The 144179-nt window shown below is 38.5% G+C and overlaps 6 protein-coding genes across 14 annotated transcripts; 2 read left to right on the plus strand and 4 right to left on the minus strand.

Annotated features, from left to right (window-relative positions):
- Positions 1–2944: 2944 nt before the first annotated feature.
- On the plus strand, positions 2945–17127 carry LOC122988504 (cartilage oligomeric matrix protein). The gene is made up of 19 exons (XM_044360846.1): positions 2945–3067; positions 6008–6081; positions 6459–6510; positions 6913–7061; positions 8387–8524; positions 9424–9501; positions 10391–10543; positions 10831–10935; positions 11282–11389; positions 11520–11676; positions 11867–11985; positions 13165–13217; positions 13305–13498; positions 14208–14386; positions 14877–14925; positions 15370–15566; positions 15735–15907; positions 16091–16230; positions 16714–17127. The coding sequence occupies exons 1-19, from the start codon at positions 3001–3003 to the stop codon at positions 16770–16772; spliced, it is 2244 nt and encodes a 747-aa protein (XP_044216781.1). The 5' UTR covers positions 2945–3000; the 3' UTR covers positions 16773–17127.
- Positions 17128–22325: 5198 nt separating this feature from the next.
- On the minus strand, positions 22326–41149 carry crtc1b (CREB regulated transcription coactivator 1b). Of its 4 annotated transcripts, XR_006404816.1 has the most exons (15): positions 39372–41149; positions 35250–35366; positions 34605–34730; positions 33032–33093; positions 32663–32757; positions 32039–32124; positions 31904–31947; positions 31394–31617; positions 29686–29837; positions 29253–29486; positions 28473–28559; positions 26510–26596; positions 26246–26420; positions 25859–26108; positions 24699–24785 (listed from the first exon to the last, which is right to left on the minus strand). XR_006404816.1 is itself a non-coding variant. In XM_044360848.1 (14 exons), the coding sequence occupies exons 1-14, from the start codon at positions 39495–39497 to the stop codon at positions 24574–24576; spliced, it is 1812 nt and encodes a 603-aa protein (XP_044216783.1). In that variant the 5' UTR covers positions 39498–41149; the 3' UTR covers positions 22326–24573. The 4 variants fall into 4 exon arrangements, 3 of the variants coding, with proteins under 3 accessions (XP_044216783.1, XP_044216782.1, XP_044216784.1); XM_044360848.1 differs by lacking the exon at positions 25859–26108 and having other exon boundaries at positions 22326–24785; positions 32039–32109; XM_044360847.1 differs by lacking the exon at positions 25859–26108 and having other exon boundaries at positions 22326–24785.
- A 2117-nt stretch (positions 41150–43266) lies between these two features.
- Positions 43267–49665, minus strand: klhl26 (kelch-like family member 26). Of its 2 annotated transcripts, XM_044361853.1 has the most exons (3): positions 49578–49665; positions 46284–46466; positions 43267–45753 (listed from the first exon to the last, which is right to left on the minus strand). In XM_044361853.1, exons 1-3 carry the CDS (start codon positions 49625–49627, stop codon positions 44172–44174), a joined length of 1815 nt encoding a protein of 604 aa, XP_044217788.1. In that variant the 5' UTR covers positions 49628–49665; the 3' UTR covers positions 43267–44171. The 2 variants fall into 2 exon arrangements, with proteins under 2 accessions (XP_044217788.1, XP_044217789.1); XM_044361854.1 differs by lacking the exon at positions 46284–46466.
- A 5904-nt stretch (positions 49666–55569) lies between these two features.
- Positions 55570–70850, minus strand: il12rb1 (interleukin 12 receptor subunit beta 1). Of its 3 annotated transcripts, XR_006405121.1 has the most exons (16): positions 70483–70850; positions 69663–69786; positions 69328–69476; positions 69059–69201; positions 68908–68944; positions 67387–67515; positions 66642–66718; positions 64262–64496; positions 64022–64168; positions 63494–63592; positions 62332–62487; positions 61953–62108; positions 61733–61802; positions 59762–59803; positions 59581–59656; positions 57659–57673 (listed from the first exon to the last, which is right to left on the minus strand). XR_006405121.1 is itself a non-coding variant. In XM_044362630.1 (15 exons), the coding sequence occupies exons 1-15, from the start codon at positions 70589–70591 to the stop codon at positions 57350–57352; spliced, it is 2031 nt and encodes a 676-aa protein (XP_044218565.1). In that variant the 5' UTR covers positions 70592–70845; the 3' UTR covers positions 55570–57349. The 3 variants fall into 3 exon arrangements, 1 of the variants encoding a protein (XP_044218565.1); XM_044362630.1 differs by lacking the exon at positions 59762–59803 and having other exon boundaries at positions 55570–57673; positions 70483–70845; XR_006405120.1 differs by having other exon boundaries at positions 57650–57673; positions 59581–59803.
- A 14269-nt stretch (positions 70851–85119) lies between these two features.
- Positions 85120–93890, minus strand: LOC122989684. 2 transcript variants are annotated; one of them, XM_044362719.1, is made up of 6 exons: positions 93625–93890; positions 91727–92050; positions 89612–89764; positions 88084–88090; positions 87141–87184; positions 85120–87051 (listed from the first exon to the last, which is right to left on the minus strand). In XM_044362719.1, the coding sequence occupies exons 1-6, from the start codon at positions 93692–93694 to the stop codon at positions 86948–86950; spliced, it is 702 nt and encodes a 233-aa protein (XP_044218654.1). In that variant the 5' UTR covers positions 93695–93890; the 3' UTR covers positions 85120–86947. The 2 variants fall into 2 exon arrangements, with proteins under 2 accessions (XP_044218654.1, XP_044218653.1); XM_044362718.1 differs by lacking the exon at positions 88084–88090 and having other exon boundaries at positions 93625–93888.
- Positions 93891–104164: 10274 nt separating this feature from the next.
- Positions 104165–143626, plus strand: mast3b (microtubule associated serine/threonine kinase 3b). 2 transcript variants are annotated; one of them, XM_044361474.1, is made up of 27 exons: positions 104165–104512; positions 107137–107226; positions 115991–116079; positions 118539–118611; positions 121958–122036; positions 123811–123971; positions 125613–125688; positions 126523–126732; positions 129186–129287; positions 129641–129773; positions 130750–130817; positions 131788–131879; positions 132607–132815; positions 133085–133223; positions 133609–133741; positions 133841–134006; positions 134457–134558; positions 134845–134967; positions 135653–135765; positions 136134–136300; positions 136514–136635; positions 136783–136983; positions 137383–137609; positions 137757–137879; positions 137993–138129; positions 138444–138628; positions 138753–143626. In XM_044361474.1, the coding sequence occupies exons 1-27, from the start codon at positions 104466–104468 to the stop codon at positions 139841–139843; spliced, it is 4458 nt and encodes a 1485-aa protein (XP_044217409.1). In that variant the 5' UTR covers positions 104165–104465; the 3' UTR covers positions 139844–143626. The 2 variants fall into 2 exon arrangements, with proteins under 2 accessions (XP_044217409.1, XP_044217410.1); XM_044361475.1 differs by lacking the exons at positions 104165–104512; positions 107137–107226 and adding an exon at positions 111920–112346.
- Positions 143627–144179: the final 553 nt, after the last annotated feature.

Genomic DNA, 144179 nt, shown 5'->3' on the forward strand with positions numbered 1-144179 from the left:
TGTTATGTAACGCTGAGGCTGCTGGGAGGTGACAGGAAAGGTCTGAGGTCAGCCTGAGGTCATGCACTGAGAAGGTCGGAAGGCCCCTGCAGTGTTTACAAACTCTTGTAGCTCCGGCAATAAAGCATCACTAATGAACTTTGCAGGAGGTTGTTACACTCGACCTTTAACCTCAACATTCCTCACAGCAACACAGAAGATCACGGAGGGAAAAGGATGGTTCCCTGCGTGTTCAGGTTATGTTTGTACCACTGTTGGCATTCAATAACAGCATGAAATTTATAATGTGTATTCAAAAGGTACTATAATTGCAAAAGATGACATAATGATAGTCATGAGAAAGTTTCCTGAGCAGCATTTTAAGCAACATGTTGCTAAAATAATACAGTGAGTAAATAAATAAGATTTAGATTCAGTATTTTTAAAAGAATAGTTTTGGGAAATGTGTTTATTTGTTTTCTTTCCAAAAGAGTTAGCAGAGTCCAAATAATGGGAAACAGTTAGCCTGGCTATGTTCAAAGGTAATAATTAATCTGTACAAAAGCAGAAATATCAAAACAACTATCTGTGGTTTAAAATTTTAAACAGTTATGTGCATGTAGAGGGTTCAATATGCATCAGGGTACTAGCTCGTACAGTGTCCTTTGAACACGTCTAAACCAAGCGGCAACTACCAGCGGCTTAAGGCTGAAGCTGATCCAGAAGTACAATAAAGTTCAATGCCACCGATATAGATGCTGGCTCCAACTGACTCCCATTCAAAAAGTGCCAACCTCTCTCTAGAAATACGAAGTCAATAATTTATTTCAATGAGTCATTATGATGGTCTCAATCAATTTGGGCCCTCTATAAGTGTGCTGGTGGTTATTTTGGGGATTATTTCTCTGTTAGTAAGATTTGAAGACTTAATATAGCTCTGATGTCTGCCTTGTATGTAGGTGTTGATTGACAGCTGTGATTGACAATTGGCTCGTTTGCTGCTCTCCCCTGCTCCAGGACTCACACTGAGTTGTTAACATTCAGTACTTCTCATTTGGAAGGTCCTGGCTCCAAACGGAAAAGATGGCGCTGACCATAAGCAGCAACTCTGGGCTTTAAACCAGCTCCAATGCAAACCAATCTACGTTCATCTTTATATACAAACTATGGTCTAAACACAAAAATGTTTATAGCTGTTTCAAATGGCTGCACAGAAAAGTCTTTGTCTACAATCATAGAGAGTTGTGACATTGATGAATTGTACAAAAAAAAAGCTTGAGAGAGAAGTTCAAGTCCTGCCTACTTTTGCCCTTAAACACACCAGTGCAACAGCTGCATGAAGTGGGCGTGAACGTCAGATTGTCGGTTTCAGTAAGTTACAAAAAAATGGTCAGACACATGCCTCCCAAAAACAGTCTGAAAGGATAAAAGCAAATAAGTGTTTTTCATAAGAAATGTTGTACTAAAAATGTTCCTTTAATTAACACATTTACATGTTGATACAGCTGCGGAAGTGTGAATCATAAAGCTCAGAGAGTCGTTCTTAAAGTGTCTTTACATCTTTACATCGGTGCAATACTTAGAAATATGTATGATGCAGCAACATGGTGACCACGTTCGTTTGATTGTTTTATACTGTTCCTCATTTAACTCATAGAAGACTTCTTTTACCCTTTAATAAAAGCCACTATTGAAACCAGTTGAGAACAAATTAATTCATTAACTTCACAGCCTGATCCACTCATTTTCCTGCAGGAAACTAAACTAAATAAGAAACATCAGACATGTTGTGTAATTTCTCCCACGTCTGAGTAAAGTGTCCAGGTCTCCAGCATGACAACAGGGATGAGCTGCTGTGTTTGTTTTTCCTGCAGAGGCGCAGAGTAAAGCTTCCCTGCTCCTTTGGGCAAGGCAGCGAGGCGGGGGATAGAGAGAGAGAGAGAGAGAGAGAGGAGGTGGTGAGAGGTTGACAAGGTGATCAACAGCAAAACCTCCACTGCAAGGAATGTTACCAACATCTGCTGATCCCATTACTGACACACACACACACACACACACACACACACACACACACACACACACACACACACACACACACACACACACACACACACACACAAATGCAACTGTAATACTGTAACAGGGGTTTGCTATAAAGCCTGTTATCTGATGTTATGTACTATGTATGTATTTTATGACCTTTTCTGTTTCTGAAAGTGTTACTTTCATTTTTTCTCATTCAGATGTATTTTTATATCTTCAATCTTCTGTAAAGCCATATCATCATCATTAATATGACTATGTGAATAATGTTCATACAGCAGCATGTCAAATACAAAGTTTACAGTGTGTTATAAAACACACATGGATACATCATAAATTGATTAAAAAAAATAAAATCGGTTTAATATTCATTTAAAAACTGAACGAATCTAGAAAAATTTACCTTTTCCTGTGAGGGACACGGTGTGTAAATCTCCCTCAGGTGAGGGATGATCATACAACTAAAGTGCAAAAAGTGAGTTTTCATTTCAAGTTAACAACAAAATGATGCTGAGCAGGTTCAGCATATTCATTAATTTTGGTAAGATGTTAAAATTAGAACAGATTATAGTTTCCAGTTAAAAGGTACCAACTAACCAACGAACCATAAACCTCTCAGTATCTCATAAACCATTTTGACATATGCACAGTTCTTGTTTAATGAGGCATCATGATTTTATTCAGTTGTTCCATTTTGACATGATATATGCAGAAAAGACAGATTGATGCATGTATTATATATACATACATACATACATACATACAGTGTTATGCAATCAAACCTGGACTTCCCAAAAACAGTGGTTTGCTGAGGGGAGCACTGTGGATGTGGATGTAAGCTGAGGAAGGGGCGGTTGGTGGTGTTGGGGGTATAAAAACCAAAGCAAGGGAGGAAAGACTCAAACTTTGCTGGAACCAGGTTCGCAGGAGGAGCACTGATACCGAGCTGCAGACCTGAACAGCAACACAGATTAAACCATGCTGCCGTTTCTGGTGCTGACCTGTGTGCTCTGCTTTGGAGGTCACACTGCTGCAGGACAGAGAGGTGAGACAAATGTTTCTGTTTTTATGTTTTATTGTGATATTTTTGCTGTGCAGCTGGGAAACAATATGATGAAACTTGACTGACTGGAAATTTCCTATTTATTTAAAGTTAGCACTAACATACTCTACAGTTTGCATGAATTTATATTAATTATGATAAATATTTAGTGTATTATGTGTGTAAATGTACTACCATACTCCATATAGTATAAAATTTGTGAAAATGGAGAAACTGCAGGTGTAAAATGTCATATGGATGAGAAAATGAATATGCTGACGTATGGAATATCATTGAATTAAGCTTTATTTTTGTAGAAACATATTTTATTAGAAACTATAAATTGTTATTTCTTGTTTTTTTACAACCTAAATGAGTATTTGACTTGTCGAGGGATAATAAAAGTTAAAGAGGACAGAGTTGGACTTCAGAGAGCAAAAACTTAACTTGCTCACAACAAGGAAAAACCATCATTGTGAGTGTTTTGCTGTAGAAAAAAAACGGCAGGTCTCATTTACCTTTCTATTAGCAGCGACAGTGATTTATTTCCAGTATCTTTCCTCTGCTGTGGAATTCATTCAGTAAATAGAGTTGCTACTAATGAGAAGAACACATTTCCTGCGCTTCACGCTCAGGAGACTCCTGCCCTTTTACGGCTCCTCTGGGGGAAGGGGAAGTGGTCAAAGTGGCTTTAGGGGGGATGTTGGAGGGTCTTTGGGTCAAGTGGTACAAGCAGCGATGACCACACCTGATCTCTGTTCTGCTCAGAGATAAGCCTCATCTGGAGGATCTGTAAACTGACACTGTATCTGCAGTTTCTTTTTGACTGAACTGAAAATAAAAAAATTTACGTAAAATTTGAGTTAAAGTTGTTGCGTTTTGGGGGTAAATCCATTTAAATCCACAATGTCTGATTAAGAGTCAAACCAGGACCAAACCAGGTTCAAAAATAAATTTGTTGCGTTTTCATTAAGACTTTTGCTCACCAGCTATCTACCTGCTATCTATCTGCCTCTCTCTTGAATTAGTTGGAGTTTCTTCATTTTAATGTGTCAAAGTGAGTCACATTGGAGTCTGATAATTAGAGGACAAAGACATTTTTCAGTTTGTTACAATTTGGTGCCACCAGAGTTCAAATGGCATCTTTCTCCATACCAAGCCAAAACTACAACAACCAAACTGAAGTCAGCCACTCAAGAGTCAGTTGCTCGTTATACCGCCATAATAAAATCATTGAAATGTGTCTGTAATATGTTAAAACGTCAGATGGTCCTCCCAAGAAAAATGGCCCAATAGGTGTCATAATGTCAATCAGCCAAAAACAATTTACAGTTACACTTGAGTGACAGATGCCATCTAGTGGTCATAGTAATTATTAACTGGAGCAGTGACGCAGTTCATATGTAGACAAACTTCCTTAACAGTGGACTTTGCAACAAGAGACCGCTGTTCGTTTCCCATTTTCAACCGTGAATCTTGCCAGTTTTTTAAAAATTGTAACTATGATCGTTCCCTAACCTTAACCCTGTGGTTGTTATTGTAGCCATGACGACAAAGGTCACCTTTAACCCACAGCATGTTTCTCTACCCTAACGAACTGATCATTTTAACCCAAACCATCTTTCCCTAATCCTAACTGAGCGGTTTTTGAGCCTAAACCTAACCAGACCTGACCATTGTCACATCATAAAACGTCATATTCTTTAACAGTGATTTGTAACGGTCATCCCGCCGACTGGAGCGCCAGATTAGAAAATGTGCCCGTGTGTCGTTCTGGAGCCACACAGTCAAACAAGCTATTTGGTCGTTTAATTTGAAGGACTTGTAGTGTAACATTAGCACAAGAGAAGAGTTACACAATAATTAAAGTTAGCTAACATTGGCTGCCATAAGCTAACGGTCATACAAGACCAAGTAAGGCTGTAGCAGCAAAACCCCTTCTTCATTGTTGGATAGTTGACAGATGGTTGAAACAGGATAATCTGTATCGAAAATCCAGATCATTTTTCAAAGCTGGGATACTATTACACAGTAGCATCACCAGGACGCCCATGGAGTTGAGTTCCTGCAAGCTTGATAAATGTTTCTTCCAGTAAATCTTGTATCATTCCATATCTGGAAAATGTATCTCACATCTCTGACTCAAATGTCTGTCTCTGCTCAAGACCAGTGAATGCGTGGGTAGAGGATACAAATGTGGCCTGCGGTGCGTGAGAAATGTTAGGTATTAGACTTTGGTATTATACAGGCAGTGGATCATGTTGTATGGGAGGACATGTGTGCTTTAATCCCCCGCCCCCGCCCCCCCCACACACACAGCAGATTGTTTTAGGCGTTGGATCAAACCTTACAGATGTATTTGCTGACAGTTGTACCCTCTGCATATTGTACACACACACATTCAACACACCTCCCCCTCTGTCATCTGTATTTGTGTTGTTTTTGTTCTGTTTGTAACGATTGTTGGACCTTTTAAATTGTGTTCAGATCGAGTCAATTTCTTTCCCTGTTATCACTGTTTTTGCCATTTGAGTAAAACACCTACAAGTACATCAATAATAGTGTTCAGATTTTTTCACCTGGGACAAAAAATGGAATATTTTTCTTGAGCTATTCTAAAATGTGTTTAACTGGTTTGTTGGTTTTCCACATTGAAACTACTACGTGATATCCAGCAGTTAACAATTAAATCTTTAAACCAAATACAGCAAAACTAAAATATCAGCTTTAGTTTGCGAAATGTGAATATAAAAACTTTTCCTCAAAGTCTTGCAAAGAGCAATAAAAGTATGACCTTCAGTATTTTATTGATTTGAACAATTCAAACTGCATTAGAGTCATCGGCTACAATTTGTGTGCATCAGCTGATTACAGTACATATGGTTTTATAATGTATCTCCGTCCTGTTCTAGTGGTGATGATTGTTTTTCTTTTTAAATCCAGATGGTGAAATTATCAGTCAGATTAAAATGACGAACCTCGCCCTGGCTGAGATTAAAGAGCTTCTGAAACAGCAGGTAAACTTCCTTCATTTAGACAATGACGTCAATATGTGTCTCTTCACAACTGTGTGTGCAGGTGTATTTGTTTGCACATGAAGATGAGACTAAGCTGGAAGTAAAACAAGCAACTGATCTTTATACAGTTTATTATTTTTAAGACATTTGCTGATAAAACTGCAACAACTTTACATTAAAATCAGATGCATTTTAAGTATGATGAGATAAAACTCTTCAAACATATTTTCAATATGGATAGAAAGCATTTTAAATCAAATACTATATTATTTTGTTTATATTATTATTATTATTATTATTATTATTATTATTATTATTATTACATTCTGTATTATTTAATATATATATTTATATTAATCGATTACTTGCTTTTCTAGATAAAAGAGATAGTATTCCTGAAGAACACAGTGATGGAGTGTGAAGCCTGTGGTGAGTTCACAGTACTTACAATACATCTCTTTTTTTCTACCTGAAAATACACAATTTTGAAATTTCAATCTTTCCCAACACTTAAATCTTGAAAATGAATATATGTTGATGATGAAAATACTGTTTTGAACAGCCTCTAAATTCTGATGCTACTCTTTTCCTCTAGTTTTTTAGACCTTTACAACTTCCACAGGGACACTCATACAAAAAACTAATGAGAAACAATGGGATCATATTTATAGCTGTTAAAGCAAGTTTCATAACATCATGAAAATCTACCATAATACAAAACCCATCAGAACAAACGGAATAACAAGATATGATATGATGACATAAATCATCAAAACAAACAGACATTTCACTGCATTGAAACAGAAGATGACTGATCTTCTCTCTCTTCAGGGATGGGAGGAGCACAGCCTCGTCCCTCCTGTGTGCCCAACCCCTGCCACCCAGGGGTGAAGTGTATGGTGACACCCCAGGGTATAAAGTGCGGCCCCTGTCCTGACGGCATGGTGGGCAACGGTACCCACTGCACTGACGTGGACGAGGTACGCAGAGATGTGATACGATACAAGAACTTAAATTAAAACTCTTCCCATAGAGGCTTTAAGATGAATCATATGCTATAATACATTAATATATACAGTAATATAACACACTGATGCTGTGTGAAGTCAAGTCAAGTTAATTTATTTATAGAGCACATTTTAAAACAATAACACAGACATCATGATGAGGATCAATAAGTAAATTCATGAAAGTTTAGAATTTAAAAATTGGATGAAATCATAAAAACACAACAGCGAAGAAATAAATAATAAAAACAAGGTCAACTTTCATTTTTAAACAATTATTACACTTATACAATATGTTGTGATACATCATTGTAGGATACTTTTTTCCCTGTTAAAGATTATGTGGGGGCATTTGTCCGTATCTGGTATAAGAATAGAGGATGTTGTATGCTGTACACTTTGTAAAGTTCTTTATGATTTGTGATATTTGACTATATATATATATATATTTAAAATTGACTAGGATACATTACGTTACATTAAGATATAGTACAATGTGACACAACATGATATGTCATATAATATACAAAACATTATATGATACAAAACAACACAATATTACACTAGCATATATAATTTGATGATATCAATATGATCAAGTGACACAACAATACAAGTTGCAAACCAAAACAATGAGCTAAAAGCAGCTAAAAGTGCAAAAAGCTGCAGAGCGTGATGTTGCAACACTAGTGACCTTTTTGTTTGACAGGAGGTCACTTGTTTTAAAGGTTTACACAACTACAGTAAGATCCACCCACACAGGTGTTTTCACTTATTGCCTAATTAGACGTTTTCTGAGGTCTGTGTGGGAGAGTCCTCAGATTCATTAGATCAGAGTAAAATCTGACAAATGATCTTAGTTCATTATTTATACTATAGGGACAGACAAGAGAGTCTTAGTTATGTTGCATACTTGCCTGAAAATGTTAGAAAGGGAGCATTTGGTTGTTATTTTTTGGCAGAATTGCATATACATATACATTATATATGGAACCTAATGTCTTTATTTGATCATGTTAAGTTATTTTGTATATTTGTATTGTGATATTTAAGTCAGTAAAGTAACTCTCTCTGACCCTCTGATTAGTTTTGTTGCACCTGTTTAAGTGGGATAGTTACACCTCTGTTTTTGTTTGTGGTTCATGTTTAATCAGCCAAAGTGAGTGTGCAGAGCCTTTATTATCAATACTTCTACATTTGTTGAACCAAAGGTCAAATCTCAAAGACTCATGAAGTAAACTGGTGTAAAAAAGCCTTAAAAACGTCCTGATGTGTGTTTGTATTTTCCTTGTCGGCAGTGTACTGTGATGCCGTGTCACATGGGTGTGCGCTGCATCAACACCTCCCCAGGTTTCCGCTGTGGTTCTTGTCCTGCTGGATACACCGGCCCCCAGGTCCAGGGCGTTGGTCTCGCCTACGCCACCGCCAACAAACAGGTCAGCACCACTAAATACTAACACTTAAGACTATTGCTACTACTTCTACTACTACAAAAGAAGAAAAGGTGGTCTTCCCAAGTTCAGTATTTTCCAGATGGGTAACTATAGTTTAACAGTCCTTAGATCTGGTCTGGTGAGCAGTGGTTTTGAATTTAGCATGGGAAGTGATAAATTATGTAAGAAAATTAATTTTGGTAAATTAATCAGGCTCCAGGAACATTAAGACTTAAAAAACGAGTCTTAAGTTTTGTTTAGCTACTACTGATATGATCATTTGTTCATCATCATCATTTTTTCTACTTTGAACCTCATAAATGTCATGAATTACAGGGAATTTTAAAGCTTGAAGGTCTCATCCCACTGGCTGATTTCAAACTTTAAATTATTACTATTTAGTGATGTCTATGATTGTTTCTGATGCTGTTTGTCTGGTTATGCTTGTTTTCGTTCTCTCTGATGTACTTAAGTCTCTCTTGCAAAAGAGATCTTGGAAATAAAGTTAAAGATATGTAACTTATGGAATTAAAAATTGTGCGAAAAATATCAGCATGCTAAATTCATAAAAAGAATTCAACCCTTAAATTATCTTCCCACCTTTTTTTATGAGATTGTGTGTTTTTAAAAAAAATAAAATTCTCCCTCCTTGCTCCTCCTTTTGCTTCTCACCTGTTTTACTCCGCATCCATCAGCAACACCTCCTCCCTCTGTCCTTTACATACAATACGTTGAACAATGTGCACTGGACTGTTTCAGCACCACCTTAATCATCCATCCAGGACTGACTTCACTCCACTGCACGTCTTTTTCACCTGTCGTCCTATCACAATCTTGATGTGAAAATCTTGTAAACCCACTGAAGTGTTCGGTTGTTCTTCCTGATTGTTTGTCCCATCAAGGTGTGCAAGGATATCAACGAGTGTGAACGCCCCAACAACGGAGGCTGCGTGGAGAACTCACTCTGTATGAACACCCCTGTGAGTAAAAATGCTGTGAATTTACAACAATCAAATGAAAAACCTGCTGCTCATACAATAACTATACTACTGTGTAACCTATAAAAAATGATTTCATACAAGGTTTTATTTTAGAGTTTTGCAAGATCAAACCACAGAAAAAGATTCAGATAACACTAAAGTGTTATTGAGGGACCCCAACATGTCAGGCATTCAGTGGTATTTGAGGTCCTTAACATAACAAAGAAGGGAAGGTTTTATATTATTTATGATTATTTAACTCTTGTGGTACTTGTTTTTTCTCTTACTTTGTATATTTGAATTGTTTTCACCACAACAGCGAAGCAAATTCCTTGTATGTGTAAACTATTTGGCAATAAACCTGTTTCTGACTCTGATTTTCAGTCATGTTAGCTTCTGCAACAAATGTCTGGAAAATCGCAGCGCTAAAAGGATATGCAAGCAGAGAAAAGTCATCAACTCTCATTCATTCATCTGTGCTGTGCTCATGTTTTGAAAATGCAGAAAGACAAAACACAAGCATAGAAGTATTTTGATTAGTTGGTTTGTAGACATGATTCATTACAGCAGGAACACTGTGATTTTGGTCTCATTGTGATTTTGGTCACATTGTGATCTAGAACCATTGTTTTGGATTGACGACCAAAGATTTCATTGTGTTTCTCTTACAATTGTCAACTTTCCTTTGGAACAACCCAATTTGCTCCGTGTACAGGGGCCTTTTTACAATGACATCCTTGTGAAATACATTAAAGTCATGGAGCCAATGGAAAATCCCAAATCCTGCTGCTCAGTGCTGCCTTATGAAGCTCTTTTACAGTAATATTAATGTAGGAACATAGATTGATGCTCACCCTTAACACTAATGATGGATTTGATGCCTTGTCAGGGCTCTTTCAGGTGTGGTCCCTGTAAGACGGGCTATATTGGTGATCAGAGACGTGGCTGTAAGCCTGAGAGAGCATGTGGGAACGGCCAACCCAACCCCTGCCACGCCAGTGCAGAGTGCATTGTCCATCGAGAAGGGACGATCGAATGTCAAGTGAGCAAATTCTACTTCCTGTCTTTAATCAGATTTCTTCAAATTTTCACTTTATAGTAAATTTTTCTATGTTTGAGAATCAGGTAGAGCTTTATGGGTGAGGCTGTACAAACCTTTTAGACATATCATGAAGCTGTTTAAACATTTTTGACCATGCTCGTGCCAGATGTTGTGAAGTCAAAGGTCTGTTTGAGCACTTAAGCTCATCTTATACTGTATGCAGAACATGACAGGGCCAACAAAAACAGTCCTTATGTACAGTACATAAAACATTTCCATCCCCCCAGTGCGGAGTTGGCTGGGCTGGAAACGGCTACCTCTGCGGCCCTGACATTGACATCGATGGTTTCCCCGATGACAAACTGAACTGTCCTGAGAGGAACTGTGCCAAGGTGAGTCTCCTTTCTATCCATGGGAAGCCTTTGAAAATTAATGACACAGAAAAATAAAAAGAAGTAGTCATCTGCAAAGAATAACATAGATATTTTATAGACATGGTGATATACTGTACACTTACTTGGTGAGACTCAGTCAGGAATTGTACTTTAAGTCAAATTTTGTTGCGACTTTTTATGCTGTTTGTAAGAAACAGCAATTAGACTATCAAGGAACACTGAACTTCAAAACTGAATCCAAGATTGATGAAAGACTTTTAAGTTTCAGCCATTAATCTCTTTATATTAACTCTGGCTGTCCCTTCTTGTAGTCTACTTTAATAGCGAGTGCTTTTCTTTTCAGGATAATTGTCTCACTGTGCCCAACTCTGGTCAAGAAGATGCCGACAGTGATGGAATTGGAGACGCCTGTGATGAAGATGCAGATGGGGATGGGATACCCAACACACAGGTTCATGCGCAAAAGAATTTAACATGAAAATAATGGATAAAACTGAATGCATGTATGAATAAAAAGCCTACGAGCATGTATTTTTCACTTCAGTAGACCTGCAGACACTAAAACTAAAACTTCTCTACAGGATAACTGTGTGCTGGTGCCCAATGTGGACCAGAGGAACATCGATGAAGACGACTTTGGTGACGCCTGTGACAACTGCCGCGCCGTCAAAAACGACCAAAAGGACACAGATGTGGACCAATTTGGTGATGAGTGTGATGAAGATATTGATGGGGATGGTTAGTATTCTACAAAATTTAGTTATTAGAGTTATTCATGCATACTAAAAAACCAAATCAGTAATGGCAACACTGAGTTAAAAGCAGCATGTCACTTAAGTTATGATTGAAAAGGTTTTGATGCATTCATACAGATATAAATCTATGCCTGAATAAAAACAGAATTGGATTTTAAACATTGATGCCTCAGGAATCCTCAATCACCTGGATAACTGCAAAAGGGTTCCCAATGCTGACCAGAAAGATCGCGATGGAGACCAAGTGGGAGATGCCTGCGACAGCTGTCCATATATTCCCAACCCCGACCAGGTCAGAAATCTTTTAATAAGAATAACAGGTATAAGTTGCCTCTAAGTATGTAAAGCTTGTTAGTAAGGTTGAGGTTAAACATGTTGAACTCTTTAGACATAATGCTGAAAACTACAGATGGTACAAATATGATATGGAGAGTAAAGTTGGATGGCAACGGATGGAGTTGCAACTTCTTTCTGTCAAAGATAAAGAAGAATTAGGAGCGAAACTTCAAGAATGTCCATGTGACATTTCCAAGGTATTTATCACTAAGAATGTTGACCAAAGACATCTGCACAAAAAGCCACAAGAGCAATTTAAAACCAGTTGTTTTTACTGACCTCCAGTGGTTTAATAGTAAAACTCCATTCATTTTTCCTATTATGTGACTCACAGTTGGAGCTCTTGTGCGGCTTGGATCAAGATGAAACTCTCCCGGTTAAATCATCAGTCCAAAAGATGAACTGTGTTGGAAAATATCTGGTTCTTTGATAAAAACAGTGACCCACGGGTGTATTTCAGCAGGAACTATCAAATCACTGACCTTAAACTTTTATGTGTGCAGCTAATGGCTAAAGATTACACTGAGATCACAAATAATCATACACTGTACACTGAGAAAACTGAAAAGACAACCTGCAGCTTAAAGCAGTTCTTTTAAATGTTGTGTCAATTGTTGGTAAATTCAGAAACTATGACACTGTGTGTTGTTCTGCAAAGTGCAGCAATGAAGTATTTTGAATTTTCTAGTGCTCTGACTCGTGCCTTACTGGCTTCTTCTCCAGCAGCTCCTCCCACTTTGTGACTCTATTTGTCAAATTCCTTCAGTGATGTAGAAGTGTACTTCAGGGTGTGTCAGTACACTGTGACATCACTGTTGAGTGTGGCTACAGGTGAAACTTTCATCCAGCGAGGGCGGTGAAACACACTGCTTTTCAGCCTGGTGTTAAGTTACTCTTTGGAAAAGTTTAAGTCCCCAAATACTACATTGCTCATGCTGCTAGTGGAAAATAATAATAAATAAGAACATAGATAATAAGAAGAACATGGTGGTAGTCAATAAAACTAATGTATAATTCTTAAAGACTTTCAACTAGCTTAATCCACACTGTCTTGTCAACCAAATGTATCATATAATCATGGCTGGTTTACTGTTGGGTTTAACTATATGCTAACAATGACTGTCATGTCTCTCAGATGGATGCGGACAATGACTTGATAGGAGACCCTTGTGACACCAACAAGGACAGGTATTGTGAGACCTAATCACTCACATCACGTATCATTTGTATCTGTGTAATTAGTGTAGTGTAGTGATCAAAATCTCTCTTGCTCAGTGATGGCGATGGTCACCAAGACTCTCGAGACAACTGCCCAGCCGTGATCAACAGCTCCCAGCTGGACACCGACAAGGATGGCAAAGGAGACGAGTGTGATGATGACGATGATAATGATGGCATCCCAGACCTGCTGCCACCTGGACCTGATAACTGCCGTCTGATCCCCAACCCTCTGCAGGAGGACTCTGACAGTGAGTAATGCTCCAGGTCAGAAAGCCAAGAACAGCTAGGCTTGCAATTGCTTTTTTTTAATGCTGTTATCTTGAGATCACAAGTTAATTATTTCGTTATCTTGAGAAAATGAGCTTTGTTATCTCGAGATAAGATAATCAACCCGTTATCACGAGAAAACCAAAGGTCATTTCCTCTTCTTACTTATAATGTTTATCAGAGATCAGGAGTGCCATGCCAGCATGCATAGATGGCATCTTGATGACTGTAGCAACTAATTTAAGGTGAAAATGTCATAACAGCACCTTTATTAATGACACCTGGGTCACAGCCAAATGGCAGGTTAATTAACTCCTGATAGGATGTTTCATGTAGGAGAAGTACCAAACAATACCTTTCAAGCATTTTCATTTTATTAGACTTAATGAGAGAAGGGAAAGTAAGGTGGAGAGAGGGAATAAGAACCAACATATGACACATTTGAACCCTTCAGAGCCACCTGAAGGCTTCTTGCGCTTGATCTAAATAGTTGTGCCATCCACGTGAGGGAGATATGGAGAAAAGACAAGAATGAACAAATAAGAATGAGCCTCTTGTCTTGTTATTTCAAGAAATCGGCCTTTTGTTTTCTCAAGATAAATTAACTCGTCTCAAGATAACACCATTAATGAATAGCAGCAAATAATGAATAGTGAACACTTACATCTATCCATCTATCTGTCCTCCCAGGCGATGGTGTGGGTGATGTTTGTGAGAGGGATTTCGACAATGACACTATCATTGACACCATTGACGCTTGTCCCGAAAATGCTGAGGTCACCCTCACCGACTTCAGGGAGTATCAGACCGTTGTTTTAGATCCGGAGGGAGACGCACAGATCGACCCCAACTGGGTGGTGCTGAACCAGGTCGAGTGACTTATTTTTTCCTTCTTTTTTTCCTGCTATTTTGTTGTTTCATAAAGTATTTCATAAATGTAAAGGAATACATCTTTATTTAAACTTTTTCTAAATTTTGGGAAATACACTGATTTGCTTTCTTGCTGATTTGCTTCCTGTTGAAGTCACGGCCAAAAAATGGTTTGGCATAAACCCCTTCCGTAACACCACAACATGTACTCAACAAATGAGAAATAACGTCAATTTATGGAAGGTAATTTGAGGCCATTTGAGCAAATAACGTCTTAGAAACATTATTTGCTCAAATGGCCTTCCATACTTCCATACAGGAGCTTTAATGGTTCTAGTAGACAACTTTTCTTTTTAAAAAAAGCATACTTCCCAAACATACAACTGTATAATGAATTAATGAAAGAGTCCCAAAATGCACAACTACTTCTCAGTCTGATAAAATGTCCTATAAATCAACAATTTAAAAAAAAAAAAAATTTTTCTGCAGGGAAGAGAGATTGTCCAGACGATGAATAGTGATCCTGGGTTGGCTGTTGGTAAGAACATCTGCTATTCAAACCTTAAAGAACATCTCTTAAAAATGAATGACATTTATATAACACAGTTACATCATTTGTAACTGATATGTAGAAAATAATGCTGGGTAAATGCTAACATAGCATCTAATGTTGGCAACTTGTTGTTAGACCAATATGTCAGAGTTTTCAATGTTGATATTTACAGAAATGTATGTTTGAGATAAGTTATAAAACGGTCACTTGTAGGAAAAAAAAAGTTGTAAGATCATTATTGTTAAATCCTTTGTTGAGCTTTAGGGGAGTCCACTTTCCCCACTAAACAGTCCACACATTAAACTAAACACAAAATATCAGTGGGGCAAATTTTCATGTAGCTCAGTTTCCATAATTTCGACATTAAAACAGAGCTTCCAGTTTCTTTCTGCATCCGGTGACACCTGTGTGCTACATCTTCTCCATCAGGTTACACTGCTTTCAGCGGCGTGGATTTTGAAGGGACGTTTCATGTGAACACGGTAACAGACGACGACTACGCAGGATTCATCTTCGGGTACCAGGACAGCTCCAGTTTCTACGTGGTGATGTGGAAGCAAGTGGAACAGATCTACTGGCAGGCAAACCCATTCAGAGCCGTAGCAGAACCCGGCATCCAGCTGAAGGTAATCTACTGGTCCATTAGTATTTTAGATTATACAATATTCTGTTTTTCCTTAAGTGTTAAATTGTTTTTGACGATATGCACAAACATTCAGAAGTTGCCATGACTTATGTTAAGACTTCAAATGTTGTGCAGACTCAGATTTCTTGTCATTTGTGGTTGTGAAAAGGCTGTCAAGTCAAACACGGGTCCAGGTGAGAACCTGAGGAACGCCTTGTGGCACACCGGCGACACGAGTGACCAGGTGAAGCTGCTGTGGAAAGATGCTCGCAATGTTGGCTGGAAGGACAAGACGTCTTATCGCTGGTTCCTGCAGCACCGACCTGCTGATGGCTACATCAGGTACTGACTCAGTTAAAGGAATATTCTGCCACTTGCTTGCTGTCTTGTCGGGAGTAGAATTGAACTGTTGAGTAGAATGACGTAGAAGTAGCTGCTCCACATTTGTCTTGTTCACAAATTTTCCTATAAAATGTTGAATCCACTCTTTGCGGTGTGATGTCACTACTCTCTGTCGGTGTGCAGGGTTCGTTTCTACGAGGGTCCTCAGATGGTGGCGGACACAGGCGTCATCATAGACGCCACAATGAGAGGAGGCCGACTGGGAGTCTTCTGCTTCTCCCAGGAGAACATCATCTGGGCCAACCTGCGTTACCGCTGCAACGGTGAGTGTTACGTCTGCTATAACTTCCTTCAAACACATTTTTTATTACCTTTTACATGTGAACAGACTTACTTTATTTAACTGTGACATTCTGCTTTACATCTACATGTCTTTGTTTTTTCCTATTTAATTGACCCTATTATTAATCTCTTCTAAGTTCTAAATAAAATAAGATTTTAACTAAGCATTAGTGGATCTTTCAACATTTTACAACAGATTATTGACAGTTGAGGGACATCAACTTCAAGTACTACTAAGGCACATAATTGTAAATTGCCCAATATGAGGCCAGAAATGTTTTTTTTTTAACTGATTGACTGAGACACATCTTAACAACGTACTAAAAGAATACAATTAAAAGAGGATTTTTATCAATTTGGATGACATTTATTTTTGTACTCATTGGAAATAGAGTATAAATGTAAGATAAATGCTCTTCCTTGATTGCTCAAACTGTAAACTACACTGATCTGTCTCTCTCCAGACACTATTCCCGAGGACTTTGACACCTACAGAGCGCAGCAAGTCCAACTGGTGGCCTGATGAGAATAAACGAGCCCAGGGAATTCTGGGAACACTTTCCAACGCACAACTTGGTGTCAGAAAGATCATCACTATGTAAACGTTCAATGAAAAGCCCAGCAGAGGTCTCTGAAACATCTCCTGTAAAATCCTGACAAAAGAGAAAACTCCACAGCTGTAAAACTTTTCAAAGGGAACCATTTCTAGAACAAGAATAGTTTGAATTGTTTAGCTGTTCCCAAACAGAAAAATATGTCTTAAATAATATTATAATGCTCCAAAATACTGTCCACTCTGTGTCAATTTATACTTTCTGAAAGAGGAATTATTGCAAAGATTCAACTTTTACTTATGAATAAATGTGGATTTTGGTAAATTATGTGTGGATGAATTTCGGCTCTGCTAAGTTTTATCGTGCATATTCACAAATGCTGAATATTACCTTATCAGCAATGATGAAATGTTTAAGAGGTAGCTTTAACTTGCAAACATGTCAGATGCATCAACTGCAGTGATATAATAATCTAAACTTATCAATGATTATTGATAATGCAAGGTATTTTGATAATATTATGATAATGGTTAAGCTCTATCATAAACTAACTACACTACAAAAAAGGTCAAACATTTGACGTTAAGTAACAGACATGTTTTTTTTTTTTTTTTTTGAAACTCAACAGCTTTTAGTGGAAATCAACATTCTGAACATTTCACAAGCATGCACATATCCAAAATAATCTTTTAAATTTGCATTTGGAAATACAGATTACAAAATAGAAACAATAGCAAAGACAATATACAACAGGATTGAAACATCATGCATGTCCACAGCAACACGCTGCGATGTTGTAAAATGACACTGGACAGTTTTGAATCAGCATATTCTGCAAATCAAGACTATGTGCAGAGAAAAAATCTGTCTTCCACATTCAATTTAATTGACATTTTTCTTTCATCTTATAAACAAATGGTCACATAAGGAGAATCACATGGCAACAAATAAATAACTACAGATCTTTTACTACAACTTACAGGACAACAGTGATATAATGCTATTCTCACTATAAGCTTTAAGTGTAACTTAAACTGTGTTTTCCAGAGCCTTTTACATGTTTCAATGAGTTGTAGAGTCATTTAGAAAACCCCATGTTATTAAAGGGACATTTTATTCAGACCTAAAACACTCTGGGAACAAGCAGTAAAGACAGAGCAACAACTCTCTCCATTTATTCTGGGACTGAGGAATACACTTTTAAACACAGGACGCCTGTTTGAGATTCACTCGTCAGCTTTTTCAGTTTGAGACAGAATTTTGCTTTATTGCTTTTTAAAACACAAGATAAATGTTGGCTGTGCTAAAAAGTAATGCAAGAAAGTGGTGTCTCAAACTAAAAACATGCAGATGAGTCAGAATAAAGGTTTACAAGACGTAGTACTTTGAGCTGATCTGTCCATCTCATCTGTTTGGTAAACGGACTTCTAACTGTTCAATCGCCAGAAACGTTTCCTATAATCAGTGTTTAGCCTCAGCTCATCAAATTTAGTGAAATTAGCGTGATGCCCTACGTGTGAGAAGTAATAATTGTTTTCCGACCAATAAAGGAATCTGGTAAAGGCATTTAGTTTCAACTCTGGCGAACAAAGTTTACTTTTTAAAAATATCCTATTAACTGCCTTTTTTAAAAAAATATTCGTAACTTTAATCGAAGTTGTATTAGCTGCCTAACTTTAACTCTAACCTCTACCAATGTTAGTTTCTGTGAGCAAACTTTATGTGACAAATGAAAATGGCATCTTCTACCCTTGTCATACATTAAAGGGAACCAATTATGCTCATTTCCAGCTCTATATTTTTATTCTTGGACTCCACTAGAGTAGCTTTGCATGATTCACAGTTCAAAAAACTCCTTATTTATCTTATACTGGCCCTTTATGTAGCCCCTCAGTTCAGCCTCTGTCTCTTAACGGGCAGTCTTAGCTCCTGTCTCTTTAAATCACCCGTCCCGATGAGCCCACTCTATTCTGATTGATCGGCTTTCCAGAAGCCAGCCGAGGGGCAGCTGAGTCAATTCTGTTAAGTTACCGCTGATGCAAACCCAACATTTCCTGCTTAACTGCTTCATATTAAAAGCATTTAAATGACTAAATAACTGGAGACTTCTATTATTGAAGAATTTACAGGAAATTAAACATGTTCCCCACCGAATTAGCAGGGCTTCCGTAGTGGCGCTAGCAATTGGGCGACACGACAACATATGGAGATATTTGGAGCTCTTTGTTCAGCGGATCAGTTAGAAATAATGCAGGGGGGGAATAGTACAAGCAGAAACAGCCACAGTGATGATGATGTTTGATGAAGAGCTGCAGATGACCAGCACACCTCCACCAGGTAAACTACTTAATTTACTTTGCCGTGTTGTGTAATGGAAAAACACTCAGCGTGCCAGCTCAGCTCAGCATGACTACCCAAAACAATGGAAAAATGCCATAATGTTAGCAGAGTGGAACAGGGCTGAAAGTAGAAAAGAACGCTGGAAACCGAGCAGTCAGAGCAGTCAATGCTTTTTGCTCACAGGGATTACTTCTACATACGTTTACCTCATTATTTGACACTTTGGCCATGTTTAATATGAATATCCAACATTGCAACATTATATATATGACTGAAAAAAGGAAAAGCATAATAGGTCCCCTTTAATTTCTAACTTTGAGAATGCTCACCCAGCAAGAGCAGTGTGAGCTTTAATGCACATCCATTAAAATTAAGACATGTCGAACAACTCTACTCCAGTACACCAAACATTTTATGCAGCCAGAAACATTTGGTAGATAAAATAAGGTGTACTGGAGAAGAGTTGTGTGACATGTTTTCATTCTGGTGGATGATCGTGTAACCTTCATTTCAGAGTTTGAGCTAATTTCATAAAGTGAGCACTGTACAGTATTCTGGTAGTGGCAGTAGGTGAAGTCAAAGTCAAGATGCAAACTGCTTCACACAAAACTTTTTAAGGTTGTGACAAACTACTAAGGTCAACCTAGTGTCATTCCTCGGGTGTATTGACCCTGACACACTCAAACTCGATGCTTTTTTCATGTAGGGGGGAAACTGACCAACAAAGAAATACATTCGGAGCGCCGTTCCTTTCCAACACAAGAGCGCAAGCTGCACTGAAGTAAGCCCTTTCTAGTTTTGCATCCCCTAAAATCTTCACAGATAAAAAACAAGACAAGCCAAAATATAGTTTACAAAGGAAAATAGAGAATTCATCTTTTCTTTGACATGAAAATATTTCCGGAGTATACATCTGGTGTGAAACAGTCAGCATTCCAATCGGGCAAAACAGTCCCTGTTCAAAAGCCAGGAAGTCACAAATAAAGTGCGAAGCAACTAGTGGACTAAACATTGCACGAAAACAGGGAAAACAACAACAACAAAAAAAACCAACACACACACACACAAAAAAAAAACAGGATTACACTTTACCCAGTCCAAAACCTGACATGATAGGCAACAACAAAAAAAAAAACAATCATATCTGATGTCTTAAAACACACTCCACTTCAGCATAGCTAGATCAAAGTCCTATACATAACATGGGATAATAATCTGCCCAGTCTGTCTATCATGTCATGCAGTTGACTGTGTAATGCAGAAGCGTCAGAAGATTCAAGTCCACATATGCAAACGATCAGTGCACGTGCCAATCTGCCATCTTTGCAAGACAGAGCGCAGGGGCTGTGGGTTCTTTTCGTACGAGAATCGATTGTTTGAACTCGTATGCTGTGAGATGCTACAGTAGGAAGAGAAAAAGTGGAACAAGCAACAGTCTAATTCCTCAGGAGGGGGGGGGGGGGGGGGGTGAGAAGGGACGACTGAAGCGCAGAGAGAGAGAAGAGTCTGGTTCGGCACCAAAAACTCCAACCGTCAGGTCATTTGGCAACTGCCACACTGCCGCAGAAAATACATTCTTTTATCATTCGTGAAGTAGCATTATACAGAGATGGAGGTAACAGAGTCACTTAACAGGAAACTGTCGCACAGGAGAAACCCAGACATGCATCCCTTTAGACTTTGTGGTAGCGTTATGTTACACAAATCAAACCTGCGGAGCTATAGAAGGCCTTCGTTTAGAGGTTTTGACTGTCAGTTTAGTCATGCATTTTGTTTCAGCTATAGCGTATGTACAAGGTCAGTGTGAACGACTAGTATTCAGCATGATGACGGAAGAAAAGGAAACTACAGGAAAGCTCAAATCACTGGCGTTATTGGCTACGCAACAGTGAAGTTTGGCTCAAACACATAAGTGTATATTTTTAGGAATGAAAACCTTTGGAAACATGTAATCTGCAAAGAATGTTTTCTATACATTTGTTTCAGTGACTTAAAAGGAAAAATCCAACTTAAGAGGAACAAAAACACTAGTATCTCACATTTCTCAAATGTTTCAATGATCTAAAAAAAAAAAACATTCAAAGTAAATCATGTTTGACTTCAAATCCCTCAGAATTTGAGGAAAAGGGCTTATTTCTAAAGCAGCAGTTTTGTTCAACAGTCACACAGGAAGAGAAATGTGTCATGGTGGAGAGGAATTCTGTAAAAATTTACAAAATCACCAACTGAAGCACAGGACAACAAGGCAGGGGGAGTGTTGCACGAAAAACAAAACAAAACAAAAACAAAACAGAAAAGATAAAGAAAATGACACTTTTATGACAAGTGAAGCTGGATTTATGCTTCTCCATTGACGTGTTCTCTCTGATCTTTAGTTAAGCGTACGATTTCACTCGTTGATTGTCAAAGCACCACTGCAACACTAGATTGGACACTACAAGTATGTATTATTCACTCAAAGTAATATAGAGATTACACTCTTAAGCTAAAACAATTTCTCGATTTATCAATTGACAGAAAATTAATCAGCAACTATAATAATAATGATAATTCTATTTCAGTCATTTTTAGAGCAAAAATGCCAAACACTCTGGTTTCAGCTTCTCAAATTTGAGAATTTGCTGCTTTTCTTTGCCATGATATATGATAGTAAACTGATATATCTCTGGGTTGACTGTTGGTCAAATAAAGTAAGAAACTTGATGACATCCTTTGGGCTCTGGGAAATTAAAATTGGCATGTTTCTCCATCTTCTGACATATAGAAAATAATTCAAGTTTAAAATGGAAATGTGAGCAGATTACAGAATACAAACATGCCCAGCTACTGAAACAGGATGATAGCTGAGCTTAGCATTCATTATTTAGTCAAATAATTTACATTTTTTGATAGAGAGCGGCGAGGAGGAAGTTTTCAACTGAAATGGTTTCTCTAGATGACAATATAAATTTAATTTACTTATTGAAAAGGAGATTACTGATCTTTTCTTCAAATTACTCAAAGAGGAGAAAACACAAGCTGATGTGTATTTACAGTTTTGAGGAGATGCATGTCAGACTCGGCTGTAAAAAACTTCCACAACAATAAACACGCTGCTGCAGAAGTATAAATCCAACTCCTGAAATGTGTTGAACAGCGTAAAAGGATACAAAGGTGGATTTTTCCTTTAAGTGTTTTGTTAGTTTTTGTCTCATTTGCATAGGAATCACAGATCTGTTGAAGGCAAACAAAACCTTAGATGGAGATGTGCAGCAGACGATAAATGGAAACAAATTGTACAACTGTAGAGGTGTGCAGTAAACCAAACGTGATTCCTTTTTCGTGGGGGTCGGGACCTCTTCCCAACAGCGCTTTAGTCGAGTAAATGATGTCTGTACACAAACATTACAATATACCAAACATGATCCCACAGACTGACACACAACTCTCAGGGAAACTCTGACAAAAGGCCATGGCAGAAGTCTCTGTGTGTTTTAACAGTTTAAACATTTGACCCAATTTGTTCTACACATTTTGGCAAAATAGTTCCAACAGATCAGCAGGATCATTGTGTCATGGATGTAGTGCGAGATGATATCAATGTAGAAATTTTCAGATAAAACTTTTGTAAACACTTTTCGGTTGAAAAGGTGGCGTAAACAATTTTAGTCTCTACTACATCCCTGATTGTTTTTGTGACTATTTTTGTTGTTTACAACACTGAATGAATGGGGCAGATCTTGGTTCTGTCAAAAAAACAATACTTTAAACATATAAATATACTCATATTCTTTCTTAAATATAACCTTTATATGCTTCATCTAGTTAAATAAATGAAGTCAGAAATTCTATAATAAAGTCTCAATATATTCATGAAGTAATGCAAATTTGCATCAAGCATTTAGAGGCTTTGCTACCGTTCAATATGCAATGATCAACCATTAATCATTGAGGACTCCTGTGGCGAAAGTCAACAGCGTTTTTGTTAGAGCTTCCCTGTCAAGGAGCAAAAAGCCTCCCCATATTTGCACTCCTTCTCGAATACTTTAAACCCATCCTTTGAAGTTTTTTTGTAGTTTTTTGACGCACTTTATAAAACATCAACAATTTGGCTATAAACTGTACCGCTACAAAATACAGTACATTGATTTGTCAAACCTTACACAACATAACCACAAATATCACTGACCAAAAGTTCCTCTCAAATACAAGAAAATGTCACAATAAGTTACGAAAATACGTTGTCACATTAGACACTTAAGTAGAACAGTAGAATACTCATGTAAGGCAAAATCAGGTGATTTCACAGTGACGACTTAAAAAGATTTAAGATTTTAGTGTTCTCTGGTTTAAAAACAGACAGCTTCCTTCCCTGAAAGAAAGACCAGTCTGGAGATATTGGCTTTTCAGAGCAGAAAATCAATTTGGACGCGTTTTTCTTGCTTTCTAGTTAAATAGAAATACCTGATGATTTTCTCAGAAAAAGTTAATTCAACTGGCGTAAAACCAACCCATTTCTGGAGCACGCAGCATTTTCTGGACCAGTGCTAAAAACTATGATATTTTGATTTGACCGTCTGCAGCATGGCAACACCTACCACGTCCTGTATCAGAGAATGGCACATCGAACACCAAAGAGCAACTATGGGGAGGTTTTGCACTCCTTCATTAACCAAGTAGCTTAATAAACACATATATAAATATGTTAGTAATTAATAAATAGACACAAATTACATCAGTGCAATTTTACACTATGCCTACAGAGAGCATTTTGGCATCAAATTGAAATTACGAAATGGAATATAAAATCTTTAACCAAATAAATAAATAGAACATATAAATACATAAAGCATCAAAACATACAGTACATGATGAAAATAACATTTGGTTGTCAAAAATAAAGCTTTGAGTGTGAAATAGAAAGCCGTTACGGCATGATGGGAAAACCGATTCATTTGATTACAGGGTACAAGCAAACTGGCTGTGGTGGTTTTTTCCTTGTTTTTTTTTTTTCCCCCAAACACAGCCGTTTTATCGGGTACGGTTTAGCCCAATGTCCTAGCAGCTTCCTGCTACAAGCAAATATGAACAGAAACAAATATTAAAGTGGATATGAAAAGAAAAAAAAAAGTCAAATGTGCGTTTTTTTTGGAATATATGTGGCATGTAATGGTACACTGTAAACACAGTAGGCTAGCGAAAGCGCTGAGCGACCAATCTCATTCAAAACGACAGCGAGGCCATTCCCTGGCAAGCCACTGGATGTCTTTTTCCCTGTTGTCTTTTGGTGGCGCATCATTTCAAAGGGCTTCACGGAGTCGAGGGCGAGGTCGGACAGCTGGACGGCCATGCAACGAGGGAGAGGGTTCATCCTGCCCTTTGTTTCTCTCCATTCACAAGTTAGTGTGTTTTTTTTTTCTTCTTGTTCTCGGCCACAGTCAGCATCTCACATTACAGCCTGTCCATCCTGAACGTGTCCTCGGTGGCAGGGTCGGCGAGCACCATGTCGGGGTCATTGAGCATGTGCAGTCCGTCCAGGGTGAGGGGGTCGATCTTCAGCTCGTCAAGTGGGAACTGAGAGTCTGTGTCGAAGCTGACGTCGCCGACGCCCGCCAGCGAGTTGGTCAGCTCTTTGGAGAGGCTCGGCGGAGACTCACCTGTGACTGAAATACGTAACATCAAAGAAAGAATTGGAGGTGGACATAGAAGGATGGGGCAGGTTTGACAGGCTCCATGTGCAAACAACATTTACAGATTCCCTCCAGACATGTTTTAGAACATATAAAAATCCTCTTCTTTGAATAATAGATGGTGTCTGACATGTTTTGTCCACAAAAAAATGTTCAGTTATCATGATAAAAATCCTTACATTGACATCTACTCCTTCATACCTCCTTAAAAATCCAGAATCTATGAATATGCAAATTAGTTTCATTTCAAAAGTTAGACTGCTGGACACAAGATGTCTCCTTGTTCACTGTGTATGTGCACTAGAGGCTTCAGGTTTCCACATCACACTTGTGTAAGTTGTTTACTGGCTCCAATCTAGTAGTGATATAACAAATCATGCTTGTAGGTACACCCTCAGGTTTAAGGTGGACTCAGAGAAACTTTCCACTTTCAGCAGATGAATGAGAAAAAAGCCTTCTAGTGTCGAATACATCATTCTGCACAGTGAAGCTCAAACATCCAACTGTTTTGACCGGAGAGGGACTTTGAAGTTAAAGGTAACATGGTTTTTGCCAGTTTTAACTAGTATTGCGTGGTATATTAGCTAAGTCTGGAAAGTTAATATATATAGAAAAAAACATCCAACATTATTATATTTTAAAGGCTTTCATCAACCTTAAATGTATTTAACAAACCAGTGGTTCCTGTGGTTGTAATTTGCCGGACCAGGCTGACAAAGAATTAATGATATGTAGATACAAGACGTCTGGAAAAATCTCCTTAAAATAATTTTTCACTAAAAGAACTATTAAATGCAGCCATGTTGTGTCTTAAGCAGACATTATTACATGTCCAAACAAACAGTGTGGTGTTGTGGCCCAGTGGTGGACCTAGAAAATTTTACATGGGGTGGCAAGAGGTTTTGGCAGTGTGGCATTAGAGGGCAGTGGGTGAGGGTGAGAAAATACACTACTTCTGCAGCTAAATAGCAACAGAAAATCTCCAATAACTATTTTACCGAGTGTGTTATTGTACTGGAATTTATATAAACATAGAGAAAACATACCACGAGGTCCAGCTGAAACTGAGGCAGGAGTTTGTCATGTGTCCCCCCAGTCTTAATCCCTCCCCATCTGTTTCTGTCCCTCTCTCATGCTTCTTCTTCTCTCTCATCTTTCTCATTCAGTTATTCATCCCTCCCTCAATTCTTCTCCATATCACTCCTTCTCTTTCTCTCAGTTCCTGATCTCCTCCCCTTTGTGAGTTTGTCATCCTCCGTCTCTCCCACCTGTCACTCTGCTCTGCCTGAAAACACACTGCAGCCAAAAATAGATGACGGATAGTTTGTGCGACCGAACAACTAAAACCTTCTGAGGAAAGACACGGCTGTGTTGGTGAGTCACGCGTATACAATAAGCTACAGGGGTAAAAGTGCGTCTGGTGGCGTGGCTACCTGTTAGGATGATGTTGGGGATGTTGCCATGGCTACTGTAGCCGAGCTGCTGAGAATCTTGTAAGCTGCTCCCAGTAAGACCCATCATGGCCGCCTGCGTGTAGTTGAGGGTGGAGCACTGATTGTAAAGGCTGGTGGAGCTGATGGGGTTCTCGATCATGTTGAACTGCTCCAGCTGGAAAGCAGAGAAACGGAGCTCAGAGTAAAATCAGGAACAATCTGAAGTAAACATTTCTTTTGTTGCTGCTTATTTTTTTGTGTCACCTGGTGAGAAAGAGCGTTGGTCTGCCTTGATGCCAACTGCTGATCGTAGAAGGAGTCGCCGAATATACTGCCCACCACAGGAATATGCTGTAAGGAAGATTGTGAGCCACAAAAAAAAAAAAAAAAGATTCAGACCAAATTTAAAGAAAAGCAGCAAAAATTAAAACACAAAAACAAAAATCAGCCAGAAGAGCAAGTTATACGGGCCGAGAAGCAGACATTTCAGCGATGGAGTGACAGAAAACACAAGCAAAACACACAACTGAGCAGTGACTAAAGCGAATGATTTTCATGAGGAGGGCTGTCATGGTTCAGATTTTCCAAAAGGATAAAAAAAACGTGGCTAATAAAATGAAAACGTGGTGCTGTTTAATGATTTTTTGATTATTCAAATTTCACACACACACACACACACACACACACACACACACACACACACACACACACACACACACACACACACATAATAACTTTAACATGATAAAGTAAAACTGAGACATTGGAGTAATATGATAGTGATAATGTGAGCATGATGAGTGATGACAGTGATGTGATGACTGCGGCAGCCCTGTTCACGATGACACAAACACAAGTCGACTTAAAGGGAAATTCTAGTATCTGTCAACCTGACTGTTATATTGTTGACCATTGTCAGTCAGGAGAATTTACTCACTGCCTTTGTTGCAGAGATTTGAGGAACTTCACAAAGTTAATCAGAAAAAGGAGCATGAGCCTCCAAAGCTTCAGAAATCGTCATTTGTCTTTGAGTAGCTGTAGCTCAGGCTGTTTGCTACATCGGCTCCTGGGATTTCTCGGGACCTGCTTTGTGTGTTTTCTTTCGCTCGAACTCAGACAAATGATTGCTGTTGAATTTTAATTATTTGGAAAGCTGAAGGAGAAACTTTCTCACATCTCTACAGCAGGGGTGATGAGTAAAATGGCATGACTAATCAGTCAGATAAGAGACTAATGGATAAAAAAAATGAGACTACCACCCCGGTTGATAAATACTGGAATTTCCCCTCTAAAATATCTTCGCAATGAGAAAAGCACCAATGAACATATAGAGTCATCACGGTGTGATTGGCTTTCTTTCAGTGGTAGAGTCCAAGGCGAACCATTTTTCAACATTTGTTCACTGATAACTGATAACTTAGAGGTTGATCAGCACATGAAAGCCTAGTCTTTAGGTTTATGTTTGACCTCACATTCTTAAGTTTACAAGTTCTCAACTAAATAAAATTATCTCTTCTTTCGTTTCTAATTTTTTTCTTTTTGTCATGGTAACTGCTTTTCTTGATGTGGCCTTTTGCCATCAACTGGCCCTGCACCTTGAAAAACACTAAACACATGAAGTGTATTATTAAAACACATGCAGCTGCCTTTGCCTTTCTGCCAAATGTTTTACTGAAGATGGAATAAGGCTCTGATGACTCTTTCCCCAACAGAGGGAAAGACATGATGTGTTTATGTGTATGTGTATACCAGCTGTAAACTGAGGCTCTGTGCTCAAACTAGCTGCTAAAAAACTTCGGACTGGCAATAATCAAGTGTATTAGTGACCCAAAATATAAGCAAGAATTACTTTGAAAGAAGGCTGTTTATGGGTAAGAAAAAAGTTAATATACTTCCTGTCCTGTGAAACTACTTAGAAATCCCTACAGCTCACTACATGAAAATATTGTTTCAATCATACTAACAACTTATGAGTTTTGCTACATTAACATATTTAGAGTATCAAATGATCAGGGCCTCCATCGACAAACTATTGCCATGTTTTCATGCACACAGTGAACAGAGTTGACAGTGGTGATGAGGAAATGAGTTATGCAGCTGTCGACACCATGGTTGGTTAACTGCTGATACAAAGAATGAAAAGCAGCCTAACTCATCTACAATTAGCTTTCCCCCAGGCGCAAAGCCCTTCCCCAAAAAGCAGCTAGCTCGGTGGGTGGGCCCTTACTTGAGGCGAACCGCCGGGGGAGAAGCCTTGATTGGAGACTGGGGAGGTTGGAGACTGAGTGGCTGGTGAGCCAGTCTGATTGCGGTACTGTTGGAGGGAAGAGGGTTAGCTAAGCACTAAGCTCTATGCCTGTCACACACAATTCTCAAAGGACAGGATGTGAGATGGCGTCAGCTAATGATCTACTCATTATATACAGAGGGTGGGAAAAATGAACACTCACCACCAAACTTTCCAACTGCCCAGTTTGTCTGCATGTGACTGTACAATAGCAATGTCTATTCATCCTTCTCTTGTGTGAATATATGTAGTTCAAAAGTAAAGTTGAATTAGCTAGTGTGTTTTAAAAGGATGGTCAAAAGTGTGCAGTATTTTGATGTGGTTATAGACATACATCTTCAACCAACTACATCTGAAAAGCTACAAAAGCTGAGAAAACGGTAGAAAATGAATTTGTCCTGCAAGCAGCTTCCTTAGAAAAATGTGAGCATCAGACAACTAATAAAATGTTCTGCTTTGAAGGTAACTGGACATAATTTCCGGGCAGCTGTCATTAGTCACTCTACAAAATGACAAATCAATGTCAAAGCTCAGTAGAATAAGACGGATGTGAACATGTTTACCAGGATGTAGTCTAGACTGTCTGAAAACTTTCACGGAATTAGGGTGGAAAATGTAAAAACGCTCAAGAATAAGCAATAGAATCCCAGACATTTAATCAGATTCATAGTTATCCGTGTTTCTACTTGATGTTTCTGACAAGATCTCCGGGTGTCTTACCGAGCTGATGCTCATGCTGGCGGTGGTCTGGCTGTCTGGGGAGGGGCTGCTGGCAGTGGCCGAACCAGTGGAGACCGAAGTTGGCAAGGCGATGAGCTGGATGCCCTGGGGCAAGGCCTGCTGCTGTTTCTGCAGGTCGCTGATCAGCTGAGCCTGGGCCTGAGCCGTCAGCTGGTTGAACAGGGGGTACTGGGAGAGCTGCTGCTCCAGGGTCAACGACTCAGTTGGCAAAGCCTGCGGAAAGACGCACACAGACTCTCTTTAGGCCAGGCTCATGTGATGTGATGTGATGATTGGTGGTTTATTTGAGTATAAGTTTAGTTATAAGTCCAGTGCGGCAAAAATGTATTTAGTTTGGAATACACAGCTGGTTTTAACACAACTGTAAAACTGTCAACTACAACTTTAAGTTAAGCTGCCAGTAAAACATTACCTGTGTGATGTTTACGGGCGAGGACAGGGTGGATGAGAGCTGCTGTGGGGACTGTTGAAGATGGAGGTCAGAGGTGAGGGTGAGCGGCACCACAGGAGGTTGGCGGCGCTGTGCTGTTACAGTCATGGTGGGCTGAGAGGAGGTGGGGATCCCTGGCAAGGAAGAAAGTAACAGTACACTTGAGACCAAATCCAACAACAACACTATGCCATTTCAATATGACGACTTGCACGACTGACTCTTATTTAAAGACCTTCAAAAACACAAAACAAAATATATATATTATATATAATATTTTTACATCTAGAGACTCCACCTACAGCTAAATTCTATGATAATGAAATGTAGAATCTAAAGTCATAATAAATTAACTGTGCATATGACTTGTACATTTTGATATCTGTATGTGTGGGATGCATAACAGTCTGAATGTAAAATTAAAATTTATGTGACAATGAAAGCAGTCTCTGTATTTTACAACTCTTACATGGCAATTTTGTTTTTTCCACATTAGCTTTTCAACTGAGAGGCAGTGACTAATTGATGCTGTTGAGCCAAATTGATCATCAGCTCAGATGAGGCCAAACCATCAGAAATGATAAAAAAGCAGCCAGCAGCCTGCTGATCCAGACTGCACACTCATGCCAACGCTGCATGTGCTACACTAAAGGTGGCAGATAAGGAAAAAGATTTTGTACCCTGCTATTTTTTAAAAGGTATTTTGAGAATGATGTTGGCAACATTTTTCTGATTTTATAAATATATCCATATCTCTCTCTCTCTATATATATATATATCATATATATATCATTGTCGTGTCCAACTTTAGTAGAGTGGAGCACCAAACTCCAGTACTAAACATACGACACCAGCTGACCAACACCCACTGCAACACAACAAAACTTAAACCACTGAAGAAAATAACTGGGTTGGTAATCTGTTCTGTTTCAAAAGCACTGCGCCCCCGTCCAGCGTTTTGGATAACGACTGGTTTTCCTGATACTAATGATGCAACAAAGAGGCTGTTTGTCCACTGCAGGAGATTTAACTAATATATACAATGATGATGTTACGGTGATGTTAATCAATAACACTTAAATTTAGTTTTTCTTATACAGGAAGAAGAAAAATGCAGTTAACTTTTTTTTAAATCAAAAAGCACAAACTTTTATCTGCTTCAGCTGTTTGCCAGACAGTGACCTTCATCAAGCCCAGTGAGCCTGACTGCCAGCTATATTACATATTGCAGTTCAGTCGACAAAGGACATGATTGAATGGTTTAGGACACAGTGCAGTGGAGCAAGAGCTTTTCTATTTATAGAATCAAGAATAGGTTTTGAATCAAGAATTGATTCTGAATCAAATCATGACACGAAGATTTGAAATTGATTGGTGAGATTCCCAAAGATCGTTGTTTCTCTTTATCTTTTAATTTGATAAACTAAACCAGGTACTTCATTTACATGACTATGCAGAAAGTACAGCAGAAATCTAATGCATACTATCTGCTTCAACAAAACACATCTGAATATATCAGGAACTTTTCTCCCACACAATGTTATGAATGTCTTTGTTAAACAATGTTCATAACAAAATGTATTCAGCTGCAGATGAAGTAGACAGTATACAGCACTTTTCCTTTGCGCTGTGAAATTTACACCATCTGTTTTCCCTCCCCACCTTACAAAGATCAAACAGCGGTTGTTACCATGGCTGGCAGCGCTGATGCCCAGGTGGGTGAGGTTGGTGGTCAGGCTGCCTGTGCTGTTGGCCGAGCTGAGGGAGGGGAAGGCCACGGTGTCCTCAGGGTCCAGCGGGGTGGACAGCGGAGGAGGGAACTGGATGTTGGTTAGATCAGGCAGCGAACCGCCGGTGTTGTGCGCAGCTGGGAGCACGGATGGGTTCAATTCCTGGTCTGGTGATGGGAATATACTAAAAGACACAAGTTCTATCAGGCATGAGAAAAATCACTCTGATATCACTGTGCTTTGTTTTCCTACGACACTGTACAAGCTCTAAGCTCCGACTGACCAACACAACTATAGAAACGTTCCAACTAAAGACAAAGATACTCTACGCCATAATGCAACTCTTTAATTTTTGCCTTTTTTCAAATCAAAAATGTTTTTGTCATCATATTCTTCAGGATTAAAAAGCCTCTGAAATAGCATTTAAACCATCATAGGACACAATATCTTACACAATATCATATACTCACTTGATTCCTGGAACATCACATGTGTTGGGCTTTGATGAATCATCCTGAGGACAAAACATAAACATGAGCAACCAATCTGAAGTGGTTTACATGTATCATAACAAGTGTGCAGCCCTTTCTTTTCCCCATCAGTACCTTCTTGTCATCCCACAACTGTTTCTGCGCGTCCTTGTCTGCATTTGACTCTGAATTCTCCGTCCCAGGCACTGTTAGCAGCAGTACTAATTAGTGAAACAGTAAGACACAGTTGCTTGCTATGACAAAATACATAATTCAAATCAGTGCAAGAAATGAGTCATCAATATCCCAGCCAGTCAAGCAGAATAGAGTGCTATGCACAAGATTCCTTACTGTCTAAAAATAGCAAGGTGACCATTAGACAGACTGAGTGGATGCCAGCCAATCTTGGTTTCATTATATCAGAGCCTCACACAGAAAAAGACATAATCCATGTATAACAGTGAATTATTGATCCTCCTCTGTAGATCACCCAGAGTCAGCTCCATTCAGAGATTTTGCTCCTCTACAGCCATCTAAGTACTGAAACAGCATACTGAAGCAGTTCTCTGCCAGAGATCAGTATCCATTTACTTCATACATATTTCACTGAGAGTCTAGATCTGCAATTGCACACCAGGAGCATAACTTCTTTGCAACATCAACTCTTTCATGTCATTTAAAGTTTGCCGCTTGCATTAGCGCACTGCGCATTAATAAATAAAAGCAGCTCTGTGTCTTTGTAACTGGATCTTCCATTACCTCGTTTAGGCTGCAACTCCTGTGATCCCCCAGCAAACACCTCTTGGGGCTTAGGATTCATGGCACTCTGATGTAAGGCGGAGTCTGAATTTGTCCTGTAGGTGTTAGAAAGATGAGATGTCAGCAAAATCCAAACCAAATCCCTGATGAAGGCACACTGCCAGTTCTTCTGTCAATTCTCTTTGTGATATAGTAGATATATATAAAGATATAGTTGCCATAATACAGCCCATGTACGGCTGCCTTCATGTCGTCTGAGTTTGGACATTTTGTAGCTACGAAGCTGTACAGTGTCATGTAATTTCATTTTTGGGAGCTGTGTTTGTCCTGGGTATCATTTTGGCAAATGGATAAGGGGAGATGGCTTACCTTCTCCAGCTAGTGTCTGGCGGTGGGGAGAGGTAAACTGAGCTGTAAGGACAGCTGTCAATGTGAATTTAGTTAAGGGTAATAAAGTTAGAGGGGATGAAAAATGGATCTGAGCTAATCCATACTTTCATGCCTCTTGGCTGATTAAAGCTAATAGACCTGACACATAATAGATTACCACACACAAGTGTTATTTGGATCCCGTTACATTGAATAAGGCTTCAGTCTCTTGTTATTCTAATGGTGGAACACATTTCTAAGAACAATACTAACAAAAGGAGTTTAACAATGCACCGTCTCGTATTGTATCATTCAGTATCTCTCTGTAAATGTGAAACAAACAGTTCACCTCATTCTTTGGCCCCATTTACACCTGGTATTCACATGTGATCTGTATCTGGATACATTATCTGGATAATGACATCTGATTAATGGGTCTTTGCATTTACACTTGGTATTTAAATATATTCTTGTTTTCACAGCTGTGATCGGATCTCAATATCCAAATTAGCCAGGCGGAGCTGGCAGACTTGTCAACAAACGTATTGTGTCCCAGGTCAAGGAAACTGTTGCCACGTATGGATAACACTCACTTTTTTGTGAGGGGAGACATCTAGTTACCACAATTACTTGTAGCTTTTACGGAGCTTTCTTTAGCTAGCAGGAAGAGATGGAGCGAGGTGACCTTTCAACTTGCGGGGACGATTTTTTTCTTATGAATGTGACCACACTGTACAGATTGCATTTACACCTGTCTGAGATCTGATTACAATGCCACCTGACCATTTCCAGATGTGGTCTGGCCGATCCGATCGCATTCTCACCACAATGCGTTCTGATTGCTTTTACATCTTGCATGAACATATGTTTTTCTATATCCGGATAACGTATCCAGATACAGATCACATGTTAATGCCAGGTGTAAATGGAGTATTTGTTTGAAATCCTGATGAGCAGGTTGGCACCCTGCATGGCAGCCTCTGCCATTAGTGTATGAATGGATGAATGTGTTGTAAAGTGCTTTGAGTGGTTGGTAGACTAGAAAAGCGTTATATAAATATGGTCTATAAATGCAGTCCAAATCTGTTGAACTATGCAGCGCTGTGGAGGTTGAGCAGACATGATTTCTCCTTTTTCTATCATGACATCTGGTGTTTTTTTATGTGTTGAGAAACCACCGTTAATTAATCTGCTTCCCTGAGGTCTCAAATGATAATTGTTTTTTATGTATTCTTCACAACCCACAGGTGCACACCTTGTTTAGGGTTAGTACGCCTATGAATAAAAAAAAATCACAGTCTTATTAGTCTAATAAACATGTATTCCACCTGGAGAGGTTTAGCACTTTGTCAATTGTTGACTATTGGCTCAACACGACTGTTATGTCTCTGGAAATATCTAAATCATTCAAGATAACTGACTTAAAACAACATAACCTAAGTGTGTCTATTACTGAAGGTAGGCTAAACAGACCGAGGTTCAAGTATTTCCAAATGACTGTCAAGATACCCAAAGAAATAACATATATAGTCAACACATCCTCAGCAACATGCGTTTAAAAAAAAAAGGATATCTGACGTCCATGTTTGTCGACCGACAGCGGCCGGCGGTGAGGAGACGTGATGCGGTTCCGGTCACGGTAAACACGCTCCACCAGCCCGTGGTGCCTGGTTGTCCGACTGGTATCCAGCACTGAGTTCTAGAGTGAACACACTCACAGGTCAATGAGTCCAGCCACACAGCTTACTTACACAAAAAATTGTGCCAAAAATGTCTTAGGATCAATGGTGCAAATGTGTTCATTTCAAAATGAGTCAAGCCATGGGCCCCCCATATTGATGCTTGAGTTGGCAAATGTATTTAAAGATGGAAAGCCATGACAAGCAATGATATACTTTAAAATTTAGGAACCAAATTACACTGCAGGGCAGAACTGGTGACCTTGTAGTAAACTTCTGGCTTCCTTTCGCTCCTGAACCATAAGACAACCTGGTCTGACTACACAACTGTGATGGTGTACTGCCATTGTAGCTTAAGCTAATCCTGCACTTTCCTAAATGGCTTTATTGGTAACTCTGTTTTAAGCCAATCTTTCACCAACACTAGAGATGCACCTGCAACCTTTTTATATCCAATATTTTCACCAACAGCTAACAAAAAGGTACACTGAACGAGAATAAACCATTGATTTACCAGCCGAGAGAGGCTAAGGGCTCACCTGAAAAGGCAGGTCAATGTTGCCATTTCCAATCTGATTGACATTGGGCAGTGAGCCTCCATAGTACTGTCCACGATTCTGCCCTAGTTGCAAATACTGGGTCTTCTGTAACTGCAACTGTGCAAAGTAAAATTGCATGAAAGCATGAGTGAATGATTGATCTGATACACAAAAAAAGTGATGCTGAAAATGAGTGATGCCTGCCAGTCCACGGTGGTGAAAGTGAAAGATTAAGGAATCAATTTTGACAGATGAAACATGATGAGACAGGCACATGTGGCTGTTTCATGAACAATCAACATAGACAAAAGCAAATAAAAAATCACATCAGCTGATGAAAGTGACACCTGACTGACAGCTGGTGTTATTACAATCAGACTCAACGTGTAACACACCTGGCCCATTTCATTAGCCACATGTCTTGATGCAAAGCCAGTCACAAAAGTCATGTGTGTTTTTACAAAAACAGTGTGATGGAAGTCCTCTCATGGATTGCAGTTATGACCAACAATGATATGAACAAATGATATGAACAAATGAAGTGGATTGATGTTTGGATGGAAACACAAAAGAAATCTGGCAGAGGCCACAAAACTAACTTGTTCATTTAATTGTTTTCCCTGCAGTAACTGGCAGTTCAGCTCAGGTTAACACTGATGCAGCGTGTGGTAAATGGACATCATTTCCAGCAATAGGGCCAACAATTAGCCCAAACGTTTCCTGGCAACAAGAGTTTTATTCTTTTGTGGTTAACAAAGCTGAGACAATTAGTCAGTTAATCCATAAGTTGGTCCACTGAAACTTTATTTGCAACAATGTTAATAATCGATTAGTCATTTAAGTCATTTTTCAAATAAGTCTTGTTCCTGCTTATAAACTCTGAAGATGCTTTTTTCTATTTTATATTATTGTAAACTCAATATCTTTCAGTTTGTGAGTGTTGGTTGGACAGAACAGATCATTCCACTATTTCAATCGAGGAAAATTAGATTTGAGTAAACTAGGGCATCAGTTAACCATTATTGTCATTATAGATTATTCTATTCATCTTCTAATTGATTTAATGTATAAATGCTAATCATTTCATCTATAAAATGCCCATCACAGCTTCCCAGATGTCAACGTGATGTTATCAATAAAATAATAAGCAGATTAATCAGCAACTATTTACAGAAAGTTGCCAAACTTACCCTGACTTAAGTCAACAGATGTAGAGTTTAACAGTTAAATCTATGGTAGGTTTTAAGGGCTGAAACTAAATACATAAATACTTAAATAATCATGTAATTAAATGCTTAAATAAATGAATAAATAATTACATAATTTAATGCTTAGTTGTCACCATAAATAAATAAATTGCAAATTAAATAAGACATTAAATATGTAAATGTTAAATGTATTCATTTATATATATATATATATATATATATATATATATCTATATACATAACACATATACACTTCTATATTTATTTATTTATTCGTATAGTCATTTATTTATTCACATATTTATCTATTTATGATTTATTTTAAGTGAAATGAATAAATGCGTCAACTTCATCCATCAAAAGTCAGGGGTAGGACTCTGCCCTGTGATTGGTGGTTGAACTTGAATCTACTACTTTTGCCTAATTCAAGATGGCAGCACCCGGTCAGGACCTTGATGAAATCTTTCATGCTACCATGGTAGATATGTGGGCTGTAGCTGAGCAAATGGAGGCAAATGCCAATTCCTATGCTTTTTTAGATCAGATTGGGGGCTTCGCTGAATGAATTGGAATAATATCGACCCTGACTGACATAGAAATTAATGAACCTGTATTCACGATCCCAGATCCTGTTGGGTCTGTAACACTGTTCATTGTTTGACTTTTGATGGATGAAGTTCACACATATATTTATTTTGCTGCAGCAAGTTACACAATATGTAATATGTACAAATATGTAAATATATATATATTTTATATAAATAAAAATGACTCAATACACAAATAGATTTAACATTTATATTTTTAATGTCTGTTTTATTTAATTTGTGATTTATTTATTTATGGTGACAATTAGGCATTACATTACATGATTAATCATTCATTTATTCAAGAATTTAATCATAAAATTATTTATGTATTTATATATAGACCCTAACCCTCAGCCCTTAAAACTCTCCATAAAAAGCTATGAAACAGAGCTAGTAAAACAGAAGCATGTGGGTTGTTTAAAGCTGGCTAATTGTTTATTATTTACCAGAACAAAACAAATCAACACAAATATCCTCTGCAAGACTGCACAAGCACTAACAAAAACAAGACAAAACAAAACAACAAAGTTGAAGAAAACAATTATTTCAAGATTCTATGGAGCACTGCAACATGATTTTAACAATAAAGATTTGGATAGTAAAAAAATTTTAAAAAATTGAAGAAGGGAACTGGAACTGAACACTGTAATTTCTGAAAACAAATGGGATGAAACATGCCTGTCTGTTCATAAACTAACAAATAGTCCAAATTTGAGGGAGTTTGACTGGAAGGTCAAAAACAGGTATTTCAGAACTCTGGTCATAATGGCGAAATATGGAAACTCTTCTTGATTATGTTGGAGGGGTCATGGCCACCAGACATTTGACATGTATTATGGGCCTGTCCAAAACTGCAGGGATAAGGAAAAGGAAATAGAACAGATTTTGGATACACAACTAAACTTCGAACCAAAGCTATTTATCTGATGAAAAGGAAAATGAATTTATTAAGGACCTTACTTTTAAAAGCTAAAAGAATGATTATAATCTTACAGTTGCAGCCACAACCCTCAAACATAAAACAATGGCAAAAAAAAGGTGAATGGAGGTGTTTATTATGGAAAAGGTCACAGCGGAAATACAGCTGAAAATGGACAGTCTTATGGATGGTCACCATGGATGGATATTGGCTATGCCAAAAACAAAGAGCTAGCTAGCTCTTGTGTATTTTTATTTTTCATTTATTTATTTAAAAATAAGTATTTTTTCAGTTATACCATGTTTGTTGTCTCTTTTCCCCCCTCTACATGCTGTCTCTATACTATGAAGTTTATATGTGAAGATATATAAGAGAATGTGGAGATGTTTATGTATTAAATGATAGAATGTTTGAACTGTATGGCACAAATAAAAAGTTTTTAAAACAACGACAACAACAAAAATAAAAAAAACACCAACAATGACAAACAAAATATACAAACATTGTTCTGGTAAATAATAAAAAATCTAAAAATAGATATAATTAAAGCTGACTATTTCTTTTTTATTATTATTTACCAGAACAAACAAATCAATACAAACATCTTACACAAGACTGCACAAACAAAAACAAACAAACAAAAATATACAAACATTTTTCTGGTAAATTAAAAAAAAAATCTAAGCTGACTATTATTTTATTACTTACCAGAACAAAACAAATCAACACAAACATAAACAAACAAACAAAAAAATGCAGAAAAAAAACATACAAACATGATTCTGGTAAATAATTTTAAAAAATCTAAGAAAAAGAATATACATATAACTAAAACCGGCTAATCTTATTAACAAAAAACTCTGATGTTTGCTTGTTGTTAAAATAAAAACGTGGTTAATATGCTACCGACGGCCAACGTTGAGTCAGTAGTGGATGGTTCACGGGGGGGTGGGGGGAAATCACAGCTGGGAAGGTTGGTTAACATAACTAATGCCAACAAAACCTCTCAGACATCTCAGCCAGCTCTGCTCCAGTTTCCAGTTTCGTGTCTTTCAGCTGACCTGCCTAACACGTTGTTAAACAGTGATACAGCTACATGTCAGACGGTTTGTTTGCTAATGAAACATCAGCAGTGACTGTTCATAATCAGCCACAGACACATCATTCACAATCCCAGCAAGCTAGCTGAGCTACTTAACGCAAAGCGGCTTGTTGTATTTGAATTAATTGTGTGTTTTTCTGCAGGCTGAGTGAAATCATAATTGAGTGGTGATGCGCTGAAGCAGCTGAGGACGTTAATATTAACTTTAGCTACACTAACGGTCAGATTTATCTCCGCAGCGGTCGCTAGCTGCCAAAACAGCGATGCAACAAAATGTAAATATCCGGGGTGTGAAAGTCTTACCCGTGCAGCTCTGGTGATGTTCAAGTCTTTCATCACTTCTTCAAATGCAGCCGTCTCCTCCGCCTGTTTCTGGTTATGCAAAGCGATTTTTTCGCTAAATTTGCGAGGATTGTTCGAGGACGCCATCTTTCTCCTCTTCTTCTGAATGGAATGTTACGCTACACACCACGCTAGGGCCTTCTGGTGTCGTCATCACGCACTGTCAGCGGCACGAAAGTGGTGTGTCGCTTTTCACAGAAACTCGAGACAGGCATTGATGTGAGTTGTACCTTTGGTGGGGAGCTCACAGAAACGCTGATACGTTTATTTCGGTCTTGCCCCCATATAAAACAACTGTGGAGTAAATGGTCACGATTTATTGCTGATCATGTCTCCCCTCACTTAGTATTACTTTAGAAAAATGTATTGTTTGGATTCACTTAATATGGCAGGAATCTGATTAAAAATTAATTTGATTAATTTGCTTACTATTTTGACCAAATTTTATATTCACATACCAAATTCTTAAGCAAAAATCCAAACTTTTCAGAGCTGACTGTCCATATAACAGAATAATTTCTTCAATATCTGAATGTACAAACAAAAAAGCTGTTTAAAAATATGACCACTGTAGCTTACAAGATATTTATTTAACTTTATTTTTACATTACAAGCTTTCCCCTGGTGTTTTTGTAGTTGTATACACAAGGTACTGTAAACTTGTTGTATATTTGTTTCAATAAAGCTGATTTGTGGGAATCGATAACAAAAGTGATTTATGTAAAATAAAACAAAAGAAGACACAACTAAACATCTACTTTATGAATGTCAGTATACATCAGGATTCTGGAAAAAAAATTGAGGATTATTTTGACACTCAAACCAACCATTCAATTAAACTGGAATCCAAGGATGTAATACTAAACTATGAAAGCAAAAACGAGAAAGTTCTGTCAACTTATTAATTTTACTGGGAAAATTTCACATCCATAAATCTGAGTTCTCAAGATCTTGCCCATCGTTTGAACTTTTCATGATTGAATTTAGAAAGTATTTTGAGTCTATCCAACTGATAAACAATGAGAAATGTGCACATACAGTTAGTTACTCCAAGATTTATTTTAAGAAATCTGATTTTGTTGCCTACTTTTTGTTATTTTCTATTTATTTATTTATTATTACTTTTATCTTTTGTCCTGTTACCATCTTGACCGTATCAACAAAATGAAAGTGAAGTCCTTTATGTTATCTTTATTTCATTATGATGCCTATTTGTTTTCTGTTATTGTATTAATGTTGCACATGTTGTGATGCTTTCTATAAATAAAGCGATGGGGAAAAAGTGTTGTTTGCTCAAGCTGTTGGCAGGTGTGTACGATCTGATACGATGATACAAAACAATATTCACTATGAACAGTGGTGGAAAAGTTCTCAGATCCTTTACTTCAGTAAAAGTAGCAATACCACAATGTAAAATTACTCCATTACAAGTAAAAGTCCTGCATTTAGTACAGAAGTATTATCAGTTAAATTTACTTGAAGTATTTAAAGTAAAAGGTAAAGGAAAGAAGAAAAAACTAAATTCTGCCACACAAAGTTTGATTCGTTTTTCAGATTTTTCTCTACACTGCATTACTGTGAAATATTGGAAAGTTTTATCTCTTTGGGCCTCGAACAATTACTAATTTGGTGGAACTGATAACAACTCAAACATCTGTTACATAACATGGACCCACAACTACACATGGGGCTTACATGCCAAAAAGTTTGGGAACTAATGGTTTAATCTTTAACTTTCATTTTCTTTGTATTTTATAAGCTTATCATATATTATTTAATGTAAACATTTAATCTGAAAAGTAACTACAGCTGTCAAATAATTGTAGTGGAGTAAAAAGTACAAAGTAGCATAAAATGGAAGTACTCAAGTACAAGTACCTCAAAACTGTACTTAAGTACTGTACTTGAGTAAATGTACTTAGTTACTTTACACCACTGACAATGAAGGAATTTTTTGTGCTCAAGATGCTCGACATAATTTGTGAGCTAAATATAGAGTCTAAATATAGTAAATATCTTGTAAATAGTAAAATAAATGATACATGTTTATTAAAATAAAAATGTCCACCAGAAAATGAAGTTCTACCTAGAGCAAGTTAACTACTATTTTTCTTAAGAGCCAGGAAGTCAATCAATATTAATACATTTTTTGAGACAGTGATGGGTGTCATGGGGTCATATTGGTTTCATCCCACTTCCCATGCCTTTGAGTTTTGGTGAAAAATGTTAGAGCTGCATTAAAACTGCTCTGATTTATGTGCTTAAAAAAAACAACAACAAAAAAAACTTACAAAATGTACAAAACACTGGTCAAGAGACAGTAATCTGGGAAATGTTATACACTGTAAATACTTAATATTGCCTTTTGAAAAACAGCGTATTGCAACTTTATGCACTGATCAACTTCTGCAGACTCAGAAGTTGGTAAAACTGCACAGTACATCCAAACCCTACAATCTGTATAAAACATGTATCTGAATCTGTTTTATTATGAAACATTAGGACATACAAAAACTTAAGAACATGTTTCAGTGATGAAACATAGTAATACCTTCCTTAAACATTGCCAGAATCAGGAAATGGATACAGTATTGGCATGTTTTAGAGTAATGCTTCTGCAGCATTGCTTTCACTAGAGATAGCGACTGGCAGATGGGACAGAAAACTATATTAGTCAAGTATGCAAATATTCTTTGTTGACTGAGAATCAAAATAATATAGACACAAGTCTGAATAATGTAGTATAGGTTTAAGGCTAATTTAGAATAGAAAAGCTTGATTGGTGCTTTAAGATGCATACCATGTATCTGTGATGTCAACACCAACTAAAATGCTCCGTCATCTCTGCTGTGCATGTACTTGAACATGAGAAAAAAAATACAGATTACAGCTATAATCAGAACTGGAAGCCTTTTTTCTTTAAATTATTGCATCATCTTCATTTATTATTTGAAAACTAAAACCTAAATATCACTACGAGTCCTAAGAGGTTGCTTCAGTTTGCAACACAACTGGCATAAAAAGTAAATATAAACGTTCTTTTTAATATAAAGCTGTTTTCTCTTTAAGCGTCTGTGTGAGGGGATTGATACAGTTTATAATGTGAGGCAGCACTTCAGTAAATTTGATATAGAAATACATCAACCCATTAAAAAACAGCATCTGAAGGGTGTTTTTAAAAAATGACACACCTTTAATAAAGGATGCACATAAAGCTACACAAATGTCTACATTCCCCGTTGACTAATTATATTGCACTTCATCAATATAATGTGCTTTTACTGGTACAGGTAAAACAGGACAAAGACTCACTAAGGCAGACAGGAAACAATTTTAAAACAGACATCCCCACCATCATGTTAATGGTCACATAGATAGTCAGGAAAACAAGAATTTTAAGCTTGATTTAATTTCAGCGGCCAAATCAGATATCTGATGTATACTGCTTTGAAAAGTGCAGCAATGCAGTCGAAATGAACAACTGGAGACAGTATCAACCATGACAAATTGGTAGTTTGAGTACTTTTTGGTGAATCACAGATTTGTAAGGGTTTGAACTATGGCTCAGAAGTTAAATCTTCACTTTTTTAAAGACTGTTATCCCATGCAAGGATAAATGTTACTGTGTTGGTTTTTTATGCAAGATGCAGCACTTGTTTAACACAAAGAGCAGCACACACTGACACCCCCATGGACACACACACACACACACATTAATGATTTATGTAGCTGCCGTAAGAGGACCACACTGGTTTGTTATGTTGACTGAGAGGACAATTAGTGTGTCAGTGGGGGTTTCAGCTCAGGAAACACAAGGGCAGTGACAATTTAAAAAAAACGAGTAACTGATTCAAAGTTAAAAACATCCACTACTCGTGTTTATTTGTGCAATCATTACTGTGCATTGACAGGTAGATTTGAGGACACACACACATAAAACGAAGAGATTTTTTAGTTAGTTGTGTTCTTGATTGTTTGAATAATAAAATTATGACAAAGAAAATATTACAAGAATTAAAAGAACAAAAAAAAAATTTTAAAAAAAGGATAACAGCTAAAATCCTGCACAATAAAAATGTACAACATTTTAACAGTTGAGCCAGTTAATACCTTTGCACAGCAAAAAGCCACTTTTTGTAACAGGTGCCACCTATGCTGATAAAGGATAAAATCAAAAAAAGGCTATTTGTACAGTCTGTAACTTAAGCCCTTGACTGGTAATAACATAACACAGATTGAATCATATTAAGTATGTAATATAAACTGCTATTAATGTTGGTAATACTAATATGGAAGAGAAGTCTGGTATCATTTAAGTTAGTTTGCCAGTAATCTTAAAATTTCCAAATGGGCAAGTGTACGATAATCACAAAGACAGAAGATATCATAGCAGGACTTTTCTGATTTCTCATTTTTGGCTTTTAAATTGTGTTGGTCAAATACTGACACAAAACTGTCGAAAGTTTCTTAACATAAGACCCTTAAGAGTTTTTGGACAAAATGTTAGTTCCAAATCCAAATTTAATCATTTTCATGAAGGTCTGTTGGGTGATTAAACGTACCTTACCCAATGTGAGGACAGAAAATAATACATCATTCAAAGTAATGCTGCTTAGTAGCTTTTCAGGTCATTCTCTCACATGAGCACACACACACATGCACACACACACACCAGTAGCTTACATGATGTTTACACCTTGACCTAATAGTCGGCACAAAGAGCACATGGAATCAGATCTTCACAGTCGCTGGGTCAGATGGTTAACGTTGTGTGGTGTTTTGTGGAAGTATAATTGGTGTACAAGCAATGCCAGCAAAGGACTCTGGGAAGTGCAAATCCCTCTCCCACTCATCTGTCTCTGTGTTGTACACCTGAACGATGCTTGTGACGTTGTTCAGATGCCAGTTGTAGCCTCCGACGATGTAGATCTTCCTGTCCAGTAAGCAGCAGCCAGCCTCAGACTGCCCTGCTCTCATTGGACTGACGGTCGTCCACTGGTCGTTCTCTGGATTGTAATACTCGACTGCCAGCACATCAAAACAACGGTCCACATGGTCCATGCGACCGCCAAGAGCATAAACCCGATCCCTGCTACTGATCATGGCATGCAGCACTCTGGGTTCATTCATGGGAGCTCTGAAGTCCCACTGGTCGGATACTGGGTCGTAGCAGTGAAGAGTTTTCTTGTCATCCAATGAGACACCATAACCTCCTGAGATATAAAGCTTTTCTCCACAGGGAGTCCCAGCATGACCCCATATCCTACGTTTTAATGGTTCTACATATGTCCACTCATTCCTCTTTGGGCAGTAACACTCTACGGATGACAGACTGCCAGATCGATTGCGCCCTCCGGTGGCGTAGAGCTGTCCATGCAGCACATTGAGCTGAAACTGGATTCGTGCCTCCTGCAAGGATTGGATGCGCAGCCACTGGCTCAGGTGTGGATCATAGCGGAAACAGCTGTCTACTGCTCCTTCACCACTGCGGTACTGTAAGTGCTGTCCACCGACAATGTACACAAAGTTATCAAGCACGGCAACACAAGCATGGCTGCACCCTGTCTCCATCTCTGTCAGCTCTTTGAACTGGCGGGAGGCGATGTCAGGGAGATAGTACACCTTGGTGCTCACGGTGCGATCATTGTCAGTGTAGGGCGTTCCCCCAAAGGTGATGAGTGACATGACGTCAGAACGAATGAGTGTCCGTGAGGATTGCATCTCATGCTGTCGGAAGGGAAGAATCTGGTAATTGAAGGCCTCGAGGAGATACTGGCGGCACAGCACATCCTCCACCATGATTTCCACCGTCTGAACACTGTCCACCAGTTCAGACGAGTGCATGAGTGGGAAACGCACATGGCAGAGGACACTGCTGGCTTGAGCCCGCCGAGACTCATCATACTGGAGCCATCTGATGGCGGCATGGAAGAGGTCGATCTCGCTACAGTTCTTCAGTTTGTTGCTTTGCAGGAAGAAGACGAGGCGCTCCATGGGAATGTGCAGAAAGTCCTCCTCCTCTGCAATTTGGAGGAAGTGGCGAAATGTGAAGGCGTCTACTGACTCCTTGAGGGAAGACAGGCTGAAAGTGGTGGCCATCTGGCCGATGTGCAGGCAGGTCTCCACGCTCATCGCGGACTTGAGGAACTCTTCGCAGAGCTCCACAACAGGAACCATCTGGAGAAAGACAGCTGCTCCGAGGACATCTTGAATGCAGTCCAGGTCTAAAGTGACTTCTGCACTGTAGGCAAAGTCAATGATATGCTTTAGTCCTCGGGCAGACAAACCCCTCAGCTCAATGGTATCTTGATTTGACTCCCTCATGCCTCCGGTAAACATTGCTCTGCAACACAAGAACAAGTCAGTAAACTACATGACATTTTCATAATTTAATCTCTTCTAAATGCAGGTTTTCCTCTTTATGGTGTCAATGGCAGTTGAGTGGAAAACCACCATTTAATGAAAACAAAATGATGAGAAATTGTGTAGTACTAGTGGCTACAGTTTTATACCGTAACAGTGTATATACTGTACAAATCCCTAATTTACAGTATGGATCATCATTTGTCTTTACCAAACTTCCCGACTCTCTCTGTCAGGAATGCATCTTTTTAGTCTGTCAAAGTTTTCATGATCAGCAGGAACATTATACTGTAAATATATGTAAGTTGCATCAATTTGTAATTTGTTGTGTGTTGCACATTTCTCCCTTCTTTACCTTCCTCTTCCAACTTAATTGCTTTCAATACAATTGATCTATAACCTACAGCTTACTCTGCACTCAGTGTAAATGCCTCTGAACAAGAGCATCAGCTAAGTGCTTTGAATTTAAAATGTAAATGCTTAATGAGAAGTCTTGTGATTCAGACTAACCTGAAGTAATCACTACAGGCGGCCAGCACTGCTTTGTGGACCTGGAAGCGCTCCTCATTGATGGCCAGCACGACGTCAAGTAGTTGACCCTGAGCCCGCAAGACCGACAAGCCCTGGAGGAGGGTGGCACTGTGGCTCGGGGCTGAGAATGTACAGCGCAGGGTGCTATTCTTGTTAGCCATACTGGAAGAAAAAAAGGCCTTGTCACACTGAGTGAATCAAGGGATCCTACACTCTTCTTAAATTAAGCTTTCTTCAGATCCAGATTAATATTTGAAGTGAATGTATGCTGATAGAAGCTGTTATATTCCAGTCAGGCAGGCTGTATATCTCAAGAGTATTAAAATGTGATTTGTGCGTGGATATGTACTGTCTGGTGTTAACTCAAGAAATCTCTAATGGAAATTTAATCTAATCTGCTACAGTAAACCAAGGGTAAATTCAATCAGTTGTCTACAGTGCATTTACATTAGTGAGAACATATCAGCACAGTGAGTAAACACAACAGTGCTATGAGTAGAAATGTTGTTTCTGCCTTTAGAGATGTCTTGCTGTCTACATAGAAAGATTATTATAGCAAACAGAAACATGATACTGTAAGAAGCAGGGCTTTGACTAACAATTATTTACAATAATGATAATATGCAGATTATTTGATTGTTTTATCAATAAAATGTCTGATAAAGGTGAAAATGCCCCTTTAAAAAGTCCAAAAACTCAAGTTGATGTCTTAAAATAGCTTGTTTTGTCCAATCAACAGTCTAAAACCCAAGAATTATCGATTTTCTAGGACATAAAAGAAAGAAGAACAGCAAGTCCTCACAACTGACTGCCAACTGGCATCATCTAAAGTCAAAACATTTCCAAAACTAAACCCAATGTGGAAGCACAAATGTCATCAGACAAGTGGGACTGGCAGAGAAGTCCCAGTTGTACTGTGACAGCTGCCACGTTGGTTTGTGTTAGCACTTCCTCTACTGACCTGCTTTGTTTAACAAGAGCCAAAAATGGCATCCAATCAAATATCAGACAACCAAAACGCATCTACACACCACATGTGTATGAAAGGGATGATCCCATTGTTCAAACCCAACAACCTCACCAGGGGGAAAACTAGGTCATGAAATATTAAAGTTACTACAAGGAACTTTTAACTGGTTATGAAACAGTCTCATGATACCTCTGATGCCTCCATATGACCTACATAAGCAAACAAGACCATCAGGAGAAGATTGGCTATTTCGATATAGGCTAGTTATTCAAAATGCGTGCCACTGGGTCCGATTCCCTGCAAAATCAGTCAAAACGATTTACAGCACATAGACCGGAAAAGCCTATGCTTACATTATATGTAGCATTGTAGCATGAGAGAGCACAAAGACGGGGGAGGACATTTCTCTTCGTTTGATAACGTTAAAAGTAAAGTTAGACTTGTTGTCAGGTTCCTGACTCATTTTAAAGAAGACGAGAGCACAAGCAAGTAAATGAAGAGAGTGAGCGGCAGTGTAGCAAGAACAAAGGAGTGAATCTGAGAAATAAAATGTTATTTTGTACAAATAAACACGCCCACATGTCCACACAACCCTGTGGGAAGGTGCTGCATTGCCGAATTTGGTGGTGAATGCAGCCTTACATGTGACCGAGGTGTATGAACGGTACTAAAACAAAGTTTACTTGGCTTCACTATCGACATATTATAATTATTAGGCTAATCTTACATAGCCACAAATAGATACATTACCTCATTGCTATGCATCCTGCAAACAGCTGTGTTTAAAAAGGAAAAACAGTACTATAAATAAGTAGTGTCTTTCTTTCACTCGCTTCCAAAACAAATGCACATGCTAGCCAAGATCTTTGCGACACGAAGCGGCGGTGCTCATGGGAAATGCAGTCTTTATTCCGGGCAAACATGACCGTTTTTGTCCACAGGGGCCTCTAAAATCGACACAACTCAAAGTTCCTTGTAGTAACTTTAAATCAAAATGGACTGACGGCTGAAGCAATGAAGCATTTAGGACTGTGCATCGATGAATCAATGCAACCATTTTTCTGTTCAACTGTTTACAGATGAAGACAGTTTTCATACTTTTCAGGACTTTCCAAAGGACAGTCTTCAAGGATGTGATGAAAATAACGCTTCCTCTTCTCTCATCTTAATTTTTATATTGGTCGTTACCTCATTAGGAACTATTCTATTAGCTAAATTTGATGATCTGAGTAAGCCAAGGACATCTGGTGTCAGTCTGGTGTCTCAGGAACACATAAAGTAATATCCAAGAGAACAAAATCTTGACTGAACTTTACATTTAGAAAGTAATAGAGCTTGATCAATAAATGCAAATATTAGCTTATCACAGGTCATATTTTGGCTGATAAGTGACAAGACACTGCGGCACAGAAAAGCCAAAGATGTGTTTGCAGAAATTTAGAAACAGGGTCTCCACCAGAGAGCAAGTTTATTTTTAAACTGTAAAATGTCCCAAGTCAGTACATACAGTACCGGTCAAAAGTCTGGACTCACTTGACTGGTACTGAATATTGGTCACACTATTTTAATAACCAAATTTTAGGAATCCTCAACATCCTCAAAATGTTTTATGTTTTAAGTGCAAAGTAGCTGATCAGCACATTTTTTTCAGATATTTTCTTTCTCTTTGATTTTTTTGTCCTTACCATTGGCCTTAAAAAGGTGTTGCATCAAATTTAAATCAATGATATAAATTTGATAGATCAGAGCATGAAACTTTACTAATACTTTTCACATCTTTTAAGTTTGTTTAGCAAACTGTAGTCTTTTAATCCCTTTTAAAAAACAGTTGTATTGCTGTGTGCAACTGACTATAATGTGTTTTGTTGGTTTACTGTTGCAGTTCATCATGACTGCTGACAGTTTTGACCCCATATTGCGAACAAATTATTGTTTATATTATGTAAGTACTGACCATGTATTGAGCCATGATACTATTTACCAAATCGTCAACAACATGTGTTGAAGTTGAGCTACAACAACACAGCAGGCTGCATTTGGCGTGTTTACTTCTCTAACTGGACTCATGTTACGTCCTTACTTAATTTCTTCTGCAGATCATGGATAGAAAGCGCAAGCAGAGTGGATGCCAGGAGGCCCCGTGCAAATCCACGGTGTTTCCTGGACTCAGGCTGGGAAGCCGGGTCCCGGGCCGGGATTGGGCTGCAGACCCGGAGCCTCAGATGCTCCGTTGAGGAAGACACTGAGGGACCAGCCCGACCCCCGTGGACCCACCACAGCCTCATCCCGGCTCACTCACTCACCTGTTCTGCAGCTGTTTCGAAGCAAAATCCCCACCATCCGACTCCGCCATCTTCTAGCACAGAGAAACACGCATGGGGCATTTTCAGGAATATTACCAGAAGGTCAGCGGCACAATTGGCCTGCTCATGGCGTTATAAAAGTACTGACACAGCCTGTTATCCAGGCGTGAACTGACAACAACCGCCTCTTCCCAGGGATTGTGGTGAACGGTGATGACCTCTCCTACCGGCTGTTGCCTACCCGTCCTCCCTCTGCAATGACTGCTTCTAACCACTGGGCGGCGCCACAGTGACATGTCCACAGGTATATAGGTTCCCATGGATGCTGGGAGGCTGACCAGTTGGTCCAAATGGGTCGCCAACCATTGTTAAAAAGAAGTATTCATTCAGCCTACTTAAAAATCCCCTCCAGACATGTATTAAAACACTCTGCTTGGAACAATAATATGTGTCTAATGTGTTTTTTCACATCATCATTTTTTTCCACACAAAAAGTACAATTACTACTTTAAAATCCTTAAAATGGCATCTCTGCTTCAGTTTTCAGTTTTATTAGTCAGATGTAGGTTAACACAGGGTCAATGGTCCAATGAAATGTGTTGGACCTGGAAACAGGTCAACTCAGCAGTAAGAGCACTGGTCATAAAATATAGAATATAAGATATAAAAAATGATATATAAATAAAATATAATACTATATATATACAGTAGGGTCCAAAAGTATGAGACCACTTTCCCATGGGAAAGTTTTCTACATAAAATGAGAATTTATTTTTAAAAGTAAAAGTGACAGGTGTATACAATAGTATTGCACATTGGATATGTAGCAGTCCTGGTTTAATAGCAGCAGTCACGGTTGATAGTGCATTTTTTATGTAAGCAGTGCAGTAAACAGTAGACAGTGCAGACAAGCAGGTAAGCAAATATGCTATGCGGAATATTTAGATATGTGAGTTAAAAAAAAGCCCGATGACCTGTTGGTGGTATGTGCGGCTGTGATCCTGTATCGTCTACTAGACAGTAACAAGGACAGTCTGCGTGCTGGATGATGAAGCTCTGTGCATCTCATCCTTCTCCCTCATTAAAAACTGCAGAATCTATGAATATGTTAATATTTTTAATTTCAAAAGTTTAACTACTCCCACATATGTGCACTGGAGGCTTCAAGTTTCCACATCACACTTGTATAAGTTGAATATTGGACCAGGATGGGCTCCAGACTAGTTGTGATGACACAAATCCTGCTCATAGGCCTTAAAATCTGATTTTCAATGACCACAGAGAAACTTTCTACTTTCATCAGACGAATGTGAAAACTTCTGGTTTCAAATTCTGCACATACATCAATCTGCACATGAAGCTCAAACACCCAGTGAAAAGAAAACCACATTTTGAGTGGAGTGAGGCTTTAAGTTAAAGTTGCGATACTGCAGTGTCAAAATCCTGCTTTCAAAAATCTTACTGGAGTAAAATATAGAAGTATGCTATTTTCTACAAAATGTACTGAAAGTCTTAAAAGTAACTGCCTCCCAATATACTTTTTTAAAAATGGTGAGTGTATTGGTTCATATTATATAATAAGTTTATTGTTACTGATGCATTGATTAGAATTTTTCTGTTGTAGCCAAAATTATTATGACTTGGCTCAAGTGGCCACAACAAAGAGGAGACACACCATGTTAACAAAAGATAATTTATTAAATCAAATTAAATGAATTCACTAAATATTAACAATATGGGGTGTGGATGACAGTATAATCAGTAGTGCTAGTGTGCGTGGTTGGTAAATGTGTGTATGTGTGTGTGTTGTAAGGCGCATGAAAGCAAAAACCAAGAACTAAAGCAACAGCCGCAGCAGCAGCAACAGCCGCAGCAGCAGCAGCAGCCGCAGCAGCAGCCGCAGCAGCAAGCAGTCAGAGGAAGGAGAGAGACTGCTGCAGCTGCAACCCTGTGGGCCCTAAGGTGTTGCCAGTTGCCTTAATGAACACCTGCAGAGACACAGCAGACAGGTAAACCACAAGGCCAAACAAAGATGACACCAGACGTCATCACAAAGTGAAGCTACCTACTTTATATTGTTGAGTAGTCTTATCTATAACAGTACACCATATTTCACAAATTCAACACGTTTCCTTCTATCTGCACAGTAGGGGAAGAGGGGGGAAGATGCCCCCCTTAAGAACATTGTCTATTTACTGAAAAGTCACAAGGTGTTTGAATGTGGTTTCAGTGTTTACAGTATCATTATGCATAAACCAACACAGTTTGTGGGGTTATGTGTTGGTAGAGTATTAAATGGAGTTCTTATAGCAAATACCAAAAAAAAGCCCCACTATCTGGGGTAAGATGCTCCCAGGAGTATTTTGATTTTTGTTAGGTATTATTCATGTATTAATTAATAGGTAATTAATATTAATGCCCCAAACCACTAGGGGGCATCTTCCTCAGAAGTGATTTTTTTTTTAAACATTTTTATAATTATCATAAAAATCTATTATATATTTTGCTCCAAACTAATGAAGGATTCCTCACATGAATCTATTAACTGGGCTACCAAACTGGTCTTCTGTGTTTGCCTTTGTTAAAACACACAGATCCTTAAAGACCACAATGAGAAAAAAATTAGATCAAGTCAAGTTTTGAAATCTGTTGATGTGCAGAATTTCAAAACAAAAGAGGGCAAGATGGATTTTTACAAATGGAGGCTTTTACTGAATGTAGGCAACACAGAGACATCAACTTTACTGGTATTTGTTGTGTACAGAAGGAACAAACCATTTCTTTAATGCCTGGCATGTTGGTAAAAAAATGTATCCTGATGTTTGTAGTTTAGTTTAAGTTGGCTGTTTGTTTTTGTTTGTCTAACATTTTCTTTTCAACATATTGTTTGTGTTCTGAAACAGGTCCAGGGAGGCTTTAAATGCAGGCATAAAGAAGAAGGAGTGGGGTACCTGAAGCTGTGGAGGCCAGCCATCATCAACCAGTTAGCAATCTCAGTCAGTCATTTAATCTAATTTGAGTCATCAAATCATTTGAGTCAGTGCATGTAGTAAATATTATATAATTGAATGTGATGTAATATTTTTATCTCCCCCAGCATATGCATGAGCCCTGATGGAGTCCCTGACAGAGGACTAATCCATTTTACCAAGGACTCTACAAGAGAGCAGTGCTGCCCTGTCCTCCACTGCACCCTTTGCAGGTTATGCCAGCAGATCACCAAATACAGGGCAGTTGGCCTGTAAGCTGCATAGCCTTGACAGTTTAACACAGGACTTAAGTGTGAAACTGAGCACGGATGTTGTGGCTCTCAGTTTTCAGTTTGACATTATAACAAGTCAGCTTAATTCCACAATTCATACTCATATTTACCAAGAATTTACCTTTTCAGTTTCAGACTGACTAATTAGCTTTGTTGCTTATTTATTTATAATTGAAACCTAGTAAGAGATTTACATTGCTGCTTGAAAGTTTGTTGGAATTTGCTCTATTTCAGCATAAATATGACTTAAAATGTGATCAGATTTCCATGCAAGTCCTAAAACTGGATAAAGAGACATCAATTAAACAAATGAGACAAAAACCTTACACTTGTTTGTTTATTTATTGAGGTAAATGATCCAATGTAACATATTTGTGTGTGGCAAAAGTATGTGAACCTCTAGGATTATCGATTTATTTGAAGAGGAAATTAGAGTTGGGTGTTTCAATCAATGGGATGACAATCAAGTGTGAATCTGGGAGGCCCTGTCTTATTTTAAGAAGAGAAATCTGGGTCTTCACTCACAACGCAGGTTTGTGGAATAAAGGATATTTCTGAGGACCTTAGAAGAAGAGTTATTGATGCTCACCAAGCTGGAAAGGGTTATAAAACCATTTCTAAAGAGTTTGGAATCCACCAGTCGACTGTCAGGCAGATCATGTTCAAATTGAAGACGTCCAACACCATTGTTACCCTCCTCAGGAGTGGTCGAACAACAAAGATCACACCAAGAGCAGGTGTGTAAAAGTCCAGGAGGCCACAAGGGACTCCAGGGTAACATCTAGGACACTAAGGGCCTCTCATGCAGTGGCAACAGTCAATGTTTATGAGTCTACCATCAGGAGAACATTGAACATCAATGGTGTGCACGGCAGAGTTGCAAGGAAAATTGCCACTTCTCTCCAAAAAGAACATAGCTGTCAAATGCGGTTCGCTCAAGACCACGTGGATAAGCCAGAGGGTGATTAGAAAAATGTTCTGTGGATGGATGACACCAAAGTTGAACTTTTTGGCTTGAAAGAGAAGCATTATATTTGGTGATGAGCAAACACTGCATTCCAGCATAAGCAGCATATCATGGTTTGGACTGCTTTGCTGCCTCTGAATCAGGACAGCTTTCAATCATTGAAGGAGCTATGAGTTTTTAGCTATACCAGCACATTTACCGGAAAATGTCAAGGTGTCCGTCTGTGAACTGAAGCTCAACAGAAAGTGGGTCATACAGTAAGACAACAACCCTAAACACACAAGTCGTTCAACCAAAAAATGGTTAGAGCAGAAGAAAGATAATGTTTTGGAATGGCCGAGTCAAAGCCCTGACCTTAATCCTATAGAAATGCTGTGGAAGGACCTGAAGCAGGCAGTTAGTGCAAAGACGCCCACCATCATCTCCAAGTTGAGACTATTTTGTAAGGAGGAATGGGCTAAAATTCCTCCAAGCTGATGTGCACGGTGGATAAACAGTTACCGAAAACATTTTCTGCAAAAGAGGGTCACACCAGTTACTGAAAGCAGGGGTTCACATACTTTTGCTTCAAACAAATATGTAAGATTGCATAATTTTCCTCAATAAATAAATGAATAACTTTAATGTTTTTGTCTCATTTGTTTAATTGGGTTCCCTTTATCTAGTTTTAGGACTTGTGTAAATATCTGATGACCTTTTAGGTAATATTAATGCAGAAATAGAGAAAATTCTAAAGGGTTCACAAACTTTCAGGCAGAACTGTATATGAAATTTGGGGAAAAATTTAGATCATGAATGATTGAGTGATGGGGCACATTTGAATATTTTCACTATTAACTCATGATTATTATATAAAAAAAACTGTCTAATGATTGTCTATCTTTGTGAGTATTTTCCAAGTTAGTGTTTTGAAATTTGGTGGTGGGATTAAACCTTGGTTTACATTTGTAAACCTCAAGCCGGGGTCTGCTTGAGGTTTCTACCCGTTAAAGGGGAGTTTTTCCTTACCGCTGTCGCCAAGTGCTTGCTCATGGGGGAATTGTTGGGTCTCTGTAAATTAAAGAGTACGGTCTTGACCTGCTCTATGTGAAAAGTGCCTTGAAATGACTTCTGTTGTGATATGGCGCTATATAAATAAAGATTGATTGATTGATTGATTGATTGATTTGTAGTACATAATGTGCTTTATTTTACTCAATGCAGTTGGAGAATATTAGAATGCACTAATAGTTTTTATTTATATAGGTCTGTGATTAATATTAGCTGCTGATGCCTGCAGGCCCAGCCATTGATGCAATATCTGATAATTACAAAGCTCCTCTTAACAACATAAAACGTTTTGATGCATCCAAACACTTGGTTGTTATTGTGATAACTTTTATTAGTCATCACCTAAATGAGGACATTGAAGCCCTTTGTAACTTCCTCTGTTGTCCTACTAAAAACCTAGATTGACCAAGTGCGAGATAAGACTGATACAAGCTGATATTTGTGCATTAGTTTCTGTTATGGGTAAGTATAAGTATAAATACTCCTGCTGATATTTGATGACCAACACTAGTTTTGTTAAAGCCTGATACATAATAGCAAACTATGAGACTCATAAGCAGAGAATGAATAATGTTTGAGGGGATTCCAGGGGGTCCCCAGCAAGAAGGGGAATCAAGTATTTTCATAATAACTCAATCTATGAATGTATGGATGTATTTTGGTCATGGGTTTCATACACTTTCTGAAATAAAACATCTAAAAGCAAAAATTTTATCAGATGGGGGTCTGTGGTCTAATTTGTGTCAGTTTAGGGATCCTTGATGTGATGAGAACCACTGCTGTAGTAGACAAAAAAAGTTCAAGTTCAGCTGGATTTTAATATACACACAGATCATAGCACTGTGGTGTCTGTTGATAGTATTTACTTCACCACACATCACATTTGTTAGGTGTCCGCCTGCCGTCTGTGGCCAGAACACGTGATCTTAATCTCGATGTGGTGAGAGATAAAACATGTAGCACAAAGTGATAGTGATGTGAGTGATATTCTTGCTGATTTCAGTCTTCTCAACCAAGCTACAACCAAACAGTGCAGGAACCAAGAAAAATACTTTTTTTTCTGCTGAGAAATAAAAGTGCAGTGTTGTGGAAAATAATATATGTCTGTCATCATTTCTAACAAATCAGCATGACACGTTTTTGTTTGAACAGGGGAGCTCGAAACGCCACAGGAGTGTTTTTGGTTATGAGTAATCTAGCATTTCACTTGCATGTGAACCTTTTTTAAGGTCATTGTTTTTGTGACCACTTCCTGTCACATGCTCACCTTTTGACATGTTCACATTTGCGCTACTCAGCCGTCACATCCACCGCTTCTTTTCTTTGTAGTTTCCTACAGGTTTTGTTTTAACAACACTTGGTCAAGACTCTTTCAATGTATTTTTTTAGTTGCATATTGCAGAAAAATAACACATAATAGGAGCCATTGCTAGCAGCTCTGATGAGGCTGTAATGGTTATTGTAGAACCTTGAGGTCTTAAATTTGTTTTTTGATCTTTTGTAGTTGCAGTGAAGTGGATGTAATAACTGTTCAGAGAGTTGTGTTGAAAAAGTCAAAAGGTTTTTTCTGCCAATATAAATTATTTAGGTCATATGCTCCTGCATCTGAATAATTGATATACCTTTTTAAAACTTAAAATGCAGTCCTTGTCCTTTTAATATATTTTAGTATTATTTTTACATGAGAAATCAATAGGTTTATTGTTCAAGTATTATTTATCCTTTAATTGGTTTTTCAGTTTAGTGTGTTAGCACTTGCTAACATGCAAAGTAGCACCTTACACAAAGTACAGCTGTGGTTGATGGAAATGTTATTAGTTTTGAAGGTGCTTGATCACAAAGCAAAACTATTGATGAAAAGTTATGGGATCACCAAAGTTCACAAAGAAAAAGAATGGCACCAAATTCATTAATTAATCCATCACACAGTTATTGGGACATACAAGCCACAAATGTCAGCCTTATGGTGACACTAGAGGAAAAGTCCGGGGAGCACCAAAGACAGTAGGCTTCATCCTCTGAGGACCATGAATGTCTGTACAAAATCAAGCTCATGTCAGTCCATCAGATGTTGTTGAGATATTTCAGTCTGGACCAAAGTGGTGGGCCGTCATGACGCTGACATGGCTAAAAAGCAGGTCTGTGCAACAAAATTTGTCAATATGTAAGAATCTTTTTTGTCTGGACAAACCTAAAGATTGTAAGAATCATAAAAGTCTGAACCAAAATTTACTATCTACTTAGGTTTATTGACAATGTGCACTGACAAAGCCTGTGAGTGCTTGCTTTCATAAACTGGCCTCCCTATGTAATGTGATGTAATGTCACTGTGTTTAGTCATACAGACATGAACGTCAAACAAGAATTACATATTTTCCTTATTACAAGATGCTCTTTAGACATCTATATAAAAAGACTACATTGAGTCATCCAGTCTTTAGTATTAGTCAACAAACATATCAACCCTGTTACATTTATGCAGTGGAAAAACCTTCAGTTAAGTCCATTTTCAGGGGAGTCTGTCTTCACATCGAACACCAGTCCTTTCCTGTATATCAGCATGGTGAGCTCATCCATCTGTTCGATGTCTTCTTTAGAGCACCTCAGCACCTGTTCTGTAGAGCCAGGACTCAAACACTCATCACTGGTCCCCTCTGACATCTGTGAATCTCCCTTCTCATTCTCCGGGTCCTCGTCAGTACTGTCATCCCGCTCCTGGACAGCGCTCTCCTCGAGGTCCTCGAGGAGAGTCTTGTGCTCTGGAGGCAGCTGGTGCAACGTCAGCTCATGCACCTTCTCTTCCTTCTCCATTGTCTCCTGTTGTACAGTAGGTCGCATTAGCAGAGAACAGTGACATTCAAGATTCATGTTTTATTAACATATGCACAGAGAGCAAACAATGAAACTCTTAGCTTGCTGTCCTCTCTGACTGCCATATACATATATAATAAAAATAATTGAAGGAATAGTTTGAAACTTTGAGAAATATGCTTACTCTTATATCTGTAAGGTTAGTATGAAGCTAGTCTCATAATCACCCTGAGGTTGCTAGGCAACCAGCTGAGACTTATGACATTTACTGCACATGGCCAAAAACTGTGTGCATGTTTTAACAATTTGTATGGATTAAACAAACAAGATATAACTTGTTAATTAGTTTGAGAAGTGCAAAAACAGAATGAGGGAAAGGAAAATGGTTTTGTTAAATATAAAAAGAAATAGTATAAAAATGAAAAATCTGCTGTACAAATACTGTAAGAGTCTGTTGTTGCTATGCATCTAAGTATTAAATGTATGTAAATTTGAGGCTAAAATCCATTATCATTTCTCTTTATAATAGCTTAGAAGGAACCAAAGAATCACAATTAAAATACAATTGTAACTTTATGTAAGTTGAAACACATAAGTTGTAATTGACTTGGCTTAGATGAACTAGATTGCTTAGATGTAAACATTTCAAGAACTAAAAAACATGTTTTGTCTTGTCAACCATGTTTTTTTTACATTTACCCTATGATATAGAGGTATGGTTTTATTAGAAATACAACCACAAAAAGTTTGAGTTGCATGTTTTTTCACAGGAGAACAGAGGTGAGCTCTTTTTTTAAATCACAAAGACGGTTGACACTTCCTTAGAATAGACATGAACTGACTGTACTGATTTACTGTACACCCTGTTTACCAAGTCTGAGAGTTCTTCTTTCTGGTCAAATCAACGGTTTGTGGCTATCTCACATCATATTTCAGCAACTTCATTAGGGACTTTCCTTCATTTCATTTACTTCCCTGGAAAAAGTAATATGTAATACATCCACTCACATCAACTGCCTCCATTTGTCTTTGTCTTACTTTTCTAATTACTGTACTTCAGCCTCCACACACTCAACACAACCTTATTAACACATATACATAGAGTACATACACAACTCATTTGCTACCACTCATTCACAACATGTGCAAACTCAGGATGACGTTGTTGATTGTTGATTGTTGTTTTGCTCTGCCTCTTGTTGTGTTCCACTTCTATCATTTTTCGGGTGTTAAAGATGCAGTATGAGTTATTTCAACATAAATAAATCATTGCCATAATAACAGCAAGATATTAGCACAATTACCTCAAATTAACAATGCCAGAAGAAAAAATACTGTCAGCTGTGGGCCCTAGACTTTTATTGGAGATAAATCTGCTGAATGCTTCATGATACAAAATAGTGAGAAAATGCAAATCTTCCCGAGCAAACAGTGTTTCTGATGAGATTGTGGAACACTCACACAGTCTCTATACATACTATAATCATGCACACATACTACGATTTGTTCGTTGATATTCTGACAATGAAATGGTGCATTTTCATATAAAATATGTTTGACAAAATGTTATTAACGCAACTGGAATATTAAGCCTGCTTTGATGTTTTATGTTGTTTGCAATGTTTTATGCTTGAACTTTTTTGAACTGACAAGCTCTGGTGGGAGTCAATTGAAAAATTCCACTGTCTTCAAAAATGTTGTACCGTTACATTGTACAGAAGTGTGAAAAGAGTGCACGTCATTGTCAAAAAGGTTAAAACCCCAAACGTGTCCCAAGGCATTTGTGACTCGATAGCAAACTTCTATAGTACATAAATGACTAAAAGCCCAAAAACTACTCAGAAAGCACAAAAACTACCCACATGTGACACAGTTTCAAACCCAGGTAAAGTGCAATCCTTAATGAGATTTACCTGATTCTGTGGCTGATGATTGGTGAAATCTAAAATGACAGGTGTCGGCACAGGAGGGAACATCAAGTTTTTGATTCTAAGTATTAGAAAAGAACAGAAACTGTTAAAACGTGCCAGCCAGGAGGAACAAATAGATGCTTTAAAGATTGCAAATGAACAGTTGTTCAGAAAATCCACATACTTTAAAGCCTCTTCAGTATATGTGGCCATTTATTCTGTGAAACTGAGTGGATAGAGAGTAAAAGCAGCGAATGGACTACACACATTTTCATCAAGGGTGTTTCATTTTTCTACCAACAAAAATCTAATGCCATCAGAATAATTTTAAAGCTGATATGACTGTAAATAAAATCCCCTACTCATTGTAGTGGCTTTGAACTGAGACTGTGTAACTTTTGAAGAAAGAAATGACACAAATTGCACCCTTACTCAAATTAAATACACTCAGGGGTTTTGCTGCTACAGCCTTACTTATTCTGGTATGACCACTATGGTGGTTAATGTTCGCTAACTTCAGATATTGTTGTCTAACTGACGTTACTAAGTTAGTCTGCTGACTTCATGACTCATCTCTTGTGCTATTACATTTCAACATGTGACAGACAAACATTTCAATGGTTTATCGCAAAAGTAAAACGAGCAGCTGACTCCAGAGAATCTTGGAAAATAAAGGGAAATTTGGTGTGTCATTAAAGGGGACATGTCATGCTTTTTGTTACTTCTGGTTATTCTTATATTGTTATAATGTCAGATGTCTATGTTAAACATGGTCAGAGTTCCAAAACTTCAGGTGAACGTAAATAATGTAATGTAAAATGCTCTCTGAAAGTCAAAAACCAGGACTTTAACCTGCTCAGAGTCACCTCTACTTCCTCCTCGTGATGACATCAGATTGTTACAACATGCCCATAAACGGCCGTCCGTTGGTAGCCTTATGCTTGGTACACACTAGAGGATTTTCAAATCTTAACAGGTTTTAAAAATGTGGGAGACCACAGACATAACAACAGATTTAACCTATTTTTAATATTTTAATCATAAGAATGCATACACCAGATGATTCATTCAAGACATAAGACCACACACACACGATTCCAGGGACTTAGGATCTCACAGAAACTTGCATGATCATACATGACTTTAGAAAAAAAATAAACATGGAGGCGAACTATTGTCGTCAGCTGGTTGCAATTGTGTGTGCTATGTTTTGAACCGAAAAGCAAAAAAAAGAGAAGAAAACTGTGGATGTACTTATGGCTGAAAAGACGGAATCAGCAAAAGCCTAAGCTGGAGGTGAGTTGGAAATACATTGTTTTAGTGTTAGACTCAAACGGGGCTAGTGCAAGCTACTGCTACATGCTAATGTTATTGTAATTTGTACACAGGTGGAGTGGAGAGTGAAATTTGTGATCATTTGAAATGTAGTCATTTTTATACATTCTCTGGCTTGGGAGACAAAAGTCCTATTTGTGCTGTTGGCAGCCATGTTTCTGTTCTACACAAGTACGCAACATCCGGTTGGTGACACTTCCTGACCAGCTCGCTCTCATTGGCTATTGTGGGTTTCTGCTCAATATTCTATCGCTGTTCCTTTTACACTACAGGATTTCAAGTCATAAACATCAAACTTTTTGCTACAGATGTATTTGAGACGTTTCCATTTCAAGTAAAGATTAAGAAAAAGCAGCAAAATCATACTGTAGTTTGTTCATGTAGCCTCCTGAATCGAGGATAGTCTGCAGAGATGAAGCTTCCTGAAACTAACTAATCAGAACAGAGTGGGCTCATCAGGAGGGGGGTGTTAAAGAGACAGGAGCAAAAACGGCCTGTTTCTGACAGAGGCTGATCTAAGGGGCTGCATAAAAGGCCAGTATAAGATAAACAAGGAGTTTTTTGAACTGTAAATAATGCAAGATATTCCAGTAGAGCCCCAGAACAAAAATATACACCTGAAAATTTGCAGTATACCTCCCCTTTAAGCTTTATTTGCCACAGTTACCAATGTTCAGCAAAAGTTACATAGTCTTGCTTTAAAGAACATCAATTGTTAAAATCTCCACATCTCTCTACAAAGAGGGTACATACTGTAGTTTGTAGGCTTATTATTACTTTTATCCAAAATTATAGAATGCTTAAAGTCGGGCTCACTCACCTCTTCAAGATGAAGGTGAACATTATTGACATTAAAAAGAACACAAACAGCAATCCGAGACTTAACCACACTAATTTGGGGAAAAAAGGAAGATAGGAAAAAATTAGTTAGCAGCAACGTGTGGAAAAACTGCTCCATTGATTTGCATATACTATAACTTCATGACAAACCACAAAGATGCTTCAACACAAGAGTCCATTTTGTAAGTCTGATACAGTACCATTCACAGGCTTCTCTGGCAGCGTTTTGATAGTTACATTGGCTTGAAGCCCTTCTCCCGCTCGTGTCACACCGGCAAGGGTGACATCGTATCTCGTTCCTGGTGTCAAGTTTTCTAGATAGTATTTTGTCAGTGAGGCTGATATGTTATGGCACTCTGAAATTAAATGGAATATGGAAAAAAAAATCTAATGTATATTGAAAGTTACTGTCATTTATAAATTGAGTATCAAAAGTCAAAAGTTGGGATATTGTACATTTGAAATAATACATGAAGCTATACATGAGAAAATATGCACTCTTCCCTTCAGGTCTACAAAGCTTTGTGAAATAAACAAAAGGCTACAGATGAGTCAAAAAAAAAAAAGTGATGTTCACACCTTTCTGCTTGTCCTGTGAGCTGATTTTCACACTGCAAAGCCTGTAGTGTGTGAGGAAACCTTGCTGGTCCACAAAGGGAATTGCTTTCCACAACAGGTTAGCAGAACTGTGTGTTTCGCTAAACGCAGTGAAGTCCTGGGGTTCTCTGCGTGGAACTGAAGAGGAAAATACAAATTTAGGGTTCTTTTACAGTATGTGGAGACAAACTTGGCTTAGATTTATCACCTTGATGCACCAATCTGCACTGGATCAGTGTAAGCACCATACAGTAACCCATCTTATTGAAAACACTGGGTACTGAAAAATGTGTCTCACAGAACTAGCCAGCATACTAACACGCTCACAGTGATACAATGATAACATGCTCATATTTATCAGGTATAATGTTTATCTTGTTTACCATCTTAGTTTATTGTATTAGCCTGCTAACATTTGCTAATATGCACTAAACACAGTACAGCTCAGGCTGATGGGAATGTCATTAGCTTTGGAGGTATTTTTGCCATAAACAAAAGTATTGATCAAATTGAAATTAATTTTGACCTAATGATGACAATGACAATTTGTCCTTAAAGGCCATAATAATCTGTACCAAATTTCCTGGCAATCCATCCAACAGTTTTTGAGACATTTCACTCAACCCACAACCTCATGGTGGCGCTAGAGGAAGAGTCGTGAGATCACCAAAGTGAGTAGGTTTCATCCTCTGAGGACGAATGTCTGCACAAAACTTCATGGCTGTCCATTCAGTTGTTAAGATATTTCAGTCTGGACCACAATGGTGGACTGACAGACTGACAGAGCTGCATCTGCTTCCGTGGCCTAAAAGAGGAGCTAATTATTTGCCAAATTTAAGTTTTTGGAATTGGTACTGGGACAGAGAAAGCAGAAGAAAATTGCACCTCCTAACTTATGTGTATTTGTCTATACTCCTATGCTGTTGAGATGTACTGTATTCCATTTTTGTTTTACTTGACACCAGCTGAGCAACAAAAAGAAAAATGCAGAAACAAGAAAGATAAAGACAGAATTTTTCTACCAAATGACATTCTACTCCGTTAAGCAATATCCCCTGCACAATTGCATTTACGTGAATGTCCTTCAAAGAAAAACAACAGAATCAGTCATTTTGTAGAGCCACCTAATTAAAAAGACACTTACCACCCTCTTTTTGATAAAAAAGGCACATTTTAACTGTCCGTGGTTTCCCTCTGATACATCTGTGTTCGAAGTAAAGGTAGCGCACATAGTCTTTTATGTCTGTAACAGAAACAGAAAGAAAGTCAAACTGATATACAGTTTACCTTATAGAGAAAATATTTCTTTTACAAGGTTTTATAACATTAAATGAACAATGTAAGATGTAACGATACAAACAAGTGATGAACAACAGAAAAGGCTGAACAACAGATGTGTTTCCACCACGTGTTTGGTATTTTCCCTGCATTTGGTTTTGGTTTGCAGTGTGACCTATTTTATTATTTTCACCATGGTGGTAATAAAAATGAAATAATTGTAAGAACAATGTTTTTTGTACCCATTTGTCTCAAAACCATCAATGAAATTTGGTGTAAAGTTAGACCAAGGATAAGATTTGACATATAAACAACCCTGTCTTGTTTTTGTTTTTATCTTCTCCTTTGTTTTTGTTCTCTGTAGAACAAAGGTGATAAAGTTGTGTGACCTTACTTTTTCTTATTTGCATCTTTTCTTTTTTTTTCTTCCTTCCCGACAAAGTTAGAATATTTTCTGGTCTTGGATCACCATCTTGAAACTCGTACCACTCAAGGCAAGTTGTCTTATTTATTTTTACATTCAGTAATGTTTCATCACAAGCTGCAAGGGAAAAAGAATTAACAGTATTTAAGGTCTACTTAAGGATAAATTTGCATATGTGACACACTCAAGCACAAACACACTTTAGCCTACTTTTTAAATCCGCAGCACTTTCAGCTGGCACTTGTACGATTGCTGGAGGAGAAGACCCTGCTGCATTTCTAGCAATAACAGAGATGTTGACAGCTGAGTATGACACATAAGTAGTGTAACTAGTCGTGCTGATGGGATCTCTGTTCTTCACAGGAGGACAAGGACATCCATGAGAAGACTGAGTGTCGTTTAGGCTGTAAGTCACTCCTCTGACTGCTGCTGCATGTTGCACTGGCTGAGGAGCAGAATGGATAACAATTCAGACAAACACAGCAAACTCAAGTAAGTGAACAAAGAAATATACATATAATCAACCACAATTGGATCAGGCCTGCACTGGGGCGAACAATAAAACAATGAAAATGAAAAGCATAAAGTGGTAGAAACTTCAGTATGAGAGACACTGATTGCCCTGAACAAGACTACAGAGTCTACAGCTATGCTAGCAAGTCTGTGAGGCGTTACTTGGCCACAGCAGTGCTTGAAGCTAAAAGCTAATGTCATCAGGATAACATGCCCACAATCATGCTGTAACATTTACTGTGTGTGCCACGCTAGTTTAGCATTTTAGGATGCTAATATTTGCTAAGTAACACTAAAGACAAAATACATACGCCAAAAGACAAATTGAAATTTCTGCCAGATGAAGGTGTATGAAAGAAAGTTAAAGGTCTGATTGTTTTTGTTTGTGTGCTCAAAGTCGGTTTCAGGTCTTGGTAAGCATATGTAAGAAAATGTTTTATGAAGTCATTTCTGACTCCAGAGAGAGCTGTGTGAAATCTGATAAACATCGGTTGAGACTGAAGACTTGAAAATGAAAACAATGTACCGGACTCAAAGATGGCGCCCAATCACTTGAATGAAATTTTCTCGCCTGGTGCATAAGCCAGAAAAGTTTTCTAGCTTCCGGCTAACTTCTGTTTTCTAGCCCCGCCCATGCATTCCCACCATAGACTGTATATAAAGATGGTTCCCACTCAGCCCATAGACTTTACATTGGAATGACGTCACAAACTCTAAAAGCACTTTTCTAGGCTCGGAGAAACTTTTATAAACATCAAACCTTCATGGATTAAAGATTCATAATAAAAAGTACCAATTGACCTTGTTTGCAGTTTGAGGTGTCTTTTCAACAGTTTTACAGATGTCCCTTTTATAATGGCGGTCTATTGGGAAAATGTTTTTACATCTGCAGGGGATTTTTGGCTGCACTACTACAAGTGGCTATCTGGCAAATGTAAGTCTAGTATTCACTCATTTTTAGTCGTTTTTGGTCTCCAAAAACTCCTGAGGGAAATATCTTGCTCTTTAGCTGCTAAATGCTCTACTATGTTCACCAGCTAGTCGCTAACTATGTCTGGTTTGGTGGTCAGCAGGTAGTGTACAATAGGAGTTAAGAGCTTCTTTGCTGAAAACAGCTGACTACTGTGGCCAAAATTGAGAGAGGTGAGGGTGAACCAAAACAATAAAGCTGCAGGCCAGACTGCTAAACAATGAGGTGAAACTTGATGTGAAGCTCTTACAAAGCCGAGGGGAGCTGCAGAGTCAGGGGTAAATTCTCTGTAGGTTCATGCTATGAGCGACTCCTCTCATATTACACTTAACTCATTTGTTTCTGTCGTAAAAATATTGATTATAGCTGCTTTAAAAATAAAAGAATTCAAAAAGTGGTGGACCAACAGACCAACATTGCCGACCTTAGAGCCACACTGTTTGCATGGCTAAAACTTTAGAGTAAGAAGAGTAATGTACATGTCCCAGATTACTTGATCACTTGGACGAGTGATGCTGAAGGTTAGAATTAAACTTCCTTTTGACTCTCGTGACTTTTTGATAATGCTGAAAGTTGAATACTGCTAAAATGGGCACATGCTGCTTCCAATGCAATTCAACATTTCCCATGAATTGTCTGAATTAAAGTATCAAATTGACATACTGATTGTGCAACTGGACAAATGTGAATGTATCATTTCTTAACACTCCTCAGGTAGCTTTTGGTTGGTTTCTTAAATGGTATATTTTAATCATGATTTTGGTCGTACCCTAGCCATAAACCAATTATTATTATAGTGATTATGACAACAAAAGTTCCCTAATTTCTTAAACCTAACCAAATTATTTTAGTGCCTAAAACTAACCAAACCTTAACTATAGCATTGTCAAGATCATAAATCGGTTTGGATCAAAAAACGCTTATATTTGTTGGTCTGGAGGGCATGGGCCAATTATGTATTTTCTTGTTTCATTTGGAGTACTTGTTGCACATTGTGGGACAATGTCAATATATGCTGGTGGAAAGAAACAGTTTTAAATGTGTGTCACTCTAATCTAGATCCACAGGTTTGTATGTTTTGGTGTAGTTTTCCCTTTACTGGTTTACCTTCCAAGTTAGTGTCACTCTTCGGCCGTTATTTACAAGCGTCTTGGTCATGGTGACTTCGGGTTTATGTTCAAGCTCTGCAGTAAAAACACAAATATTAGTGACAAGGCTATTTCTGTTTTCATTTGGGGAAAATAGTTTCTATTGCAAAAAGGGATTTTGCATCTAGTTTGAACTTTTAAATCTCCATTATACAAAAGTGTTTTTTAGAGTGGAACTAATCTTACACATTTTACAGCTTGTCATCGGCAAAGGCAGGAAAGAGGCAACTGTATAAATATCAAGGAATCAAAACCTCAGAAATGTAATACAGTGCAAGGCAATGTGGTGGGAAAGGTGAGGACACATATTGCTACCGTTCAAAACAAGATATATATTACATTTTGAGTTCAGATTCATGACTTCCAGTGTACACAGATCATTTCAGGGCAGTAATCATACCTGACACCACAGTTCAGAGAAGAGAGAATCTACAGTTACATATTGGATCAGTCATTGGGGATTTTGATGCTCTTCTCTTTTGTTGTGTCATTTTGTGATTCAGGTTTGTGAACCAATTGGATGTTTACATTACGTCTAGTGCAGCTATAAGATGATTTAACGCTCACTTTTTTTGTCTAACGATGTAAATGATCCAAAAAAAATTATTTAATGATGGATAATAACGTCTAAAGTGCCACCCACAAAAACATGAACGTTATAATCCAGTCATTCATTTATACAGACAACATGATGATGACTTCACCTCCAGGAACAATCACAACTTGAGACCAGTCACTCCACAGTGGATTAAGGGCCCGGGCCAGTGTGGGCTGATGTCTGATCTGAACCTGGTAAGCCTTATAGTTCAAGAGATTTGCAACAATGACCTGGCCTGTTTAAAAAGAGAGAGTAAGACATTTCATAAATTAGACATTTTAGATTTGTGTTATTTTTCCTCTTTTAATAGTAGCTTAATGTCAGACTGAAAAGCCATGTTTCACTGCCCTCCTGGGTTGAATGTTTCAACTCAGTTGTAACAACGCCCAACAGTGATGTACTGACACTGGCTCTAGAGAGAGCCTTGCGTGTTTTTTGCAAGTTTCGTGGCCACTGTGGGTTCTCCTATACACTTGGAAGGGGAAGGGGAGGTGTGTTCAGTTGGTTGCAATCTGTAACCTCACAGTTAGATGCCACTAAATCCTACACACTGGTCCTTTAAACCAATGGACAACAGCAAAAACATACTTTTCAGCTGTTAAAGAGGACCTATTGTGCTCATCTTAGCTCTAAATTTTTATTTTTGGACTCCATTAGAGTAGCTCTGCATGATTCACAGTTCAAAAAAACAGAAAAACTTATTTATCTTATACTGGCTCTTTATGCAGCCCTTTAATATAAACAGTTTCTCTTACACTCCGTTTTAGCTCCTGTCTCTTTAAGGCCCCCCTCCCCATGGGTAACTTTACCGTCAATGCAAACCAAACATTTCCTGCTTTACTGCTTCAAATTAAAAGCTTATCAATGACTAACTAATGGGAGACTTTTATTGTGAAGAATCTACAGGAAGTAAAAACGTGTTCCTCACTGACTTAGTGAGCATTGAACAACAACATATGGGCCTATTTGGAGCTATTTGTTCAGCAGATCAGTGAGAAATAATGCAGGGAGGAATATTACAAGCAGAAACAGCCACAGTGAGATGTTTTATGAAGAGCTGCAGACAACCAGCACACCTTCAACAGGTAAACTACTTATTTTACTTTGCTGTGCTGTGTAATGACATTGTGGCTTGGCATAACTACTCCTAGAGCGGAGCAGCGACCTCGCGCGCTGTGCACGTCACTGTACTAAAGATATCCGTCACAAACTGACATCAGCTCGGGCCGAAAGTAGAAAAAACTGTTGGAAACCAAGCGTTCAGAGTAGTCTGAAGCTGCTGCTTTTTGCTCACAGGGATTACTACTACATATGTTTACCTTGTTATTTGACACATCGGCCACTTTTAACATGAACATCCGACATTGTGACATTATATGTATGTCTGAAATTAAGGAAAAGCATAATACGTCCCCTTTCATCAAATCACAAGAAAAGACCAAAGCCAACAATGAATTGATTCTACTAACCAGTATTTCCTTTGTAAAAACATACAAAACCGCTGATGTAATCATTCACTGTGTCTCAGAAATAATTCCACAAGAAGCAGAGAACAAACCGATCACCCACAACAATATGAAATAATGCTAAATGAACATTTCATCATACAAGACATGAAAGTACTCACACATAGAGGTCTGACTGATAGTGGTTGTCATTTTTCTCTGTAACAGCAATGTGGATAAAGGGTTAAAATGATTATATAAGATAACAAACATTTTCTTCAGACACAATAGACTTTTAGATAGATTTGATAGCAAATCACAATTATGCCTCACTTTTTCCCATGATTCTATGGGGTGTTTATCTCGTCGAAACCACACCTCGGCTAAAGCTGGATACTTCTCTGCAGCTCTCCATACCAAGCTGAGGTTGTTTTTTAACCAGGAAACTGAAATATTTCCTGGTGCTTCATACTTAACTGTTGAAGAAAAGCAGAACATTTTGTGTGTAATGTTTTATTATGATTTTATATGCTAAATATACGTTTGTGTTAATGTGTTTAATCTCCTATGTTGTTGTGTAAAATCAGAGGAGCATCTAGTACCTGTGTCCACAAGTTTAACAGACGTCTTAAGTGACCTGCAGCTGGAGTTTCCTACGTGAGCTTCCACCCGAATATGAACAAGCCGATGTTTAATCAGCTGTTCCTCAGGGATCTCATGCCAGGTCTTCTTAATGTTAAATTTTGTTTCACTATGGATGAATATGTAGAGCTATGATTGCAGTGAAAACAACAAACAGAAAGCATCTCACAATCCTAAGACTAGTAGATTGAAGGTGTGTATTCATTTTGGAGATAACCTCAAGTATTTAACCAGTACTTTGATTTTAGATGAAAAGCTAATTCCAACAGTTACACACATCCCGAACGATACTCACTTAAAGTAAAGATCAAATGTCACATCGCTCTCAGTCATGTTCATGCTCCATTCACACATGTAAACTGACTCATCAGCGTTTCTTCTGAAGCACTGAGGACGTGAAGGAGCCTCACATGTTGACCCTTTGGAGGAACACATTTCAAAATAATTTCATTTATTAACCTGTTCTAACATTTATTTTACCGGGTTGCTCCAAAAATAAACAAAGACCTCTTCTTCAGAGAAAACAGCTTCAGCAAAAAAAGGGACGAATAGAAAAACCTACAAAGCTGTGCCACCTCAGTTTTCTTATTTTATTTAACCTTTTATATTGTCAATACGGTTTTAAATGTCGTATTTTATATTGTGAAGCACTTAATAATGCACTCTACACTGTCTCAAACATGTACTCTGACAAGGTTAGAGGTTTGGGGCTTGGTCCGTCAGTCTAAGTACTGAATCCCTCTGTCCCATCGTCCTGAGAAAACTCAAGCTCCAACATGAGAAAACAGACATCCTATTTGTAAAAAACTGACCTGATAATGTGTAAAATATTGGTTTAAAACTAAACAAAACTATAAAGGCTGGCATTTCAATAAGGCTGCACAGAGCAATGCAGAGCGGATGCCAACCCTTAGTGGAAACCACATGATGCTGATAAGCTAACCAACATTTTGTGGCTGATGTTGCACTTTTACAGCAGAAACTTTGTTATTTTCATATGTCTGATTAGTATCCGGTACTGTATTGTGATATGATCAGATAGAAATTGAAAGTAAACCGACAGGTAGATAAAGGCTGGATAACAAAGATTTTTAAGGGTTTCCATATTTATTTACCTTTGCTGACCGTCGTGAGGAACATAAACACAGCAACGTATCCATATATTGAACTCCAGCGCTTCAAACTTTCCATGAGGTATAGTGGAAAGTCTAGATAGAACATCATGTCTCAGAGTGTGTGAGAGTCCATGTATTCAATCTGCCTTCATGTAACTCAGTTGTCTTTCTCAGAAATGTCAGAGAAGTTTCATGTCAGGTTATTCAGGTTGTATGAGCTGCAGCAAAACCACAATGTCAGGGCAGGGGCGGGGGGAGGTTGCGTTTGACACACTGCCAGACAGACACAACAGCAATTCTGAAAGCAACGATTCTTTGAATTTCTATTGTCAGTTTTTTTGTTTTTTTTTTTTTTTTTGGTGTTAATTTCCCAACTATTGTTTTTGTTCAATTCCAGCTGGCCATTGAAGAAAAACTAGAGGAAACACTGGAAACTACTGCAATAGAGTAACATAAGTGTGTATGTGAGCTGCATCACACAAGAAGTTGGAGCGGGAGAGTAAAATTTTGAATTTAAAGAGTACTTGAAGTACTTATACTTCAATTATGATTATTGGGTAAGATGATTTTGAAATAAGGTGATTTTTGTTGGAACTCTGGACTAATTATTGAACTTTTTGTGTATATGTTGATCAGTATTTGGAAGTAAGGCATCACTAAAGCGTTACAGTAATGTAATCAATTTTTCCATCTTAAGTAGTGTAATTTAAGGGATTACATTTTGAAATTCAGTACGTACATTACAGTAACTAATCTAGTGCTTGGTTACTTCAAGTTTGGAGGTGGACATGTTTGCCGTCTTACCAGTAGTTTAATATCTGGTATATGCTAGCTTGTTTCGTGGGCTGGAGGTGTGGCGACACAGTTGGCTGCCACCAAAAGAGGAGAAATGCGACTGCAGGTGACTCCAAAGTTGTTTTATTTGCATGTTGTGTCTTCTTAGTTGGCTAATGTTACTCATTGACCAAGGCAAAATTTGTGAATCACCTCGTTTGGACAGTCACTGGGGCTAACATTCAAGCTTCTGGAAATTTGGCTTGAGTAGTAATAGTAAAAATGCATCTATGGATGTCTTATTAAGCATCCACAGAAATCTGAGTTAAAATAAACGTCCATAACTAATAGAAAACCTAGTTTAAAAAAACAGTTCATTTTGCTGTTTCTCAAGACTGTGTAGGTGTGGCAGAACAGGTTTTGATTGACCCCCGCACCACCTACTGGGGGTTGGCTAACTACTAGCTAACAACTGGGTTTCCATGGTGCAGAGCAACGCTTCTAACCCACTGAGCCTTGCCTCCAACATGGTAAATAAACAACATTTATTACATGTCCCATTATCACTACAGGAGGCAGGGGAATAGCTAAACATAAGACACACTGAGCAAGAGAGAGCAAGAGGAAGAGAGGGAAGTCAATGCTAGCTGCTAAGCTAAAGTAACTAGCAGATCTGAAAAGCGTGTAAACAGCTGTGTGATTAGCAAGAAAGTCATTAGAAGGAGAGCTAAGAGTGAGCAGAACTAGTGTACGTTTAAATGTGCAGTGGGTAATTTGCCGTAATATTAAAAGAATATAGCAGAAACGCTGCCAATAACACAGAAACTCAGTAAATGAGATAATATGCTTACTGCAGCATGTCACATCATTTATGATTGGTTCGTGGAATTATTTGCGTAATTCTTGTAATAAATGTCCAAGCATAACCACGCCCAATTCAAACCCAATATCAGGAAAGTTTACGTGCATGTGTAAGCATGTACATAAGACCCTATGTCTTATGTACGTGCTTACTACCATGTACATAAGACATTGTTAGAAGGTTGTTGTGGATTTGGGTTTCCAGTGGCTTTAAACTAGCTGTTGGTCCATGAAGCTGCAGTTTCCCATCTTTCCTCAGATAATAACCTTATAATGAAAGGTTTTGTGCAACTCTGTACAAGTTAATTACTTGTAATACAATATGTTACAAATTGGTATATAAACGATGTTCAACTATTTAAAATTGTAACACCTAATAACCAACATTACTTCCAGCTTGTGCTGGAGCTCCTGTTGTATTACTGCATAGAGATTGTCACCGGCACCTCAAACTTACATCCTCATTCTGTTCCTCATTCCCCATTTATACATGACACAGTTTCACACCAAATCACTTCCACTTTCACTTTGAAAAGGTGACTCCTGAAGCTGTTTCACTGACTCTTTTGAAAAAACACCCAAACATCACTTTAATCTGTCCAAGTATCCAGTTTGAATGCTTATTTTTCATATTTTGGTTGGTTTTATCAAATAGGCCTATATCATTTTGTTTAGAGCGCTCTTCCTCCTCGATATAATATGATCAGATGTGTATTTTTTCAGTTGGATCCCTTTTAAAACCTTACTTTATATTTTAAAAACTTTTGTGTATCAAGAGTAAAATTCACACCTCAAGCTCTCATTGTTTCTCAGTAAACTTACACAATTGCGACTACAGAGCGGCCCTTTACATGTATTTAAGAAGCGAAGTGGATAAACTACAGTAAGGGCCGGGTTTATGCTTGAAAATAATTAGTTTAGCATCTAACTCAGCAGGGAAAAGTCTTTATAGCTGTTCAGAACAGCCAAACTTGGAAGCAGGTGGAGAAACCAGCTGTCATGAAGAGGATTGAAACAACCTACAAAATAACTTGGTCATGATTGTCATATCAATGAGGTTAATGTCATATCACATATAACAGCAGCCTGGATATGTGTGTTTATCTGTCAATGTCTGTTAAGCTTTGCAGCAATGTTACTCACAGTGGCACAAACCTATCTGGATAACAACTAACTACTGAACATATTGTACACCTAGAAGGAAATTAAATCAGAATAAATAAAATGTCTTTGCAACAACATCACTTACTTACATTTACTGTATATTTGTGAAAATAGTTGCTCTGAAGGTATTTGTAGTTTAACATCAGTATGCGGCTCATTTAGCAGTGCTAAAATAGGGATATGTAAGATAAAAGACAGTATTTATACAGGTCTATCTATACAGGTAACCTGGACAGGACACCAATCTATCACAGAGTTGACAAATATAGACAAAAAATAGGGTTGGGGTTGAGGCAGGGGGAATTTGGGAGTTGGGGGATGGTGTTTTTGTTGGTGGACGGATGGAGTTTAACTTTACAGACTGTTAGAGTCAGCCTCCTCTCCTTTAGCGTACTCCACCTTCCAGTCGGCCTTAAATTTTCTCATGTCGTCACTGCTGTGAAGGAAATCCTTTGACACTAAATGAAATCATAATTGCTGCAAATAAAGGCCAGAAAGTGCAAAAATGTGGTCTTATTTTTTTTTTTTTTCAGTGCTCAGAGCACACATTGTTTGACAAGTATCATCTACATCAACTCAGACTGAGTTTTATGTTTTTCTCCTTTTTTGTCTTTTTGTCTTAATGCACAGTTGATTGTTTGTCTCTAACATTATTTCCTTTATGTTAGCTGGTGTTAAATATCATTTCTATTTTCAGTGTGTATACATCATTGTACACTAACAGACACATGACTTACTTTTGTGTGACAGTGACACATGTTGGCATACGCCATAGGTGAGTCTGGTCTCAACATGCCTTTCTCAAAAATGAGTTCAACCTTTCATCTGTGTCTACTGTCACATCTTGCAGCTGTTTCATGAGGTCTTGAAAAGTTTTCGGAGTCAATTTGTCCAAGACAGTCTTCACACAGCTGATCACTTTTGATGTTTTAATCTGCTTGTTCCTCTCCGCTCCACAAGGCAGGGATTCTTCAGAAGGAGCTTCTCTTTATGTTCCCTCTGTTTGGGCCCTTTCCTCATCTCTCTGGTTGGTGGGTTGTTGAGAGGCAGCCTTTGCTTCTAGTTCTTTGGAGGCTGAACACTCTCCTGGAACAACAGGCAACTTCTGTTTTGTTATCCTCCTCTGGGTGGATGGAGAAGCAACCTTTGCTTCCTCTTTTTTGGAGGCTGAATGCTCCACTGAAAGAACAGGTTCCTTTTGTTTCTTTATCCTCCTCTGGGTGGATGGAGAAGCAACCTTTGCTTCCTCTTTTTGGAGGCTGACCGCTCCACTGAAAGAACAGACACCTTCTGTTTTGTTATCCTCCTGTGGGTGGATGGAGAAGCAATCTTTGCTTCCTCTTTTTTGGAGGCTGAACACTCCACTGAAAGAAAAGGTGCCTTCTGTTTCATTATCCTCTTCTGGGTGGATGGAGGTGCAGCCTTTGCTTCCTCTTTTTTGGAGGCTGAACGCTTCACTGAAACAAAAGGCTCCTTTTGTTTCTTTATCTTCTGCTGGGTGGATGGACCTCCAAAGGTAAAGTTCACTTCTGGTGTTTGGGTGGAGGCCAATTTGTCCAGAAAAATAATCATCTCTTTTGGATTGAGTCCTTTGTTTTTCCTTTCAGTTGAGACTTGTTCAGAAGTAGCTTTTGCTTCTGGTTGTTTCCTTGTGGAGACTGAAGGCTCTACAAAAACGAAAGGCTGTCCTCTGCTGACCCTCCTTATAATTTTACTCCTCCCTACTGCATTCAGAGGAACTAGCATGAATGTTACATTCATGTTCTTCTACAACTGTTTCAATATTTTCTTTGCATACAAAATCAAAATCGTCTCACAGGAGATAACTTGTTAATGTTGGCACAAAGTAAACCAAAAACAAAAAAACCCCAATAAAAACCAATGGAATTTAACATAAGCAACAAACTCTCAGTAAACAAACAGGAGGAAGGTTATATGTATAATTTCCTGCCCCCTCTCTAACGCCCAATTCATAAACCTACATTATATACTTGATGTTTATCACACATCCGAATACATTTATCTGGTGATCAACAACAACAATAACAACATCTACCACAAGTGTCACAGTCATGAGAGAAGCAACGCCTCCTCCTCATCCCTGTACCTCTCAAAAATGATTTTGTATACCTCCTTTTTAATTGATTTATACTTCTGCTTTCCTTAAAGTTGCAATACATGACATTCAGCCACTAGATGACGCACTAAAGTACCAACATCATCTCAGACCAAAACAAATGTGTATGTTGTTTACTCAATAAAGTTGGGGGGGAGGATCAAACTGTCAAACTAAGCGGTACTGATCAAATATGGATCAAGATTCTGTTACTGCATTGCCTATTTCTCGCCTCTGCTGTAATTTGAGAAAAATGTAGGATGTAGGGTACTTTTGTAGGTGTTTCCCCATATCTTCACACAGTAATTTAAATATGGCAATACAGAATGTACAATGCTTTATGATCCAGAATGTGTCTTGCCTTTCCCAGAACTCCAACAGTTCTTTTCAACTGTGTTCTCATTTATCTTATATGAGGTTTCCAGCAGATTTTGTGGTCAAGTATCATACCCAGAAATCTATTTTCATATACTCTTTCAATGTTGATATTGTTTATCATTACTTGTAGTTGTGTGTCTATTTTACGATTTCTGGATACCATAAGTTTTGTTTTGTTCAGATTTAATGTTAATTTCTATCTGTCAAACCACATTTCTAGCTTTTTCATTTCTGCTGTGATCAACTCCAAAAGCTGCTGTAAATTCTCCCTTGAACAAAAAATATTTGTGTCATCCACCAATAAAATGAATATCACTACTTACAGGGCTGCTTGAAAGTTTGTGAAGCCTTTAGAATTTCCTCTATTTCTGCATAAATATGACCTAAAACCAGATGATAGGGAATCCAATTAAACAAATGAGAAAAAAAACATTAAACTTATCCAATCTTACATTTTGTGTGAGGCAAAAGTATGTGAACCCTTGCTTTCAGTAACTGGTGTTACTAACATTTGCAGCAATAACTTCAACCAAATAATTCTAGTAACTGTTTATCAGCCCTGCACATCGGCTTGGAGGAATTTTAGCCCCATTCCTCCTTACAGAACAGTCTCAACTCCAGGATTTTGGTTGACTTCTTTGTATGAACTACCCGCTTCAGGTCGTTCCACAGCATTTCAATAGTATTAAGGTCAGGACTTTGACTCGGCCATCCCAAAACATTAACTTTCTTTTTCTCTAACCATTCTTTGGTAGAGCAACCTGTTTGTTTAGGGTCATTGTACTACTGCATGACCCACACTCTGTTGAGCTTCAGTTCTGATACTGGTACAACTTGGAACTCATAGCTCCATCAATGATTGCAAGCCGTCCTAGTCCACAGGCAGCAAAGCAGGCCCAAACCGTGATAATGCCACCAACATGTTTCACAGATGGTATAAGGAAATGGTGTTGTAACCCTTTCCAGCCTAGTGAGCATCAGTAACTCTTCTTCTAAGGTCCTCAGAAATCTCCTTTGTTAGAGCCATGACACACTTCCACAAACCTGTGTTGTGAAGCTCAGACTTTGATAGTGAAGACCCAGATTTCTCTTCTTTAAAAAAGTTAGGGACTCTCAGACTCACACTTGATTGTCATCCCATTGATTGAAAAACCTGACTCTATCCCTTCAAATGAACTGATAATCCTAGAGGTTCACATACTTTTGCCATACACACATATGTAACATTGGAGTGTAAGATTTTTGTCTCATTTGTTTAATTGATGTCTCTTTATCTAGTTTTAGGACTTACATGGAAATATGATCACGTTAGATCATATTAATGCAGAAATAGAGCAAATTCTAAAGGGTTCACAAACTTTCAAGCAGCACTGTATATGTGTTAGTAATATACAGAACAAACGATTTAGGGCCTAATACTGACCCCTGTGGGACTCCACAAGTAATGTCCAAGGATGTTGATTTGTTGTCACCAATCTGCACAAATTGTTGTCTGTTTCCCATATAACTTTCAATATAACCAACCCATTCCCACCCCTCTAATACCATACCTTTCCATTTCATGAAGTAGTATTTCATAATCAATAAAACACAAGAAGATACTGTATTACAGCTAAAAGCTAATACTGTAGGTGAAAGAAACTGTTATACAGACAGTAAAATGAAATAAGAGAGAAAGTAGAATGAATGAGGTGAAATAATAAGACAAATTTAATTAAATAAAATACATAAATAAATGAAATATCTCCAGCTTCAGCCCTTTTGACTCAGTCAAGTTATATATTCCAGAGTTAAAGGACATACTGTAGCTGTCAGTGCACTTTTGAGTTGGAAAAAAGTGCAGCACAGTCTAGCTCAATATGCATGAATAAATAAATAAATAATAAATATATAAATAAATATGGAGCCAGAGTGTTTGACACTTTTTTCTGCTCTCAAGTCTACTTCCAGTGATCAGCACCTCACTACAACCCTTGGTGTGCCTTACTTTTCCATTATATGCCAGTGCACTTTTGTCACCTTGTGTCTCTTTTAGCAGTAGTTTGGTTGTGGGGTCAGCGAGAAGTCCTTGTCAGAAAAATGAGGACACCTTTAAGCGTAGTAAGGCTTCACATCAATGGTATGTGATGAGGATTTGTCTTTAAAAAGATTGTAAAGCATATTGGGAGCCAGTTAATGAGGCTAGAACAAGAATGATTTAGGTCGAACATTTAGTGTTGTTGGCTGCTGCATTAAACTGAAGATAATTTAAAGATGACTGAATCGCAAATATAAAAAGAGTATTTTCCTGGTCTAAGTAAGAACATTTTGAATAACTTTTTTAGTATCCATGAAGGTCAAATGATGTCATACAGCTCTGACAACATGATCTGGGCCAATGATTATTACTTTGTCTTTGTCAGTATTTAATTCCAGGAAGTTTTCAGATCAGTTGGATTGAAGAAGATCTAGAGTTGTGTTTCATCAGTATTAGATGTGTAAAATGAGACATTTCCAGATATAAAGGTATTTGGTATAGGCTTTTTATTAGGTATAGCCTATACCCTATATATATAGTATAGGCCTATATATTTGGGGCGTTATATTATTGTCTTTTGGGACTTCACAGTTCATCGTGGAGGTGAGCTTTTCCCTCTCAAATTAATTTAAAGGTTCACTTCACCCAAATTACCCCCCAAAATTTAATAAATTAAAAATGAAAATGTTCTTGTTTCTCCCTAGTGGTAAATGATTCACTCCATGTTACATGTTTTAACACAATTGTCCAACAGATGGCAGGAAAGATGTTTCTGTGGGTTTGTTTTATTTGGGAGTATCTGAGTTACAATTATTCACATTTAATGTTTCTAAAGAAATGACTCATAATCAGCAAGATCAATATAATATTGGATTGTAAATCAGGGGCTTAGAAAAACATGTCATACTGTATGTCTGTTTATTTATATTTCTAAAATAATGAACATTGTTGAACACACTCTGAAATACAGAATTCACATCTCCTCATACTATCTGTCCATATATTTCTACAAATTTCAAATTCTTTACAAATAAATATTCGTATTTATATCATCCTACCAGTGTTTCACCTCTAAAAACAAATTTATTCTCATGAGTTTGCAGCAATAACTTCAACCAAATTCAGATCAGTGCTGCGGCTCTCTGTCACCAGAGGGCAGTGTCACATACAGTTTAAGAGGAAGCGTCTTACGACCATTTCATTTCAGAAATGAGACCAAATCACAACATTTCAAAAAGATGCACATACAGGAGGATATTTATGGTTTTGGGCTGCTGTCTTGAACCTCACATGACTTTCGGATTCACAAAAAAATGCTTTTGTTCTGCATCAGGAAAGTTGGAGAAATGGTGTAGTTACATTTCAACCTTTCTGTTATTGTAATAAATTTGATATAATAATGTAATAATAACCTCAGGAGAAATCAACGTATTACAATTAATTCTGGTTGAAAACACATTCAAATTAAGCAGTGGTTCTCAAAGTGGGGTCCGGGGACCAACAGGTGTCCTTGAGGGGGTTCCAGAGGGTCACCAGAAAAAAATAATTCATAATGTGGAATGGAGTAATTCATTTTCAGTATAATTCAATCCATAAGTAACACAATGACAGAATATATGACTATTTTAGTCATGGGTTTCATACACTTTCTGTAATAAAAAATCTAAAAGCAAAAATCTTATCAGATGGGGGACCCTGGGACAAAATCTTATCAAATGTAATTTTTGCTGACTGTGTTTAAGAGGAAACAGTGTTAGTTCCCTAAAACAAATGTGGGAAGATAGTCAAAAAAGTGAAAGTGTTGCAAAAAATGTTGCAAGTTTGGGGATTTTTTTTTTTAAACATGATTTTTGACAAAACCAAAATCATGGTTTCAAAGAAAAAATGTCTTGAGGCAAAATTGCAACATTCACTTTTTTACTATCTTCCCACATTTGTTTTAGGGAACTAACACTGTTTCCTCTTAAACACAGTCAGCATTATTAGAAATACAATGGTATCATTTCAGCATTTACTAGTGTATGATGTTTATTGGCTTCTTTTGTTCATCAAAGAATTAACAGAATAATTTGAGCCACATAAAGCAATTGTCACAGAGAGGAGTAACCTCACTCAGCTGGAGGGTCCATGTTGAAAGTCTCTGCTGTAGATTTCAACAACAGATGTATTTTTTATTTAGACTTAGGTTCTATGGAGTTGAGGAGAAGTTTTTTTTTACCATGCAATATTAGAGAGTATTATAAGATATGGTATTACAGCCTGGTACAGTAACTTGATGGTATTTGAAATCACAGATCGCTCATCTGGTACAGTCTGCTATGTAAATTAGGGGGGTTAAAAAACACTTATTCCTCCAAACAATTCATGAGCAGTCTATTATCAGACAGACACATACCCACCACATCCACCCAGAGCTGCAGCTCTTACCCTCTGGTAGAAGATTCAGGGTTCCCAAGAGCAGGCTGAACCGTTAAAAACATTCATTCCTGCCTATGACCATTAAGCTCAACACTAACATGCAAAGTAGATGTTGGCCATGAGGGTTGTGCAATATGTTGCCATTTTCTGGAGGTGTGTATGTGTACAGGCAAACTATTGCAAACGGTGTATGTGTATGGAAGCCATTTGCTGTTAAGATGTTGACGTTTTTTCTTTTACTGTTTTGTATGTATGATTTTATCTTCTGCGGAACTGCAGGATGGAGTCCAGAACAAATTTCCCGTATATCTCCTTTAACTCCATGTTAAAAGAGATATACTTTAACTCCTTTAACATGGAGTTAAAGTATATCTTATCTTATCTTATCTTACTTATCAGAGCAGAGATCCCACAGAAGCATCTAGTGAAGAGGTTATATCATCGTGCTGCACGCTGGGATAATAAAACAGGGTATTTTGCCTTTAATTTCCTTTTTTTGGGGGGGGTATTATTACTTTTTAATTTTTTGAGAGGTACAAGGTTTTTTAAACTTTGTTGCTGAAATGTATTGCCACTTGTCCAGAAGCCAGAAATTCAGGCATCAGATTCAAGGACTTGGCATTTGTGAACTATCTCTTCACAAATCTCTATCTCTTTTTGACTCTACAGATCCAGGATGTTATCACAAAGATCAGTTGCTCATACATTCATAAGTGTCCATGTGAGCTCTCTCTAAAGGTGCAAAACCACAAATAATGCATATTTCCCCTGCTAACTTCTGAAACCTTCCCATTATTAGATTCAGAGCAGAGTTAGTTGCTTTTTCTGCTGATGTCAAGTGGAAAACAGGAGCTCTGGGTTGGCAGTGCTGCGGTCTGTGATTGTTCAGGTTACACGTAAACAAGTGTTATTTACAGAACACAAAATGTTTTGAGGAAACATGGTTTGTTTCAGTATAATAATTTACTATTGATATATTAGCAGTTGGCAGCTAATGGGCATGCAACAATCTACCTTTTGCAAAATAAGTTATCAATAATAGTAATAATAATAATAATAATGATAATGAAAAATCTTTATGTGATATTAGACAAAGACTCTCCACACAAATTGTCAGCTATAAACAAATGTAGTTATTATTTATCAAGTAGAGAGAGATGGACGTGTAATGGCTCACTGAAAGAGGTTGGGGACTCAAACAGACAACACAGTTAAAGGTTAAAGCAAAGTTGTGTAATAATTCAAAGCAAGTTTGACAACAGGCAGGAAGTCAGAACAGGAAATCAAGTCCGAAGGGGCAAAGCAGCAGAAAAAAAGGCACTGAGTGGGTTATAACAGAGCAGGCAGAAACAAGAAGGCTGGGATCCCACCATGGGCTCCATAGATAAATCTAAGAGGCCACAATATGATTACATTGATGACAATATGATCAAATGTATGACAGAGAAAAAAATATTTAACTTTCATCAGACAAATCAGCGTTTTTTTTCTTTATTGTTTTCTTTTTTTGGCAAAATACCTCCTCAGGCCACTAAAAATTCTAAAGCAAAAGTTACCGTTTTGTTGAACTACTCACAACTAAGGCCATAACCTGTGATGAGGAGTCACAATAAGAGTCACAAGTAGACATTGATTCATTTTAAAGTACAGGTTACAAGACAAAATAGAACACAACCTAGCAGGAAAATGTGGCTAGTGGTGTGGTGAGTGTGGTCATGTGATGCTTGAAAGTGGAGCTGTTACAGGACAGAAAGGAAATGACTAACAACAAGACAAAATGTCACAAACTGTGTCTGTAATCATTGCAAGTTAGTTACATACATTTCAACCTTTCTGTTATTGTAATAAATTTGATATAATAATGTAATAATAACTTCAGGAGAAATCAACGTACTACAATTAATTCTGGTTGAAAACACACTAAAATTAAGACATACACAGAGATATTAAACCATTAATAAGAACCTGCATATTGTTGTCATGTAAACAGCCTGTCATTGTTTGCATTCATAGATGCAAGATGCAGCACAGTTTTGGAAAAGCGAGGTCTGGTTTGTTTATGAGAAACCTCGGTACAGTAGAGGTGGGTGTTATGATGTGCAAAGTGCAGCCACATTAGTGCTTGTGACAGTGCAACAGTCAATGCACACCAGCAAATAAAACAAATTTTCACCTCAAAGAAGTGGGAGGCAAGAGCTGTGCAGCAACTCTCAAGGGTTCCTCTCACTTTATTTGGTTTCTTATCAGTTAAGGCCTCTGCTCCTACAAAAACTGAGCAGACCCATGAAATATTTCAGGTGTCACAGGAGTTAAAGTACTCCTCCACTCAAAAATGTGTTTTCTTTTTACTTCATTTAGATGTTTGAGCTTCACTGTGCAGAATGATGTATGTGCAGAGTTTTACACTAGAAGGCTGTTTTCACATTCATCTGCTGAAGGAAGAAAGTTTCTCTGTGCTGGCCTTAAATCTGGGTTGGAAGCCAATCCTGGTCCAGTATGCCACTTACACAAGAATAATGAAAACACTTGAAATCTTGAGTGTACATGACTGAGAATGAACATTCCAGTGAAGTAGGAGACATCTTGTGTGTCTGTAGTGATTATGAATCAATGTGACATCGGGTCGCATCCTCGTTATTTTGTTGGGTAAGACAACTGCTGCTTGTTCACATGCAGCAGTTTCTTCCTTTGACAGCACTGAGGAAGTTTGTAAAGGCAAACAATCATAGTAAAATTTTAAATTTGGAATAACTCAAATGTGATGTGTCACTTGTAAGCAAGGTCTCATATGCATTGTTTTCACAAGGCTATGTAATGTTTGTTTAATGCCCTTACAGAGAGAATCTCTGGGACTGTAGTCGTTTGATGACAGAGAAGGTAAATCTGGGTGTCATTGTGATAGTTGATGTCAATCAACAATAATTTGGCCTGTAATTTGGCTGTTACATGTAACTGTTAAAAAACAGAGGACCAAGGACTGAACCATGGGGAACTCAAAACCTCGTGTTTGTCTTCTTGGAAATATAACTGAAACAAAATAGTTCCTGTCCTGAAAATAGGACTTGAACCACAGTAGTACTGCAGCCAAGAGCCCAACACAGTGGTTCAGTCCGTCCAGTAGTGTTGTATGGAAACCCTGTCTCCTAGATATTATACAAACATATACATAATTACATAAATAACTAAATTGTTTTCTCGATTATGTTAATGAATGAATTTGAGGTTAAAAAAAAGTTGATGGTATATTCCGTTTCCAATTATCTTGCTTACAAAGGGAAGATATATTGATTTGTAATTTGTTATGTAATTCGTATTCAGACAATTATTTTCAGGAGAGGCTTTATGACAGCCTTTATGGCAGTTTTCAAGGCGAAAATTACTTGACTCTCTGCAGCAAATCTGTCTGCAAACCTCTGAAAAAGAAGCTTTTGGTTGAGAATCAAGACAGCAGGTGGACAGCTTAAGGTGATGCACAGTTTGTCCAGAGTTCTGTAGTCAATAGCATCAAATCCTACCCTTTGCGATTGTAGATGAGAATTTATTTTTTTGCATGACATTGAACTTTTAATGGCTGATCTAATAGTGTGAATTTTATTACTGAAGATGTCAGCAAACTCATTGCATTTATCAGCCTCACTACAGTACATCCAATATCTCAGACCTCAATAACAGAGCCATTTATTATGGGTCTATTTCTGGAATATATGTAGGAGCATGAAAGTATGACCAATATGCACAGTATTCAGTGTATTCATGTGAGACACGTGCATAGTTAGGGTTTGAATACAAATTTTCTTCCTGGTACAAGAAAGACTATCTATCTATGTAGAAATCTGTCATTAACATACACGACCATATAATTAATGAAGTGAAGGAGATTAAAGGAATTTACCCTCAGGGATTTACCCTCTTCTACCTGAATGAGAGATAATGGCTGGCCACTCATAGCATGTCTCTTTTTTTCCTTATGTGGGTTGTCTATCCAGTTTTACTTGAAAATGAAACTGTTTTGCAGCACTGGCTGAAACCTTAACCAATAAAGTAAAGCAAAGCACCCCATTCAAGCTACTGTCAACCACACTGCAACGCGGTTGACTTCAGCTTTTTTGGGGGCTCTAGGCAAAATCGAAAGTACTTCAGGCTTTGTAGTGTTCATATCTAGGTTACATTGTATTAAATGGTGAACTAGCATCTGCATCTGGGACCCTGTATGCAACCTCAGAAAGACAACACCATGTAGATTACATGGGGGGAAAAAATGCTTGGGTTATAGGTGATTTACGTTCTTGAGTCAGCCCCACTGATGTTCTAAGTGAGCTTCTGGGTGAGAACCCTGTAAGCATGGAGATCAGTGCTGCATGATTTTATAAACCGAAGTGAGACCAGCCCAGGTTGGCATTACCTGTGCCACAGTAGTATTTTTGAGGTTTAACTATTGTTTTTGCCTGCAGTGCTGCTCTTCTTCAGAGAAATATTTGAATAACTATGACATGGAGAAATAAAAGAGGAGCAGAGACCCAGGCACATATGCAGACAACAGCAAAAGTGGACATCAGCAACTATAATTGTGAGACATTTTATCCTTGATTTAACAAGCTGACATGCAACTTTAACTTTTTTTTTTTTACAACTAATACGCACTGTGAAGCATGCACAATGCATTTCGTTGCATTTTATACTCTACCTTAAACATGCACTACTGCAGTCAAAACAAACAAGTATTTTCTCTTAGTTGCAGGACACTCAAAGTTCCAACATTGAAGAACAAAGGGCATTATTAGCATAAAAGAATTAAGTCAATTTTGACATTTATCCCTAAAATAATGTGTGCAATTCAAAAATAAACAGGTCAGTGGTATGTGACATAATGACTGACAGGACAAAAGACACCCATTGCCACACTGCTTGGTAGTTTTCAGAATGAGGGTTTATTTCTTTCACAACAAGTTTTTAGAGCAGAGAAGAACTTTCGGTCTGTGTTTGATTGCGTGCCACTGTGGCCAGCTATTTTAAAAACCACATTTACGTAATATATTGACCTTTTTCGGTTATTTTCCTTCCTGAGTAAAAGCTGACATAGTTGAATAATCAACCTGTTTGTCATGCCACCGATGAACAGATGTGTTTGGTGAGTTTCACAACATAATACATGAATAACACATTGAGAACTAAATTTGTCTGATAAATCTATCAAAACATCAATAAGCACCTGCCAAAAGAGAACTTCAGAGACCAAGTAATATATAATGGCAGTGAGATAGTGTCAGGAAGTCATTGTTATTTGAAAAATCGGTATGAATCAGTCAAACTGTCACCATGCAGTAAATGGAAAAATCACACTGGTGACCTGTGACTATACAGTACTGTTGAGCTGTGAGAAGATCTCTATCTATAAATAAAGTATCAACTTGTTCCAAAGACTGTTTCATTTCACTGATGGTTCTCAGCTTTGAGATAATAATAGAGAAAATGTCAATCGAAACTGTGATAGATAGCAACAAAAACAAAAACACCGAAAGAAAAGATGTTGGTAAAGATACCTCACTTCCTCGGAGAAAACCCCAAAAGACAAAAACAGAAATAATTACCAAGTCATATGTCACTACAGAAAAGTGCATTATTGGAGTCCAAATTTAATCCAGAGAACAAAGTTAAAGCAAGTGGCCAGAACTTTGGGGAATAAATGTCAGTGAGCTTTCAAGAACATGTTTGAAAATCAAACTGAACAATTAAACAATGTATTGTCAGTAATCTGCCATCTTTTTACATTCTCTACAGGAGTGTAGTTATACATTTGGTGACAATGTTAAAGGAACTTAAGCTTTTCTGTGGATTAAGGGATAAGACCGACATTATTCAATATTTCTTCTTCTAGCTATGTCTTAATAAAGACATAAATCTTAAAAGAAGGCTAATCAATTTATAGTTTGTAGATATTAGATTAAAAAAAGCTTAGCTACTTTCTAAAATATCACCATTTTCAGTGGCAGATTATTGCACATTTGGTGCTCTAATGAGTATTTACGACAGCAGGATGGTGGAAGTGGGATTGACTCAAAATACTGTGTTCATCTTCATAAAAATAAACAATTCTATGCAATGTCAGCATTCATAACTTATTTTACTGTGATGTTTGTACTGTTTTTACTTAGTTAAAGGAATATGTCACCCTGTGCACCAGAATGGCGCATTGATGACAACAATGGAGGTCAATGGCACAGACAAATAAACTACACTAGGCTTTGGATACATGGACAATTCTTAGTAGGATCCACTCATTGCTGGTTTTTCACAATAAAAAATATATAGAATATCACCAGATTTATCCTGTAAGGTTTTAATGGACAGATGACCCCTGATGAAGAGCGAACAAAAACTGAACCAAATCAAAAAGTTGGTTTGTCACTGTAACATTTTATGTGTTGGGATATGGTTTGCCATAGCAGCTGTCAACATCACAATCTCGCAACCACTAGAAAACAAGTGATGCCCATATACTTCAGACCCCAGTGTTGCTGACATCACGTCATTATGTTTCTTTCCTCTCCACACTCCTTTGTTTATAATTTATTGCAAGGAACTTACAGGCTTGGAGGGAACATTTATTACACTTAGCGGAAATATATTTTTAGGTTATAAGTCATCTTGCAGACCAAGAAAGACCAGCTAGTTTACATTCAGCCATACATCACACTCGTTTCTGTTCTGGTAGATAGCTGACAGCAGCATATTCTGTATCATTTGGATTCATCTCTAAAACTGCTGGAGGTCTTTTGGGAAAGTCCAGGATGCTGTAGACCACCGAGGGTGCAGGTACAATATTGGACGCCTGAACTGTTTCCTGCAAAGATAATTAAAGTCAAGCTGAGGAATTTATCATGACGTTTTGAATGATGACTTTGACATTTACCTCTTTAAATGAGTTCTCACCTGTACTGTGGGATAAGAGCTCTGTCGTTGTTGCTGTTGTTTGTCTGTATAGAAAGCAACACAGGTGAAATATTGAGTCAATCAGTTCATTAACTTTCACTGTAAGTCATGTGCACAGTGTATGCATTGCTAAAACTGAAGGACTTTTTTGTGGATCTTAAGCTAAAAAGAAACCAAAACGAACTAAACAGCAACCACCAGTGTTCACAATAATATGCTGAGAGAGCTAACACACACCACATAACGTTGCATCAATTTTTCAGTAATCACTATTTCTTTATGAATAATGGCTCAAAAGACAAGGTCTAATAAAAAAGGGGTCTAATATGAAAGGGGTCACTCATTGTGACAAACCCACACAGAATTATCACCCAACTCTGCACAGTTTCTCTCAGCTCTACAAAGCTATACTAGTGTCTTTCAGCTCTTTGTTTTGGTTTTTACAGGCCCAACTTTACTGTTTGATTCACTCTTACTGCTGACAGTGAGAGCTCTAATAAACTCCACTGTACACTAGATGCTCAGCTCCAAACGGCAGACAAAGTTAGTGATTAGTTTGTGAACATAGTATTTAGCAGCTAGAGAGCCAGATATTTTCTTCGGGAGTTGGTAAATACCAGAATAGAATTATGTCTCCTTAAAGAAATTCAGTTCAACATTTGGAGAAATAATCGTTTTCTCTTTCTTGCTGAGAGTTACATGAGCAGATCGACTTATAGATCTGATGTATTAAGTATGGAGCTAAAGCCAGGAGATTATTAGCTTAGCTCAACATAACAACAGCTAGCTTGGCTCTGTTCAAAATTAAAAATCCACCTACCAGCACCTCTAAAGATCACTAATTAACACGTATCTCATTTGTTAAATTTGTACACAAACATAAATGTAAATATTAGTTTGTTGTTCTTTCAATCCACTCAGTATGTCTGTGCAACATCTCAGCTGTTTGTCTGTCAACTGTAACAACAGTGACGGGAAGTCACTGTTGTCGTTTGCCAACAACATTTATGGTTTTTCTCCTTGTGAAACAACAAATTATCATGACATTAATGTTTGTGTATGGATTAATCAAACAAGATTACTATGTTTTAATGAGTCAGTTTTAGATTTGCTGGTTGGCTGATTTTGTTACCTTTGGACAAAGCCAGGCTAGCTGTTTCCCCCTGTTTTCATTCTTTATGCTAAGCTAGGCTAATCACCTCCTGACTCCAGCTACATTCTTATGCACAGACATGAGAGTGCTATCTATGTTCTTATCTAGCTAACAGCAAGAAAGTGAACACTAGTAAGCATATTAGTACATTAATCAGTGCTCAGTTTGAATTATAAACAGCTGTAGTGGTACAAATGCTGAACAATAAACATTTTTCGATAAATTATATATATCAAGCCTATTTTCTATCAAATAGTGGTCAAAATAAGATATAATTGAAGTACAACTTTATATTTTTGTCACAATTTTATTAAGTCTGACTTAATCATTGATTTTCTTTTACTTTTAGCCCTCATGCACATCTGCACCACTGGTAAAAAAGCAAACAAACATGTCCTTGTATGAGCTGGCAGTGCAAATAGGCCAAACGAGGTGCAGAGGAGTACGGTTTATCACCAACATCTGTCGGTTTGCTGAGTTGTGTTATTTCCTCTGTTTGGGTGTTAACTGTGGACAACGGATGGACTCGGTTATCATGACAGATGCAGGAGCGCACAGTCAGCAAAAGCCTACGTTTATATAGACTGACGGGAAATGATCAAATGTGGTTTCTGAGGTCACAGGGGCTGTCAAAATATTTCGGAGACAATGTTCCTACTCAAAGTAGAGCAGAGGGGTTTATGTCTGAAGTGAAAGTGCATTCGTAATAGTGAACAAATAATGCAAGCTTTTTTTTTTCCACCCAGCCCTCAGTGATAGTAGGCACATTCACATTTGCATGCATTGAAAGGAGCACTTCTTTTCAGAAGCTGTGAATCATCACATGTATCAAAAGGATGTGAAACTGCAATCTGGTTTGCATTTTTGAGCGTCTAACCACACAACTGCACATTTTTTCCACAGAATAACAATTATTCTCCTCATCTTGACTTTGTTCACTTGAAACATTTTAGAAAATGCTATGGACTGCAGCCCTTAAAAGGTAATTTAACACTGGAAAATGAAAAAGAAAAAGAAAAGAGTTGGAAAAGAGTTCCAGTAACGTATATCCAGTTTTCTAGTGTGTCAGCTCAAAGATTAGCATTATATTTTAGATTTTATGAGGTCAGCTGATACTTCTGTGCAGACTGAGTACATTAATATGAGCTTTATTTTCTATATCAGCTACATTACAAGCAACCAACAGTCTGTTTATGTCAAACTTAGGAGGCCATAGCCTGACAACAGCCAGAGTATAATATCCCTGTGGACTTTCACTTATCAAAAGTAAAACAAATACAGTGGTGAAGATTATTTTTGAATCATAATTTTTCCTTACCTTTGGTTCTCACGAGACACCAGATTAACCAAGAAAGCACTGCAGCCAACAGCACGACACACAAAACCACAAGGACAGTGACGATGTAAAAGACAAACAAATTGGAAGTTCCACGATGCTCGGGTATTGTGCTGTAAGTCGGCATCGGAGAATCTGTAGGAGTTAAAAGGAAAATATGAAATTAAGGACTCCTGTTTCTGCAGCAAAATAATAACTTTCTCACCAACATTTTACTACTATACAGTACCTTCTTTGCCATGGTGATAACTGTTCAAAAGGACCTTAATGATTTGTGTTGTTTGGCTGCACTTTTATTCTGTACAATTAGAGACCGATATACACATTTGTATATTAAAAACTAAAGAGTAAGTTAAGACACTTTCACTCCCTTGACTGACCATTTCAGACACTCAGGATACATATAAGCATTCCCCCAGCACTGTCACTAATATACTGTTTAGCAAATAGCATCTAAAATGTGAGACAAAGAGAAGGCTTAGCAGCTCTTAGAGTAAAAAATGAGTAATCATAAAGGATGAGGTTGTCATTATTCTGTACTTTTCTTATAACAAATCCCATGTAAAGACCAAAACCAACAACTCTCACTCCTTTTTTTAGACGAAGAGGTAAATCTTTTCAAACAGTCACAAAAATATATATTGATATAGGCTCAGTTATTTTACATAACAGAGTAAACGTTGCTCAAACAGGAGTAAACGGTGCATTTGTTGGGGACTATTTTCAGGTGTGGATGAATACACAATAGGTCAGCTGGTGAGTAACAGCAGAAGAACGGTCTATGTGGGATTAACGCAAAATAGACTGTAATGCCCATTAGAGACGGGCAATATGAAGATACATGAGACAATTAAAATGTTTCTACTGGAAATCTAGCCATACAGTTTATACTTAACATTTCTAGCTGTATTAGACCTTTGTGGTCAATGTTGCAAATCAGTGAGCAGGACTACTTTATGGCTATATTGTTATTTTAATATCATTTTTGCATGAATAAGGCACCTTTTTCATTTTTGATTTATTCCTCTACGTATGTTGAAATATGTCTGCTGAAATTGCACCTATATTTTCTGGTATTGTGTTTTGTGAAGCATCTTGTAACTCGTAAGGCACTGTAGAAATAAAGTTACTTTAAAGTTAAAGTTACTTACTAACTTACTTTGTCAGGCATTAATAAACAGACACTCCCACCTATGTTATACATAAACAGTTTTTCAACAGAAACGTTATTCGGGGCTCAGGATGTAGAGTGGGTCATTCATTAAACACAGGGACGGGGGTTTGATCCCCAGTTCCTCCTGTCTACATATCAAATGTCCTTGCAGAGGGTGTGTGAATGTGTGTGAGTGGGTATGAATGAGGGGCAATGCAAAGCGCTTTGTCCTGCTTAAATGCTTTAAGTAAAGTCCATTTACTGTATTATAATATATATCAATATTAAAATTACATACATGGTGATAAAGGATTATATCACCAATCTTTAGTGTCCATGTTATCATAATTTAGGAACATGTCACCCAGTGCAACATTGATCTGTTTTCAGTAGTTTTTGGGCAACAATGGAGCTCTATGGCACAGAGGAATAAGCTATCGGGCTTTGGCTATACAGACGACACTTATTAGAGCGATGACTTCACTGTGTCTTTTGGATTTCTCATGTGATTTGTTGACAATAAGATAAATTATAAAATATTGCCAACCTTATCATTTAAAAAAATATTTGGTGTGGTCTAGTAATTTATTGTACAGTAGGACTGGTGAATATTTACTTGGCCAATGAGACAAACTGTACTGTTGTGAAGGACTCTCTGTTTGCATCGGAAGTGAGGGTACTGTAGTGAATAAGTACAAAGTTGTTCATCTGAAATAGTTTTAAAAAATACACACCCGAATAAATCAGCTAAATTTAGTTCACTTCATTTTTAATGTGTACAAATCTACCAACCATATAATAAAAGATTTCTTTACGGTATGAAAAGGCTAGTTTTGTTATTCTGCTCACTCCACAGACTGACAAAGTGTTTCCATTTAAAATACATCTATATTGGTGTCATTTCCTGGAAGTTTAGCCTATAATTAATTAGAGTCTGATCTTACCTGTGCTGCTTCTGTTGTCCTCTCGAACGCTCAGCTTTACTTTATCACTTTCTTTAGGGAGATTCATGTCCATAAACAAACTGGCCCAGTAAATATCACTGTGATTTCGTTTTAGATTTGAAATATTGCAAAATACAGAAACTTTTCCACGGTAAACATCATACTCATGACTTTCTGAGCAATAACTGTCTGGTCGACACTCAGCAATCTTGTGTGGGCCTGATCTGTAAACTGCAATATGACTGTTTTTTGTGATAGTGGCGTTTAATATGAATTCGAGGGTGATGTTGTTGCCGAGGATTCCCGTGACCTCTTTGCTGTGACCTGTGTAGAGACACAACAATAGATGTGTATGAGTGAGAAGATGCAATGATTATTTTGTTTTACAAAGGCAAAATGCATTATTCTACAATAGAGTTGTATATTCTGTAAGAAAACAGCATGTAAAATCTGCAGCAACAAAACTGCTCTCTTGCAGTGAAATCAATGCTTTCTGAATTTGTATTTCTGCCCAGTCAAAGTGCTGGACTCTGGTTTGCTCATCTTTGAGCTCCAAAACCCTTCATCACACTTAGTGCACTCTCTGCCACAGAGAAACTAGACGGCTGAAGCAAGAATGCTGTTGTTGAAAGTGAAAACTGGCTGGTGAGCTAGCCTCTACTAGCTTTAGCTGAAGCTAAAACGTATTGGTATTTCCCAATCTGTTATCCATAACTGAAAAATACACATTTTCAGGAACACCGTGAAACTAAATAAGGAAGTAAGTAAATTCAGTAGTAAGGAGATTAAAACCCATGTTAAACTCCTGTTAAGTTGAATTCATGTGATTTGGTGTAATTAAACTACCTTTAAATCACACATTTTAATGTATGTAATGTAATGTAAGTTATTTGATGTACAGACACTTAGCAAATTAAGAAAGCTAAAAGAATGTGAAGAGGTTCCAAAGTTATTTTTGTGTATTATGAAGGCTCTGTGGCAATTTTTTAGTCATAATAATCACCCTAAAAGCCTGAAATTAAGGCTTTACAACATTTCTTTTACATATTTTGCCATCCAGCCAGAAAACCTTAAACTCTTTATTCTAAACTTTTTTTCACTCTCCCTTGCAAGGACATACGTCATGGCAGCTACACTATATTTGTTAGTATACAAAACAAACTCCTGACCCTGATTAAAACATTTAGGATATGTTCTGTTTCTAATGACAACTGTCACTTAGGCTGTGTTACCTAAAGTACCAATCACACTAACCATGTCAGGTCTGTCTTTACAGCATTCAAATTATATACCAGAATTAGTTTTACTTAAAAAGGAAGAATTTAAGGACATAAGTGAACTGTGTTGTCATCTGGTGTTGGTGTTTCAAACATTTAGAAAAAGGTAAATGTATTTGATTAATCCGTATTTCACACACAATGTCTCAGTGAGCTTTACTGGAGATATTTTATAACATTTCACAAGATTACAAAGCTTTTTTAAGGCCAAGCTCTTACGCAAGCATCCAGTAGTTCTATGAGAAAGATGTCAGGCTGCAAATTAGTGTATTTGATATTTATTAAGCACATTGTCCACATTATAATGTCCCTTTGTGGTGACAAAACATCAGCAGACAAGTCAAACTGAGGACACAACACCTGGTTATATGGGGAAAAACTTTGGTACACTAACACTCAGGAAATTCAGGACATTCAGGTCTTAATTGATCCGAGTGGGGAAACTGAGGTATCATTAGCAGCATAATATTATATGTTTATAAAGCAGATAGACATTTTCGGCCTAACAAACATTCTAAAAGTCTAAAATAAGCAGTAAAAATGAACCTCTAACGGCTGAAAACCCACAAACCCTTTCAGATATCAGTATAAGACATCAGAAACCAAAAGGAGACTGCTTACCGTTGAATACCATGTGAGCTGTGACGATCAAAACTATCCCGAGAGGCTTTGTGACAATGTTGTCAACCATGATAGATCAAATCTGTTACTCGCACACCTGGCGAGATGGCCCTTGAGTCTTTCTGAGATGACTGATTTTTATGAGCTGCCTTGTTGTGTGGAATCTTTTGGCCCTTATGTTTCTAGTTGAGCTGCAGTCTGACATGAGGAAACTGTAGACAGGAACTTGCACGAATACCGATTTATCTGCCTACAGCATCACAAGCACCTCCTGTAACGGAAGACTTCAAAGAGGTTCATGGACATGTGGTGCAGACTGTGATGAAGTAAGCAGAAGAGGTTGTCACTCACATGATGTGTGTAAATTCAGGAGGGGAAAATAGTTTCCTTTATATTCTGAGGCAAAATGTGCACAAATTTTACAAACACAAGTAAAACTTGGCATGCGATGGATTTAATATGGAATTTCATTTGATATAAAGTAAACCCTCATTTTGCCTAAAATGCAAGTTGTGAAGTAAGAGTTTAAGCTGTTCTTTGGTTTACCCATACAGTCAGTGGTTCTACCTTGTTTTTCTTAAAGGTTTGTTTCATCTGAATTACAAAGAAACCCATATTTTCCACCAGTGCCTAGAGATATAAATAGTTTCAGTTTTGTCTGCTGCGGTTTAAAGATGTCAATCTTTGAGATTTTGGTGCCACCCCGGTATAAAGTGGGTAAAAAGAACTTTATTATTGCTGCTTTAAGTCAAGTCAGATTTTTCTTTTTTGTCATTCGGAAAGGAAATTTACCCTGTCAGGCTTGCACACACTACACAAAGACTATACAACAATACACTAAAAAAACATTAAAGAGCAAAAATGACATTTGAGAACTGGATAATCTGCAGATGTCACTCTGGACACTGCACATTGGCACTAACCAAAGAAATGGTCCTCATAAAAGCTGTTGATAGCGAGCTTTAATTCAAGTTTGACTTCACTTGCCCCCATTGATTCTCATTGGCTGTCTGATGTAAAGCAGAATGAAAGATGATATTCTGTCATTTTTACTATCAGAATAAACATTAATGTATCAATAATGATGTATTATTTTAATTAGCAAGACTATTGCCAAGATAACAGGAAAATATGCTGAACTGCTTTCCAGGATAAAAAAAAAAAGGCCACTATTTACCCGGCTCTGAAAGTTTAAGCATGTTTCTGCAGGTTTTTCGTCTCAGTTTATTATATTACTCTATATTGTTTGCCAGAGGACACTGTTCAATGCAACTTAAAGTAAATGCAGTCCCTTACCTTCAAATGTTTGTTTGCAGATAGTGAGGAGGAGAAAAATGTAGAGAAAACATAAAAAACCTGCAGATTAGTCCCCCCCAAAAGGAACGGTATGTGTTTGATACAAAAAAAAAAACATAATCTACACATATTTAGAACACTGATATTCTTAAAATTGCTATGCTGTTGCTTATATCTATCAAAATCTGTTACTCACACACTAACACATATACACAGACACACAGTAACACTTAAACCACAGCGTAGGAAGTTGGGGGCTTTGAAGTCACAATTGACTTAAAGTCACTGTATAGGGGTATTTTGTTGGTTGGATACTTGGTTTCAGTGGTTGATGGAGGTGGTCATTTCCTTTCTGCTCCTGCTTTCAATCATCTCACAACATCAGCACTGCAAACTCACATGTTGGACGACTTCAGCGTACAGTGTTTTGAGATGAAACCCACAGCTTTGCCATCTTAACAGCTTAACAGCCATCTACCTTGACAGCAACAATAACAACAAAGACAATAATAGAAATATGACTAATAATAATAGTGGTTACAGTGGGAAAACATGACTGATGGAGTGTAGTGAAAGTTCAGTCAGGAGGACTATCTTTTGCATGCTCAGGTCTGTAGTTTTTTTTCTCAAACCATGTGTCATTCCCATCCCTCATGCATGCTCACTGATAATTTCCTTGCTGTCATTCCCCTGTCAGTTAAGAGGTCAGCTGTTCATATATCAGCATGTCACATCTAACCAATGGCACAGTGACTCACCTTCATTGTCAGCTTATCATACTGTCATTTAAATATGTGTTCTCCCTCTCTGCCTTAGTGCTTTCATGGTGCTGTTTTGTGTGCCACCGCCACCACCTCCTTATCACCTACCAGTCTTCTCAAATTAATCATTGCATCACTTCATCAACCTCTTCAGCCTTATCAGTCTCAGCAGAAGTCATCAGCCGCCACCACCAGTGTCTAGACTCCATGGGGGGATTTATCTTGCTGCTGCTCATGACTGATGTCCCTCGATTCAAAATCTCCCTGTATAGTCTAAGCACCAAAGACTTTTGACAACACTTAGTCATCAATATCATCTGTATAATAAACAATTCTTTTTGCTTCATTCACTTGTCTCTCCTGATTGAAATAATAATCATAGTAGCAGTGGGCATCAAGCTGGACTAAGGGGACAGCAGACAGTCCACAACCGAAGGTCACCTGTGAGATGAGAAAGCACAGAACTCTGGGGAAGAAGCCAAGTTAGTAACATGCATTAATGGCACATGAATGCGTACAGATGGTGAGAGAGGAGCTCAGTGCATCATGGGAAGTCTAGAGTTATAGCTGCATAACTAGGGGCTGGTCCAAGGCTGGCCCTACCTATAAGCTTTATCAAAAAGAAAAGTTTTAAGCCTACTCTAAAACATAGAGAGGGTGTCTGCCTTCTGGATCGAAACTAGAGGATGGTTCCACAGGGGAGGGGCCTGATGGTTGACAGCTCTGCCTCCTGTTCTACTTTTGGAGACTCTAGGAACCACAAGTAACCACAAGTGGCCTAGCAGGATAATAGGGTACTATGAGATCTTTAAGATATGACCACCATATATCACCATGATACCATGGTTTACAGGAAGCCAGTGCAGAGAAGCTAAAATGGGAGAAATAAGATCTCTTAATCTGATCTCTTAAACCACTTTGTGGTTTCTTACATGACTAGCAGGAATCAGGAAAAGGAAATATCTTATATAGAAATCTTGAACGTAGACCTGTTACATGCCAGTAAAGAAAGTAAAAGATGTTGCTTACCTGAGATGCTTGCCCGGTGACATGTTTGAGGGGCTGAAAGTGCCTGTTGGCTGCAGCTCTTCATCTAACCAGTTCAGTTTTACCATTTTACTGCTCATACCTTGCAATAATCAGAACCAGTTTGACGACAAAAAGCACCAAAATGTCCTTGTCAAAATTTTTCTTGCTGTGTAGACTACTTTTTTTCAAAAACAGAATTAGCAGTTGGTAGTTGACATCTGTGCCAAATAGGGCTTCATTTCCTGTTGCTGCTTCACAATAAAAGCCTCCCACTGGTTTTCCGGTTGAGAGCTTTTCAGATCAAGCAGCATCAGCAGAAAACGTTTGGTCTGTGTTAGCTAAAGATAGAATCATAGGTCTGGTAGTGCAGCAAAGCATAGGCAGGGCTTCTATATGTTTGATCTATGTGAGAATGTACAAAAAGCAAGCACCAGTTGCCTGCATGGTAACACATTTTCAGTTGTAGTTCAGTTCAGTGTAAAGCTTGCTCGAAGGCCAGTTTAGTTGAGTTTTGTGGTTCAAGGGTCCATTTGGCTGTGCAGTGCTACAGTGTGATTAGCTGTGGTCAGTGGATAAGAAGCATTGTTTTCTTCAAGCACACCTCTCTCTGCTCTGCCTACAAGACCCATCTTTCATGGACTAAACTGAAATCTAGCTGTCCTCCGCAACATGAAGACAGTAGAAGGAACATTGCTTTTTCTTTCCTGCCTTGAGATTGTTGTGTGCCTGTTTAATTTAGTTTAGCAGTAGGTGCTGCCTTTGTAGTGTTTTAGGTGGGTATGAATTTCCGGGGTGAGTTTTGTTCCACTTATGTTCTTTTTCTTTGGCACTACCTTTTTCTCCTGCTTCCCCCATTTGTTTGGTACAGTTTGTTTTATAGAAGTGGCTTTTGGTACAGATTCCTTCATATCAATAGTCCATTTATTGTTGGTATGGAATTATTATGCATATGCTTTGGTAATGATTGCGCAAGATCACATGATCAAATTCAAATTGTTTCAAAATAGTGGAACTTTTTTGCTTGCAGGTGATATGTCAATCTTTCCAATGGTTTGGGTTGAAATGGTTAGGTTTAGGCATTAAAACCACTTGGTTAGCATTAGGCAAAGATCATGGTTTGGGTTAAAACAGTAAAATGCAGTAAAAATGTTCTGTTTAACAGCACTAAAATGCCCAACGTGACAGTCAAAAATGTCCAGTTAGTGGTCTACAAGAGGTCCGGCAATAAAGTCAGCCTGTAGATTACTGGCATGGAATTCTGTTCCGTGTCAATAGTAGGTTAATTGTTGCACCAGTTCTGTAGCCATAGCCGGTGCCTTGTTTTATAGTCCAACTGAAAGTACAATACATTTTTTTGTCTGCAACAGCATACACATTTGCTCTGTAAATCACATGTCCTGTGTTCTCCTCTCAGCAAAAATCAGAAACCAAGAGGGAAAAATGTATTGTATTTTTTGCTTTCATGGTGGCAGCCCCTATTTCTGGATGAATTTGATGGACCAAGTACCATACCAAGTACATAATTGGAGAACTTGTTTCCATAATCAAATTGTTTTATTTCAAATTACATCAGTGTCCTATCATTTGCTGACAGTCACATCGAGCCTGACAGCATCCTGCTACGCAACACAAGAGCCACAGATTCTGAACAACTCAAATTAGTTTTTCTAATGTCTCCTTCTTATCTAACTTACTAATATTAACACACGTCTTGTCCTGCACCTTAGCTTGATGACTTGATGAACGAGTCCCCAAACAAACTATTACCAGGGGAAAGTGCAATGCTGGTGTTGTTGCAGCTGAAATATCAGCTTGTCTAGTTATGTGACAAAGGTAATTAAATACCAGAGACACAGTATTCTTTTGAAGTCCAACTGCATTTGATGAATCACTAAGGCATATGCATATGGGCTCCCCGAACAGTCACACTTCACTGTCTGCAGACACCTGACTCCTGCAAGATAATCAATAATAATTCCATATATGGAGTCATGCCCGTCTTGTACAGTTTCCAGTTCTTGCATTTAATTCCCCTTTTCCAACAATCACTTCTTAGAATCAGGGTCACATACACTTCAGATAAGCTTTCTATTTGTTCTTTCCTAACAGACAAGACATTCATTTCGCCTACACAAATAAGATGTGAGACATTTTCGTGAGACATTTTGCTAAAAACAGAACAATATGATTACACCATATAGGGTCAATAGACAGGGTGCATCATATTCTTTAAAGACAAAACTTATCAGTTGAACCCACTTCTACACTGGATTAATGATCATCAAATTATTAATATAGTAATACAGTATTTCCTCCAACAGTACACTTCTAATTATCTTTTTTCCCCTCCACAGCTAGCGTCAGTTAGCATGCTAGATAGCTAATTGGCTGTTCAGCTGCAATGCACTAAACAGCATGTAAACATACATACAAATGTCATTTCAGCCCAGTTAGAGTCTGATGGAGTCCTTACTCTTCAACACCACTGCTAACAACACACTGTCTGCCCATGACATGTAGCCATAGCACAAGTTTGTAACTACTGTTACTCTGTTACTGTTACTGTCAGCTGCTGCCAATCAAACACAGACACCGAAATGCCCCTCCAGCCGACCAAATCCTTCTTTTCTTGCTTTTAATGATAAGAATTATTAACAATACATTTAAAAAACACTGACAACGTTTTTTTGCAGCAAAAAGGATGACCAAATGTGATTTTAAATCAGGACTTTATATTTTGTAAGTGAAAATCACATTATAAATAATCACCTCATGCTTCTAATTTGCTTAACACTCTTTTCCTTGTGTCCTATTCTTACCAGTTTGTTGACATCCTATTGTTCCTGATCCCTGAAGACCATTTTTGGGAATGTAACATACCAGATAAATCCTAATTACCCACTTTCTTATTTTCAATAGCAATAGGTTTGGCACATTTTTATTAGTCATTTATGATACAAATTCATTTAATATATCATAGGAAGTATAAAACTGATGCAGCAATATGAGGAATTTAGTTAAAAGTATGAACTGATGCTCCTGTAAAGGTATAGGTGGATGTGTGATAACCCAACTGTTCATCAGAAGTCCTGCCACAGCGCTCATGAGCAAGAAGAGCAGTTTCTGCCAGCTCGGATACAGTGTTATGTTTAATAGAAATGTGACAAGAGACAGCATAGATAGATTTAGGTACTGATGTAATTACTTCATTGATATTATTGAATGTCTACGCCATCTGGTGGACTGAACTGAATGATGCAAATGACTTGTTAAGTCTCAGACACGTGATCATACGCCTCCTTTTTTCTCTCTCTCTAACAGACTCATACAGACGCATGCAAACACATGTGTTCATACTTACTGCCACTCACTTCCCCAGTGATGTTATTTCTTCATTTCCTGCATCACACCTTATTGATTATTTCCCCTTGTGCATCTTTTATATGTTATGTCAACATGCTGTCATTTCTGCAGCAATAAGAGGAATATAATTATCCTTAAGATTTTTTTGTTAAATTTACAATAATGTTTCAATTCCTTGCTTTGCTTGTCACCTTGATTTACTGTTTACCATTTTTGTCAAATGAGGTGTCTGCACAAGTTCCTTTCATCAGCTTTAAATCTACCCATCCCTTCTTTCTGCTTTTCTTCTTTACTAATTTTTGTCACAGCATCTATTTACTTCTATGTTGTATTACACATGATGTTAACACCGCATTTAAAGCAAATAAACAACAGTCTGGTTTTGTAACAGAGTCAGTGAAGAAATAAATCAAGGCTTCGGGTTATGCGTTCCAAATGCCTCAGCTGAAAGCTGGAGCTGTTATTATGTCATCAGGGGAGGCATCTTCACATTCACAGGTGTGTGTGTGTCCAGCATAACTGAGACATTTACTCATGTGAAGCCCTTGATTTTATTGGAAGAACAGAACACTTGACAGATTATTAGAGAGCAAGGTTTGCAAGTTTTGTGTATGTGTGAAAAATATGATATGACAATGTACTTGGGCTGTTATTATATATTATATATTAATAAGAATAAAGTAACTCACTCTCTAGTTGCATCTATACACAATGTCTCTTTTACTCTTCTTAAACAATGCCTCACCTCACTCTTCTCAGCTTTTGGTGCACCATGAATCATGCCTGGGTGCTCTACTTTGTTATTGAAGCCTTTAGTACAGTATATGTGGTTGATTTTGGATATGTGTGAGCCTCAAACTGCAAGCTACAGTCAGCCAGAAATCCCTAATGAGTCTCTATCTACAGACATTTACATGTATTTTTACAGAAACAAACACAGCCCTGTTTACCAGTAAACAAACATCAGCTCACTGTATTTTAATGCATGGCTCAACAGCTATTTCTGCTGTATCATAAATATCTAACATGTAGTATTAATTTGAAGTATGCAATCATTTGCTGTGCTATCTGTTTTTTCTACCAATAGTTTTCTCTATGTGTTTTTATATGGGTGGTTCTGCAGAGCAGAGCAGACAAAACAAAACATGATGTAACGTTAAAAACAGTCCAGTTGACTGGTGGTGGATTAAAGCATATTCAAGCCAAAATCAGACTTGGCTGGCATTTACTGATGGACATTTGTTGAAACAGTGTTTAGCTAAGCTTCATGTCACACAGCAGAGATGGGGGAAAGCACACAGACTGATGGGTAGGGAAGAGCAGGAAAGCCCTTATTGCCATGGTAACTGTGAAACCGACTCTCCTATTAAATGCTGCTCTAACAAAACAATTACCCAGCAGTCAGGAATGGGAACCCCTTCACTGCCACTCACTGAACCTCCACCCAAACCCAACACATACACATATACATGCATGCAAGCAAACAAACACAGACACATCAGGGGTTTTTTTTGGATATTGGGTTCAACAAGTGGGTTGAGGTAGACTTTTAAAAACATCCCACAATTTTCCCTTTTCTCATGTGGTCTGGCAATGCTTTGTTTTAAACCAACATATTTCAAGTTGGCAGTTCTCGGTTTCACTCAGACATCAACCGATGCCTTCCTGAGTTCAGCTCTTTCTGTGCTGTCACTGGTCCTCCCTTTAGATTTTCAAGGAGGTATTTCAGGGCAGCTGTTAGCTCCAAAAGTGCCATTCATCAGCAATTATCAGCAATGTAAAAAAACATCAGAGGAGCATAATATTTACCTGGTGAAGAAATTAGTTCCTCATTTTTGTGTCATTGTATGTTGTTGGGGACAGGTATAAGTTCACATTGTCTGACTTTTTCACAATTCACCTAAATAACTTTACGGAGTGAAAAAGACCATGCAGTCGCAGAATCATACTTTTATTTACAATGCCTAAATTAAATAGTTGTCAAGGTTTGGAAGATGCTAAAGATGAAAAGTTACTTCTATCATTGAAATGTTTGCTGATTGGTCTGTACATAAGTAGCTATTTTTTAGTTTTAATCCTTTTCTTTTAAAAAAAAAAAAAAATACAAATCATCACACAAAATCTGATCAAGATATATTCTCTTCAGGAAAAGTGGCTTAAAAAAGTATGCGAGTAATGGGATACTGAAACTCCCCATTTAAGGGATAAAGCTGGCATTTTCCTACTGTCAACAAATCTCATGTGCAGAGCCAAACCAACAATGAATTGATTGTACGTATTGTATGTGTATCCAAAGCTTGATATATCGTATTCTTCTTTGCCTCAAATTATTAAAAACCTATTTACAGTCCTTTGCTAGCTCATTGTGCTACATATCACAACCACTTTATTTACAAAGTAGCACAACAAGCTAGTGAGGCTGTAAACATAATCGTGTATGTGCAGTGGTGCCTGCCGTACAAGGAACTACTCTCCTGAGACTGAAAATATGATCCCTGTTATTAGTCTTTGGGTCCAACAAACTACCAGACCCAAAACTCTTCATGGTGAAGAAACATGTCACCCAGTGCAACAGTGTGGTTCACTGACATGTTTTTAATAGTTTTGGGACAGCAACGGAGGACTACAGCACAGAGGAATAAGATATATCAGGCTTTTGATACATGCACAATACTTGTAAGAAGGATCAATTCATTGTTGGTTTGGCTCTGAATATGAGGTTTGTTGACAATAAGAAAAGAAAATCTCCAGCCATATCGTTTAAACTCAACTATATTACTGCTACCAACAATAATAGGAATGAGAATAGCATGGCATATAATGTAAAAATCATAATATTACATTAGAGCCATTAAAGGTTTAAATCTTCCCACAATAAATCAGCCTGCTGGTCATGTAAACAAGTATCAGTCAAGCTGCATCATATCAGTCATGCTGGAGGTAGACAACAATAACTCTGTATGTGAGTGTGTGTTTGTGTGTTTGTGTGTGTGTGTGTGTCTGTTTCTGTTGGGTCAAGCTCATGTCCTAGCAACCAGGCAAACCATCACCAGCTCCCTAGCAACCAGGAAGACACTGGTGTCATGGCAGTCACCGGTTGCCATTGGAGATGCAGCATTCCATGGAAACCAAGCCGAGGTGCAAATAGTGACAACCCCCTACACACACACACACACACACACACACACACACACACACACACACACACACACACGGCATACAGGTTGGATGCTCAGAAAATCGACTTTCAAGTTTGCAATTATTAGATATCACACACACTAACACACCCACCTGCAGTACAAGAGAATTGACTTTCAAGTATGCACTTGCACACACACACACACACACACTCACACACACACACACACACACACACACACAAAATCTGTAAAAAAACAAAACAAAAAAACCCCATCATGCTGTAAAAACGTGTATAGAGCTCATGTCCGCACGTGCGCGCAGCCTCGAGGAACCCTGGGATGCTTAGAAATGTGATTTACTCTCTCTCTCTCTCTCTCTCTCTCTCTCTCACACACACACACACACACACACGCACACACGTGCACAGCGCGCGCGTGGCACAGTGAGAAACGCATCCTGTGTGGCAGCTGTCAAGGTTCCCAGTGGAGGTATTCCCCAGCCTCATCACGACCAGCAGCCCGCCGCTGTTCACGGCTCTGCTTCATTTTGTTTCAGTGCACACAGAGAAAGATTGTCTCATCAAAATATAGCGGAAATTTTTCATTTGGCGTCGTGTCATTGTGCTATTACGCGGATAAACTGCGGGTAAAGCAGACTGCATGACAGAAACACATAGAAGTAGACATATATGATGAAATATACTGATTATGATTATAGCCTATGAGTTAATCAGTCCCCAGTGTCTTCCTCTTTTGTTCATGTAAACCAGAATCATCAGGTTTGTGAATTACATCAACGCCAACTTTTCCCCGTCCTCACCCAACCTCGGCTCTGACTGTCACCCATCGCCCAAATTGATTTAACCACCCTCCTCCAATAGACTCCCCCTTTTCCTCCCTCCCTTCCTCCCTTCCTTTCCTCCCTCCCCACCAGTCACATGGAGGTTAGGGTGACCCGTCGCTCCCTCGGTTGTGTGGCAGTCGCTCTCCGGTGCGCCTTGGAGACGGACGGGAAACAAAACGCGCAAAACTGCCGGGGGCACCTCACGTGTTTTCGGCTATAACTGCGTTTTATTGTATCTACTTCCACGGAAAATCTCCCAGGAATCCGCTGAAGCCGCTGGTAAACGATACTCAGTTAAACGGGTTATTTATAGTCACCCGCCGCAGCGATGAGTGGCTGGATGCCGGTTGTGAGACCGAGCGGTGCCGCGCTGTGGTAAGTGAAGCCCCCGCTTGGTGTTCAGCGAGAATGAAGTCCAGACGAGATAAACTGAAGATCCCGTCTCTGACTCTGGAGTAAGTTCTGCTTTTTTATTTTTATCCTCTAGTGCAGGTGTGAAACCGCTTTCTGCCATGTGAAACTGTTGCCATTTAAAGTTGTAATAAGAGTAACAGTATTCATGCGCTCATGCTGTCTTGTTTGTACCAACGCACATACTGTTTTAACTAAACTATCTGTTTTATCGATCTTATTTTAACAACTATCTGCCACCACTAAAACTGTGAGATTAAAAACGGTCAGAGACTCTGATGGAAATGTAAATAATCCCCTATGTTTGCTTGAGGCTTCATTATCTAGTTAAACAGTTTCAGTTTGCTCTCAAAGTGAAAATACTTTGAAGAGTAGTGGAGTTACAGGTGTCTCATCAGCTGCAAAATATAGGTATTTTCAGTATTATCAATAAAACCCACGCAGGCTCAAAATTGGCGGTTTTCCTGCTTGCCTATTAATCTTTAAACTAGTTGAATGTAGATAAATCCAGCTTTCCAACCTTGAACTGTAACCGTGTTTGAAGAATTCATGCCTGAGCTGGTTTGTCTGGTTAAACGTGTAAAACTGAACAACTAAAACTGCAGAAGATGAGGAGTCTGAGTTATTTTGACTAAAGTTTTTGCCAGTTCAAGAATCCGTAAGATCACTTTCTTCAGTTCTTCCAGATTGTCCAGCATATTTAATCAAACCAACATTTCAATCATGTATTTTCAAATAAGATCACGCCTCAGTGTGGGTTCTGCCTTCATGATGTTTTGTGTTTTCCCTTTGTCCTCGCTCTACAATAGCTTTGTTGTTTTTTTTAACCTCACATGAAGCCCTCACTCCATGATTCCTGCATGACTCACATGCTCTCCCTCGCAACACCCGGATACAGTCAGTCTTTAGGAGAAGAGATGGTTTATTTATTTACATATAATTGCTAACCTGTGATTCCCATCTCCATCAAAGGACATGGCTGCAGTCTTATATCCGCCCACTCTTCCTTCACAGTGAATGTAGCTGGGTTGTTTGTTTTTTTTGTGGGAAGGGAGGGGGGGAGTACCTGCTGCCCACTACTGTAGATGCTGATCCATAAGGCGTAGGAGCTCCCTGCTCACAGCCCCATTCTCTGATCCATCCATCTGCCTCCTCAGTGGATCATCTCAGCCGAGCATGCGCTGTCTTCCTTTCATTTTCATCTTAGGCTGGTGCTCCCGCACAGATACAGAGGAGGTTTCACACTTGGTGAGCAGGGAGGGGCTCAGGGCCTCTTACTGATGGATGCTGGTGGATGTATCAGTCCGCATGCGCTTTTGGGTGGACTGGATCTTTGATATTAAGGTTTCAGAGCTGTCTGTTTCACCATTAGAGGTGCAAAAACTGTGCAAAAGTGTGGCATGAAGTGTTTGTATTCAGATTCAGATTCAGTCTGGCTTCATGTGCAAGTATTCGCTGGTATGCAGCTTTCTAGAAACTTTTGCAAGATTATACTTAAATAATCCACCAGTGATCTGCAATAAATATGACCAAAACATCTTGAATTAATCTCATAATTCAGAATATAATTATAAATTTACTTGCCTTGATTATTATTTGCAGTCATTTTACTACTGACGGGTTGTTGTTGCTGCCATTGCAACGTTATTTCAGAGCCTGACAGGAACATCTGAGCAAATCAGGAATTCAGTGGGAATGTCACCAGTGAGTCAGTCTGAGATTTTCTACACAGTTTACACTCAGGACAGCAGCGTCCATGAAGTGCTGACAAAATTGAAATGCAAAATGAAAATGATTACTCACTCAAGCACCGCTGAGGGCTTCATGGTTTAGGGGTCTGAAGGAGAAAATGTGTGAAGATGAAATACGGCGTAATGAGTTGCATGTGTTGTGTAATTATGAGCCGACACTACAGAATGAGGAGTCTTTGTGCGAGGAGTTGTTTTTCCTACCATCCTCCCTGTATTACTATGACAACATGTTCATTAGCGCTTTGGTAGCCGGTGCTGTGTTTAGCATTGAGAAGCCACTGCAGCACTGAGACAATAGCAGCACTGTGGAGCCCATAAGGCAGAGCTTACATCTGAGCAGGGAAATCAATAGAAAACAGCTCCGGCGCTGGGTCAGCAACAGGGAGATATATACACCTTAGGAAGCCTGAGCATGCATATTTTTATGCAAAAAATGGTGCACTCAGATATGAAGTGGTGGATTGCATTCATTTAAAGTTTGAGGATTTTGTGTGTAGGACGCAAAATGAACCACTGTATTTGTTCTCTGGATTATTTAAAGAGCATGGATGTTGATTTAAATCTGATGTCAAGCCTATTAACAGTAAACATGCTCAGTGAACATATGAACATGATGAAAACTTCCTGTCTAGTGGGTTGACACCAGAGGCCAACTTCCTGTGGTGTAAGAGCTCAAGAGAGTTTAGAAGTCAGATAATCACATGCACCCAGTGTTGCATCCAACCACCCTGCAGTAGCATCGCTCTGCAGACAGACGGCGAGCGTCTGTCACTGATATCTAGCGATGTCAGCCAATGAGAGACAGGCAACAACCTCTTCCCATCGACAGAAGTTCTGCTGTTTACTGATGACAGACGCCGGCATTGCAAGATGCTGAGTCAGCACACTAATCCATGCGACCATGTCTTGCCTTACAGTTTATCACCCACTTGCCAGAGTCCCACCCTCCTGAGCCCATGCAGCCCCTGCAGTCCCTGCAGCCCCTTACAAACCCTTCATCCCTGGAGGTAAGATAGCGAGGTCACACGCTGCCACGAGAGTGAACTGTGATCCACATCAGACTGTTTCTATGGATTTAACATGTAAAATACCTTTAAAAAAGTCTCATCAACCAGTCAGTTCACAAAAAATTATTTCAGTCCCTGCCTTTGCTAAAAGAATAGGCTTGTTGAAGGATTAGTCTGGTGATATATGTATATGTTTCTTATTATCAAGAAACAAAAAACAAGAACCAACAGTGAACTGATTCTACTAACAATTGTTGTTTATGTCTAAAGCCTGATACAGGTTATTTCTTTGTGTCATAGACATCCATAAACTAGTAAAAACACATCCATGAGCCACACTTGTTGACCTCTGACCCTGATGAACATGAGCACTGTCGTTTATTTGGCATCAGTCTCACAGTGTCAATACTCATTAGAGCACCAAATGTGTATTAATCCACAGCTGAAAATAGTCCTCAACAAACACACTATTTACTCCCTTTTGAGTCTCATTGGCTAAAAAGTACAGTGCATGTACATGTTTCGGGATATTATTTACCTTTAAAAAAAGAAAATCTATATTTGTGACCAATTTTTAAAGATTTATCCTTTGACTTTGTCTTGGAAGAACATTTCTGTGTCAGTAAGTGTTCACTGACTCCTACTGCCATAACCAAGTGAGATGCTACACTAATTGCATTGTCATAGAAAATGTAGTGATAGCATTTAGGACACCAGGTATCACCCTGCTTCAGAATAATAATTTTTTTTATTATTTTATACATGGTTATTTGGCTGAAACATTTCAGGATTTGAGGGAAAACAAGCTACAAACCCTCACAAACTAGATCATAGATTGATGAGTACATTAAACGAGGGTGGTGTAACTTCATATACCAGATCGCTAGAACACCATAGATTAGTTCTTTTGTTTTAATCATTTGGAGAAAGCTATCCACTTTTACAAACCCTGATTGAACAATTAGTAGTAAAATTAAAAGCTAATGGCTAGAGTGGCTTTCCAGTCACAGAATACACAGTATAACAACATGATGCAGTGTGACATATGAAATGAAAAAAACTGTTAATATGCCATAAGTCTGAGTTGTTTTTTGTATTTTAAGGTGCTTCTGTTTCACAAGTTAAGACCTATCATTTATTAGTTGTCTCTAAGTCTATGTGGGTTGCTTGGCAACGGCGCTGGGTGCTGTGGAGGAAGGCAACACTGCAAACAGAGGCGGCAGCATCCAGCATGTTTCTGGATGTGTGAGCAGTGCTAGGCTGTCACACCACACACTGTACAGTAATGGATCCCATTTTGCTCTGTTGAAAAAATGAGCAAATTTTTTTATCAGGGATAAACATGAATTCCTCAACACGACGCAGTTTTCACGCAGCCATAAACTGATGCCACAGTATGTCAGATTGCACATTTGTTGGCATCATTCTTCACAGCATTTTGCATTGGAGCCCCCCCCCACCATGTGTCGTTTTCACCATCCAGAAACGTATTCATTCTCTTGCATCAGATTCTTTATTTGTATGCAAGTAAGCTGCTTCTTTACATCAACCTCTGATACTCTCAATATGTGTCTTGATAGCAATGACTGGGAGGTAGATTTGCAAAAAAATACTATAAATTGTATGCAGTGTGATAGAACAAAATGAAATGCTGTAAAAACAAATATAAACTATAGACAAAATACTTTAATAATAAGCTACAAACAGAAGACCTCACTGGTGATTTAGGCCTGTAATAACTCACGATGAGGCAACTTGACCATGTGGGCTCACAAGAATATTGAGCCGAATTCTCAATTTGATGGTGAGACAGTAGGTTTTTATAATAATTTTACACTAATTACATTTGGGAGTTTCAATATTTCAAGTAGGATAAAATGACTTAAGGGACTGTATGCATTCTTTCACCTTCTGGACCACACTGAGACACAAGCAAGTCTGTGTGGGGGAAGAGAGGTTGACGGATAGTTTTATGAGCTGAGACTGGACTGCAGTTTGTTTAAAGTAAAATATGACCAGTTTGCAGGGAGGTATAGATGGCAGAGACCACACAAGGACTAATAGACTCATAGATTATTATGCCCTGGGGTATAGAAAATGGATTCATAGTATTCAATAAATCTGTGTGATCTTGAAAAGAAGTTGGAAAAAGATTTCCAGGAGTGTTGGATGAGATCAGTGTGTGAGACGACAATATATTTAATCTTATCCACAAAAAGGAAGAGAAAGTTTTGACAGGGATCATTTCACAAAATGGACGGAAGTGAAACTATTCTTAATAGCATCAAATAAACATTACATCCACTTAAAAAAGTGTGTTTATGATTACTAGGGCTGCAACTAACGATTATTTTCATTATCGATTCATCTCCCGATTTTTTCTTAATCAATCGATTAATTGTTTGGTGTATAAAATGTCTGAAGATAATGAAAAATTACAATTATAATAATGTAATATTATGTATGACAAAGAAAAGCATTAAATCTTCACATTAGAGAAGCTAAAACCAGCAAATTTTGAATATAAAAAAAGACTAAAATGATTAAACGATTATCAAAATAGTTGCTGCTTAGTTTTCTGTCGATCAACTAATCAATTAATCAACTTATCATTACAGCTCTAATGATTACATTTTTATCCTCGAACTGAGGGTGACTTAAACTTTTAACAAATTATATAGTTTTGATTTTGTATTTATGGTAATTATTACAAATGTATCATTCCGTTTAGTGTATACACCACATGTATTTTCTGTTCTGCAGTTATATAATATGAAACTAAAATACACACATACATACATACTGAACAGGCCGCATATAAACAGTGGAATGTACCACTGTTTACAAGTTTGGGCAGAGATCCTCCCTCTGTCAGACTCCTTATGGTATAACCCAACAACATCTTAAGCTGCTTTCACGCTCTGTGGGAAAGACTGCTGCCATAGTGTGAAAGCACATGAAAGATCAAACAAAGAGATAAACTTAAAGTCAGTGTTTCCATTAGCAGTGGTACTGAAACTTATTACACAGTGACCATATATACTGCAGGTTCACAGTACAACAAACCATTGATTTAGAGGCTATACTACACAAATGTTCTATCTTAACATTGTAAGTTAAGCTTGCTCTCATCATATAATACGTTTTTAAAACTACATTTTCAGATATGAATTCTTTTGTCTTTGCCTTTTCACTGTGCCCGCACTAATAGATATAACTATTGACCCATACGTTGGTCCTGTTCAGGAACAGGACCAAACCATGACCATGTCTTCAACTCAGCTGTGTCCTCTAAAGTTAAACTAAACAGTCAAGATGCAAACGAGAGTGAAACATTAAGAGGCTGACTATGTTCAGCTTTGAGTAGTTCTGTAGCACCTCTGTAACGTGGGAGTCAGTGTGGTTTAGAGTTGAGAGTAGAGAGTTTCACTCCTACAATCTTTTGTAGCTTCAGTGTGTTTGGACTGCTCCTTTCCTGTACTATGAGAGCTGTAACAAAGTCTTTTACCGTCTCCAGCTACTGTTATGCAATCTGAACACTTTCCCACTGTTGCTTCAAAACAGTGAGGGATAGTATAAATACTGAGATCAATAAGCAGTGCTATCGATAGTCAGAGAGCATCAGTATTAATATCGATAGAGAGTTAATACCAATCTTAGACATACAGGAAATAATAAATTAAGTAGCGTTTAAAACAGTTTTTTTTTTGATTGATTGATGAGCAGATTAATCCATGGACAGGAAATGATGTGGGTTCCTTTTTTAACATCTGGCTGGAAACAACAGATGAAAAATAGTCTGCTAGGCTTGCTTCGTTTCAGTGATTTTTCTGTTCATCAATGAGCATGGTACCTGACAAATATACTGTAAAATAAAATATAATAATATAGATATACTTAATCTACGACAATTGATTATTGATTAAACATTTATGCCATTGGTCACTGGTCCCAGATTTTCTAATGTGAGACTTTTATCTCTCTCATATAATTTCAAATTGAATATCTTTGGGTTTTGGACTTTTGTTCAGGGAAAACAAGCATTTTGAAGATTTCACCTTGGATTTCAGAGAAACTGTGATGGGCATTGTTCACTCGACGACTCAATTAATCAAAACATGATCGACAAATTGATTAATTATGAAAACGATCATTAGTTTCAGCCTTGAAGAATAGGCTCACAAGTTTCCAAGTCTGTCTTAAAACAGGTCAGGTGTCCATGTGAACACTGAAAGAGGTTTTCCTCGCTGTAATCGTTCCTCCTGTTCATATTGGCCTTGGAATGAGCTTTCAATATAAGTGATGTTGGCCAAAATCCACAGTGTGTCCATACAGTCATTTTGAGCAAAAACGCATTTAAATGTTTATCTGAAGCTTATATGAGGCTTCAGCAGTCTGAGTTAGTCATATCAAGTGGATATCTGCCACATTTACAGTCTTTTTAGCATCAAATTCCCTCTTTGTGTTTCCTTGGACAGTGTTTCCCTGTTGACTGAAGCTTCATATTTGCTTCAGATAAACTTTTAAATAATTTTTTGCACAGAAGGAGGACTGTGGATTTTGTTTCGCCTGTTTCAGTGTTCATATGGGCACCTCACTTTTGTTTTAAGACAGACTTGAAAAAATTGTGAACCCATCTTGTAAACTTGAGGCGATTCTTTTTGCAGCAATGAGAAACCGGAAGTAACGAGCAGTCATTGAACGCACCATCAGACTCCACGCAGCCAGCAGCGTCTCTGTTTGGCTCAAAGTGACCCGCTGCCGGGTGAACAGTATTACACACCAAACAAACCAGTCATGGAGGTGATGTGTCTGTTTCGGTGGCAGCAGAGCAGTCAGACAGCGGACCGCAGGATGAAACGGTAGCTTCAGAGCCGTCTGGACTACACGAGGCGGTGAATACAAAAGGAACCGCCGAGGAGGGAAGACGATGGTGGGCAGAGTAGCAGCAGCAACAGCAGCAGGAGTAGGAACGGGTTTCTGAAGACCACAGATAACTTCAAAAACGGGGGTTATGTAAGAAAATCTTCCAGCATGTCGGATCCGAGTCACTGGTCTGCGGTACCGAGCCAGAACAAGTCCCATTTTGTTCCGGGAGCGTTACTGAAACGCTCAAAAAGGTAGTTATCAAGAGTTGTGACACGGAGGTTATAACGCTCAAGCTAGTTTAACGGTTTATTTCGGGCTTTTGTTATGTTAAAATGCTGCTTTAAATCATTGTTACAGGTCGCAGCTGCTCTTCACATTGAGTCTCATTTAATGTTTATGCTTTCCCGTGGACGTTTTATTAAAATATTCCCAATATAAACTAACTAGCTCCTCTGTGCTCCTGTCAGACAGCCGTTTGCTGTAACGCTAATTAGCGTTTGTTTCAATGAACATGAGTTTGATAGACAGCTTTTTGTCTTGAGTGTAACATAGCTAACTGAAAGACAGAAAGAAAGAAAGTTTGCTCTAAAATGAGTATTCCTAAAAAGCAAACGCCTCAAATATCAGACACAAGTTACATTAACGCACTTTTCTATGTTGAGTTGGGATGTTAACACCACAGCAGATCAATAAGGTTTTATAGGACAAAGCTGAACTGTAGGTGCAGTTTGCAGCGGAGACATAAAACTGGATGGGTGTTTGCATAATATCACACCAGCATTGCCTATATTTGCAGTTTATAGTGGTGGCTGTTGGTGTGATGATAATCACTGGCTTCAGGGCACAGTTTATTGTTTGTCATGTTTGCTGTTTGATTACTGGAGATTCAACCTGCAGCTGTTAACTGACACTGAATAATTCATTGTGTATGTTCTTTTTTTTTTTTTTTTTTTTTTTTTTGCTGTTAATCAATTTATTGGTTTATAGAGCTGCAAACTAACGATTGTTTTCATTATCGACTAATCTGCCGGTTATTTACTAGATTAATTGATTAGTTTGGTCCATAAAATGTATGAAAATTGTGAAAAATGTTGTTCCCAACCCAAATATATTCAGTTTACTGTCATAGAGGACTTAATAAACCAGAAAATATTAACATCTAAGCAGCTGGAATCAGAGAATTTAGACTTTTTTCTTTAAAAAAAAATGACACAAAACAATTAATCAATTATCAAAATAGTGTTGGCGATTCATTTAATAGTTGAAAACAAAGTCGACTAATCATTGCAGCTCTGTTGGTTAGTCTAGAAATATTAGAATATGGTAAAAAATGTCAAAAGTAACATCTTCATATTCCTTTTTTTTGTACAACCTACAGTCCAAAACCCGACAGTATTCAATTTACAACAAAATGAATCATAGAAAGGTGGAGAATCCTCTCTCATGTTTTACAAGCTGGAACCAGAGAATGTTTGATGTTTTTGCTTAAAAAAAAAACTACATAATTGATTAATAGGTTTCCATAATAGCTGGCTAATGATTATCTGTTACTCTCAATAATTGATTGATCATTTCACCCACGCACATATCAGATTATGGTCATTACATCTATTTCCTGGAGACTTACCCTAACCCTGAACAGAACCATTACTTGCCTAACGCTAACTCAAACCTTAACCACTGACCCAAAAATCAGCTCTTAACTAGTTGGAAACATGGCTTTTGTCCCTAAGCCGTCAACAATTAACTGGTCTTAACTGGTCTGAAATGTGTCCCCGAAAGTAGGCTAAGTCAGACTACACACACACACACTCTTGGACATCTGTGGCTCAAGCTGGGCCTGCTGTTGCTATCGGGGCACACACTCCCCTCAGCCTTGAGACTGTTGACAGGAGGTTTCCTCTTTGTATTTTGGCTCTCATCAGTCTTCCTTCGTTTTCCTTCTGACATGGCCGTGGTGTTGTGTCATGCATTTACAGATGCAGATTAGAGTTGTAGTTACATAAACATTTCTCAAGACAGAGCCGCTCTGAAGGCGGAAATAATCTCATCAGTCGAGTTAAATCTCAGTGGGCAGAGACAAATACATCTCAGTTCTTCTTACTAAGTATCATAGGCCTGATCTGTACTAGATCATAAAGTATGTATTCTTTGGCAAACTGTAAGTGTTAAAAGGATTTTCCGACAACTTCACCGTGCTTACAGTTGACATAACCGTCACTCAAATGCATTGCTCTCTTGTGCTCAAAATGTGTATGTAATAACTTCAGCTTCTTCCTTGTTACTTAATTTCAAATAGGCAATGTAAGAAATAAGAAATAACACGTTACATTTATCTCAGTGGTCGCCCCTAACTGGACTATATGGGATTTATTTAGGTCTGAATACGACGCTAAAGCAGTATTACAGGAAAACTAGATATAATCTAGGTTAGTGAAGCATTTTTAATTTTACATGTTTGACTTCCGACTGTGGTTATGGCGACAGATTGTGTTGCTGATTGAAAAGGACAACATGTACAAATAAGGAAACTGAAAGACTATCCTGTCATCATCTGACTGAAAAACATTTCAACATCACAAATGAGTAAAAAACTAAACAAAAAAGGAGGCATTGACATCCATATAACTTAAAAAAGACAATATAGTTTGCCAGTGAGCTATTCTAGCATTGCCAAACCTTTTCACACTGAAGAATCACAGAGTTTACTCTTGTTTACATGTTGTGTTTAAACCAGAAAAATCTGCAGTTTACCAGTTTACCTCCAACTGAAGGTGAACTGGTTCTCACTCTTTTGAACACCTGTTTCTACACTACATTTGTGCTGAAACAGTGAAGGAGAAAGATCCTGCTGAACAAGTAATTAAATACAAATTACACTGAACAAATATGTTAATTTTTCTTACTTGCTTTATTAGGCTATTGCCTTTTGTTTAGTCAGGGATGTCTACCATGTTTGGTGAAAGACCTGCCTTCAAATGAGCGAAGGAAGAAGTACAACTACACAAACATTTAAAAAAAAAAAACAACAACTTTAGTAATACCAGAAAAATAAAAACAGACATGGAAAATAGCTCAGAGGACTAAATTTTAACTTCAGTCAAAACACAATGAAATCCTAAATAGTGCTTTGTTACATTATTTTGTAATCAGTGGTTACTGTTGTGGCTGCTATTGCTATTTCCCCTTTTCCACATGTGCAATTACGTAACGTATTTACTGACATTTTCCAAATGTAAAAAATGTAAATTTCCTGTAATAAAAGCTGTGTGATGTGTATAAATTGTAGTTGCAAACAGTGTTAACACATGAAACTAGACAATCTCTGCCTATTTCCACCACTCCCAGCTTACACCGAGCCCAAACACAGACATGTTTTGGTGTCACTCTTGACTTGTTCAGTGTACCACAACAGTCAGAGCTTAGTGGATCACAGTCTGCTACTTTAGAGGTCAAATCTCTCCTTAATCTGCCTGGTGTTACACTGTCATAAAACCTCACTCTGAGTGTTTTGTGTTTTTATGCCGCAGCTTAATACACACACAAAGACACACACACACACACACACCTACACGTAAACACAGCCTGAAGCACTGCATGACAGTAGTAATTTTGGGTGGCTAAGCAAAGGCCAAAATGATTACACTTAAGCTTGAAGGAATACACTTGGTTGTTTTTTTTGAGATTGGCTTATGGGTCAGATGAACTGTTTAGTGACAAAAAGAAACACCAGAGTTATCCATGTGTTCCCACTAAATAATAAAAAACAAAACATAGTTTATCCAAGTTACCAATCAGAGACTGTTTCCATCTTAATAATTACAGCTAAGGTAGATCACTTGAAGAAATGATTCTGTCCTCTGTTGATCTCTCTCCTGTCCTGTTTGTGCTCCAGCTGTCGCAGCAGCAACAGGAAGAGCCTCGGTGTCGGGACGCCGTCACCCACACTGTCCCGGCCGCTCTCCCCCCTCTCTCTCCACACTGGTAAGATCTATGAGTCATCGTAATGTTTGGTAACTTTTAATGCCAACAGGTCCCAACAGGAGCACTGCCTCAAAAACACAGGTTTTTACATTGAATTCAATGAGACTCCAGACATCTAATGCAGTTGCAAATAAACACAGCAGTGTTTTCTATGTAGCGAGCATTGGCTCCTCATATTAATGTCTGTCAGACACGGGCACCTGCTATCACACAGTCTCTATTAGGGCTGCAACTAATGATTATTTTCATTGATTGATCTGTCGATTATTTTCTTGATTCGTTGTTTGGTCTATATAATGCTACGAAATGGTGACAAATGTCGATTACTGTTTCCCAAAGCCCAAGATGACATGACACGTCTTGTTTTGTTCCGATCACAGTCCACAACCCAAAGAGGACTAAAGAAACCAGAAAATGTTCAGATTTGGAAAGCTGGAATCAGACAATTTGCACATTTTTTTTCTTAAAGAATAAGTCAAAATGATTAATTGATTACCAAAATAGTTGCTGATTAATTTAATAGTTGACAACTAATCAATTAATCAACTAATTGTTGCAGCTCTATTCTCTATTAACTATTTCTTCGACTTTATTTGACTTGCATTCATTTGGGTATGACATGCAACAAATATGCACAGCCGGAATCGAACCGTGGACTTCTGGTATGCATTAGCGATATGAAGTCTAAATATGAAATTAAGACGAAATATTCCACCAAACAGCTTCCAGTACCCAAAGAATCCTACATTTTTGGCTGGATCGCAACAGTGGGTCCAGTCCTACACAAGCGGTTGTCTGTGAATGAGTAATGAGGTTACACCATTGGTCGCCTGCCTGAGGGTTGGAGTTTCCCCATAGGTCGTTACTCTTTCAAAATGAATTGGTGTGAACAGTTTCTGTTATGTTTACAAGGCTTCCACTCATAGCTCTATTTAAAGTATTACCGGAGGACCTCATGTAATTTAGAAATCTCTTCCCCCCCCCATGTCTGTGTTTTGTGCAACGCATTCACATGGGATGAGCAAAGTCTGTATTTTACTCTAATTTACTGACATTGTCCCCCTGGATATGCATGACAACATGACAGGCTGCGAACTTTTACAATCTTATCTCGAAGTGACCTAAACGCATAACTGTGATGGAAGCAGAAGATAGCACAATGCAGAGTGACTGTGTTTCTGCTTTTATGCTCTGACGCTCTCAGCTGTGGTGTTAAATGCAGAGAAGTTGGATAAACTCCTGTAAACAGAGCCGTATCAGCATCTTATCCGTTTCCTCTTCTACCGTCCAGTATGATCGACTCTCTGACCGACAGCGCTGTCAGCAGCTGGCTGCTCCGTGGTGTGTTTGGATTTTATAACTGAACTAACACCAGGACGCAAACTTTTTAATTCTTTTGACGTTTTCACATCACAGACGATAGATAATACATGAAAAGCATTACAATATGAGTCTTGCAGATAAAACATGAGACTCATGTAGCTGTTACATCAGTTTAATGTAGGCGGCTCGCTGTAACTGCAGTAACTGGGCGGAGATCAGCCTCCTGAGTTTGCACCCAATGCTGTCAAAACTTTCATTTACAACTTCCACTACAGCCTCCAGATGAACATCTAATATCCAGGAATTCACATTATAGACACCACCACTGACTGTCCCTATAACACATTGGCCACCGTTTTGCACAACCATACACAGTCCAGCCATAACCTAGCCTTGTTGTGGGATGACATACAAAGGACAAATTAATATTTAGTAATAATTTTCACGATCACAATATTAAACATGCAGTGTGTAATATTTTTCCCATCATGGCTCAGCATCATCTACAGAACATCTCGACCAATCATTAACTTCAAGTGTTTTGATAATTTTGGGGACCTGAAATTGAAAATGGTCTGCGTACTCCTTTTGCTTTCCGAATAGTACCATAAAATCCCTTAATACCACCAAGCAGCTGCACTCTATAAAAAAAGAGTTTCACTCAAGAGCTCCTCATGCCAGCAGTATGTGGATGTGCTCCTTTTTGAACTCAATCATTCGGAGGATTATCTAATCACAGAGTGCAATCAGGCTCTAATTGGGTCGCTCTCTTGTGTCCTAATTGGCACTCAAACACTTGCGTGTAAACGAACCACAGTCTCTAGTGTCCCCAAATCCTCCAGACTCTGGTGAGGCCCCCCCCCCCCCCCCCCCCAACCTCCCCACTTAATCTGTAGATAGGTGCCGTAATGTTTGGAAAAGTAATACCAAGATGACATATTGGAGCTTTTCAAGGTGCTGGTTAATGCCACTGGGGTTTTTCAGTGAATGAGGGTCCCTGCATAGACATGATGTCACCCTTTTTAGAACGTTTCCACTAGTAAATGCATCCATGTGGTCATCTGCGTTCTATTTTCATGAGTTTATTATCACAGTTGTGAATAATATCGGTCATAACTTTGTGTTTCCTCTTTCAGCTGCAAGCAGCCCTCTAGACAGCCCCCGAAATGTGTCGACCAGTGCCTGCCTCAACTTTCCATTTGCACGAAGGTATGTCAGCACTGCTCTCTTGAATCCTTTTTCCCTCCTCATAGATGATAGATTTCTTTTGTCACATCTGAAGGATTTCAAGGGTGAGATTTAATTGAAATAATTTCATGATGAAACCATATGATACTAGATGCCTTGCATTTCAGTTGAACAGTTAATTAAAACACTTTATTTTACTCGGTCAGTAATCTTCCAATAATTTCCTCTGACGTTTCTTGCAAAGAACTATCTCACTTGGTTTAAAAAAGAATCATTCTAAAGCCATGTAAACATTCATTCATTATTAATTTATTATTGGAAAAGTGTATTGTCAATATATATATATATATTGTGTGTTTGCTTGTACTTCACACATATAGTCAGCTGACCTGGTTTGGGTTAGGGTTGGATTAAAAGACTTGTTTACCTTGTGAGGCAGCTTGTCAGGCATCAAGTTATGCGCTTGTGTCAGCTTCCTGTGAGGATTCTCGTGTGATCTTGCGAATCCAGCTGCCTTGCAAGGTAAGCCGATGACAGACGGCGATAGACAGATGGTTCGTCCAATCACCTGCCAAGCATTTTTTTTTGAAAGTGCCTGCCCTTTTCCAAACAGTTTCCAAAGACGATCTCTCAGATGATCTGGCGCATCAGGTTAAAGACTTGTAGGTTACACTTGCAATTCATCGAGATTGATAAATTGGAATATTACAAAGTGAATAGTTTGTCTATTTTTCCCTATAATAATTTCTAGCAATTTATTGGAATTCATTAAACGGAATTGTACCAATTCACCAGTGATTTTATTTTGCTAATAATTATTTTTTATTTTTCCTATAAATGAAATACACCTTTTGGAAAGTATATGAAATTACTCTTGTTAACAAAACGTTACCATAAAAATAAATTTATATATAATGAACAGCTTCATAAAGGGATTTTAATTGCTTTGAACATGAACAAAAAACTGAAGTTCAAATACTTTTTTCAGCCAACAGCAGCACTTGATTATTTTTGTTTCTTACTGCTGTCCTGCAGTGCTCAGTGATATCATTAATTGGATCTACTGGCTGCTGTTTATCTGTTTGGCATTCCTTCTAAATTACATTTATTGCAATTTTCGGGGTGCTATACCAAATTTTGGGGATTTGGTTTGCTGAGGGTCCGCAAAAAGATTTTGGCTATACATCATCATCCACATGAGTCTATGTGGCTCTCGTTTACAAGCCCTGGATCTTTGTAATTTGACAGTGTGAACCAAAATGAATCAAATACAAATTTAAAAAAAAACAATAAATGAAGACATATTATGTGTGATCACACTCCGAGGGTTTCTTGTGAGGTTCGGTGTGTGTTGGGACAGACGCAGACAGTCTGGAAACCGAAGCGAAACAGCGGCAAGGTGATTGAGGCTGACTCAGCCTGGAGCGTTCACACCTTCCCCCTCTGCCAGGTCTTTTTACAGCCGACTCCTCCTCAGCAGGATGAGTGCACTGCGGTTAGATAGAGGGTACCCCGAAGCCCACTCACACATCATTCAACCCGGTTCTCATGGCAACACGCTTCTCTCGCTACAGGCATGTGTAGCCTACAAGCGAGGCTACAAGTGAGACAGCACCTTGAAAACACCTAAGAACAGTTGTTAAAAACTCATGAGCAGTTCAGGTGCTTCACTGTGAAACGAGAAAGAAAAATGACACTACTCTGAGTAAAAAAAGTGCTGACGTCAGTATAAAACACTTCGTCCCCTCATGGATTATACGAGGATTTTGATATTTAACCCCCCACATATAGGCCTAGTCCAGGTGTATATGTATATAAACCCTCATTTTTTGTATGATCTACATATACGCATACATGCAGGTGATATTCCTTTAAGTCTATTTGTATGAATTATTGGACATGTTTATTAAACCTCAATTTTTGGAACTTGGACCATGTTTAGCCTCTGATATCCAACATCATAACAGTATATAAATAACAGAATCACAAAAAGCATAATATGTCCCCTTTTTAAAAAATGACTAAAACGATTAATCGATTATCCAGATAGACAAATTTTCTGTTAATCGATGGATTGATGATTCATCTAATCATGCAGCTCTAAAGTGGATAAATATTGCCATGTGATCATCTATTGTGCCGAAGCACATAATGAATGAACACACACTGTCACTATTAAGTTTATTGAAGTTGCAGTGTTTCGGTCACAGACCTTCATCGAACGTCCTTCATCTGTTGTGGCTGAAATGATAAAGAATCAAAACCTTTCAGAGCATCATTGAAGCTTTTCATTGCTGCTTGAAGCTGTTTTTTTTTTTTTTTTTTTTTTTAATTAATTTTATATGGCAGTATTTAACGAGGCTATTCAGAAATTCTTCATCAGCTCATCAATGGAACTCAGAGATAATTAGAGTTGGTCATTGTTGACAAATGTTGCTCTGTCGCACATTGTGATACTGACAATCAATGTTAATTTATTTAAGTGGCCTTTAACAACATTGTGAATCTGTCCCGGTCTATTTAACGTTACTCTTTCATTGTGCTGACTCAGTCTCTCACTGCAAATACATTTAATTCTGAATGTTATGGCACTGTGGGAGCTTTCATTCAACCTGGGAGTCTCCTGTGGGAATGCTTTGTGTACAAACGTCATTGTTTCCTCCACTTACAAACAATATGCCAAATATTATAACAACACTTTACCCTCATTTTTATTCACTTATGTTTCGATGTGTTTTTTTAAAATATTTTTGCTGTTTTAAAAATCCGAAATGCAGACACCAGAGTAACAAGATCCTTTGGCTCATTATGCTTTGAAGAAGACTTGTTTCTGTTATGTAAAATATATTCTCAAATTAATTTAGCTTGCTCTACTCCTTGTATCTGGGCAAATGAAAACTGGCAAGGAAGGGGACATTGTCAGTACTAATCCCTCAGCTGAATGCCAGGGGTCACAGGATCACTTGCGCAAGATTCCCCAAACTCACTGAAGCTCTCTGTCTTTGCTTTTTCTCTTCCTTTTTGCTGTCGTGATCTCAGTCACTTGGCTCGCGCCGACAGGTAGCTTTCTTTTCAAATTCTTGCACCATGTGTTTTGGCTTTTAATGCTTGTTTTATATTTGTTTTTTGTTTTGTTTTTTTTACAAATAATGTGCTCCTGGAAAAATGTCTTGTCATATGAAGCTGTGACCTAAATGATGACACAAAGAACCCAGTTATATATGTGATTTGTAAAAAGAATTAATTTCATGCTCTCATAGTCACAGAACTCCTCTGTTGTCTGTTATGTAAGGAGTTTCACATATGAAATGCTAACTAATGCCTACGCTGCTGAGGCTTATGTAACATGCATGTCCGTTTCTCTCAGAGCTGAGGGCCGGAGATGGTCTCTGGCATCCCTCCCCTCGTCTGGCTATGGAACCAATCCACCGAGCTCCACTGTCTCGGTAAGTAACCCCAAAACACGGCACCATCCTCCCCTGTCGATACATGACGGCCAGGCAATTCTAACACCTCACTCAGCCCAAATAGCACATGCATTTATGCAATAAGGGACAGTGAATGCCAAGACTAAGATGACAAACCACTAATTGTTTTCCTCCATCATCTGCTTGAATGAGTCATTCTCCCAGTCTGTGGAACTCAGTGTTAAAAGTCTGTGCAGACATACACAGTCTGTGTGAGTGCATGTTAATGAGGGAATGAAGTAAAGAGTGCGGATGCTGTGTTATTACTTTATTATTTTATGACAGCTTTTCCATAAAACCTCACTACACCACGTTTGTCATATTAACAATGTACTGAGACTTAGTTTTAATTTTTTTATTAACATGATGTGGTAATTATGTTAACTCAGCCTTAAATCTCATGTTTTTTGTAGAATATTTGAAAAGCTGATTTCCGTATTGCTTTGCAAATTTTGGGACAAATGATCAAAATAAACAGGATGTAAAAGTAATTTAGATACAAGGACTTAACTTAAAGTTAGAGAAGCTGAGTCTGTCGTAAAAGTCTACGATGTGCTGCTATTGTAAAGAAATTTATGGGGCAGACCCAGGCATAGGCCAGGAGGTCAGTGGGGATAATGGGGCTCTTCAGTGGGCCTCACTGCCCTCTTTATACTGGGGCATTAGAAAGAGACTTCACAGATGCCGTCCCTCTGGCCCTCTTCTGTTCAGCACACATTGGCTGCAAAATTAAACAGATTTCTGGCAATGTACACAACGTCCTGTTCAGTTTGTAAAGTTTAGAGTTTACACAGTACATCGGGAGACATGGAAAACAACTTATTTGCGTAAATAATGATGCATCTGCAGGCGTCTTTGTTGTTTCCACCATCACCTTGAAAAATACACTTTAGTGATCGGCTCGAGAGGTGTTAAGTTTCATTTTCTAAATTAAACCCTTCACAGGTGTATTGTGTGTTGGCTTTTTGTTGGCACATGATACACTGTGTTGTTGATGTCATAGACCAGAAAGTAAATATTAATGAGTGTAATATTTCACAACAGCCAACTGCTTGTAAGTTGCTATATGGAGTCATTTGACATTAGTTAACCATTATCTAATTCATCTTGGGACATCAATGTAATCTGCCTTTGGATTTTAACTTGGTCTCGCTAATCATCCACTTTAGATAGCAAGGCTGGATTAACTCAGTTTAGTATCTTTAACTTGTGTTACCTCTTTTTACGTTTTTTTTTTTATTCTGCTAAGCCTTGTGAGTCTTTGTTTTTAAAGACTGTTTAATGTGATGATCTTTAACTACATATATGTACACTATTATTTCATGATCAGTTATTTGTACTTTTTTCATGTTGACAGAAGTTCACAATCAAACAGTTTGTTTTATTTCGGGTCATTTAACACAGTTCTACTCTTGAAAAAAAAAAAGTTTTCTATTGTCCACCAGACATGGCTGTTAAGATATAATGGTCCAGTCAGTATAAACATCATCTTGACAATTTAACTGAATGACATCTGTCATTATTTTCATCAATTCTAGTTAACACAATCCAATCTACTCTAGTTAACACAACCAACTTGAGTTATCTCAAGTTGGCTGAAGAGATGGTGAATGTGGTTTGTGAATTATGTTTCCTGATGACAAGTTGGTCTCCAGCCATCAACTGTTTTGGCTAAATTACAATCAGATGCAAATTTGAAGCTGGAGAAACAAATTCATTTTTCTCGACTGATGGATCCCTCATTTGTCTGCAGTCCTCCTCGTCCTCCCAGGAGCGTCTTCACCAGCTTCCCTACCAGCCAACACAAGACGAGCTACACTTCCTCTTCAAACACTTCCGCAGTACAGACAGCATAACCGACGAGGATGGGCGGCCCTCGACGACGGTCATACGACCTCGGTCTCGGAGCCTCAGGTAGCTGACCCTGAATGAGTCTTGTCAACAAATAGATTGACTGGTTTCTTTCTAACATGTTACATATTAATTCAAGTGAAAAATGTTTACAGGCTAATTGCTGCTCAATTTATCAAAGATTGAGGTGAATACATCTTCTAAAAAGTTGGTCTAAAATGTGGGATAGCCAGATAACTTATTGAGTTTACAACTGCGATATCACAATCTGTGATCACACCTGATTATTAAGACTTTGTAGACATGGATCAAAGGCTCTCACCTCGTCCACCACCAGCGTAAACTTTATTCCAAAGTTTCGGTTTAATTATCCTGATTAACTGTAAAACAAATGTGACACTGAATATTACCTCCAAAGTGTGCTATTGTCACGCTGTTAATCCACTCTGACATGTGAGAATTGTTGGTGGGTTACACTTGATTTCACCACCATAGATTCCCAGCACGTCCAGTGTAAACATCTGTTTTATGTCATTTCTTAGCCCATCATTAAATTAATGGAATTTATATTTTCACACAGATTAAATGCAGTAATCCCCCCCCGATGGATTAACTACCTCTCTGTAGTGGAAGATGTTTTGGATTAACTGCGCATGAGGTCCTGGGTGTCACTATGTACTGTTAGACTGTCAATAGTGCATCGGTATGACCAAGACAAATTTACAAGGAAACACAGCATTTGGTGCCTCAAGTGCTTCTTATTGATTACACATGCGGGCTGGCTGTCGGGCAGGTGGAGATCCGACTGCATAGCTGTGTGATTTTTGACAACTTTTGTCTGTTGGCTCTGCTCTGTGCTGTTTGAGCGATGCCCGAGTGCTCTGTGTTCTGGCACCATGGTGTGCCGTGTGTGGGCGTGCTAGCTAAGAGAGCGCCTCAGGGATCTAGCTGCTGAACTGTAGTCGAGGGTGGGGGTGGATAAGGGGGCGCGGGGGGCGAGGGGGGGGGGGGGTCTGATGCTGGGAGCCATGGTGAGCTGCAGCAGTGTGTGTTGGGCAGCCGCCATCCAGTCTAACAGAGCCGTCTTTCATGACAAAAAAAGGCTCAGGGAGGCTGTTTGCATGTGATAGGTTTCCTTTCCATCTGTTCTGCCAGAAGCTTCATCAAGCAACATTTTCCTGTTTTTAAAAAAAAAAAAAATACACCAATCACATCAGACTAAATATTGAAGTGGTGTCGCAGTAAATGAGTAATTGAGAGATGTTGGTGATTCACCCTGTTTGGCCAGAAGAAACCTCTGCTGTAGGTATAGACTTCTAAAAGAGAAACATCAAAGCTGACAGTGAAATCCACCCTGATCGCAGCTTTAACAGCTTAAAGGGCAGCTGAAATTCTATATTGGCTCATAATGTTGCTTTTGGCAGGTAGAAACGTAAACGTATCAGTTTAGCTGTTGACCTTAAACAGCCTCTACCAGTCAAACCCAAACTCTGAGTTAAGAGTCAATGCGTGTGTCGTGGTTAGACTGCATTGAATCGATTTTTGCTCATCAATAGATAACTGTGACGGCCTTGATGACATAACTCCTTCCCCCCCCTCCATCCCAGTGTAATGGCTCAGAGGAGAGTTGTGTATTGGTAAATGTCAAAATGCATTTGTTGATCAGTTGAAATATACTAATCTGTTATTTTGTTTCTGTTGCAGCCCCGGGCGATCGAGTGTCTCCTTTGATAACGAGATAGTGATGATGAACCATGTTTACAGAGAAAGATTTCCAAAGGTAAGCTTCAGAAATCTGTATATTTGTCTTCATTTTAAAGCCTTATTTGCGCAGCAAGGATATTGTACATTATTTTTTCAGTCTGTTGCCCACATCTTAACATAAAGTTTGATTGTTAATCCACCTGAAAGTCATATTGTAAACATGGTGAAACTCTGTAGGAACAGACTTTATTGTTCCAAAACAGAGTATAGGATGGAAATTGAGCCTGAGGCAACATCCACACTACTACGTTTTGTTTTAAAATGCATAAGTTTTGCTACATTTACACGTAGCGTCCACACTACTCCGGCATTTTCAAACCCCTAAAACGGAAACTTTTGAAAACACTGCTGACCCCGTTTTAGTTTGAAAACTCCAAGATTGTTTTAGTTTGGATGGGTGGAAATGGAGACTTTCGAATACAATGACGCAGACACCCACACACACACACCACGTCACACAGAGAGGAGAGGGATGCTCCTTTGTCGTCTCCTCACGCCCAGTGAACGTGAACGGTCATGTGATATGTGTTATCAGGTGTGTTAGTTTGGACAGAGATTCATTCTGAAACAATGCTAAAATGTTTGCGTTGAAGGAGATTGTTTTCGTTTTAAAATCAGCATTTTAAAATGAAAATGTGTTAGCGTGGATGTGGCCTGAGTTTTGAAAGCCTCACAACTCAGCAGGTGGCAAAGTTGCTGAATCACTGGTCCTGATCAACAACCATATGAATCCACCCACAGAAGTGTTACAGTCATTTGGTGCTGCAGAGAGTAAAAACTCTTAATTATTGGTCCTTTTTAAATGTCTTAACTGTGTGTGTATGTGTGTGCGCGTCTGTTGTCCCTGCAGGCCACAGCCCAGATGGAAGACCGCTTGTTGGAAATTGTCACCCACTGCTCTCCAGACAGCTCCCTCCCGCTGGCTGACGGGGTGCTGGGCTTCATCCAACACCAGTTGGTCGAGCTGGTCAGAGACTGTCTGGACAAGTCCCAGAAAGGCCTGGTTACATCCCGCTACTTCGCTGAACTGCAAGAGAAGCTGGACAAGCTGCTGCATGAGGTGGGGACACAGAGCCTCAGCTGGCTTGTTTGGGTCCAGCAGGGAGGCTGATGTAGAAATCATGTGTAGCTACACTTAAAGATGGAAGGTTTCCAGGTATCAGAATGAAAATGATTAAAATAACTTTATAGAATTTCATACTACAATTTTAAGCATCAGCTAACGAGCTCCTGCATGTGAACTCTTCAACTGAACACTCGGCTGTAATGAAGTTATGAAAGAGGATTGATCGAGCCGGCTGCAGTCAGACGTGTCGCTCAATAACCGTCTGATAGCCAAAGGCACACACAATAGATCTGGTAGTGGAAATTGTCAGTGATCGCAAGAGGTACTTTTGTCACAGGTTTTTTTTTTATCTGTGTTGTGATAAAATGTTAGTTTCTATAGCAACCTCTTCCTGTGTTCCTCTGCATGCTGTCAGACAGAAGGCATGGTCGACTTGCTGTACCTCCAGCTGAACTGATAAGTCTGTTCCCATACTGTGGAACAAATGCTGACATATACACACACAAAACCTGAAGACTCACTTTGCTAAAGAACTTTAAAAAAAAAAATACATTTTCAGAATATATAATCTAGATAATATAATATATATACATTTTTTGTAATTTAAAATACTTGGTGATCCAAATTATTTTCAGTTCATAAAAGTTTTTGCTCTTCAGTAAATACTTGTCTGGTACCTCTGTTGTGCGAAATATCCTCTACTGTACAAAAATTGAAGGATTTTTGGCTTCTGGCATTAAAGAAACATGTTTTATGAAAAACAACCTTTTAACAGCATGCAGGGATTCCAGTCATTGTTGACATATCTGTCGACTCAGGGACTTTTCACAAGTATGCAGCAGCTCTACTGTTTGACCTTTCCTGTTGATAGTTTGAAACACAAACTTTTTACTTGTTACCATGAACAGTGAAGGTTTAAAAGCACTACTTACAGAAACTTCATCAGGAGAAAATCAAAAGAAGAAGATGTCATAGAACTGCTCACACTGTTTGATTGATGTCTGGGAATTTCAGCACAGACGCAATAAAGTAAAGATGGTTTAGCACATGCCTCACCACTTTAACCTGATGCTCATGTCTAAACTGACGTCACACTGACGAGTGAGCATGTGGGGATTCAGTGTTCAGTAGGACACATGGCTGTTGGAGGAATTGGCCTTGTGACTTTTTTGTGAAGAGTCTTTCTCATACCGCCACATTGTGACATTCACATTGGAACTGAGACCTGGCATGACCAGAAGGTAACCTACATAAACTCACACGTGTTGAGCATGATTCTTTTGGAGAAAGTTCAGGTAAATTTATTTTATTGTTTGACATCAATGCAAAATTGAACTTAAGGAAAATGGTAATCTGGATATTTATGAGGATCTGGAAGTTTGATGTGCAGTGAGTGAAAATCATTTTCTCCTCATGACATCACAAAAGACCATTAAGAAAAGTGAGATTATATTGGACACTATTTAAATGACCTTGCTATTTTTAAAGACTTCTAATATATGCTGCAAATCACAACACATAATACAGCAACATAGTGAGGTTTTAATAGTATGACATTATTATCATTTTTTGTACATTTTCATGTTGTTTTCATTACTGAGTTTCCCAAAAGACACTTTCCCCTCTTACCTTGTGAGACATGGATCACGATATCACAAGATCACGTCAGAATCCATCTTGTCAGGCTTCAAGTTCTGCGCTTGTGTCCGAACCGCCAGTGGTTTCGACCAATCAGCGTCCGTGATCTTGAGTATCCAGCTGCGTTGCAAAGATAGACGATGATAGACAGATGGTTCATCCAATCACCTGCCAAGTATTTTTTTTGAAAGTGCCTGCCGTTTTCCAAACAGTTTCCAAGGACAACTTCTCAGATGGTTCTGTGTAACAAACTATCTGGCACGTCATGTCACTTTCCCCCCATATTGTATCGTCAGCCAAATTTAGGCTATTAAGCTGACTGTACGAGCAGATGACTTCAACATGAAAGTATATACCATGCTGTTGCTCTAGTACAGACTGTCATTTTAGCCGTCTGGAAGAAAGGCCGTGGATGACTCATTAAGACTCCTCCCACCCACCCAGTGATTATTCTAATAATTGCTCCCGGTTTAAAGTGATGTATTCTCTGACGCAATTCCGTCAGGCAGCGTCTGTTTTCATACTTCTGTTAATGTTGTATCCATCTGCTCAGAGCACAATGTTTCAAAAAGTGGAAATCATTCCTCTCCGGTTTGCTCCTTTTCTCTTTTCAGAATTGTCATGATATTTAACTTTTTTTTAAAAATCACCCTGACTTATTTGCTTGCAGACTTTATAGTATGTTTTTAATGTGTATTGATGTGTTTTGCCCTCTCTTGAGGTTTCTGTGATGAGCCAGTTGGTTAAGAACATTATGTAAATAAACATGACATTTTTTTTTTCCCCCTTCTGCCCCCGCTGTTTTCCAGGCCTACGAGCGCTCTGAAAGCGAGGAGTTAACTGTCATCATCCAGCTGGTGAGGAAGATCCTCATCATAATCTCTCGACCGGCTCGCCTCCTTGAGTGTCTGGTAAGCCGAGGAAGAGGAAATCTCTTCCTAATTGAAAATGAGATTACTTTGATTAAAACGGGCAGAAGTCAGTTCATGTTAAGTCAGACTGAAATGAGATTCTGACCTTTATTCTCTCTTAGAAAGTGGATCTATGTCACCAGAATATAAAGTTTGTCATTCTTCAAGCAAAACAATATAAACGCACTTTACCAGTAGAAAAGTCCCAGTTTGAACTTTTGTCAGTAAAGTCTATGGATTATTCAGAGTAACTGGGACATTGTTGAGTTTTTCAAATAAATCTTTTAGATGCTCTGAGCATAGCAAATTAAATTCCATTCACTTCAATTGTTTCGGGATCATGTTGTTGACAGGAGTTTGATCCGGAAGAGTTTTATCACCTACTTGAGGCAGCAGAGGGTCACGCCAAAGTCGGCCAGGGAATCAAGACGGACATCCCTCGATACATCATCAACCAGCTGGGACTGACGCGGGATCTGTTAGATGGTAAAGGAATTCTCTGCCATTGAGCAAAGTCTTATACTCCATTAAAACCGGGGCAGAAAGTGTCTTGTGGCTTAGACTTGATGCTGTTTCTGACCTTTCTGAAAAGGGAAATTACTTTTATAGAGTTATGTTTTGCTCCAGTCTGGACGTCATGACTTTATGCTTTCAAATTCAGTCAAGAGACGCGCAACATTCACGCGGTTTATATTCGAATGCCCACATTTAAATGTTACCATGCTGTGCAACAGCGTTGCCATAGCAAAAAGAAAATCATTTGCTTGAAATAATTGTTACAACACTTGCATCATGGCAGCTTGGATGAGTGGTGTCACCATGGAGGACAGTATGATTCAACAGTGGAAGCAAAGCCAACTTTCCAACTTTTTTTTTTTTTTTTTTTTTTTTTTTTACTTTCAAACACCTCAATTCACACATAACCTAAGGGCACAAACTGCAACAGAAATGTGTTTGAATCCGACTGAAGATTCCTTTTATTGTTTCAGATCACTTAATATTGGTTTAGGATATGGCTTACATCTTACTCACAAAAAAAGAAGCCCTGCAGTGCAACGACTGTAGCCTACCTGTAGTCAGCCACATTACTGGGCAGCTGGAATCAGTCTCTGCACAGTTAGAAACATTTTCAAACATATGACAACCCTCAGATGGTTTTACAAAATAGAGCTGCAGTGAATCAGCAGAAAATTAATCAGCAACTATTGTGATAACTGAATTATCTTTTTAGTCATTTTTTTAAGGAAAAATGCTGAACATTTGCTAGTTGCAGCTTCTCAAATGTGTCAGCGTGTGTCAGCCAACCTTCTCCCTGACCAGGGTTGGAGCCAGGTTTGAGTAGACATGCGTCATATGTGCGTCTGCTGTCCAAAAGGGGTATAACAGATTATGAAGGAGGAAGGGTTGAGGATTCTTTGCCATAATATCCGTGTGTGTGTGTCTCTCTCAATGTTACTTGTAGACATGGTACAGCTTGAACAGTATGATGCCAGTCCCTCAGTGTCAGTGGAACCAGATGCCAATGTTGAGGTAAATTTTCAGTTTTTCTTATTTACTACCTATAAGTACACACATGAAGGAAAAGTTATGGTTTTAGATTAAAAATTAGAAGAAGAGATGTTCTCAAAACATCTCAGACATTGTTCAAAAGTGTCTGAGTGTTGTGCTAAATGTGTTTCCAGAGGTTCAGGACGTTAGATTTTTTACATTTTTTGTGGTTTCCAGAGACACAGTGACCCATTTTAAAGGATACCATAAATATTTCTATGAGTATTCTACAGGAAGCCAAGACAGGGATAAGGTGAAAGTAAATCTCCAAACTGCTCTGAAATATGGAAATTGCAAGTTGCAAGTTATTAAGTTTAATAACAAATGTTGAAGTCGGGTCAAGTCACTTATGTATCGCCCAAAATCCCAAATTCACATATGGACTAAATGTGAGCACTACATTTTGTTTGTTTTTAACTACAAGTGGGCAGCATACTGTAGTGTAGGTAGTGGACTGCAGAAAAGGCCCTGGAACATAAAACATAATGCTACTACAAATAATATTATATCATATATATATATCATAATATTGTTGCTTCTAGTGTGTTTCATTACTTAACTTGTTCACTCACAGTAGGGCTGGGCGATAAGGTCAAAATCAAATATCACAATATTTTTGACTTTGTGACAATATCGCAGAGATGACCATAAAATATCTACATAATGAGGTTTTGATAAATAATCATCAGTAATGTGGATATAATGACAAAGTGGGTAAAGTTAAATAATAGAACAACTAGAGCAGTCTGGTAAGTTCAGAAAATTACATGACTTTACTGTAATGCAGCTTTTAAAACCAGAAAAAGACAACACTTATGCCATATCACGATGTTACGATATCCAAAATCTAAGACTATATCTAGTCTCATATCACAATATCGATATCATATTGATATATTGTCCAGCCCTAACTCACAGCCAGAAGCATCATGTTTCTGCTTTCTCTCTATAGACTAAGGCCCCACAGACCCTGACCCCAACTCGGAGGAAACCTCTCGAGAGTGATTTTGAGACCATCAAACTCATCAGTAATGGGGCTTACGGGTAAGATGACAGGTCTATTGTTTCAGCTTTCTTTGCGTTTTCTTAGCATTGTTTCCAAAAGATTTGTTACCATGTTTTTCCCCTTTGAAATTGACTGCCACAGAAACTTGAAAAGAAGTCAAAATTAAAAATATTAATGAAGTATTTCTTGAAAATCCACTGCATTCTACAAATTTCAAGAAACCTTTTCAGATAATTGTTGCAGCTGTCAGAAGCTGAAATTGCCACTTACAGTATTTATTCATTATATTCATTCATTATAAACAATTATCTTGTCAGAAACTGATTTCATCTGGATGCTTCCTTTTGATTGAACATCCAGAATATTGACAACTGGGGTCTTAACTAATGTGGTACCAACGTCATGCCTTATTCTGTGAATGCGACCTAATCAAGACAGTGAGTTTCATGTCTCCTTCGGATTGTCAGTCAGAACGAAACACAACTCACAGAGTTCTATAGTCACCTCCATCATCCCCTGTGAGAAAAGTGAAAATTTCAAAGAGAAGGGTGCCTAAATTTCAAATTTCATCCACTCTGACCAGAATATAGTGGCTGTGGTTTGATCATGATACATCAAAGGCAACTTCATGCAGAGATATTCTAGTTAGGCAGTTGTGGGTTGAATTAGAATAAGGTAAAGGGAATCTCTAATCTTAAAATGATTCTACTCTACTATTTTCCGTGAAGATAGCAGGTCTAACGTGGATCCTGTGATTTTTGACAGGGCCGTGTATCTGGTCCGCCACAAAGAGACCCGCCAACGGTTTGCCATGAAAAAGATAAATCGTCAGAACCTGGTCCTGAGGAACCAGATCCAGCAGGCGTTTGTGGAGAGAGACATCCTAACTTTTGCAGAGAACCCTTTTGTTGTCTCTATGTTCTGCTCCTTTGAGACACGACGTCACCTCTGCATGGTCATGGAGTATGTGGAAGGTAAAGTAGAGAAAAGCACTCTCTCTCTACATCAGTCCTATGAGTGATGTACGTTTGCATTGAAGGCATTGAGCTCAGTCTGATCTAAAGTAGACAGTGAGCGTTAAAGCATAATAATTGTTGCATGAATTCCTTGATCATTTACATACAGGCAGCCAATAATAAGGAGTCCAAGGGTCAAATATGTATCTTCCAACAGTACACGACATAATAATAATAATTCAACACAGTGCCTGACTTTTATGGTTTTGTGTTTTGTGTTTTTTAAGGTGGCGATTGCGCCAACTTGCTGAAGAACATGGGCCCACTGCCTGTAGAAATGACAAGGATGTACTTTGCTGAAACCGTCCTGGCCCTGGAGTACCTTCACAACTATGGCATTGTACATCGAGATTTAAAACCTGACAAGTGAGAACTAACTAACTCCTTCCTCACTCTTGTTGAAAGGTTTTTGCGACGGACCAGAACATTCTGCACAAATACAAACTTTTCTTCTAGAGAGCCCTGACAGAGTATGACACAATTCTGACCCAGTACACTTGTATTTTATTAAGTTTACTAAATTGAATACCATTAAATTTCTTAACAGGCATCTGTTCTGGTCTGTGTTTAGATGCATAGGGATCCAGTTTGCTCTTTTTATTTCCTCCACCTCTTTTTGTTTTAATGTCTGCATACTTGCACTTTCTTGCAGAATTGGTTTAAGTATAGACCATTCAGAAGTAAAATGTACTTGGAGAAAAACTGCATATGGATGTTGATGGAGTTTTTTGTATATTTTTCCTCCCAACAGTTTGTTGATTACGTCCATGGGACACATCAAGCTAACGGACTTTGGGCTGTCTAAAATTGGCCTGATGAACATGACCACTAACCTGTATGAAGGTCACATAGAGAAAGACACAAGAGAGTTTGTTGACAAACAGGTGAGACAGTCTAAGATGTAAAAGAGTGTTGAATAATAAAAAAAAATTGCATGATGAAAGAGAACATTAAAATTGTTTTGTGCTGGTTTGCTTGTGCAGGTGTGTGGTACTCCAGAGTACATTGCCCCAGAGGTGATCCTCAGGCAGGGTTATGGGAAACCAGTGGACTGGTGGGCGATGGGGATCATCCTGTACGAATTCCTGGTCGGCTGTGTTCCATTCTTTGGTGACACACCCGAGGAACTTTTTGGACAAGTTGTCAGTGGTGAGCACCGAAATTAACTTACAACTTGTCATCAAAATGGCATTTGTTTTCAAACTTAAAATACTGTTCTGAATAAAATTAACTAAATAATTCTGCCTCTCAAAAGTTGACGTGTGCTTAATCAGATTTTATCAACATTAAAATGTTCTGTTTATCTATTATTTCTAGCAAGAGTTTATATGGAAGAACATACATTTAAATTTGTCATGTTCATACTGAGTTACAAACATTGTGCAACCCTAAGTTTTCATGTACTGTTTGAGGTTTTTGTCTTCATTTTGTTTATGGACTTGAGTAACAAAAGATCCCTTCTAGTAAAAAATGCTACCATAGAATCCTTCCTTACCAGTTAGACAGGTGTAGGGGTGTGTCTGAGCACCATGCAGTCCTGTGTAAACTGACGCTTTGGCAAACTTTATGAGACTCTCTTTGTATTTCTGCGATTTGCAGATGAAATCATTTGGCCTGAAGGAGACGATGCCTTACCTGCTGATGCTCAGGACGTGATCACCCGTCTGTTGAGGCAGAGCCCTCTAGACCGACTGGGAACTGGTACTGCTGAGTTAACTGCTGATCGACACATGAAAAATCTGATGCATGATAAAGTATATAACGTACTTATGTGAAAGCAGAAGAAAGTTGTCACGAGTATGATTTAAATTTAGAAGTAAAGCAATTTGGGAAATAAATTGGAGATACACATATTGTAGGATAAACCTCTCAGAGGAAGTTTGTTCATTTCCGATCATTAAGCCATTAAGAAATTGCTTTTTGCTATTTGAGCTTGATTGAACTCCGGTTGCCATATTTGCAAAGTTGATCCAGTATTTGTTTACAGGCAGTGCCTCAGAGGTCAAACAGCACCCCTTCTTCTTTGGTTTGGACTGGAACGGACTACTGCGACAGAAAGCGGAATTCATTCCTCAGCTGGACGCAGAGGACGACACCAGCTACTTCGACAGTAAGTTACTGTTGAGATCATAAAAAATGTATTTTATTTAGTGGACAATATTTTAAAATATTGGTTCTTTATATGTCATAAAAATGATCCAAACCTTAGAGAGATCCACCTGATCTAAGGGCTCAAATGCTGACGGGGACAGACGGATCCTATGATGGGATTTGTTTAGACAACAGCTGCAGCTGTCAAGCGCTTCCATAACACAACAGACAAGAGGGTGTTGCCCCACTGTCAAGTTTCCAAATCCCAACGTGACCGGTGGAAACAGCCACCAGATGAACCTTAATGGTAGAAAATGTCTTCCCTTTATCCAGCAGATCCTGTAGAAATGTCAGCATAACTGGACTTGGTCTCCATGTTTTGGGGCATATGTTATATCTGGCTACCGTTGAGCTGTGTAATAATTTTTTTTTTTTTTAGACACAGGAAAACGATTAGACAACAGACTTAGTTGATTACATCGACTGCATTTCATGTAGTTGCATATTAGCTGTTTGTCAGCTGTTCTGTCTGCATAAAGAATATATGAAATGCAATAAATATTTTTGGGGAAAACAGTGGTGTCCCGAAGAATCATATGAGAAAATTGTGATTTAAAGTCTGAGTGGAAAAAAAAATATGATTCTTATTTTGACCAAGATCGTGCAAACCCCTCTTACGTGAATTTTATTGTGTCTGTCTTCAGCTCGATCAGAGCGCTACCATCATTTGGCATCTGATGAGGATGAGGAAACCAATGATGAAGAGTCTTCTTTGGAAATCCGACAGTTTGCTTCCTGGTCGCATCGCTTCAGCAAAGTAAGGATGAGCTCTGATCTATTGAAAGATGAGAGCTTTGAAAAAGTGGACAGCTCTTTGAAAAATGACTACAAAGGAAACTTGCAGAATTATATCTGTGGATATGTTAGAACATTTCAAATGTCTTCTAAAAATTGTTCTCAAATATTTAAGATTTCATGCTCTAACAGATGCAGGAAAAATTTAGCTATTAGACAGCCCTCCAGTGCTTTATTCTTTAGGCCACTGTGGCTACAACACATCTGCACTTGACAGTAACAATGAACATGTTCCAGCAGCACAGTCTATGTTAGAATCACCGATAATCTTACTGGCTCAGTGTGTGTGTGTTTTCTACTGTACTTAGTGTGTCTTGCTTGTTCTTCCAGGTTTACAGCAGCACAGAACATCTGGCGACGCCGTCCAACCTGAGCTTCTCCTCTGACCGCAGCCACAGTGAGGACAAGGAGGACCGCGGGGAGGTGGGAGGGCTCAGTCCCTCCCCGAGCCCAGCGGAGGGCAGCGTGGAGCGCATACACCCTGGACGCATGGCCAGGTAGGCAAAGGCATGAGACATGTCACGACCTCCTCTAAGTGTGAAAAGCTGCCAGAAGAATTTAGAAAGTTGCGGTTTCACCTGACCTTGGAGCATTCACTTGTATCTGTGTAAAAGCAGAAAACAATCAAAATGCAGTGTTTAGTTTAGTGGTGTAGTTTGTTCCTTTGGACTGTTGATTTACCCGTTGAACTTGTATTTGGCTGTTTGTAGCCTTCGCCCTCGGGCCTCTTCTAGCTCCTCCCAGTCTGAGAGGAGCACCAGCCCTCTGGTGATGAGCAGCACCCACAGCCTGGAGACGATGCCTCGCTTTGCCCTCTCCACTGACGATGAGGGTAAATCCAGACTAACATGTTTTTGAGTGTGAATGATCAGTTTGGTAGTATTTGAGCAATTGCGTTTGTTTGGGTGAAAGTGAAACTACCAAAACTTTCTCTTCTTAGGCCATGATGTTAATTTTTTTTAACCTGTATTTCCTACAGCTGAGGTGGTTGTTTCGAATCTTCGGAGGATCAGAATTCGCAGCAACAGCACAGGAGCCAAACACTCATCCCCCAAAGAACCAGCCGGCCCTCGGCGCTTTGGTAACCAGCTGGAGACACCGGACAGACAGAGGCTGCCCTGTGGAGGGAAGGTTCCCAAGTCTGCCTCTGTCTCAGCCCTGTCTCTCATCATCACTACAGGTACAGAAGCTTATCATTGTTATGGAATTTATTCGTGTGCGCCTTTCTCCACTGCTGACCATCGCTCAAAATATCCACAGCAATCATCACCATCTCAAAGTCCTACAAAAGATAGAATTAAGTGGCAATGACCCACTAGTCTAAATCTTTTGACAATTTTTCTAGGTGTTTTGTTTGTAAAAAAACAAATTCAAACAGGCTTGTTTTTTGAAAGTAATAATTAAAGTTTAGAAACACAGGATGCATCATTCTGATTATTTGTAACAAGAACTCTTAGTTATGTATGTGACATACTCAAATTTTGTATGGTTAGAAAAACTGCATCTAATTGGGAGGACAAATACTGTTTGCTGATTGTGTGGACACATTTGTAAGAAAACGGTCCTTTGTGTTTTTCAGATGACTCACCTGGTGGCCTCCAGCCCAGTCCCATCTCCCCACGGTCGCTGTCCTCCAACCCCTCGTCCCGTGACTCCTCACCCAGTCGGGATCTGTCACTCAGCCCCGGCAGCCTGAGGCCGCCAATCATCATCCACACTTCAGGGAAGAAGTATGGCTTCACCCTGCAGGCCATCCGTGTCTACATGGGCGACAGCGACGTCTACACGGTGCATCACATGGTGTCGGTAGGTGTCACCACAAGCCTTAAAAGTCATTGTTTACCATGATTTATTTTGGTGACCCCAAACTAGAACTAAAAGGTATGAAAGGTTGTTATGTAATCCTCAAATGAAACTCCTCTTCTCACACTCACTGTGTTGCTGTTCTAACAGAGTGTGGAGGATGGCAGCCTGGCTCACCAGGCAGGTCTTCGCACTGGAGACCTGATCACACATGTGAACGGAGAGTCTGTCCAAGGCCTGGTCCACCCCGAGATGTTAGAGCTGTTACTGAAGGTAAAACTCACTCAGACTCAGACTCAGACTCTTTGTCTAAAAAGCTGATTCAAGTTGCATTTCTTGCCCTTTACAAAAATTAACCATTCTTTTAATTCCCATGAAACGTGCAGAGTGGCAGCAAGGTGACGCTTCAGACCATAGCACTGGAGAACACATCAATCAAAGTCGGTCCGGCTCGAAAGACTAAACACAAAGGCAAGATGGCTCGCCGCAGCAAGAAGAGCAAGAAGAGAGATAATTATGACAGGTAAAGATCTGAGGTTTGGTTTCCTCTCAGTCGCTGTAGCTCTGCAGTGTTAGTCATCTTTTGTTTACTTTGTGAGGTTAGTAATTGGTGGATGTTGTCAGTACTTTGTCTCCCTCTAGTGTTAGATACCATTAAGTGAAGTAAAGTGTCAAGTTTGCTATTTTAATGTTAATGTTAATCGTTTGGTATAAATTTTGTATTTGTCAAATGCAAAAGGCCCCCACAAGTATGAAGAGTGTTTTTTATAATGCAGAACTTTTTAAGCTGTCTGTGAGACGATGACGTCGCATCTCTGACTTGTCCTCTTCCTCCAGGCGACGCAGCATCTTGAAGAAGCTGTCCAAGCAGAGCACAGTGATGCACAGCAGTCGCAGCTTCTCCTCAGGTCTCCACCACTCAGTTTCCTCCAGCGAGAGTCTTCCAGGCTCCCCAACACACAGCCTCTCTCCCGGCCCCTCCACGCCCTGCCGAAGCCCTGCACCCGACCATCAGGCCTTTGGTGAGCTCAGTGGGGCTTCTTGTGGTCTTTGATTGTAACATCTGAAACTAATTTAGTAAAATATTCTGTTTTTATGCAACCTGTGGTGTGAAATATCTGAAACTGTTTTACCTCTGCTTCCCAGAAAATAACTCCCCTCAGAGCACATCTCCTTGCTCCAGTTCTCCCAGTTCCCCTGCCGCACACATACGGCCCAGCTCGCTCCACGGCCTGGGCTCCAAACTCAGCACACAGCGCTACACCAAGGTGGGCCGCCGGAAGTCAACCAGCAACATCCCCCCTTCTCCACTTGCCTGTAATTCCTCTTCATCCTCCAACCAGCCCCTTTCTCCACAGCGCTCACCCTCCCCACTCCCGGGCTTTGCCAAAACTCTTCACTCCTACCATGGCAAAACCCTGTCGCCACCTACTATCGTTAGACACATTGTCCGGCCCCGCAGCGCCGAGCCGCCTCGATCTCCCCTGCTCAAGAGGGTCCAGTCGGCTGAAAAGCTGTCTGGAGTGTATCATGCTGATAAGAAGTCATACACTCCCCGCAGGCACACGCTGGAAGTGCCGTTTTATGGTGAAGGGGAGCTGCTGGGTGACTCTGAAGTAGAGGGGGCCTGTGGAGGCGCCCATATCGGGGTCGACTACAGCAGGCTTGGCAGTTACACTGGTAGCCAGAGGATCTGGGACTCTGGGATAGACCGGTCAGAGCAGCTGGTCGTGATGCGAAAGCTCAACCTGTCAGAGCGGCGAGACTCCTTTAAGAAGCAGGAGGCAGTGCAGGAGGTGAGCTTTGACGAGCCAGATGAGAAAACCAGCACCACGGTTACAGTGACCACCACAGCCCCGGGAGAACAAACACAACCCCAGCAGCAGCAGCACAGGATGGCCTGGATGCTCGCTCGACCACAAACCAGCGAGGAAGTGGAGCTGCAAGTGCCGGTGGTGAGGAGGTTTACCCTGGTGCCCCAGATCGCTGTGCAGGGCTCGACGGAGAGCGAGGAGCAGGATGAGTGGGAGCCGTGTTCAGACGGAGAGGACACCAACGACACGCCTGAACTGGAAGTTGTCGTCACTCCATCTCAGCAACAGGCAGGGCGTCTGCACAATGACAACAGCTGCAGTCAGGCAGCAGAAACCACTTCCACCGGTCCTCAAGTTGGACCATCAACAAAAAAGACTGAGTGTAATGAGGAAACTCCACAAAAAGGGCATCTGAGAAAGTAACAGCTCACCACTGTACTCACTTCAACTACTCAAATCTTTCTTTCACATGTTTCAAGGGTGACATCAGTTATTGCTGAGGGAAAACTAACAGGTAAGGAGGGACCTGCTGGGAGACTCTGAAAGATTTTACTTGAATTTTTCTATTGTAAATATTTGCCTCAAGGCATTGCAGACCCTCCGGTCTTATTTATTACATTTGTAAACTATGATGAGTTAGTGACAGGAAAAGAGGGAAGTTCTCATTGGTTGAATAGCCAAGGTTCATAATTTTTGTATCCATAAAATGTGGTTTTATGTCCTTTGACTGGATTTTTTTTTTTTTTTTTTTTTTTTTAATAAATGTCTATTTTTTTAAATAAATCGCGGTACGCAGTAGTACCCAGTAGTTCCCTGTATGCTGGGGATAATTGTTGTAGGACCAAAAGGTACGAGAAGTAATTTTAGAAGCTGAAGTTGTGTTTAATTGTTGTTGTTTTTTTTTCTCCTTGTCAGTGTCGTTTAGACCTGAGCAGTGCAGCTTCCAATAGTGTAATACTACATTGATCTTAATCTATATTAACCTAAGAATGGCCTTTGGTTCACACTGTGAGCAACATGGTTGATGGTCAATTGTCAGCCAGACTCTTGCAGTTGTATCTACTATATATATATATATACTACTCTGCATATTTCAGGCCAATCTTCATTTTGCTGCTTTGCTCTGGCCTTTCATAGCACTACATCCTTTAGAAGGGTAAACATAGAAACTACCAGGCCCTAATTAGGCTTCAGAAAAAAAGAAACTACTCAAGATTTACAGTTGTACAAAACTGGAAAGTTTTGCACAGCTGGAATTCTTCCATTTTGCACTCGTCAGATACAGCTGTTGCTCATGAAACAATCAAATGGATAAGGAAAAAAAAAAGTAGTGCTGACTTGCACTTGTCTGGTAATTGAAGACAACAGTGAAAAGAGAAGCTGTGACTGACGCTTTCTGAATTTCTCACCTTAGTTATACCAGTAGGACTTCCGTTGAACAGCCGATCATGTTCTTTGCAGTGTGAATTCATGGTCATAGCATTGTTGTTGTTTCCATATAGAGCGCAGGGTAATATTTGCAAATCACACTGACAAGTACAATCTGTTATGAAGACATAATGAAGTCGACTCAAAAAGGGTGTTGTGTGCCATGATGTCAGTGCAGTGTTCGCTCTAAGCCATATCTTTGAAGACTGAAATGTTGTTTGAAATCATTTGTGTTTGTATTTGTGTATGGAAACTCTCACTGTGTGAAGTATCTCCACAATCTCAACACCATCTTGTGTGAAAAATGAGAGTATTAAGCTCTGGATGTTGCAGAAGATGAAACACTCTGCTCTTTGGCTACTTGATGTAAAGTTAGTGTGATACCACATCAAAGAGGTATCACGGACTTAGTTTTTGTTTTTCTTCCTGTTCAACTTTTAACCTTGTAAAACACTGATTCAGGACGGTTCTGCATCTTGCTGTAATAACTTGTTGTGGTCAAAGCATGCATCTCGCAGGAAAAACAGTGAGCAGCCAAATCAAGCTCTATGTCTTCTTCAGAGCCTGGAGGGAATCACAGGAGTAGCTTTTGTTTGCTTAAAACATTTTGGGGTTGTTGCTTTCCTTACTGGTAGTAACCTGGAGAAGTGTTGGTTCCTCGTGTATTTTTGGAGTATTTTTTTTTCCTGAAACTGTAGCTTTCGTCTTTGTTTATTCACTTGAGCATGTGGGAGACACCATGCCTAAATGACCTGTTCCTACTTAATTAATTGTGTAGTGATGTTTACATGAGGGGGTGGGGGCACTAATGTATTTTGACATGAATTTTGTACCATAACTGAATGTGGAAGGGAAACTAGAAAGAGGGACACACTTACATCGAATCCAAACCCAGGGCTTGTTTGAACAAATGTTTTATGTCTTTGTATTGTACAAATATTGATGTATATTTTGATAACAAGGCTGTGTATAATTCCAAATGTGTTGAAGGACATGATATGCACAATGACAATGACAATTTGTGGCACCAGGAGTTTTGGGAAGTTTGTCTGGAGAGGCTGTTTTTACAGAACGCCTTGTTGGGATTCAGAAAAGTATTTCACATCCAGCGCTGACTGGATGTACTTTACATTTTTTCCAGTACAGAGATGGAGTTTTGAGTTTATTTGTCTTATTTGTCAGTAGCTGTGTGCTGTTGCTGGCGTTTATACTGGCTTTCAATGAGTCTTTCTTTATAAAGCATCAGAATTGTTGATGTTTTTACTTAATAGAGTACTCCACCGATTTAACGTTGCACTCTTATAACAATGTCAGACTCACAATGGACAGTTGTTGTGTTTTGTTGTTGTTGTTTTTTTTTTTTTTATAAAGGATGAAACACCGATGCAGCAGAATCAGAGATATTCTCTTTTTTGTATTCTTGTTCTTTGTTTAAACCTGGCACCTACATTAACCAAAATGCAATTCAACCACCAACAGTTCAGTTGGAGATTTGGGTGTGTTATGCTGATAGAGGCTAATGAAGTCTCGAGCCGTTATCCTCAAGCAGACTCAACACTCATATTTTTTTATTATTATTTCACTGCTAGTAGTCTTTTGAAAGTTTAAATTAATTTACCAGATCTTATGAAGCTTCCTCTGAGCCACAAAAGACTTTTTTCCACATATGCAGTAATGTCTCCCAAGACATGTAGATTTTATTGTGTAAAATCGGTGGAGTTCCCCTTTAAGTCTCCTGTCCTCCAAAAAAAGAAAAAATAAAAAAAATCCATGAATCTCATGATGAGGACTTTACAGAATCCTGTTGTTGTGTCAGTGAACAGCACGGACAAAGTGCGTCACTTAGGTTATTTTTGCAGTCTGACAGAATTGTTTACAATGAACAAACATGCTATGTACTGTACAAACATTTTATATCCTGTGGCTGTAAAAGATGAATCGACCCTCTTTGATACCATGAAAGAAAGCTACACTCATAGAAGTTACATATCTGTTTTTGTTTTGTTCTTTTCAAACGGATCTTAAAAGAGTAATTTAGCACCAAGCTGGAAAGCAGGAAGTTTACAGTATTTACATGCACTTAAGTAACAGGGTTATCGTCAGCATGTTGATATCTGGACCAGGTACACATTTAATCTAGTTTGAAATGAACATCTGCATGACAAAGACCTTAAATACAGATGGTAATGCTGCAGCAAGATAAATAAGAACAATGTTACTTTAGTGATGTGCTCTTACAGGTCAGACAAACTTAACAGCTGATTTAACATCTGTAAAAATTCAGACACATTTGTACAGTTAGTACTCGAAAATGTATTGTAAAAAGGGATACAGGATATTATTAATACACTTCAAATATACCAGTCTTTGCTCTAAAATATGGCAGAAGGTTTGGGAGAAATCTTCAGATTACTGACCAGCTGCATGTCAGCATCATGCATGTATTCCTGATTTCTCTTTAACAACCTGGCTTCTTATGTGAATGTAAATATAGTCATCACTTTACTGATCTCTTCTGATTGAAAGTTAATGTCTGTTGCACCTGTAGTGCAGTGATGTCACACAAGTAAAGGTGAACGCTTCTCAGCTGGTGTTAAGATACTCTTTAGGGGCAAACTGGCAGTTCAAACTGTTGTACATGTGCACGTGTTTCTTCTGTTCAGTGCATGCTGCATGAGACAAGCACACATCTGTAATACTTGATTGCATGGTATACCGGCGTTGTCGCCCTGTACTGTGTTTTCTTGTGCAACAAATAAAATTTGTATTTCTCTTTGACTCTTCTTGGTGTTTGAGTTTTATGTAGATTATGACTGTTTACCAAAACATACAGTCACATACAGTGTTCTTGCACATTTCTGATGTGGAAAAATAAGTAATGTGCAGATTTTAATAGGTTTGAACAAGTGTTTGATTCTGATATGCAGACTCGCATTGTTTGATTCAAAAATGTATATTTATTTGCTTTCTGTGTAATCATCTATAGTAATATGACTTGGGATCTAATACAGAATATATTTTATTAGTGATGCTACAATAAATATGGGTGACATACTGTGGATTAAGAGTGACGTTCAGGTTACAGTAATCAGGTAAACTACCATAAAAGCCATATGTATTTTTTTTTACTCACTACAGGTTACACTGATACAATGCAGTTTATATTATTCACTAACACTGACATGTTAATGCTATAGAATAAAATACAAAGGTTGTAAGAATCTGGCATCAATTTATAAAAAAAAAATTATTCAGTTATTTCTTTCCACAGATGCAACTGAGCTGTTGCCAACAAAATTGGCCCTAAAATCAAATGTCATATCAGATTTCC

The sequence above is a fragment of the Thunnus albacares genome, chromosome 9 (genome assembly GCF_914725855.1).
Source record: "Thunnus albacares chromosome 9, fThuAlb1.1, whole genome shotgun sequence".
Taxonomy (NCBI): domain Eukaryota; kingdom Metazoa; phylum Chordata; class Actinopteri; order Scombriformes; family Scombridae; genus Thunnus; species Thunnus albacares.

Coding starts and splice junctions, on each gene's coding strand:
- LOC122989684 (XM_044362718.1), bottom strand. CDS start 93,694: ATGGTTGACAACATTGTCACAAAGCCTCTCGGGATAGTTTTGATCGTC. Junction 89,765..91,726: donor GGACAACAGAAGCAGCACAG/GTAAGATCAGAC, acceptor TAACTCCTACAG/ATTCTCCGATGCCGACTTAC. Junction 87,185..89,611: donor GTGTCTCGTGAGAACCAAAG/GTAAGGAAAAAT, acceptor CTTTCTATACAG/ACAAACAACAGCAACAACGA.
- mast3b (XM_044361474.1), top strand. CDS start 104,466: ATGAAGTCCAGACGAGATAAACTGAAGATCCCGTCTCTGACTCTGGA. Junction 130,818..131,787: donor AACCAGATGCCAATGTTGAG/GTAAATTTTCAG, acceptor TTCTCTCTATAG/ACTAAGGCCCCACAGACCCT. Junction 132,816..133,084: donor GGTCATGGAGTATGTGGAAG/GTAAAGTAGAGA, acceptor GTGTTTTTTAAG/GTGGCGATTGCGCCAACTTG.
- klhl26 (XM_044361853.1), bottom strand. CDS start 49,627: ATGGCGGAGTCGGATGGTGGGGATTTTGCTTCGAAACAGCTGCAGAAC. Junction 46,467..49,577: donor TCGAAACAGCTGCAGAACAG/GTGAGTGAGTGA, acceptor TTTTTCTTCCAG/TATGGCTAACAAGAATAGCA. Junction 45,754..46,283: donor GCCTGTAGTGATTACTTCAG/GTTAGTCTGAAT, acceptor CTTGTGTTGCAG/AGCAATGTTTACCGGAGGCA.
- LOC122988504 (XM_044360846.1), top strand. CDS start 3,001: ATGCTGCCGTTTCTGGTGCTGACCTGTGTGCTCTGCTTTGGAGGTCAC. Junction 15,908..16,090: donor CCTGCTGATGGCTACATCAG/GTACTGACTCAG, acceptor GTCGGTGTGCAG/GGTTCGTTTCTACGAGGGTC. Junction 16,231..16,713: donor CCTGCGTTACCGCTGCAACG/GTGAGTGTTACG, acceptor GTCTCTCTCCAG/ACACTATTCCCGAGGACTTT.
- il12rb1 (XM_044362630.1), bottom strand. CDS start 70,591: ATGATGTTCTATCTAGACTTTCCACTATACCTCATGGAAAGTTTGAAG. Junction 64,497..66,641: donor GAGTGACACTAACTTGGAAG/GTAAACCAGTAA, acceptor TCTGCTCCTCAG/CCAGTGCAACATGCAGCAGC. Junction 57,674..59,580: donor ATCATCAGCCACAGAATCAG/GTAAATCTCATT, acceptor ACTGTACAACAG/GAGACAATGGAGAAGGAAGA.
- crtc1b (XM_044360847.1), bottom strand. CDS start 39,497: ATGGCGTCCTCGAACAATCCTCGCAAATTTAGCGAAAAAATCGCTTTG. Junction 35,367..39,371: donor ACATCACCAGAGCTGCACGG/GTAAGACTTTCA, acceptor TACTTTGCACAG/TTGCAGTTACAGAAGACCCA. Junction 34,731..35,249: donor ACATTGACCTGCCTTTTCAG/GTGAGCCCTTAG, acceptor TGTTCACTCTAG/AACTCAGTGCTGGATACCAG.